Here is a 116,814-nt window from a genome sequence, read left to right as displayed (position 1 = left end):
GTTGGTTCCATGCAGCTCCCTAAACTGGCTCAAGGCCTAAAAGAGTTGTGAAGTTCTCCTGTAGTTAGAATTGCAGGTATTCATGTTAGTAATGGGGACTTCTGGGACTTGCCTGCTTACATTTCCCCTACAATGGGAAATGTCTCTTAGTTCCAAGCCAATCCCACCTGGTCACTTTACTTCCTTCTTCATGCTGCCATCTCAAATTTCCATGTTTCAGAGGGTTTTCATCTTTTCCTTGCAGAATTCCAGTGTTCTCCCTTAGACACTCTACTCGAAGTGCAGTTATTTATTTGTTGTTTTGGTTCTTCTTTGTAGAGAAGACATGCATTGGGCACCTCTAATCAGCCATCTTGATGACATTACAACACTGGTTCATACATTCATACATACCTTCCTACATACATTATTGAATGAATGTATGAATTGCCAAGCAACACTGAAGGTGGAAATTGGAGATTTGCAGATGCATCAGTATCCCAGAGGTGCGGTTTTACTCCAGCAGTATTTAAGATGAGATGTGGAGACTGATCTAAATCTTGGGCAAATATATTGCAAAGTGGATGCTGCTGAAGAGCAGGCTGCAAGAGGTGTGGAAATCTACATGCACTCATTGATCTTAGGCAGTTATGAGGTGAATGGAACTGGGAGAGCATAGAGATGACTAAAAGCTAGTGCAGTCCAGATGCATAAACAACACAGTCCAGACACCACCCACTGATGACAGTGGGGCTTTAGTGCACTTCTTCCCCACCAGGATCACCTGAAGACCTGAGAAGAGTTGCTCTGTGGGTGACTACCGCTGAGCAGGGAAGGGAGGAATGAGGTGAAACAAGAAAGTGGATCTAGCACATTCTAAGTAATTAGGGTAGTTTGAAATGAAGAATTGTCTCTGGTTTTATGTAGGTGTGGTTTTACTTACGCTCTGTTAGCTGGTCATATACCAGACTAGTGATCTTATAAGAGGAGTCAGTGAGTTAAACCATCCACTGAGGAACAAGAAGAAAATATTATCTTTCTACCATATTTTTGTTCTAAATGTAAGACTTACATTAAACTTTACTGTATTTAATATATGAGTTGATATTGACATAAGTCTTGTGGCAAAAGGTCTGAGGCACAGGCCATTTGTGGTGACCCCAAAGGATGTGGAGGGCTTGGCTGTGGCACCCTCACTTAAGTTATCTGCTCTTGGCATACTGTGGCCTGTGGCAGCTTGCCTAGGCTGGGTTCTATAGGTTTATAGATTATATCATTTCAATTCAATGAAACTAGCCTTCACAAAAAGGACATGTGGCTTAAAAAAGATCATTGCCAGGAAATCCTTGATTGATGATAATATTAATAATGCAAACACAAGTTAACAAGAAAGTCTGAGCTGACACTTCTCTAATTCCTATTATGAGCTCTTCAATCACCACATTAAGGCATGAAAAATAATGATAAGCTCATCATATTTGTACTGTTTGGACAGCACAGGGAGGCACTGGGATGCTATATACCTGTATACCCTACCCTCAGCAGACTTCTCCTAAGTCCATCAGTGGCTATCCCATTTCATTTATAGTATAATTTGATTTGTGAAGGATGATTTATACATATCTATTATAAACATAAATATTATAAAAACAAATTATCTCTCTCTGTATATTTTTGAGACAGAGTCACGCTCTATTGCCCAGGCTGGAGTGCGGTGGTGCGATCTTGGTTCAGTGCAACCTCTGCCTCCCAGGTTCAGGGGATCCACTCACATCAGCCTACCAAGTAGCTGGGACTACAGGTGCGTGGCACCACACAGCTAATTTTTGTATTTTTTGTAGAGACGAGGTTTCGCCATTTTGCCCAAGCTGGTCTCAAACTCCTGAGCTCAAGTGATCCACCTGCTTCAGCCTCCCAAAGTGCTGGGATTACAGGTATGAGCCACCGCATCCAGCTTTAATGTAAATTTTAAAATTGTAATTACAAGATTAATTTATTTCCAAATGTTATTTTAGGTTCAGGGGTGCACGTGCAGGTTTGTTACATCAGTAAATTGTGCATCACGTGTTTTGGTGTACAGATTATTTCATCATGGTAGACAGTTTTGAGCATTTTACCCCATAGGCAGTTTTTTGAGCCTCATCCTCCTCCGACCTTCCACTCTCAATTAGGCCCTGGTGTTTATTGTTCCTTTCTTTGTGACCACATGTACTCAATGTTAGCTCCCTCTTATAAGTGAGAATGTGTGGTGTATGGTTTTTGAATGACAGGATTTTTACATGAAACTTATTACATGAATAAATAAAGAATAAAATTATAAATCTGACAGTGAATAGAAGCTTTTCACTTTCATTTACCTTTCTAATTCAATGGCTAACACAATGGCAGGAAGATAGGGTGGCAGAGAAAGATGCAAACAGAGAAAGATGCAATTTTGACTTAAGAAAGTTCTGAGAATAGTTGCACAGGTTTGATGATGCATTTTTCTCTGAGTGTGGATGACTTTCCAAATTCCATTCCATTTCTGCTGTGAATGTTAACAATGCTTTATAGGGGTGTCCCAAGCAAAGAAGCTAGTGGTTAACATTGATTTCAAAAAAAGAAATTGTCATCTTGGTTTCAATCCTATTCTGGGTAAACCTAGTACTTGAGAGAATTTACTTGTATTTTGTGATATGAATACTTTTGCATCTAAGATAAAATAAAAGTGTGGAATTAAAAGATATTTACAGTTTATTCAGAGGAATAATAAGGATTTATTTTTAAATAATGTAAATCTCTATTTTCTGTAAAAAGTACTGTTACTTACTGAGAATTTATAATATTATATCTTCTTTACAAAGAACTTTTGGGGTGGAAGACAGCTTAGGTGAGAAGATTGAAGCCTTGGGAAGTTAAGTTTAGTGCGTTGCACTAAAAAACCAGAGGCTTGAAGGTAGATAGGCCTGAATTTGAATTTTTTTTTTAAACCACTCACTAGCTACGTGATGTTAGGTAGGTGAGTGAACTTCTTTGAGTCACAGTTTATCATGCTGGGGAATGTGCATAGCATCTGCCTCACAGTTTGCCTGGTGTATATAGGCCCTCACAAGTCCTGGTCACCTTGCCCTTGCCTAAAGTCACAGGATTTTGTGGCTGACAGGCAGGGTGGGAAATATAATTCATGTTTATTTCCATCATTCCACATTGATTGGATTGCTTCCAAGGAAAGGGAGACTCTTCCCTCCACAGAATTTTAATGCTTCACTCCCCGTAAGTTTTATTGTGTGTTTGCAAAATATTTATTTCCAGTAATAAGATGGACTTTTTTCTATTTTCCCTCTTAGGCATGCTGAAGAAATGAAACATTCCACCTCTTTCCCACCAACCTGCTGTGTTTTCTGTTAGAATGAGCATAGATTGTAGCATCAGTGTGGTCCTGAGCAATATTCTTGCCGCAAGAATAGAAAAGCAAGTCATTGGGGCCTTCTCTGAGTACAGCAGCTCAGGAGTGGACCATGCAATCACCTTTTGTGAGAGCACCCCTCTTGTCCTCCCACCCCACATTCCAAAGACTAGACTGGCCTGAGTTGGCTTGTAACCCCTGGAAAGCATGGGAAATTGGCTGGCAGTTCTGTTATGCTAAGGGCAGGGAAGACAAAGGATTTTGATAGGACTGTGATGCAATTTGTTTCTTCAGGATAAACTTCAATAGCACTGCCAATGTGGAAAATGAACAAGCAGCTTTCACAACTTTACCCTCCTCTGAAACTAAGGAGGGCAGAAATGACCCAAGTGCTGGTTATCACGTGTTGTGTATGTGTGTGTGTGCCTGTGTGTGTAAAATCATTCAAGAATACTATGACCCAAGGAAAGAGCTTCAGAACTAGAGGAAATAAAGTTTTCTTGGGGCACTCGTGTCCCAAGTTCTTATGAATTTTTAGATTTAAAATAATAATTTGCATCTGGGGGCAAAAAATAATTACTGGCACTTAGCAGGGACTACCATTAACATAGAAGAAAAATGTTAACTGGTATGTGCAAGAGTACTTGAACAGATAATTGAATTAAAGCTCTGTGGGCTTATTTATACAAAAGAGAGGACCAGTCCTGCGGACATGATTTTGTGACTTGGATTTCAGGGCCAAATCTGCTCCTGTGAAGACTCTGGTCCTTGTTGATGGGAGCAGCAATACTGAAAAGGCAAAAAGTAAACCAACTGTGGTTAGTAAGCATACTAATTTTATAGTTTTTGTCTGACGCATTATTTTAGGTTGATTCATTCAACAAATATATATATAATTGACATATATTACATATTTATATTAATATGCATGTTTATATTTAAAATTTATATTATATTTAATATAATTATATTAAGATACATTTACTTACTACATAACAATATATTATATATTTAAATAATAGTATCAAATATTTAAATAAATATAAATAATATATTTATTATTTAAATAATACATATTATATATAATATACATATAATTAAATAGTTTTAATTATATATTAATTATATATATTATATTAACATATATATTATAATTATATAATATATAATTATAATATATAATATATATAATATAATTAATATATATTAATATATAATTATATAATATATATAATATAATTAATATATATTAATATATAATTATATAATATATATAATATAATTAATATATATTAATATATAATTATATAATATATATAATATAATTAATATATATTAATATATAATTATATAATATATATAATATAATTAATATATATTAATATATAATTATATATATTAAATATAATTAAATAGTAGTTTTAGATTCACAGCAAAACTGAGCAGGAGAAACAGAATTTCTGTAGCTCTCCTGCACCCACATAGGCATAGCTTTCCTTATTCCCATCAGAGTGGTACATTTATTATAATTGATGAACCTATATTGACATATCATTATTACCCAAAGTTTATGGTTTACATTAGGGTTCACTCTTGGTGTTGTACATTCCATGGGTTTGCACAAAGTCATAATGACATGTGTCCATCATTATAGTATCATATAAAATAGTTTCATCCCTGTAAAAATCCTCTGTGCTCTGACTATTCATCCCTCCCTGGCCCTTAACCCCTGGCAACCACTGATGTTTTTACGTATTCATAGTTTTACTTTATCTAGAATGTCATATAGTTGTAATCATACAGCATGTAGCCTTTTCATATTAGCTTCCTTTATTTAGTAGTATTCATTTAAGTTTTTCCATGCCTTTTCATAGCTTGATAGCTCCTCTTTAGCACTGGATAATATTCCGTAGTCTGAATATACTACAGTCCTATTAAAAATCCTTTATCTTCCCAGCCGTTAGCATAACTGAGAACTGCCAGCCAACTTCCCATCCTTTCCAGAGGTTACAAGTCAACTCAGGCCAGCCCAGTCTTAGGAGTGTGGGGTGGGAGGGCAAGAGGGGTGGTGCTTTCACAAAAGGTGATTCCGTGGTCCACTCCTGAGCTGCTGATCTCAGAGAAGGCACCAATAACTTCCTTTTTTTGCAGCAAGAATACTGCTCAGGACCACAATGATGCTACCATCAACCACAGCTAAAGTCTATGCTCATTCTAACAGAAAACACAGCACGTTGGTGGGGAAGAGTTTGAATGTTTCACTTCTTCAGCATGCCTAGGAGGGAAAGTGGAACAAATCTTGGGTTTGGAACATGTACTAAAATAGATTCTTATTTTGTAGCATTCATGTTCTTACCTTCCTTTAGGTTTCTTGAAGAAGTTATGTCATTTACTTTATGTAGAAGCCACATATTTGTACATTTGAAATACATTTGGTCACTATTAGTATTGATATCAGCATCTCCAAGTGTTTAAAAGAACTTAACAGTTGTACAGTCATAGGACCCCAGAGATTTTTTAAAAAAAATTATTTGACATCTTTTCCAATTTAATTTTTGGTTACTCGCTTCGTCACGTTTTAGTTTTTCTTGCAATAATTTTTAAAACTTAAATTTTAAGTACATTAATGTGAAAGCATAGTCGCATAGCTTTTTGATCTTTTCTGTATACGTTCTTACATCTTTTTCTCTCAATTTTGTTTGTGTTTTCTCCTACTTTGTGTAGAGGAACTTTATTCTTAGAACATCCAATACTTTATTTAATGTCTCATTTACAATCTACATTTACATATCCCATAAATAGGGATGTTTGTGTTTTGCATCTTTGGCATTTGTGAAGATTTCTGTATTTAGTTTCTTTTCTCCCTCCAGACTGTGAGTTTGTAGAAGTGGGAGCCACTCTGGCTTGCTCACTGTGATACTGGAGTGCACAGGACAGTGCCCAGCATCTAACTCCCCAGGACAGGGCCAGGACTCAGCCCATAGGCCTGTTTACACACATGGTTTGAGCTGGAAGATTTAAAATAAGCAAGGAGGCCATAATCAGTAGAACTAAACTGATTAAAGCAAGAAAAATTTAAAAGCAGACAATACAGAAGCAAGAATGAGGTGAAATTTATCTACAATTAATATATTAGTAAACAAAAGACTGTAAGTTTTTGAAGCAATAATGTACTAATCATGAAAATAGTGAATTAGAAAATAGTAGAAAAAAGTAAAATTAATTTATAATGCTAAAATATTACTCTGAGAAGCAATAACAAAAACAAAACCCTTTAAGAGTGATAGATGTAATGATGCAATGGTGCTGACTAGTCTTCCTGATTATGTTCTTTTCCTGTCCTGCCTACACCTACACTCTTTGGGATAGGTTGTGAGTTGCTTGGGGCTGTGTAGGAGGGGCTAGAATTGGGGAAAGTTTGTGCAGTGATCTGCTGTAGAAAGGTATTTCTTATGACTTTGTTAAGTTTAGGTTAAAAAATTGAGGCAGACTTGAAATGCTGTCATGCCAAAGAATCTCATGTGGCTGTAAAAGGACAATGTTTCCTAAAGTACTACAGGTTAGAGCAAGGGTTTGCCTTTTACAAATGCTATTTTAGGACTCTGAAGCCATGACTCCTGTAAAGTATCACCCTTCTCTAGTCTTCATCACAGCCATTCTAAGGCTCATTAAATTAAAATGTAATAACTACATCTATTGTTTATGATCAGGCCCCCTTGCTCATTCGATATCTGAATCCTGTTGGCTAAAACCTAAGATAGGCTTCCTTACACTAAATTATTTAACAAATACACATTATACACATTATCAGCTGTGGATATTCACATTTTGTGTCGTTTCTCCTAAATATATGTCCATTTGCTTGGAGTGGTTTTTCCTTCTCCATTAGATCAGAGCAAGCCAAGGGCTGTGACCTTAGAGGTTACTTATTTTCTAATATCCTTACAGAACTTTTAAGCATTAAATGTAAATACAGTTGAAAAACTAAAATAATACAGCAATTTATAAAACATAAAACTACATAAAACTAAAATCAAATTCCTGTTTATCACCAACTCAAATATGGCTTATAAAAATGAGGTTACAGTGTTATGTTGTTTCCACCTGACAATGTTTTTTGGACCTCCTTTTAATTTCATCATTATTATTATTATTTGAATAGGCACTGGAGAAACATGATAAAAATTTAGAAGGTATAGAATTACATCACTTTAAAAATAAGCCACCTGGTTCTTTTCTTCAGAGACAATCACTGTGATTTGTTTCTTGAGTAATGAATATGCATATATAAGCTTATGTATTCCTTTTGCTCCTTACAAATTTTAGCATACTATACACATAGCATATTACTGTTTCCACTTGTTGATATCTTTTGGAGTTGAAAATATGAGGGAGTTTTACTCTTCTAGACAAATGTGGTAGACTTCAGAAAGAAGCTCACCTTGGAGAACTTAAAACTGAGTGATTGCTTAAAGCTTTCATATTGGACTGGTCTGGAAGTTTGTAACACCTGGAGAATGAATCTATATGTGAATATTTGAGAGTGACTAGAAAATCTCTGAGAGTTGTCTGAGATTTTATCTAAGTTCTAGTTGACAGGATGTATTTAAAGGGTCATTGGTGCAAAAGAACGAACCTGATTTCTACTTGTACCCTACAACAACCAGCAAAACAGACAGTTTCATTTGTCAATAAATTCTTTCTTATGGACTATTTAGTTGTTTCCAGATTTTTACTCTCACAAACAGTGCATAGGTAACTATCCTTTTGGGGAACAATTTTGCCAAGGTGTATTTTCAGGTAAATTCCTAGAAGTAGATTACTGGGTTGAAGGGGATTTTTTTGAACAAATCTTGCTAAAACTTTTTTTTTAATTTTAACTTTTGTTTTACATACAGGGGAAACATATGCATGTTTGTTACATGGGTATGTTGCACCCAGATAGTTAGCATAGTACCGAATAGGTAGTTTTTCAAACCAAACGGATCCTTCCCCTCCTTCCCCCCATAGTAGTTTGCAGTGTCTATTGTTGTCATCTTTATGTTCATGTGTGCTCAATATTGAGCTCCCACTTATAAGGGAGAATATGTGGTATTTGGTTTTCTGTTCTTGCATTAGTTCACTTAGGATAATGGCCTCCAGCTCCATTCATATTGATGCAAAGGACATGATTTCATTCTTTTTATGGCTGCATAGTATTCCATAGTGTATGTGTAACACATTTTCTTTATTCAGTTGACCATTGATGGGCACCTAGGTTGATTCCATGTTTTTGCTATTGTGAGTAGCATGGTGATGAACATCGGTGTCCATGTGTCTTTTTGGTCTAAGGATCTATTTTCCTTCAGATATACACCCAGTAATGGGATTTCTAGGTCCAATACTAGTTCTGAGTTATTTGAGAAATCTCCAAATCGCTTTCCACAGTGGCTGATCTAATTTACATTCCCACCAACAGTGTATAAGTGTTTCCTTCTCCACAGCCTCATCAGTATCTGTTGTTTTTTGACTTTTTAATAATAGCCATTCTGATTGGTCTGAGATGGTTTCTCGCTGTGATTTTGGTATGCATTCTCTGATGATTAGTGATGATGAGCATTTTTTCATGTTTGTTGGCTGCATGTATGTTTTTGAGAAGTGTCTGTCTTTTATTTATTTTTTTTTGAGATGCAGTTTTACTTTGTCACCCAGGCTGGAGTGCAGTGGCATGAGCTTGGCTCACTGCAACCTCTGCCTCTCAGCTTCAAGGGGTTCTCCTGCCTCAGCCTCCCCAGTAGGTGGGATTACAGGTGCATAACACCACACCCAGCTAATTTTGGTATTTTTAGTAGAGATGGGGTTTTGCTATGTTGGCCATGCTGTTCTTGAACTGACCTCAAGCAATCCATCTACTTCAGCCTCCCAAAGTGCTGGGATTACAGGATTACAGGTGTGAACCATCGTGCCCGGCCACGAAGTATCTGTCTTTTGAGAAGTGCCTGTCCATATCTCTTGCCCATTTTTAAATGAGATTCTTTGTTTTTTGCTTGTTGACTTAAGTTCCTTATGGATTCTGGATATTAGACCTTTGTCATCTGCAGTTTGTAAATATTTCCTCCCATTCTGTAGACTGTCTGCTTACTCTATTGATAGTTTATTTTGCTGTGCAAAATCTCTTTAGTTTAATTAGGTTCCACTTTTCAATTTTTGTTTTTGTTGCAATTGCTTTTAGGGACTTAGTCATAAATTCTTTGCCAAGACCAATATTGCTAAGGGTATTTCCTAAATTTTCTTCTAGGATTCTTAGAGTTTGAGGTCTTACATTTAAATTTTTAATCCATCTTGAGTTAAATTTTTATGTATGGTGAAAGTTAAGGTCCAGTTTCATTCTTCTGCATATGGCTAGCCAGTTATCCGAGCACCGTGTATTGAAAAGGGACTCCTTTCCTCATTGCTTATTCTTGTTGGTCTTGTTGAAGATCAGATGGTTGTGTGTGGCTTTATTTCTGAGTTTTCTATTCTGTTCCATTGTTCTATGTGTCTGTTTTTGTACCAGTATCATGCTGTTTAAGTTACCATAGTTTTATAATATGTTTGAAGTCATATATAGTTTTTTTCTTTTTGCTTAGAATTGCTTTGGCTATTCAGGCTCTTTTTTTGGTTACATATGAATTTTAGTACAGTTTTTACTAATTCTTTGAAGAACGGCATTGGTGGTTTGAGAGGAATAGTGCTGAATCTGTAAATTGCTTTGGGTAATATGGCCATTTTAATGATTTTGATTCTTCCAATCCATGAACATGAAAGGTTTTTCCATTTATTTTTGTCATCTCTGATTTCTTTTAGCACTGTTATATATAGTTCTCCTTGTAGAGATCTTTCACCTCCGTGGATAGCTGTATTCATAGTTATTTCATTTTCATTGTGGCTACTGTAAATGGGATTGCATTTCTGATTTGACTCTCAGCTTAGACATTATTGGTGTATAGAAATGCTACTGATTTTTGTACATTGATTTTGTACACTGAAACCTTCTTGGAATTGTTTATCAGTTCTAGTAGTCTTTTGGAAGAGTCTTTAGGGTTTTCTAGGTGTAGAATTATATTTCAGCAAAGAGAGGTAGTTTGACTTCTTTTCCTATTTGGATCCTTTTATTTCTTTCTCTCACCTGATTGCTCTGGCTAGGACTTTCAGTACCACGTTGAATAGGAATGGTGAGAATGGCCATCCTTGTTTTGTTTTAATTCTCAAGGGGAATGGTTCCAGCTTTTGCCCATTCAGTGTGATGTTGGCTGTGAGTTCATCATAGATGTCTCTTATTATTCTGAGTCATGTTCCTTTGGTGTCTAATCTGTTGAGGGTTTTTATCATGAAGGATATTCAGTTTTATCAAAAGCTTTTTCTGCATGTATTGAGATAATCATACGGTTTTTGATTCTAATTCTGTTGATGTGGTGAATCACATTTGTTGATTTGCATATGTTGAACCAATCTTGAATCACATGAATAAAGCCTACTTGATTGTGGTGTAATAACTTTTGATGTACTGTTGAATTCCATTTGCTAGTATTTTGTTGAGAAATTTTGCATCTATGTTCATCAGGCATATTGGCTGGAAGTTTTCTTTTTTCATTGTGTCTCTGCCAGATTTTAGTATTAGGCCGATGCTGGCTTCATAGAATGAATTAGGAAGGAGCCCCACCCCTCTTAAATTTTTTTGGAATACTTTCAGTAGGATTGGTACCCGTTCATCTTTGTGTGTCTGGTAGAATTCAGCTGTGAATTCATCTGGTCCAGGGCTTTTTTTAGTTGGTAGGATTTTTGAATTACTGATTTCATTTCAGAACTTGATATTGGTGTATTCAGGGTCGTAGTCCCTTCTTGATTCAATTTTGAGAGATTGTGTATTTCCAGGAATTTATCCATCTCCTCTAGATTTTGTAATTTTTATGCATAGAGTCATTCAGAGTATTCTCTGCGGTTCTTTTGTAAATTCTGTGGGATCGGTTGGAATGACGTCTTTGTCATTTCTGATTGTACTTATTTAGATCTCTCTTTTTTTCTTTGTTAATCGAGGTAGGGGGGGTCTATCAATCTTTTTTTTTTTTTTTTTAGAATAAACTCTTGGTTTCCTTGATCTTTTGAGGTTGGTTTGTTCCTTTTTTCTTTCTTCCTTTAGGTGCAAAGTTAGATTGTGAATTCAACTTCCTACCTTCTTAATGAAGGTGTTTAATGCTATAAACTTTTCTCTAAACATTGCTTTAACTGTATCTGAGAGATTTTAACATGTTGTATTCCTATTTTTATTAATTTCATATCAGTTTTTGATTTCTGCCTTAATTTTTATGTTCACCCAGGAGTTAGTCAGGACCATGTTGTTTAATTTCCATGTTTTTGTGTAGTTTTGAGAAATCTCCTTGGTATTAATTTCTATTTTTATTTGCACTGCTGTTTGAGAGTGTTCTTGGTATGATTTCAATTTTTAAAAATGTATTGAGACTTGCTTTATGACCAATCAAGTTGTTGATCTTAGAATATGTTCCATGTGCAGATAAAAAGAATGTATATTCTGTCATTGTTGTGTGGAGTGTTCTATAGATGTCCGTAGGCCCAGTTCATCAAGTGTTGAGTTGAAGTCCAGAGTTTCTTTGTTAGCTTTCTGCCTCAGTGATTGGTCTAATGCTGTCAGTGGAGTGTCGAAGTGTCCCACTATTATCATGTGGTTATCTAAGTCTTTTTGTAGGCCAAGAATAACTTGTTTTTGCAAATCTTGGTGCACCAATGTTGGGTGTGTAGATACTTATGATGGGTGTGTAGATACTTATGATAGTTAAGTCTTCTTGTTGGATTGTACTCTTTATCATTATGTAATGCCTTTCTTTGTCCTTTTTAATTTTTATTGATTTAAAATCTGATTTATCTGATATAAGAATAGTGACTCCTGCTTGCTTTTGTTTTTCATTTACATGGTGTATATCTCTTCATTCCTTTACTTTAAGTCTGTGGGCTGAGATTATATGTGTGTGGCATTGCATGTGAGATGGGTCTCTTGAAAACAACAGAAGGTTGCATCTTATATTTTTATCCAGCTTGCTACTTTATGCCTTTTAAGTGTGGTGCTTAGCCCATTTATATTTAGGGCTAGTATTGATATGTGAGATTTTAATCCTGTCATCATTACGTTAGCTGGTTGTTATATAGACTTGATTGTGTGATTGCTTTATAGTGTCCTTGGGGTGTGTGCTTAAGTGTGTTTTTGTGCTAGCAGGTGCTGTCCTTTCAATCCCATGTTTAGCACTCCCTGAAGGACCTCTTGTAAGGCTGGTCTAGTTGAAATGAATTCCTGGGCATTTGCTTGTCTGAGAAGGATTTTATTTCTCCTTCACTTATGAAGCTTAGTTTGGTGGGATATGAAATTCTTGGTTGGGATTTCTTTTCTTTAAGGAAACTAAAAATAGAAGGAAACCTCTTCTGGCTTGTAAGGTTTCTGGTGACAAGTCCGCTGCTAGTATACAGACTGCTACAGATTGGGCTCCTTCTGTATGTGACTTGACCCATCTATCTGCCTTTAAGGTTTTTGTTTGTTTGTTTTGTGTTTTGCATTGACTTTGGTGAATCTGATGACTATGTGCCTTGGGGATGGTCATATTGTATAGAATCTAGCCAGGGTTCTCTGTATTTTTTGGATTTGCATGTCAACCTTTCTAGAAAGATTAGGGAAATTTTTATGGACTATATCCTCAAATATATTTTCCAAATTGTTTATTCTCTCTTCTTGTTTCCAAGGAATGCCAATGAATCATAGATTTTGTCTCTGCATAATTCCATATTTATTGGAGGTTTGTTCATTTGAAAAATTCTTTTTTCTTTATTTTTATCTAACTGAATTGATTAGAAAAAGTGGTCTTTGAGCTCTGAGATCCTTTCCTCAGCTTGGTCTATTCTGCTCTTTAAATTTCCAATTGTATTATAATGCCCTTGTAGTAAATTTTTGATCTCTAAAAGTTCAGTTTTGTTCTTTGTTAAAATGATGATTTCATCTTTCAGCTCTTGAATCATTTTCCTTGATTCCTTGAATTCCTTAGATTGAGTTTCCACTTTCTCCTGAATCTCCATGAGCTGTCTTGCCATCTAGATTCTGAATTCTCCTTGTCATTTCAGTCATTTCCAACTGGTTAAGAATCATTGCTGGGGAGCTAGTGGATTGTTTGAAGGTAAGAGGATGCTGTGGCTTTTTGGATTGCCAGCGTTCTTGCATTAATCCTTTCTCACCTGGGAGGGTTGGTGGGTGTTTCCTTAACTGTGGTGTAAGTTGAATATAGTCAGTTGGCTTTGTTTCTGGATGTTTTCAGAGGGTCAAGGCTCTGTGCAGGATCTTTAGTTGTGACTGACTTGCCCTTGGTTTCACAGGATATGTTAGCAAAATATTTTTGGTGTTGTGGTTTGGCCTGTGATCCAGTAGATGGTGCTTAAGAGTAATGGCGAGAGATAAGCTCTTAACTCAGCTGCATGGCTCCTTTGTACTCCCTGGCATTTGCAGCCCTTCTGCATGGTGCAGTGGGAAGAGAGGTGACCCCCTCACCAGGTCTGCTGCTGGGCCTTGGGGAAGCCCCTTCTGGTCATTGGCATTGTGTCTGCATTTTTATTTTAGGTGTTCCAGGCCATGGGGCTCCCTCAAGCAGAGGACACAGCAGGGAGACAGGCCAACACTTTCCAGGCTGGCCCTGCAGAGGGAGGCTTGTCTTGCTCCTGCAGCAGCCTACAAGCCTGCATGACTCACCCCTCTCAGTGCCTGAGTGTGTGAGCTCCTACTTCAGTGCTAACCACAGATCCCTGCCTGGCACTCCCAAGCTATGCTCTGGGGCAAGTTCAGGTTTTTTGTTACCTCACCAGCTTGGGGATAGCAGGAGTGGGACCCACAGTGGTGGTGATGGCAGAGGGCTGTCAAATGCCTTTGGGGGCTCTACTCCAGAGAAACAAAGAGGCACAACCAATTGGAATGATAAGCTGGGCGTCGAGCAACAGCACTGCAGGCCCAAGCTGGCCCTGCTTGGTGAAAAGCAGAGCAGGGGTCAGGGGGAGGGCTGTGAGGAAGACATCTGGCCTGCTCTCCACAGGTCAGCTGTGGCTTGTTGGAGGTGCAAGCAAAGCAATCAGGCTCTTTATTCCCTCTCCAGCCCAGGGAAGCAAGGGTTGGTACCACAATGGTGGCAATGGCAGAAGTCCAGTCGGTGTCTCTGGAAGTTCCATCCCAGGGAAATGACAAGCCACCACCAACTGAAGTGATTAGGCAGTGGTGGGGTGGCTGTGCTGGGGACCCAGGCTGGGAGGGGCAGCAGGGGCAGGGACCCACATGGAAGACAGTTTGGCTGCCTTTTTGTATGGCAGCTGTGGCATGTTGGAGGCCCATGAAAGTTCTCAGGCTCTTCGCTCCCTCCCCATCCTGAGGGCAGCAGGTACAGGGATTGTGATAGTGGCAATTACAATGGGCCTGTTTGTTACCTCTGGGACCTATGTCCTAGAGAAATGGAGAGCCGTAATTGGCCAGAATGATCAGGCTGGGGTAGGGTGGCTGTGCTGGGGGCCCAGGCCTGAGGGCCTTGCTCGGTAAGGTACAGCAGAGGTGGGGCCTAAAGTCCATTTACTCCTCAGCACTGTGGATGTGGCCCCTATACTAGGGGTGTACAAGGGAGTCTGGCCTCCCTTGTTGGTGAGGCTACAGCAGCTGGCACTTGGGTGCTCAGGGATCCAAGGCCTGTGGGGCTCAAAATGGGCTGAATTGTGGCTCTGTCCAGACTCCAGGCAGCTCTCCATGTTGGTGTGGAGGTCCAGGAGGGTCAAAGGAGATCTCCTGTGCTCATGATTGAAAAGGTCCATGGTGGAGATGTGGGTCTCCAGGGCCTCTCACTCACCCTTTCCCCATGGTATGGAGCCTGCTCTGGTTCTGTGCCAATCCAGGGTGGGTGGCTGTCCTGCTTCACTCCACTCTGCTCTCCATGGTTTGCCATGCTTCCTGGATGAATCCCAATGTGACCTTCTGGATGAACTACTTGAAGAACTAGTGCTTACTTGCCACTGTGTCTCCTCTCCATGTGAGAGGCATGCACAAGCTGCTTCTAGTTAGCCATCTTGGCACTTCTGTATGTTAACACTCTTTATCCCAAAGTTGTACCACATTATCCTCATGCCAACAAGCATAAGGATGCTTATTTTTCTGTATCCTTGGTAGACCAGTGTATTATTAAATTTTTTTATCTTGAAAATCTGGTAGGTAAAATAAATAATATATAATTTAAAAACTTCAATTGAAGTAAAATATACATACAGAAAAAATGTAAATAACTCAATAAATTTTTTAATGAAACATACCTGTGTTACCAAAACCCAGATCAAGAAGCAGAGCATTAATAATACTCCATGTCCTCCCTTGCAATTACCACCTTTCATCAAATATAACTAATGTCTGGACTTCCAAGAATGTAGATCAATTTAAGCTGTGTATAGAAATGTATAAATTATATATATATATATATATATATATGTGGTATATATACTCTTGTGTCTAGCTTCTGTCAATCTAGAAGAATAATGAGACAAGTCTTAATCATTTTAGGAGACTTATTTGCCAAAGTTAAGGACACACCCGGAGACAGGTCTATGCCTTTTTCTGCAGATGATTTTGAGGGCTCCAAATTTAAAGGGGAAGGGGTGGGATATTGAGAAGTATGCAATTTTCATGCAAGAGTCGGGTAGGGAAAAATTGTCATTTATGCCTTTGTTTTGGCTCAGTGAATCTATATTTTACATAAGATAACATAGATCAGGTTGGGCGTGGTGGCTCACGTCTGTAATCCCAGCACTTTGGGAGACCAAGGTGGGCTGATCTCTTGAGGTCAGGAGTTCGAGACCAGCCTGACCAACATGGCGAAACCCTGTCTCTACTAAAAATACAAAAAATTAGCCGGATGTGGTGGTGAGCACCTGTAATCCCAGCTACTCGGGAGGCTGAGGTGGGGAGAACTGCTTGATCCAGGAGGTGGAGGTTGCACTGAGCCAAGATTGCGCCACTGCACTCCAGCCTGGGTGACAAAGTGAGATTGTCTCAATTAAAAAAAAAAAAAAGATAACAGACAAAATGGGGCAGGGGAACAATCAGATGTGAATTTATTTTTGGTGGCCCGTGGGTGACTGCACCTGTAAAGATAAGCTGTCAATTTGCATTGCCATGGTGAAATTTTAACAGCTCACTAGGAATTTCGTTTTGAACAAAATATGGGGGAGGTGTGTAGCTTTTCATCTTGTAGCCATCTTATTTAGGAACCAAAGCGGGAGGCAGGTTTGCACAACCCAGCTCCTAGCTTGACTCTTCCGTTTGGCTAAATGAGTTTGAGGTCCCAAAATTTAATTTCCCTTCACGCTTCTTTCATTCAACATTTGTGTGTGTGTGTAATTGTAGATCATCAATTATTATTGCTGTAGTATAGTATTGGCTGTATGTGACTACATGACAATTTTATTATTTGTTCTACATTGAATTTTTTAAATGACAAATATTATGAAAAATTTCTGTGAACATTCCACTACATGTCTTTGGTTAATATGTGATTTATATAGTTCTTTTGGCTATATGCCTATGAGTAAAATTTCTGATTTGCAAGTATATATTTCTCCATGTTTAGTAACACTGCCAGTTTTTCAAAGTGGCGGTATCAATTTATCTTCCCAGTGACAGTATATGGGAGTTCTTGTTGTTCTATTTTTTCATCAACATTTGGCATTTTTCATTTTTCTTTAATAGCCATTCAGGGATGTATAATAGTATTTCATCTGGCTTTAATTTGCATCTACCTGCTGATTAACGATGTTAAGTACCATTTTGGGTATCTTCTTTTGTAAAGTGTTTTGTCTTTTTCTGATTTAAGTCCAATTTTTCATTCTTCATGTTAGCAATTTGCACTTTCTCTTCTTAAGCAGATTGCTAATATTTTAAATTTTTATTAATCCTTTTTAAAGGGATGACTGATTGTGTTTACTAGTTGCATTTAATCTGTTCCTTTACTCTGGAGCAATTTCTTAGTCTTTCCCTTTTATGACCTTTACATTTTTAAAGAACATAAGATAGCTATGTGTGTATTGTCCCTCCATTTGAGTTCCCTGATGTTTATCATGATTAGATTCAGATTATGCATACTTGGAAATACCATCAAAATAATTTTAGGTTCTTTTTGAGCATGTGAAATCAGGAGGCAAAAGATATCAATTGGTTCTATTATTATCAAATGTTAATTTGGTAACTAGGTTGGTATGATATCTACAAAGATTCCCCACTGTAGAGTTACCATTTCTCTCTTTGTAATTGGTAAGTATTTTGTGGAGAAATACTTTGAAGCAATACATTTGCTTTGTGAATATATCATTCTTTATTGTATTTTCATTAGTTGCCTTTGATTCTTGCCTGAATAAATTATTAGTATGGTGGTTGGGAATTAGTGAATTTTGAATACTATTAATGCTTCTATATTTATACATAAGCGTTTGAAGGTAAAGAGTAAATGAGATTTTTAATGTGATTTTTAACTTGTCTATTGACAATTTAAAAATATATATAATTTTAATATAATAAACTTTTAATTTTTGACCTTTGTGATGGTTAGTTTTAGGTGTCAACTTGACTGGATTAAAGAATACCTGGAGAACTGGCAAAGCATTATTTTTGGTGCACATGTAAGGGCGTCTCTCAAGGAGATTGATTAGTGAGTTGGGGTTTGAGTGGGGAAGATCTGTTCTCAATGTGGGTGGGCACCATCTAATCAGTTGGGGGGTCTGAATAGAACAAAAAAGGAAAGACAATTTCCTCTTTCTCTCTTTCTCCTGGAGCTGGAACACATTTCTTCTGCCCTTGCACGTCCAAACTCCAGGCTGTTTAGCCTTTGAACTCCAAGACTTACACCAGCTGTTATAAGATCACCAGGTTTGATTACCCATTGCACAATAACATACCAATACACTGAAATAGCAGGGGTTGAAGCAGAGAAAGAGTTTAATAATCATAGGGCAGCCAAATGAGGGTATGGGAGGAAACCTCAAATCTGCCACCCTGAGGGGTTTTGAACTGGAGTTTTTAAGATAATTTCGATGGGTAGAGTACAAAGGAGGTGGGGTCACTGATTGGTTGGGGAATGGGGGAGGAAATCATAAAGACATAGAAACTGCATTCTTGCACTGAGTCAGTTCCTCGGAGAGGGTTTTCAAACTGGCTGGTGTCAGTGGACCCATTGGAATACAGAATTTGGAAAATATCTCAAATGGAAAAGTTGAGGTTTCTTTAAAGATGTTATCTGTAGAAACATTTAAGGGAAGTTAGAACCTAGTGACAAGGAGTATGTGACTTTTAAGCAGTAAGAAGCTATAAGGAAGTGCCACCGGTAGAGTGTGTCCAGGTTCTTGACATCTTGACAAAGAATTAGACCACATGCACAAACAAGGCAAGAAAAGAATAAAGAAACCAAAACAGAGATTTATTGTAAATGAAAGTACATTCCATAGGGTGGGAGTGGGCCCGAGCACAGGGGCTCAAGAGCCCTGTTACTGAATTTTCTGGGGTTTAAATACCCTCTAGACATTTCCATTGGTTACTTGATGTATGCCCTACGTAAATAAAGAGGATATTTCCTGTCATAGCTGATGTGTTTCCATTTGATTTCATTCTAGGAAGTCTTTAGGTTCCCTGTCTCCAGGCCCTATTCGCCTTCCTTTTTTCCCCCCTGAAAGATGTGATCTCCATAAATCTTTATGGGAGGTGGCAGGTCTGATGCTCTTTCTTCTGTAACTGCTTCATGCTGGCTTGGAGCATAGTCCCTACCTATTGGGGATCACAGAACTCTCGCCATGCTCTGTCTAGTGGAGGCAGTGTACTCCTTGATGGCCAGGGGTGGTGTCTTCACCTGGAACTGGCTGGTACCCTTGTCGCATGATCATGTGAAGCTTGATGGTGCGATAAGATGAATTTGGTTAAAAGATTTAATGGAATTTCAGCGGGTGGATACCTATGCTGTCAGGAATGTTTGTTATAGAGATTTGCAGGAGAAAAACAAAACCTGTTCTGTTCTAGGATCTATGTGTTTCCTTAAAGTCTTAGCACAAGAAACTCCATTTTGGTTTGGTTTGGTCTGTTGGGGCTAGTGCATGAGCTCAGTCCAAAACAATGGCCTCCCACAATTTTTTTAAAAAAATTCTCCCTTTTTGGTCAGGTCCTCACATAGTGAGAGTATGACCACAACTTAGGGCCTTAGCACTACTCTCAGTTACCATCATTTTGGGTTTCTGGTCTCAGTATGTCATTCATAGGTTACAGTGTTCTCATGGTCGCACATTTCTTTCAGCTCTTGTCATTCCAATTGAAGAGAGACCATTTGACATCTTAGAGATGGCTGCATGCAAACATTTAAAGCCTTTGAGAGAATACAGCATGCCAGGGAGACTATTATTATGACTATAATATGACTATATAATGACTGTCCTCTTGGAGATAGTATGCTCCTTACCCAGGGTCCCCATAAATCAAACCTCCTAAAATCAGAGATCAAAGAATGAGCTAGATAAAGGGTCTACTCGCTTAACTAAGCAGTCTCTTTGTTAATCTGCTACAACTGAATCTCTATAATATCTGCTGTTTTCTCCAGACACTTTTCTGTTTAGCCAGTTCTATTATTCAGCTTAACTTTCACAAGAACATTTAAAGTCTGTTGTGTAACCATAGCCTTTACAGTAGAATCTGCTATAGAGCCTATTATGAGGGATACATTCTAATCATTGACTGTTTTACTCCAAACCATGGAAAAAGGTCCTAACAAATGATGCCCTTCTACAAGAGTGAAGGCCTCCTGGCAATGTTCTCTTTAACCCATAATGTGGGTTAAGAGGGGTGAACCAATGTTCTGTTTCTGACTGATTATGAAGCAGCATATGTACCATTAAAGTTTCTGACCTATACTGGGCCTTAATCTTTTCTCTATCAGATTATAAGTTTATCCATGCATAAGGCTGCCGGCAAAATCCTTCACAAATAAAAATATACCCCGTAAGTGCACACAAGAGACCTCTTTTTCATTTCTATTGTTCATAGAAGCATAAACAAGAAAAAATATTCATAGATAAGTGTCTCATGATAGTAGAAGCCTTGATCCATGATCTTGAGAAAAGCTGTTCACATCAAGAATGTCCATCTTCTTCTGAGGAGAGACTTCCCTGGTTAGTTTTACCTTAAGGGTTCCAGTGGGTGTACAGTTCCAAGAGCGTAGAGGGACACTTCTCAGTTTGAGATTATGAACCTAAAGTTCAAGTTTCCAAAGTTTGGCTGCAATGTGGATGGAAAGGACAGTCTTTCTCTGATGTTCTCAGAAGATCAAATTTTTGGGTTCTAGATTATGAAAGGGTTGATTATCTTCAGTGAATCATAAAAAGCTTTCTTTACCTGGTGAAAATGCACTGTGGCATAATAACTTAGTGTTATAACATCAGCCCTCTTGTGTGGGAGAGCACTTATATAACCAGAAAACATGCATTGAAGGTAAAAATGGAATAAAATCCCGTTATAAAATGTTTGAATGGTCCATCAAGTGACCAAATGTATCTGAAGCTTTGATTGTTTTCCCAGGAATATGAGATGAAACATTGGTTATAAACTATTTTAGCAATTTATAAGTCACCACACCAATATATTCAATTTGTATCATTTTATCTTTTCCATAATGAGTGATGGAATGCAGAACTTTTAATAATAAAAGCTTTAAGGACTCAGGAAGGACAAGGTGGCCATCCTGGTTCTCTCATGAGTCCATGCTTAATTAACATTAGACTTATATCCTATTGAATACCAGTCGTTTCTCCAATTTAGGTGCATAGCACTGGTAACTGATGGGTTATCATAGGTAATTTGACTCTTAGACCATGGAGTTCATTCAAATTGTGTATCTAAACAATTTCAGTATCAGCTGATTTAGCATGAAAATCTGGCAAAGTATTTTCTTGCTATTTAATTAATTTTTGTTCTACTTGGGTTAGCAGCTTTATAACCCAGTCAGTCTTTTCATTAAAGTTCCAGGAATTCTTACCCAGTTCAAATGATATGATTATAAAGTTATTAGAAACTTGTATTCAAGAGTGCTTTTTAGGGTTCTTTTCTTCCTTTCATGAACCTTCTCAAAGACACCATATTCTAGGATTTTTGTGCTTGTGAAATTTTCAGAAACTGCATCAGTATTAAGTAATTAACTGTAGAAATGACTTTAAATAATTATAGTTAAAAATACAATTGACAAGGAAATTTGGTTATTTCTGTGGTTTACAATAACATAATATCCATAATTATGATTTATAGCATATAATCAGACATATTAGAATTTTAGAAATCTTATACAATTTTTAACATATATTAATATCACTCACTAAAACCCAATGAGAAAATTAAACGTTTTTAAAAATTATTTTTGATGGTGCTTCTCATGTAACTAAACAGGTCAAGTAATTCTGTTTACCTCTCTTTTGGAAGCTTCAGGGGCCTTCTGCAGCATCTCAAAGTTAAAAGTCAGAAAAAGACAACCTTGAAGCTGAAATTTGATTTGGGAAGCCTATCAAATATGTTAAAGGTTTAAAACACTTGATATTATGAAATAGAATACCAGATTACAAGTCATTCATTTAGCCAAAATAATGACTCAAAATTTTTTTAAAAGGCAAAAGCCTTTACTCAATGAGAGATGGAAGGCTTTCCAAACAATCTGTCTCTTGTCTTTCCCTGCTTTGTTTCAGCAGTTTTATTTAAAGGGCTAACACAAATCTTTAATTATCTTTTTTTTTTTTTTGAGACAGAGTCTCACTCTTGTTGCCCAAGATGGAGTACAGTGGCATGATCTTGGCTCACTGCAACCTCTGCCTCCCAGGTTCCAGCAATTCTCCTGCCTCAGATTCCCATGTAGCTGGGATTTCAGGCATGTACCACCATGCCTGGCTAATTGCTGTATTTTTAGTAGAGACAGGGTTTCACCATGTTGGCCAGGCTGGTCTCAAATTCCTGACCACAGGTGATCTGCCCACCTTGGCCTCCCAAAGTGCTGGAATTACAGGTGTGAGCCACCACACCCAGACATTATCTTTTAATATTACATGAAAATCTTGTTCAAGAGAGAAAGCTAAATTTTACCCTAGCATTAGTATACTATTAATGTTAGCACCAATTTTTAATAAAACTTTATAGGCAAATCTTTCCAGTCTTAATCAGTTTGACCACAAGGTGAGATTCTCATAAATCTTTTATAACCCTTTGCAAATTTTTGTTAAAGAGCACATCAATGCTTTAAGAAAACCCTGTTTGTGCTTTTATTTCGATGTTTAATTTATGGAAAAACCAGAAAATACCCCTTTAAATTTAGCCAATATGTTCACACACAGAATTTTTTATGAGATTTTATTTTTTTTACAAACCTTCTACAGTTTGTTCAAACCTTTAGCTTTATCCTAACTTAAAACAATGCTTTAACCATTTGGGCTAAAAAAATCCATATTCCCATGTCTTCTTATAACCTTTTACCAAAAACGCATTTCACTATGCTTACACACTGTTCATGTAAAACTGTTTCTTCAGTAGTCTCAATTAAATGTTACAATGTTAACTCTTAGCAACTTTTACTTTGGGTGAAAACCTTGGTAAGTTCAGGATTTTAATTATGTACTAGGTGTGGAGCCTAGGGCCCAGAGAGAAGTTCAGATAAGGTCTATCTCTTTCCAGCATCTAATTCCATGTGTCCTAGGCCTTACTTAGCTGTAAAGCAGGCAAGGTGGACAGTTAAGAGTCATAGTGGCATTTTATGAAGCATTTAGGAGGCCTAATCTCCTTTAAATTGTACAACATTTCTTGCATAAATTCTCTTTTATAAATGATTTCACAACTTACACAGACCATCTATAACATGCTTGGACTTTCTGGCTGTCCTAAACATCTCCCATTTGAAACATCCAGTTATTTTACTTTAGGACGAGAATTTACCGTACAAGATCTTTCTTATATAAAATATTTTTTCTTTATAACCTTCTTTGCATAGCTAGGGGGCATGGCTAATTTCACATGTCCCCTGGTCTTATCTAGAATCAATTGCTCCAAAATAAACTGAACAATTTTTAAAAGTCAAAGAAGTAGTATATGAACTTAAAGCATTTAACAAACCTAATATCTGACCTGCATAATTTAGACCAAATGTTTGTATTTTGAAGATATTTTTATTTTACCAATAATCTTTAACACTGTCTTTATTTCCCAAAGATTATTTAAGTAACATGAACTAACTAAAAGACATTACACTTTTTACTTTTCTGAAAAAATATTTGCTTTAAGCTCTTATTATTAAATCAATTAATTAAACCTCTTTTCTATTATATATACAACACATATAAATACACAGACAGGCAGATGATAAAGGACTCATTCCCTAAGCCAGGAATTAAACCATAAACCTGGGCCACCATTGTGAAAAGAGAAAGCATGGCCACATGGTTATAAGGTCAAGCTTCCAAGGACATGACTGACCAGTTTGCTGGGCTGTCTTAAATAGGGTACCTATGGGGTCCTAGGTACACATTTCATCCTAAAGTACCCCTCTGTATGACAGAACAATACAGAAAGATACACAAAGCACACCAGATTCACTACAGCTTAAGATTAGCCTCAGAATTCTTTTTGGTATTAATAAAAATTTTACAGAGGAGGTAAACGGTGACTTTCAACTTTCATTTAACCAGTTCACACAAGAGAGAGAGAGAGGCCAGAGTCTGAATGGTAAGAAATTTTTACCCTTTTGCCAGCATGTTGCATTTCTGGGTTCTCTCCTCCTGAGCAGACCTAGCAACCTTGCTTGACTGTATGCAAACAAACACATTGATATGAATTAAGAACATTCACAAATCATTTACAAATTTTGGAGAAATTAGAGAGAGAGAGAGAGATGACTCAAATTCTATTTACAAAAGTATACTCAACATACCTAACATATTAGGAAGTTTAAACTCCAAAAAGTTAAAAAGCTGCTAATTCCTGCAGGCCTGACAAAGGTAGCCTAGGGATCCCAGATAAATAGAACAAATGATGACCTGCTAGAAATGCATAGGAGACAAAATAACTATTCACAGAACCAAATAAAAACCTTCCATTAGAACCTAAAAAAAAAAAATCATGGTTTTGTATATATACATACACAAGCAAAGCCCAAAGGAGAATAAAGAGCAAATGAATGAAAATTAAAAACAAAAACAAACAGGAAACCAACATTAAGTTTTTCCTATTCAATCTACCTTGGAGGTTACAGTGTTACCCAGGGCCCCCAAAAATCCACACAGTGAATGTTTTATTCCTGATACACAATTCAATAGCCTTAAGCCTACCAATATTACCATACATCTTGTACAATCAAGAAATTCACTGTAGGCACATGACCAATAAGCACTCAGGTGCCAGCACTATCCACACAAAACTGTAAACATAGTGTAAAGCAATGCGAACGTGTATGTGAAATTTGGCTCCACACTAAATCTGGCTTCATGCTTAACTATGTTTAAAAAAAGGATTGCCAAACTGCCAATGCATTTCTTTATAATATTTCTCATTTTACTTTAATCAAGACTAAAAGCTTTAACTATGAAAATGTTAATTAAGCAAATATATTCAATTCTCTGTCAGGTTTTAAGGAATATTTTATTATCTAAACTTTTCCACATTGTCCTCCCCTACTTACTGGTCCCTTAATACATTGTTTCAAAAATAACCTTTTCAAATCTGTAATTTGAACTAACTTTTAGATAACTACTCAGTTAGGCAAAAGTATTCTTTTTCTCACTAATAACACAACACTTTCTGACACATTTTGTATACAGAATTACCTATTAACTAGAATTCTGATCCTTAGTAACCTAAAACTTTAGCGAAACCATAAGAAGCCAGAAGTCCCGAACTGTCACATGTGGGCATTTATAGATAAGAACAATTCCACAATTTTTAGAAACATATTTCCTCATATCATAACTTTTTTAATTGGAAAGATCCAGATATTAAATGAGCATCAGAAATAATTTTAAGATTTTAATTTACACAAAAAGTTTGCCTACAATATTTGTTCCATTCACTGTACTCAATTCTTTCACTTTAAACAATTTATCTAGATTACTTCTGTAAACTGAGACATTAGACACTATAATTTAAAGTTAGTTATTTCCTTGTTAACCATGTTTTTAATAGCCAGTGAACATCAGGTGCTCACCTAAACCTAAGTAACAGTCTCAAAGTTAAATACATAGGTAATTTTGCCAGTAACTCAGAAGATTTAGCTAACATTAAATTATTCTTATTTGTCAAAAAGAGGCATGCAAACCAAGATCATTTTGTTTTGTCTGGGTTTGTAGTTTTATAACCTTCTATGCCAAACCGTGACATCTTAAAATATCTAGTAGAGACAAACATAAAATCCAGACAAAAATGTGTGCTGACAATTCTGAAAGCATTTCCATTTTTATTTTACCAATCATTTTTAAAATCAGCTTGTTTAGTAAAGTTACACTTAAGTCATGTGAACTTGAAAATTGCTTAGATTGATTTACTTAATTCATGAGCACTCTTACTTATAAGCCAATTCAGTAGACACAACATAAAACAATAAGTGTGCATATAAATAAACACATCTAGACATGTATATACACACACAAATGAAGATTCAATAGCTTTTACCTTGGAATCCTAGCCATGAGTTAGCAATACAGTTTTGCTGGTATTACTTTGTCCCAATAGATAATGCAATGAAGGCTGTGAATCAAAATTTCAGGTAAAGCAGTTTCCATGGCAGTTTTATTTTTAAAGGACAAACCTCCCCAGACTCCAAAGAACACTGGAATCAAACAGCACCAAAGGAGAGCGTCACACATTAACCATGTTCCCTGATGAGAACAGCAGCACAAAAGTCTGAATACATGCAACTCCATCCGACTTTCTCACTCAACAGCAAACTCCAGATTCCAAACAATATTGGAGCCAAACAGTATGGCAACTGTGAGAGAAAATTCTAAGAAGGGCTTAGTAAGAGACCACAGAACCTCTGCTGAGGGCATCCCCTTTGGAAAGGTTGAGGTCTGGAGGATGCCCCAGGGTATCCCCCTTTGGGGTCCAGTCTGACCTTTGGTGGGCACCAGTGCCACTTTCCCTCCAGAGGCAATGGCCTACTATGAGCTTTCCTTTTGCCCCTGGATGAAGGCCTCAACTTCCAGCATCCTTATAATTTGATAAGGCCATGCTTTCCCATGCTTCCCATTCCACTAGTAATAGCCATGAACTAATGATAGGAACTGGAGGCTGGGTAGGTTTCTTTTGTCCTTAGCCAACTGAGTTGGTTAAGGGAAGAATTTAGCATAAGAAAAGGTTTACATCACTTGAAACGTGTGAGTTCACCCCAAGCTGTGCCACATGTAGGGATCAGGGACCACCAGCAGAAAAGATAGTCCTTCAGAGTGGCCCTGGCCAGAAACCTGCCATTTCCTCTGTGTTTAGCTGCTATCCACCAAGGGTCCCAAGTTTGAAAGGAAAAGAGAGAGAGAGTAAGAGATTCCCCTGTATGGAGCAGAAAGGAAAATGAAAAGAAACAAATCCTAAACTTTGGGCTAACCTCCGGGCTGGTTTGCCAAAATATGTTACTGGTGCAGGTGTGTCCAGGTTCTTGGCATCTTGAACAAAGAATTGGACAAAATGTACAAACAAAGCAAGGAAAGAATGAAGCAACAGAAGCAAATATTTATTGAAAATAAAAGTACATTCCACAGGGTGGGAGCAGGCCCAAGCATGGGGGCTCAAGAATCCCGTTACTGAATTTTCTGGGGTTTAAATACCCTCTAGAGGTTTCCATTGGTTACTTGGTGTATGCTATATGTAAATGAAGGGGATATTTCCTGTCATAGCTGAAGTGTTTCCATTTGATTTAGTTCTAGGAAGTCCTTAGGTTTCCTGCCTCCAGGTCCTATTCTCCTGCCTCAGAAGAGGGCTATAGGGCAAGCTGGTTGATGCTTAGCAATGCTTCTATTCAAAGCTTTTGCCTTTGTTAAAATCCTAACAATTTCTTTTTATTAATTTTGTGAGGATGGTTTCACAGTAACATCTTGTGTTCTCAGGTTTGGGGCCTTGGGCTGAGAGTTACACCATCAGCTCCCCTGGCTCTGAGGTTTTGGAACTTTGACTGAGACACACCACCAGCATCTCAGGATCTCCAACTTACAGACAACCTGTTGTAGGACTTCTAAGCTTTCATAATTGCATGAACCAATTTCTCTAATAAATCCTCTCATCTATCTATGTAACTGTGTATCTATCTATGTGTCTATCTATCTATCTATCTATCTATCATCTATCTATCTATCTATCTATCTATCTATCTGTCTATCTATCTACTATTCATCCATCCATCTATCTATATCCTATTAGTTCTATCTCTCTGAAGAACCCTGACTAATAAAGATTTTGGAACCAGGAATGGCTGTTGGGGAAAATAATTTTAAAGATGGATTTTCATAATTGGTTTTGGGGTTTTTGGAATTTTCTCTCTAATATGATTAGACCTAAAAATGCTCAGGACACTACCTTTCTTTTTGAGGCAGGGTCTCTGTTGCCCAGGCTGGAGTGCAGTGGCACAGTCTCAGCTCACTGCAGCCTCAACTTCCTAAGCTCAAGTCATCCTCCCACCTCAGTCTCCCACGTAGCTGTGACTACAGGCATGCACCACGATGCCTGGCTAATTTTTGTGTTTTTGGTAGAGATGAGGTTTCATCACATTGCCCAAGCTGGTCTCAAACTCCTGAGTTCAAGCAATCCACCTGCCTCAGCTTTCCAAAGTGCTAGGATTAAGGGCATGAGCCACTGCCTGGCCACTACTTCTAAGATATAGAAAGCACTCTGTACTCTTATAGTCCATGGTGTGAAATGTTTATAGAAATACACAAAATATTCATATTGGATATGCAAATCAGCTATTTACAAAAGGCAAGGAACCTGGTAATTCTGTATATGACACTTTCAAACATTTGTGTAAAACCAGGGAATATAATGATGTTGGTTGGTTTCTTCTAATGTTGCTGAACAAAGCAATGAAAGAAAAGTTTGAGTTCAGGGATTCAAATTCCTGGCTTCCTCTACACATAGATAACCAAAGAGCTTCTGTGTATGCCCTAGAGAAGAATCTCTCCTGTAGCCATAGGGCTGAAATTGCTAAAAGTCAAACACAAGCCATTCCACAGGGTGGGAGTGGGCCCAAGCACGGGGGCTCAAGAGTGCCATTACTGAATTTTCTGGGGTTTAAATACCCTGTAGAGGTTTCTATTGGTTACTTGGTGTATGCTCTATGTAAATGAAGGGTATATTTCCTGAGAATTACAACTAAAGTTGAATTCTCAGCTTTGTGAGATGTCTACTGTTAAAATGAAAGCATTTGTAGAAAAAAATGGGATCCTTATTGGTTTTATGTTACATGTATGTCTTTTTTTGAGAAGTGTCTGTTCATGTCATTTATCCATTTTTTAAATGGAGTTATTTGTTTTCTGCTTGTTAATCTATTTAAGTTCCTTATAGATTCTGGATATTAGACCATTGTCAGATGCAGAATTTGCAAATATTTTCTCCCATTCTGTAAGCTGTCTGTTTATTTTTATTTTACTTTTTGCTGTGCAGAAGCTCTTTAGTTTACTTAGTTCCTACTTGTCAGCTTTTTTTTTTTTGCAATTGCTTTTGAATTTTTCATCATGAAATCTTTATCATGGCCTACAACAGTAGGTTTTTAAATTGAGGTCTTTTTCCTTTTTTGATGTAGGCATTTATTGAAATAAACCCTCCTCTAATAACTATTTTTGCTGTATCCCATAGGTTTTGGTATGTCATTTTTCCTTTTTTGTTTACCTCAAGAAATTAAAAAATTTCCCTTTTAATATTGTTATTAATCTGTTGATTATTTAGGAACATGTTGTTGAATTTCCATGTATTTGTACAATTTCTAATGTTCCTTTTTTATTGATTTCTAGTTTTATACCAATGTGATCAGAAAACACATGTGATAAGATCCCTATCTTCTTACATTTATTAAGATTTGCTTTGAGGCTTAACATATGATCTATCCCGAAGAATGCTCTATGTGCATTTGAGAAGAAGGTGAATTCTGCAACTGTTGGATTTAATGTTCTGTAAATGTCTGTAAGGTTCATTTGGTCTAGTTTTTTTTTTATATTTATTTATTTATTAAAGAGAGTCTCACTTTGTCACCCAGGCTGGAGTGCAGTGGCAGGATCTTGGCTCACTGCAACCTCCACCTTCTGGGTTCAAGGAATCCTCCTGCCTCAGCCTCCCAAGTAGCTGAGACTACAGGGGTGTGCCACCACGTCTGGCTAATTTTTGTATTTTTAGTAGAGATGGGGTTTCACCATGTTGGCCTGGCTGGTCTCGAACTCCTGAGCTCAAGTGATCCACCAGCCTTGGCCTCCCAAAGTGGCAGGATTACAGGCATGAGTCACCGCACCCAGCCTGGTCTAGTTTAAATATGATGTTTGTTTGTTTTGTCTGGATGATCTGTTCATTGCTAAAAGTGGGTTGTTGAAGTTCCCTACTATTGTATTGAAGTCTATCTCTTCCTTTAGATCTAATAATATTTGCTTTATATATTTGGGTACTCCTATGTTGGAGATATATATATATATATATATATATATATATTTATAACTCTTACATCCTCTTCCTGAATTATTTCTCTTGTTATTTCCTCTTCCCTGTTTTTTCCTTTTAACATTGTATAATGACCTTTTGGGGTTTTAAAATAATTTTTGACTGTAAACCAAAAATAGATTGTAAGGTCATTTTTTAATCTGACATAAGCATAGCTACTTCTACTCACTTTTGATTTCAGTTTGCATGGAATATCTTTCTATTCATTAGACCTTACAATCTATTTTTGGTTTAGAGTAAATAACTACATGTCCTTACAGATAAAGTGGAGTCTCTTGTAGGCAGCATATGGTTGGATCTTATTTTTGATCCATTCATATAGTTTATATATTTTAATTGGAGAATTGAATTCATTTACATATAAGATGATTACTGATAGGCAAGGACTTACTCCTGCCATTTTATTAATTGTTTTCTTGTTGATTTGTAGATCCTTTGTTCTTTTCCTCCTCTGTTTACCTTTGTGGTATGGTGGTTTTCTGTTGTGCTAAGCTTTGATTTCTTTCTCACTTTTGTTTGTGTGTTAGCTGTAATTTCTTTCTTTGTGGTTAGCATGGGGCTAACATGAAAAAATTGTAGTTTTAATAGACTATTTTAAGCTGATAACTTAACTTTGGTTGCATAAAAATACTCTAGACTTTTATTATCTCACCCCACAATTTATATTTTTGTTGCCTTAATTTACATCTTTGTATATTGTGAGTTACTTAACAACTAATTGTAGTACTTTTTTATTGTTTTTACTTTTGGCCTTTATGCTAGGGATTTGAAATATTTACATAGCACATGTACAGTTTTGGAATATTCTGATTTTGATTATGAATTTACTTCTAACCGCGAGTTTTTTTTTTTTTTTTGACCGAGTCTCACTCTGTCACCCAGGCTGGAGTGCAGTGGTGTGATCTCAGCTCACTGCAATCTCCGCCTGCTGGGTTCAAGCAATTCTCCTGAGTAGCTTGGACTACAGACATGTGCCACCATGCCCAGCTAATTTTTTGTATTTTTAGTAGAGACGGGGTTTCACCATGCTGGTCAGGCTGGTCTCGAACTCTTGACCTCGTGATCTGCCTGCCTTGGCCTCTCAAAGTGCTGGGATTGCAGGCATGAGCCACTGTGCCCAGCCTCTACTAGTGAGTTTTATAATGTCATGTGTATTTATGTTAACAATTATTATTCTTTTAATTCTAGTTGCAGTGCTCCTTTAAGCATTTCTGTAAGGCTCTAGTGATGATAATTTCCCTCAGCTTTTGCTTGTCTATGAAGGACTTTCTTTATCCTCCATTTCTGAGGAATGGCTTTGCTGGGTATAGTGTTGTTGACTGACACTTTGAATATAGTCCATTCCTTTCTGGTCTGCAAAGCTTCTGCTGGGAAATCTGCTGATAGTCTAATGGAGATTCCCTTTATGTTACTTGATGCTTTTCCCTTACTGTTTATAGAATTGTCTCATTGTCTTTTACTTTTGATAATTTGGTTACAATGTACCTTGAAGAGGATTGTTTTGGGTAGAATCTATTTAGGATTTTTGAGCTTTCTGGACCTGGGTGTCTATATTTTTCCCAAGACTTGGGAGGTTTTTGGCTATTATTTTGACAAATATGTTTTCTGTACCTTTATTTATCTCTTCTCCCTATCAAATGGCTACAATGGAAATATTTGCTTAATTTTATTCCATTATTCCCATAGTATTCCTTCATTCTTTTTTATTCTCATCTTCCCCACTCTGGGTTATTTCAGAATGCCTGTCTTCAAGTTCAGGAACTCTTTCTACTGCCTGATCTCATCTGTTGTTGAGTTCTCAACTGTATTTTTTATTAAATTCTTCAGCCCAACAATTTCTGTTTGGTTCCTTTTTTAAAAAATAATATCTAGCTTTGTTGAATTTATAATTCAGTTTATAAGTTGTTTTTCTGCTGTTATTGAATTCTTTATCTGTATTCTCTTGTATCTTGCTGAGTTTGCTGAAGAATATTATTTTGAATTTCTTTTCATTCATTTCATAGATTTCTTTTGCATTGGGGTCTGTTAGTGGAGAATTATTGTGTTCCTTTGGAGGTGTCATGTTTTCTTGTTATTTCATATTTCTTGTGTCCTTACCTTGATATCTGTGCATCTATTGGAACAGTCACTTCTTGCAATTTTATGGAGTAGCTTTCCTAGGGAAAAACTTTTTCTGGTATAAGTGTACTAGATTGATTGTTGGGTAGGGCGGATTGGCTTTGGTTCTGGGTGGACACAGTAGTGTAGTCTTCATGAAGTTTCTTCAGCTGTTATACATAACAGTGATGATATCTGCAAGTGCCTCTGTGGCTTAGGGTGCAGGAGTTTGTGGCAACAGTTGTGCAGCTTTGCTGGTGCCAGACTTGCCATGGATGGGGCTTCTAGGCTTGTGTGTGTGCATAGGGTTTTAGTGTGCCCAGAGTTGGCTTCTCTGTTGTGCAGAACTCCATGTTTCTTGGGGGGCTGCATGGGCTTGGGCACTAGAGTTAGGACTATTCCAATGGGCCTAGATTTCAAGTAGCTAGGGTCGTGGTGCTGCACCCACATGTGTGAACATGATGGAATAGTGGCAGAGTCTCTAGAGCAGGGCACACTCTATTAGTGGCTCCAGTTTGAAGATAGTGCTGTGCTGTAGCAGCTTGGGTCATGCACAGGGAGTGGGAAATGCATAACATTGGCTCCTATTCTAGAGCAATGCAGCTGTGTGAGCTCCAAGCAGCTCCTTGAGTTGGGCTCAGGGTCTGTTAGGACTGCTAGATACTCCTGTAGTAAGAAGTGCAGGTGTCTGTGGTGGTCATGAGTGCTTCTGGGGGTGTTTGGCTTAACTTTTTCCTGCAAGGGGAATGGAGGAAGGTGGAAATACAGTTCCACAAGTGTGTGCTCTGCTGGCCTAGAAGTCTTGATTCCTGAAGAGGGAATACTTCCACTAGGATATATAATAATTATTTAATTAAATACAGTAATTAGTTAATTAAACTGGAAGTTAAAACTGCCACCTGACCATTTTGGACTCCTCATGCCTTAGTCAACAGGCTAAGAATAGAGTCACAGTGTTGGTTACAGTGATTGATTTAGGATACCAAGCAAAAATTGAACTACTACTCCACAGTGGAGGTAAGGAAGAGTATGTCTAGAATGCAAGATAGTCATTAGGGTTTCTCTTATTATTACCGTGTGATTAAGGAATCACCACACTGTCTTCCACAATGGTTGAACTAGTTTACAGTCCCACCAACACTGTAAAAGTGTTCCTATTTCTCCATATCCTCTCCAGCACCTGTTGTTTCCTGACTTTTTAATGATTGCCATTCTAACTGGTGTGAGATGGTATATTACCTGTGATTAAGGTGAATGGGAAATTACAACAACCTAATCCAGGCAAGACTATGAATGGCCAAGACCCTTTAGGAATGAAGGTTTGCATCGCCCCAGCAAGTAAAGAACCACAATCAGCTGAGGTGCCTGTTGAAGACACAGGAAATACAAAATAGCTCGTAGAAGAAGGTAGTTATAAATATCAGCTACTACCCTCTGACCAGTTGCAGAAATTAGGACTAATTGGCATGCATATTTCCTCCTTGTTTTGTTAGATTACGTTTGTGTTTATGTATACATATATTAAGCAAATATCTTTGTTTTTATTCCTCTTACTATTTTTTCGTGCAACATAAGATATATTGGCTTTATATCAGTACTTAGCTATTGTTAATTTTACATCATGGTATTTAAGTTATGGGATATCAGGAGAAGAAAGAACACCCAAAGAACTTTACCTCCTTTTCTGGGAAAGAGATTAGTGTTTTCTGTTGTATGCAGGATAATTGTATCATGATAGGCAGACCAATTGCCTCTTTATTGTCTTTATTTGGAGATTAAGTATAGCTTAAGGAGATGTATATAGGTGCCAAGTTGATAAGGGATGGACTTGTGATGATTAATTTTAGGTGTCAACTTGACTGGATTAAGGAATACCTAGAGATCTGGTAAAGCATTATTTCTGGATGTGTCTGTGAAAATATCCCAGAGAAGACTGACATGTGAGTTGGTGAGTAAGTGGGGATAATCCTCCCTCAGCTGGGTAGGCATCATCCAATAGGTTGGGGTCCTGAATAGAGCAAAAAGTCAGAGGAAAGGTGATTTCTTTTTTCTCTCTTTTTCCTGAAGCTGAAACACTCTTCTTCACCTGCTCTTAGACATTAGAACTTCAGGCTGTCTGGCCTTTAAAGACTTACACCAGTGGCCCCCCAGGTTCTAGGCCTTTGGCTTTGTGCTGAACATACACCAACAGCTCCTTTAGTTATGAAGCTGTTGGAATTGAACTTAGCCAGTCTACCCATACCTCAAGGTCTCTAGCTTACAGATGGTCTCTTGTGGGACTTCTGAGACTCCACATGATTACCTGAGCCAATTCCCTTATAAATCTTATCTATCTGTGTATCTATCTATCCCTCTCCTATTGGTTTTGTCTCTCTGAGGAACCCTGAGTAACATAATCTTCAATCCAGCAATATTCCTAAAATAACATTATTTCCAGTAGTTAAATTTTTTTTAATTTTTTAATATATATTTTTATTATACTTTAAGTTCTAGGGTACATGTGCACAATGTGCAGGTTTGTTACATTTGTATATGTGTGCCGTGTTGGTGTGCTGCACCCATTAACTCATCATTTACATTAGGTATATCTCCTAATGCTATCCCTCCCCCCTTCCCCCACCCCTCAACAGGCCCCAGCGTGTGATGTTCTCCTTCCTGTGTCCAAGTGTTCTAATTGTTCAATTTCCACCTATGAGTGAGAACATGCAGTGTTTGGTTTTTTGTCCTTGCGATAGTTTGCTGAGAATGATGGTTTCCAGCTTCATCCATGTCCCTACAAAGGACAGGAACTCATCATTTTTTATGGCTGCATAGTATTCCATGGTGTATATGTGCCACATTTTCTTAATCCAGTCTATCATTGTTGGACATTTGGCTTGGTTCCAAGTCTTTGCTACTGTGAATAGTGCCGCAATAAACATACGTGCACATATGTCTTTATAGCAGCATCATTTATAATCCTTTGGGTATATACCCAGTAATGGGATGGCTGGGTCAAATGGTATTTCTAGTTCTAGAACCCTGAGGAATCACCACACTGTCTTCCACAATGGTTGAACTAGTTTACAGTCCCACCAACAGTGTAAAAGTGTTCCTATTTCTCCACATCCTCTCCACACCTGTTGTTTCCTCACTTTTTAATGATAGCCATTCTAACTGGTGTGAGATGGTATCTCATTGTGGTTCTGATTTGCTTTTCTCTGATGGACAGTGATGATGAGCATCTTTTCATGTGTTTTTTGGCTGCATAAATGTCTTCTTTTGGAAGTGTCTGTTCATATCCTTTGCCAACTTGTTGATGGGGTTGTTTGTTTTTTTCTTGTAAATTTGTTTGAGTTCTTTGTGGATTCTGGATATTAGTCCTTTGTCAGATGGGTAGATTGCAAAAATTTTCTCCCATTCTGTAGGTTGCCTGTTCACTCTGATGGTAGTTTCTTTTGCTGTGCAGAAGCTCTTTACTTTAATTAGATCCCATTTGTCAATTTTGGCTTTTGTTGCCATTGCTTTTGGTGTTTTAGACATGAAGTCCTTGCCCATGCCTATGTCCTGAATGGTATTGCCTAGGTTTTCTTCTAGGGTTTTTATGGTTTTAGGTCTGACATTTAAGTCTTTAATCCATCTTGAACTAATTTTTGTATAAGGTGTAAGGAAGGGATCCAGTTTCAGCTTTCTACCTATGGCTAGCCAGTTTTCCCAGCACCATTTGTTAAATAGGGAATCCTTTCCCCATTTCTTGTTTTTGTCATGTTTGTCAAAGATCAGATAGTTGTAGATGTGTGGTATTATTTCTGAGGGCTCTGTTCTGTTCCATTGGTCTGTATCTCTGTTTTGGTACCAGTAGTGTAGAGGGAAATTTATAGCACTAAATGCCCACAAGAGAAAGCAGGAAAGATCTAAAATTAACACCCTAACATCACAATTAAAACAACTAGAGAAGCGAGAGCAAACACATTCAAAAGCTAGCAGAAGGCAAGAAATAACTAAGATCAGAGCAGAACTGAAGGAGATAGAGACACAAAAAGCCCTTCAAAAAATCAATGAATCCAGGAGTTGGTTTTTTGAAAAGATCAACAAAATTGATAGACCACTAGCAAGTCTAATAAAGAAGAAAAGAGAGAAGAATCCAATAGACGCAATAAAAAATGATAAAGGGGATATCGCCACTGATCCCACAGAGATACAAACTACCATCAGAGAATAGTATAAACACCTCTACGCAAATAAGCTAGAAAATCTAGAAGAAATGGATAAATTCCTCGACACATACACCCTCCCAAGACTAAACCAGGAAGAAGTTGAATCTCTGAATAGACCAATAACAGGCTCTGAAATTGAGGCAATAATTAATAGCTTATCAATCAAAAAAAGTCCAGGACCAGACAGATTCACAGCCGAATTCTACCAGAGGTACAAGGAGGAGATGGTACCATTCCTTCTGAAACTATTCCAATCAATAGAAAAAGAGGGAATCCTCCCTAACTCATTTTATGAGGCCAGCATCATCCTGATACCAAAGCCTGGCAGAGACACAACAAAAAAAGAGAATTTTAGACCAATATCCCTGATGAATATCGATGCAAAAATCCTCAATAAGATACTGGCAAACTGAATCCAGCAGCACATCAAAAAGCTTATCCACCATGATCAAGTGGGCTTCATCCCCGGGATGCAAGGCTGGTTCAACATACGCAAATCAATAAGTGTAATCCAGCATACAAACCGAACCAAAGACAAAAACCACATGATTATCTCAATAGATGCAAAAAAGGCCTTTGACAAAATTCAACAGCCCTTCATGCCAAAAACTCTGAATAAATTAGGTATTGATGGGACATATCTCAAAATAATAAGAGCTATTTATGACAAACCCACAGCCAATATCATACTGAATGGGCAAAAACTGGAAGCATTCCCTTTGAAAACTGGCACAAGACAGGGATGCCCTCTCTCACCACTCCTATTCAACATAGTGTTGGAAGTTCTGGCCAGGGAAATCAGTCAGGAGAAAGAAATAAAGGGTATTCAATTAGGAAAAGAGGAAGTCAAATTGTCCCTGTTTGCAGATGACATGATTATATATCTAGAAAACCCCATCATCTCAGCCCAAAATCTCCTTAAGCTGATAAGCAACTTCAGCAAAGTCTCAGGATACAAAATAAATGTGCAAAAATCACAAGCAGTCTTATACGCCAATAACAGACAAACAGAGAGCCAAATCATGAGTGAACTCCCATTCACAATTGCTTCAAAGAGAATAAAATACCTAGGAATCCAACTTACAAGGGACGTGAAAGACCTCTTCAAGGAGAACTACAAACCACTGCTCAACAAAATAAAAGAGGACACAAACAAATGGAAGAACATTCCATGCTCATGGACAGGAAGGATGAATATCGTGAAAATGGCCATACTGACCAAGGTAATTTATAGATTCAATGCCATCCCCATCAAGCAACCAATGACTTTCTTCACAGAATTGGAAAAAACTACTTTAAAGTTCATATGGAAGCAAAACAGAGCCTGCATTGCCAAGTCAATCCTAAGCCAAAAGAACAAAGCTGGAGGCATCATGCTACCTGACTTCAAACTATACTACAAGGCTACAGTAACCAAAACAACATGGTACTTTTTTTGGATATTTTATGAATACAATTATGTTTGAGAATAAAAGCATTTTTCCTTGTCTCAGATATTTGTGTCTGTCTTTTTTTTCCTTGCCTTGTTTAACTTGATAGGATCTCTAGTGCAATGTTGAATAGAGGTGGGTTAGTGGGAATTCTTGCATTATTACCAAGCCAAGAAGAAAATGTTCCATATTGTATTATTTAACAAAAACTTAGCTGGATGTTTTTCTCATATATTGCCCATTTTAGAGGAGATTCCCTTTTAATTTTTGTTTGCCAAGGTTTTTTTAAAATTAATAAATAGATGTTGAATTTTAGGAAATGATTTTTCTGCACCTATTAAAATAATTAGGAGGTTTTCTGTTTTATTTGGGCAATATAAAGAATTATATGAATTTTATTAATTTGCTTGTGGCACACAATTTGAGTCTAGTCTGACATCATTTATCAAGTATGGAATGTTCTCAGCCATTTTCTTCTCCAATGTTTTTGCTCTCTTTTTCTCTCTAAGACTGTTATGTTGGACATTTTCATTTTACCCATCCTGTCCTTTAGTTTCTCTTTCCTGTTTTTTAAACCTTTATGTTCTCATACTGCATTTTGAATTATTTCCTTAGACATGTCTTTCAGTTTTCTGTTTCTGTCTGTCAGTGTGTCAAATTGCTGTTTAAGCCAGTTTCTCAATTTCAATTACCATAATCTTATTTTTTTGATGAGTTTTCAAATGTGTGATTTTTTAAAAATAGTATCTCATTCTTTTATACAGATTCATTTCTCTCTTTTTCTGTTGACTCATTTTAAGTATAGTTATTTTAGGCTCTCTATATGATTCTTTTTCACCTCCATTCTTTTCCCACTCTCTCCATCACCTATACAAAAATGCAAAAATTATTGTTTCAAAATGAGAGTCAGTGCATTCCCCTGTTCAAAACTCTTTAAAGGTTTTTCATCATCATTAAAAATTCATCCTTGTGTTCCTTCTGCCTGGGTTTTTCTTCCCCTAGATATTCACACAACTCGATTCCTCCGTTTCTTTAAGTCCCTGCTCATATATCACCTATTCAGGGAACCCTCTCCTATCAGACTTCTCTGTTGCTCTGAATAATATCCTCTTTGCTTTATCTCTAATTCCAGCTGCAGCTGTAGTGGACAGTTTTGTGAGGGCTTCATCTTATCTCAGGCTAACAGTGTGTGCCTTAAGCTCGTCCATCAAGTCTTTCACTTTATGTTTGGGGACTTCTTCAAAGCTTAGGATTCTTGTGTGAGCCCATTCAGCCCATATACACATGCAGTTTGGAAGTACTTAGGAATAAAACCCCTATGGGCAACTCTCAGCTAATAACAATTGGGAGCCAATGAATAAATTTCCTGTTTCTTGTGCTTATAGGGACAAATCAAACCACTGTTTCACTTGGCAGCAATAAATACATAATTACATTGGCTTCTTTCTCCTTCCTCACCCACTTTTTCTGTTCCATTACTTTTGTTTCCTAGAATCACCTCCCAGATTAACTACCTGGTTTCTTTTCTCAGGCTCAGCTTTTGAGGAAACTCCCACTCAATCCATTTGGATTATATTATTTAGTCCATAGAAACTGTTTAATATTTTCCCTTAAATTCTTCATCTGATTTAAGAGAGTAAACCTCGATTTTTTTCACATTTGTTTGATAGATCATGGACAGTTTATTTTAGGTATGTTTCCTTTAAACAATCTGAGGTTGTATTTTCTATCATAACTCAAGATGAGAGTTTTTTTGATGTGGATGGAAGCTTAATTAATTTCTCTAATTTACATAATTTGTGTTTCTTGTATCATCTTATATTTTTTTCCTTTGTGTAAGAATTTTTCTTATTTTGCTTTATATGCAGTGTTTGATTTTATTATTTTTAATTGACACATAATAATTGTATGTATTTATGGGGTACAGTATAATATTTTGACATAAGTAAACAATAATCCTCCTATCTAGCTATATATTTGTATCTATAAACCTCACCTGTGGCTATGTCCTATCCCATATGGAGTTTATGAATACACGGATTCTTGTCCTTATACAGAAAAATCAAACCTGTTTCCTTTGGCAGTAATAATGTACACTCACACTGGCTTCTTTCTCCTTTCCACCCCATATATACCTATGCTCCACCCCATATACACCTATGCTCCACCCCATATACATATACATTATATATATGACACACACATATATACACATATGTATACACACAGTTATACATATATATGTATACACCATGTTTTCATTAGACATTCATCTGTTGATGGACACTTTGGTTGATTGCATGTCTTGGCTCTTGTGAATAGTGCCGCAGTAATCATGGGAATGCAGATATCTTTTTGACATACAGATTTCCTTTCCTTTGGATATATACCCAGTAGTGAGATTGCTGGATCATATGGTCATTCTATTTGGAGTTTTTTGAGGAATTAATGATCGTGCTAATTTACATTTGTAGCAACAGTGTATGTGTTCCCCTTTCTTCGCATCCTTGCCAATATGTTATGTGGTTTAGGAGGAAGTCATAGATCTACTAGTGGCCACATTGAAACGTTTCCAAAATATTTTTTAACCTGTAATTTCCTAAGTTTCTCAGAGTCAAGAGTTAAATTGCACTTTCAAGCCCTTTGTTCACTTTGTAACCTTTAAATTACTGCACTGTCAGTTCTCTCTCTCAGGGAAAGCCAGGACTTGGGAAAAGGAGAAAGACCAGAAGATAAAGTGTAAGTACTGCTTAGACAGCACCATTTTGCTTTGCCTGTAATTGTCAAAGCAGCAGAACTGCTGGTCTTCTGCTATACTGAGAGAAATAGTTGAAATAGGTAGTCTTTAACTTTACTAAAGTTCCAACACTAGCACAACTGTGGGTTTGTACTGTTAAGAAAGACTCTCTTTTCATCTTGTTTATTTAAGGGGAATGCTTTTTACTTTGAGAGTAAGAAAAAAGCAGAAGTGGCCTAAAAATAAACTCTAATCTGTTAAAGTTATCTAAATCCTTTCCTTAGGCAGTGGGACATTGCAGTTAATAAAGAAACTATGAGCTAGGCATTTTATTTGTCTCTGAATATCAAAATAAGGCTACAGACACAAAACATCTTGCAAAGAAAAATGACTCAGATCACAAAACATCTTCCCATGATGGGATGTGGGATCTAGGCTTCCAAGATCCCACAGATTTTGTGAGCTTTCTGAGAAAATTTTAGAGAAAATTTATCATTTGTCTACCAATGTAAACACTTTTAATCATTTGCTAACAGACTAGTGAATGTTTGATTATGTTTATACTGATCATCTACTAGATGCTATTTTTCTTTTTGATGGCTTTTATTGATTATTAAAGGCACATAATATTAATGTTGCAGAACTTTCTCCTTAGTTCAGCTAAAATCAGGTTCTTGTCACATGACCAGGATAGATTAGGCTCAATGGGCACATAGAAGGGTGAGGAGTGGAATTTATTGGGCAAAAAGGAAAAAGGAAAAGTAACTCTCAGCAAAGTGAGAGAAATTCCTGCTAGCAGGACTCGCGCCTTACAGATTGAATACCAGGTCACACCACTCAGGAACTGGAGAGGCCAGGCTCCTCCTCACTGCAAATGGCATGAACTTCCCTGAGGCTCCATCCCATTCTCCCAGTGTGCAGGTGGGCATTATTCAGAAAGAAGCCTTCTGAAAGGACAGGCTTCATCCAGGATCAGCAGTCCGGTTTTTCAGCCTTCAAGCCGCTTTAGGCTTGAAGGTGGGGTTTCATTGGGGACCCTTGGCTGTCTCCTGTCTCTATCATTAATAGTAGGGAAGTATACATTTACTATATTTTTCTAAGTTCTCACCAAGAGAAATAAGCATGTGCAGTCATCAGGACTAGTTTAGATGAGACCTGTTAGGATATAGGGAATAAACTTCCAGAGGTCTATGACAATCCAGGGTTCCTCAATTTTGAATAATTATTATAAAAATTGAATCACAAGCTCATTTGCCCTAGACTGTAAGCTTCTTGAGAGCAGAGGCCATGTCTTATTCACCTTTGTAACTCCAGGGCTAAGGATAGTGTCTGGAATGTAGGCTTACAATCACATATACTGAAAGAATACAGTACTTTAAAGGTGTCAACCTTAAATAATGAAATTCAGAAAATATGATTAAGCAGAGTTTATTTGAGCCCAAAGCTTGAGGATGATCACCCAAGAGCATACATTCAAGTTGCCCTTAATCCATTCTTTGATTAGCAGCAGTTACAGTGGGCTTTTAAGGAAAAAAGAAAAAGCAGTTTCTACATTGTTTAACAGGAATTTACATTAAAATAACATAAGCTATCCATTGGCTATACATTGTTCTTTGTATCACAAATTCTAGAAAAATGACAATAGTGAGTGAGGAACAAAAATGCTTTTTTTTTTTTTGTTTCTAGTCAGGAACAAAAATGCCTTTTAACATTTGCCTCTGGGCATGGGTAGGGGGAAGCCCGAATGAAGTCCCACACTCATGTCTCTCTGGGCCTGATAAATTTTGCATAGCTCACATAGCTCAAATTGCTCTATTTTTCTTTTCTTAAAGGTAAATATATTTTTTATTTGTTGGTCATCTAATGCCAGCTTTTCTAAAATTACAAAAGCTTAGAAATAAGGTTGCTAGATTTAACTGATATTAATTATATAGCGTGGCTTTAAGCTCAATTTTTAGAAAAAGCTTCATTTTGAAAGGGCTTAGGAGCTAATTATCTAATATTTATCTCTAGATTTCAGTCCTACCTTTGTAGTTCTCAAGCTGTGCTAAGGGGAGAATTTTTATTGGCTTGTGAAATCTGTTTTTTCTTAATTACTTCGTTGTCAGCTACCCCTTGAGCTATTAAATAGATGTTACACAGTCAAAACTGGCAAGCTGTCTTTGCATGGCTCAAGGGATTATGGTTGTATACATTTATAGACAGAGGATTTACCTCTGCAGGAGAGAGAAAATGACAAGGTACAAGATTAGGTTAACCCCACAGTGGAAAAATGTAAATACTTGTCAGCAATGAAGAGAAATATTCTTGTCACATTATAAAAACACCTAGGTGACTTCATTGTTTTGAAGCAGTTACATGGCCCTACCTACCTATCAGAGAGTGCTCAATATTCATAAATTATACATGGCTGAGGTGGTGTTTTTAAAAATGTATCTCAAATGCACCTTATTTTACTCAGTGGGATTCACTTTACTTTCATCTGCTTATTAATTGTAATCTGCTTCTTACAAAATTCCTTTGTGTTTGGAATTCTTATTGCTTTTTTTTCATTAATCAAATAAATGTTTATAGAGCTCCTACTATGTGATGCTTATTTTTCTAGGTGGTGGAGATAAAAAGAGGAAAAGACATGGTCTCTGCCCTTTAATGGGTAGTAGAAAACAGACAATGACAATACACTGCAAGATACTGTACTATGTTTCTAAAGATGGTATGCGCAGTAATGCCAAGGGGAGGGGACACCTATGCTAAGTATGGAGTTTGCCCATCTAGTTGTTATCTAGTGAATCACTGCCACTTGGTCAGAATCTATCTCCTACAGTAGTTCAAGTTGGAAAATGTAGTAAAATATTCTGAAATTGCTGTCTGTATAAAACATCACATCGTCCCTGGTCTCAGTTTTTAAGTTTCTTTAGTCCATGGCATAGAAATACCCAAATTCAAAAAGTCCATAAGCCTAAGAATATGCTTCCAACATCATATTCTTTGTTGTGTTTGCTGTCATCCTGACATGAAGGTGATTGAGAAGATTTTAAGATGAGGTCATCATTTCTTTAATTTGAAGCATCTGCAGTACACATAGGTAATGGAGTGAGGAGTGGACTAACTGTGCCATGTGTGGGTGTTACAAAGGAAGTGGAAAGGCATCATTTGCATTTCAGGTCCAATCAGGAAGCTACCCTGGGAGCCAGGGGCAGAAGAGAGAACAAAGCGGTATCTGGAGAACGCAGATAGCTGGGACAGAGCTCAGAGGAGATAGACGTAGCCTCAGGGCCATGCAGGGGTAGAGAAAGCCATCCCTAAGGAAATACGTGGCAGAGGCATAGCAGAAAACTTTAGAATAAGAGGATTATAAATTGAGTTAAAGAGGACTCAGCACTTATCTTTTGAGTGAACAAAAATAGACCAAGAATTTATTGTAATCTTTTTATAAAGAAGTAGATTTCTAAGATTTCACAGAAGAAACTTGGTTTTTGTCTCTGTGTGCTGCATGAAAATCAGAGCCCCTCTATATGATTTACTGTGAGCATTTTTGGAGACATCTGTCCAGATCTTAGCAATTATCTTAACTGGCCCCTCTCAATTCAAGGAGTGGGTTTCCAGCAGCCATGTAAGTATAAAACAAATCTGCCCTCTGAAGAAAGCCATAGTTACTTGCTTTAGAGATGAGAATTTGACCCAGGTGAGTCAATTACAGACCCTTCACTGGGAATTTAGAACAGAAACTGAGGAACATTTAACTTCCCTCATGTGTTGGACCTGCAACTTTTGCTGGGAAGCTATGGGCAGCCATATTCTACCTTGCAGGCTGGGAGCAGAGGAAGCTGCTCTAGGCAGAAAGTAGAGAAGGAAACAGCTGTCAGAACAGAGACCTGAGAGGGAGAGGGTCCTGCCTGGGTTTCAAGCAGTTTTCCAGTTTCTGGAGCCAGTCCTTGAGGCTAGACTGTGCCTGGCCTATTAGTCCTGCATGCTTATCAAAATGCCCTCTTTTTTGCTTAATTTAGCTCTGTACAACAGCAGACCTGGAAAATACGGCATTCATGCTTGATTTAACTGTAAAATAAACCATAGATAATTCTTATCCCAAAGTGTGGATTCCATCATTTGCAGCTAATCCCTCTGTTGTCTCACAAAGAACTCATGTGTCACTGATGCAGTCAAATACCTGGGCCAGTAAGCGCCCACCTGATGACCATAGTCATGGTCTGGAGTTCGGGGTAGGTATGGAACGCCCTCTACAGAATGCTGCTATCTTCTGGCTTTCAGTCAGAGTATGCTGGGTTTTACAGAGTAGTACACGTATTTTAAACAACTTTGTTTTAATTTAGGTGTTTGAAGAATTATTCTACTAATGATTTTGTCAATCACACATTAATAGCTGCTGACATTTATCTGTGCTAGTTATTACTGTGCTCAGTATTTTACACAGATTATTTATTCCCACAGCAGCCTTATGAGGACTGTACCGTGATAGTCCCTGTTTTCCTAGTAAGCAAACATAAGCCCAGAGAAGTTAGATGAGTAGCACAATGTTACCCTGCTAGAAAGTAATAGAGCCACGATGCAAACCCACTTCCCTCAGACTCTGATCTGACCTACTAATGTTCTATTGCCCTGAAGACCCTTCCTTGCTCTCCACAGCTGGGGTGGGGAATATGCTGAGGGGATGTCTTTAACTTTCCAGTGGAAGCTTCACTTTGGGGTCGAAGCCACTCCAACGGTTGTCTTCTCTTCCTTTTCTACCACCAACTTTCTTTTCCCAATGACTGGCTGTTGTTGTTACTCTTATCCTGAGTTGTGTGGGGTCATTACTGCAGAGATGCAAGGGCACCCCTTGGATATCTGGAGAAAGACAAAAACAAGCAAACAAACAAACAAAAAAACCCTGCTCTTTGAAGTTTGCTCCTAAAATCCAAAACTAAAGACATCAAGATACAATAAAGGAAATACTTGAATGCAGTCTGTGTAACTCCCTGAAACAGTCACAGGCAATGTCTATCACAGTATCTAGCATTAACTAAGCCTACCTAGCGGCTGAAATGGACCCTACTGAGATACCTTGTCAGGCAGCATGTTGCGCTGAAACCAATGCATTCAAACCGGAGTTTAAAGTTCATCCAGGGTCATGAATGAGCTATTCATGAATGAGACAGCCCACGATCCTCAATAGATTTTGGTGGCTTTAATATGTGAATCTATAAATGTGTTTTTTTTCTTGAACTTCTAAAACACCTTAATCTACATACTCACTCCAACAATTTACTGAGTGTTTCTTAATCTTGGCTAACAGATAGACACACTATTTTACTTTTTGTTTATAAATTTAGTTTTAGTTTTTCAGTATATAATTTTTGTATGGCTTAAAAATGGACACTATATAACCAGGCACACAGTGAGAAGTCCTCCTGTCTGGTTTCATTGATATCCACTTTTAATAGTTTATTGAGTGTCCTTGTAGTGCTTTGTAAAAATGTAAATGCAAACAAAAATAAATGTAGACTCTTATTTGTACCTTTTCTACACCTAATGCAGTATATTATTTACACTGTTCTGTACTTTTTTTTACTGAACAAATATCTTGGAGATTGCTTCATGTTATCTTATTTTTTCTGGCAGTTGTACCATATTCCACTGTATGGCTGCACCATAGTTATTTAATCAGTATGCTATAGATAGATATTCGGAATTTGGGATACACCTGATGCTTTGCAATTATAAACAATGCTGCAATAAATAATCTTAATGAGCTTTCTGTACATGAAAAATAATTCTTGAGAATCTGTGATGTTTACTTAAATTATTTTAATTATCTGGTTACTTACGTACAGACATTAAAACCAATTATAAATTTCTTATAATAATAACTCTTACATAACAAATTTTAAATTTAAGTGAAAACAAACCCCTAACATTAATTTAACTAATAGATGCCAGTTTGATGAAAGTATAAAGCTGCTCGCAATAAGACCATGGTACCAAACCACTCCTGTTCTCTTGGCATCAGTGTGACTTCATGAATGTGTGCTGTGTGATGAGCTGATTTTCTTTTACACAACTTTTTTCTTTTTTTTATTATTGTACTTTAAGTTCTAGGGTACATGTGCACACCGTGCAGGTTTGTTACGTATGTGTACATCTGCCGTGTTGGTTTGCTGTACCCATTAACTCATCATTTACATTAGGTATTTCTCCTAATGCTATCCCTACCCCCTACCCCCACCCCACGACAGGCCCCGGTGTGTGATGTTCCCCTTCCTGTGTCCATGTGTTCTCATTGTTCAATTTCCACCTATGAGTGAGAACATGCAGTGTTTGGTTTTCTGTCCTTGTGATAGTTTGCTCAGAATGATGGTTTCCAGCTTCATCCATGTCCCTGCAAAAGACATGAACTCATCCTTTTTTATGGCTGCATAGAATTCCATGGTGTATATGTGACACATTTTCTTAATCCAGTCTATCATTGATGGACATTTGGGTTGGTTCCAAGTCTTTGCTATTGTGAATAATGCCACAGTAAACATACGTATGCATGTGTCTTTATAGCAGCATCATTTATAATCCTTTGGGTATATACCCAGTAATGGGATCGCTGGGTCAAATGGTATTTCTAGTTCTAGATCCTTGAGGAATTGCCACACTGTCTTCCGCAATGGTTGAACTAGTTTACGTTCCCACCAACAGTGTAACAGCGTTCCTATTTCTCCACATCCTCTCCAGCACCTGTTGTTTCCTCACTTTTTAATGATCACCATTCTAACTGGTGTGAGATGGTATCTCATTGTGGTTTTGATTTGCATTTCTCTGATGACCAGTGATGATGAGCATTTTTTCATATGTCTGTTGGCTGCATAAATGACTTCTTTTGAGAAATGTCTGTTCATATCCTTTGCCCACTTTTTGATGGAGTTGTTTGATTTTTTTCTTGTAAATTTGTTTAAGTTCTTTGTAGATTCTGGATATTAGCCCTTTGTCAGATGGGTAGATTGCAAAATTTTTCTCCCATTCTGTAGGTTGCCTGTTCACTTTGATGGTAGTTTCTTTTGCTGTGCAGAAGCTCTTTAGTTTAATTAGATCCCATTTGTCAATTTTGGCTTTTGTTGCCATTGCTTTTGGTGTTTTAGTTATGAAGTCCTTGCCCATGCCTATGTCCTGAATGGTATTGCCTAGGTTTTCTTCTAGGGTTTTTATGGTTTTACGTCTAACATTTAAGTCTTTAATCCATCTTGAATTAATTTTTATATAAGGTGTAAGGAAGGGATCCAGTTTCAGTTTTCTACATATGGCTAGCCAGTTTTGCCAGCACCATTTATTAAATAGGGAATCCTTTCCCCATTTCTTGTTTTTGTCAGGTTTGTCAAAGATCAGATGGTTGTAGATGTGTGGTGTTACTTCTGAGGCCTCTGTTATGTTCTGTTGGTCTAGATCTCTGTTTTGGTGCCAGTAACATGATGTTTTTGTTACTGTAGCCTTGTAGTATAGTTTGAAGTCAGGTAGCATGATGCCTCCAGCTTTGTTCTTTTGGCTTAGGATTGACTTGGCAATGCAGGTCCTTTTTGGGTTCCATATGAACTTTAAAGTAGTTTTTTCCAATTCTGTGAAGAAAGTCATTGGTAGCTTGATGGGGATGGCATTGAATCTATAAATTACCTTGGGCAGTATGGCCATTTTCACAATATTGATTCTTCCTATCCATGAGCATGGAATGTTCTTCCATTTGTTTGTGTCCTCTTTTATTTCATTGAGCAGTGGTTTGTAGTTCTCCTTGAAGGGGTCCTTCACATCCCTTGTAAGTTGGATTCCTAGGTATTTTATTCTCTTTGTAGCAATTATGAATGGGAGTTCAGTCATGATTTGGCTCTCTGTTTGTCTGTTATTGATGTATAAGAATGCTTGTGATTTTTGCACATTGATTTTGTATCCTGAGACTTTGCTGAAGTTTCTTATCAGCTTAAGGAGATTTTGGGCTGAGACAATGGGGTTTTCTAAATGTAGAGTCATGTCGTCTGCAAACAGGGACAATTTGACTTCCTCTTTTCCTAATTGAATACCCTTTATTTCTTTCTCTTGCTTGATTTCCCTGGCCAGAACTTCCAACACTATATTGAATAGGAGTGGTGATAGAGCGCATCCCTGTCTTGACAACTTTTCTCTGTTTGCACTCTTACAAACACTTTGTTTAGCCTTCTCTTTGTTGCTCATCACTTACATATTAAATTCTTCTTATTTGTTCTGAGACAATTAAAAACCTATGCCTGTTAGCATTGATGCAGTCATGAGCATAAACAAATTTGGTCACTGGTCATCCAGCTGATATAGAATGCGTTGATATTGATTTTTGAGAGTAGCATGTCAATTCTTTAAGAGAAAAGTCACACATTCTCATAGAGAAGCACTAATAAATGGATTACTATATGGTGAGAATCACGTCAGTGCCCATCCATGTGAGCTCTTTACTAGACCCTAAGCAAGAACTTTCCTCAGCACTGCTTTTTTATCATAATGACACAAGGCTGTGGCAACTAGTAAAGCTAGATGCATCGTGGCCCTGCCCCCAACCCCCAACAGCCCCTATCCTGACTTCTGTGCCTCTGTCTTTTACAGGTCTTCTGTTTGCAGAAGGACCTGTTGCTTCCTGCAGTCCTCCTATATTTTGCCTCCCATCTTGAGGCAGGGAGACCCAATAGTAGCTATTATCCTGCTGCTATTGACTTGGCAGACTGCCAGATTTTACCAGCATTGAGCCAGTCAAGTCCTGGGCAGCCAGTTTAGGCTGAAATAAGAGGGGACAAAAGGCAACCACAGAGGTGGGCTAGGTTCCTTAAATACAGGTCAAAAAAATTTAGTATAGTAGTAAGGACTGGCAAGTGGGGGGAGGTAAGAGGTTGGGTCAACTGCCTAGTGAGTTAGCTCACTTAAAGCTATGAGCAGGGTACTATTCCTCTTTCTGTAGGCTTTCTATAGTGGGAGCAGTAGAGCCTAGGCTTTCTTAAAAAGCTCTGATTCCTTAAGAGAGAATACAGTGGCTGGGTTCCATGACTCCTCTTCCAACTCATATCCTCATCATTGTACTAAGCAGGGAGCAGATTGTGCCCCCTTGGGAATTCAGTACTTCTTGTGCCATGTGTCTAGTTTATCTTCTTAAAATCTTAAGTCTGGGATGCAGATGAGCAGTTAATTGTTTGGAAGAGAGTAGATGGAACATGGGATAATCCATGAAGGCAGAAGTCAGATGGTGGTGAAATCTCATAAGGTTAGGAAGTTTCCAGGTGTTTTTTGTTATCAGCAAAGGATTTGTCTCTTTAAGGAGAGGAGCCAGATAATGTTTTCTGCTCAGATGTTCTTTCTTGTTTCCTGGTTCTGAGAACAATAGGCTTTGAATTACTTCTTGCATGTTGGAGTGGATCATAGATTCTCCATTAATGAGAGATGATAGAGGTGACAGTGGCACTTACAGGTGTGGGAAACAGTAGCAGAATCCACAGTTACTGTAAAGTGCTGTTCTGGTTGAAGTACAGTAATTGGCTACAAGCAGTCTAGTAAACATGACAGTGATCTCTGGATGTATCATCTATTTTTCCAGCCTTTAGCCTCTTTAGTTATTAACGTCTTTATTATCTATTTCATATGTAATTAATTTTCAGTTGATTCTTCTTATAAATTCAAGTATGTTGAGACAAACTAAATTCCCAACAGTTGGTAGATTACTGAAATAAACTATGGAAGTTTACAACAAAATTGATATAGTATGTTCCAATTTTTGCGAGAAAACAGTTTGTGTATTTGTATGCATAAAAAAGAATCAGAAAAACTTTCCACCAAGTTGCTGACAGTCATTATCTCCCTCACTTCATTAAGGTCTCTGCTCAAATGTTCTTCCTCAAAGTTCTTCCTTGACCAGTCTGTTTGAGAAAGAAGTCCTCTTTATCTCTGTTCCAGGTCACTTTCTAGTCTCTTATCTTGCTTTATTTTTCTTATTGGTCTTTCCGCCTCCATGATACTGTTTATTTATCTGTTGAGTATTTTTCTCCCCCTAGAGTGTGTGGCTCACAGGAAGAGATTTTGACTTTCTTGTTTACTGCTATATTTGTAGTGCCTAGAACAGTGTCTGGAGCTCAGGAAACGTTTGTTTCAGTGATGAATAAATAAATAAATAAATAAATAAATAAATAAATAAATAAAATTCCGTAAGTGGAAAATATTGCTAGCACAGTATTAGAAAAGTGGTGCTTCCTTGGGGGTCAGAATAGGTTCATGCTTCAACTGGTTTTGTCTGCTGATTAAACAGGATGTCTAAGCCATAGGGAAGGATTATCTAAGGGGTGGATTTTCTGAGAACATAAGGATCTATTATGTTTTGAATTTTACATAGGTGGGGTACCAAGGTGATAAGCCATTGTGATACCCACTTGAATTCCAGCAAACTGGGGAAACTGTAAACCTGTGACTCCCAGTCTTTGAAGGGTCATCATATGAGTGTGAAGCTACTGTATGGTGAACAGTGAACAGTGCAGGTCAGCAGGTCTCCCACCTCCTGCAGCATTACAGCCACATAGACGTATTTCCTGATTGACTGGAGTTTCCTTCAAGCCTTTGGAAACAGAGATAGGGCAGCTGTGTCAGAGGCGTGTGAACCAAAGCAACTCCATCTTGAATAGGAGCTGGTTAAAATGAGGCTGAGACCTACTGGGCTGCATTCTCAGATGGTTAAGGCATTCTAAATCACAGGATGAGATAGGAGGTCAGCACAAGATACAGGCCATAAAGACCTTGCTGATAAAGCATGTTGCAGTAAAGAAGCTGGCTAAAACTCCACCAAAACCAAGATAGCCACGAAAGTGACCTCTCTGATCGTCCTCACTGCTTTACTCCCACCATAACAATTTATGCCATGACAGTTTACAGATGCCATGGCAATGTCAGGAAGTTGCCCTGTATGGTCTAAAAAGGGGAGGCATGAGGAATCCACCCCTTGTTTAGCATATAATCAAGGAATAACCATAAAAATGGGCAACCAGCAGGCATCGGGCTGCTCTGTGGAGTAGCCATTCTTTTATTCCTTTACTTTCTTAACAAACTTCTTTTCACTTTCGTCTATGGACTTGCCCTGAATTCTTTTTTGCATGAGATCCAAGATCCAAGAACACTCTCTTGGGGTCTGGATCAGGACTCCATTCCTGCAACAGCTGTGTGATTTGACCCGTACAATCTACTCTGGATGTTACTGGGTCTTAATGTCTATTAACTGTGGTGCCTTAAGGCAGCCAACTTCACATATGTGTTTCATCACTCAAACAAGAAGAGATATTAATGCTTCCTGGCATCTAAAGGCATTATATAGAATAATTAGTTCATGTTTCAAATTGTTTCACATTTATAGGTATCATTATTTTGAAATAGATTCCTTTAAAGATTCAGGAAAAGCCACATGTCAAAACTACTAACCTTGTAATGTGTTTTCTTACTCATTTATTCCCCTCAGGCATCGGCCTGCCCAGTGGGAGTGATTTAATCAGGAGTGTTAGTCAAGACTTCAGTGGGTTCATTTCTTTGCTGGGTGTTGTCTGAGAAAAGAGAGACTGTCAAGGCTTTTTTATTCCCTATAAAAGGATTCATTTGTTTTGAGGGGGGTCTCTCTGAAGTGGACCAAACCATTCTCAGCAACGCTAATCTTATTGTATGTATTTATCTGGGGGTTTCTAATAGAGTCAAATAGTTCATTCATCCAGGAAGGACAGATCCTAGAGTTCACATCTAGCCCTGGCTTTACAAATACCTTGGGTCACTTCCTCACCCTATAGTGTCTGAGACATCTAGAAAACCAAGGACAGCAGAATATTCTTTAGCCCATCCCTGAATTCACAGGTTGCTGCTGCCCAAGTGCCTTTGAAATAAAAAAGATGTTTGAAGACTTTGAGCCACATCCTCATTTCTAATACAACTTTTATTTCTAGGGTCAGTTTGACAAATTTTGTTTCACTTTTATGAAATAATTTATCATCAAAATTAACATTTTTTGGTGGGCATATTCAGTGTGCTGAAGAGCTATAAATATTGAGAGGCACTTTAATTCAGAATATTGTATACACTAATGTATATATACACTAATTTCCCTAAGAATTGAAAATGTAGAGTTTAGGAAGTTCAGAAGTATTTGCTTTGGAGATTTCCTGGTCTTGGGTTGAATAAACATTCAGGCACATCACATGACTGCAGTGGGGCTTCTGTTCCTGGGCTGGCTCAATAGCTCTGTGCCTGCCATTTTTCAAAGATTGAGATCTAACTTGCACTATTTTTTTTTTTTTTTTTTTTTGAGACAGGGTCTTTCTTTCTTACCCAGGCTGGAGTGCAGTGAAGCAATCATGACTCACTGAAGCCTCAATCTCTTGGGCTCCAGAGATCTGCCACCTCAGCCTCCCGCATCGCTGGGACTACAGGAAAGAGCCACAGCACCTGGCTCTAACTTGCACTTTGACTTCCTCAGGAGAATAAGGATGCAACAGAGAATGATAGTAATCGTGATATCTAACACTTATAAGGCACAGTGCTGAGACATACCACTCATGCTTTATTCATTTACTCTTTGCAGCTCCTCTGTGGGGTAGGTACTGTTATCCACATGTCACAGACGAGACACAGAGACTCATTTGGGCGAGGCAATTTGCCCCTTGTTACTTAGCAGTAAGAGGTAGGACTGGGATTTGAACCCATGTCAGTCTGGCTTTGGAGCCTGAGGCTTTCAGCAACAGTATGTGTCTAGACCCCTCCCACTGCTTACATTTTTGGGGACTGAATTTGAACGAAGAGTTAAGTATGATGCTATTAAAACTATCCTAGAAGGTCCGAATAGGGCAGCTGAAAGTGATTGAGGATATATCATATACTGTACATATTTTTGCTATAACATTTAAATATTAAATATTACCCTTTTTGGATGAATAAAGACATCAAAAAGGAATTTAAAATAAAAAATATTAAGGAAGAAGGGATACTAATGGCTAATCAAATAGCATGGCAGGTTTTTATTTTAAAGATGGCATTTGGTCTTGAACTCCTGACTTCAAGTGATCTGCCTGCCTTGGCTTCCCAAAGTACTGGGACCAGCCTGGCCAACATGGTGAAACCTCATCTCTACTGAAAATACAAAAAATTAGCTGGGTGTGGTGGCACCCAGCTGTAATCCCAGCTGCTTGGAAAGCTGAGGCATGAGAATCGCTTGAACCTAGGAAGTGGGGGTTGTGGTGAGCTGAGATTGCACCACTGCACTCCAGCCTGCCTGGGCAACAGAGCGAGACTCTGTCTCATTAAAAAAAAAAAAAGAAAAAATAAAAAGAAAAAAAATTGGCATTTGGCTGGCTCTTATGAAACCCTTTTTCCCATTCGCTTTCCTGGCTTGGAGACCATGAAGCTCTACCAGCCATAACTTTGTGATGCTTTTTGGGGCAGCATTCTCCTTTTTTCTACACTGATTCATAAACAACAGTTCTCAGAAAATGGTGGACTCAGTCTAGTGACGGTGGGGTGTTGAATGAAGGGAGTGTTTGGGAATGAGGATGGCATTCTGAAAGGTGTTGTATCCACAAATAAAGCTCTGCAGGTTCAGCAAAACTAGGAAGAAGTATTGACAGTTTAGTTTTTTTATGTGCTTTACAGATTCAGTTTATCAAAGGATCAGGTATTATAAGTAGGAAAAATGTGACAAAATAGAGCTGAAATACATGAATGATAACTAGAATCTAGGAAATTAATTAAAAGCTGAGTAAATCAATCTGCCCTTCATCTTCTGTTCTTAGAAGAGATTTTGACACAATTGAATAAAGAAAGACATGGTCCAATGTCAGGGAAATAATAGGGGATTTTTCAGAACAACAGAAATGTCCAATATTGGTTTGCTTAAATAATTTATAAGCAAGTCACAAGAGTATGTATGGTATAATACCACATTGGAAGAAGAAATAATGTAGACATTCTCAAGGTACTGTGACATAATATCAGTTGGAAACACAAATGAACTTGCCAACTGCAAAGTTATCTATCTTGGTTTCTTATAAATTTTCTTTACACTAGAGAATATGGAATCAGGATCACAAATGGGCCACATAAATGTGATTGACACTTAACAGCTTGACATGCCATGTTAACAGCTAACATTTACTAACATAGCCACCTGTTTGAGTGCTCATGCTGTGGCAGGTACTATTTTAAACATCCTTAACTTATTTAAAGTGAGGTAGGCACTATATTATCACTCACATTTTATAGACGAGGGAACCAAACATAACGAGAGCAAATAACTCGCCTATGATCACAGAGCTGGCAAGTGGGAGAGCCAGGATTGGAACTCAAGCTGCCTGGCTGTAGAACACAAGATCTCAGAAACAAAACTGTTCTGCCTCTTGTATAAATAAACAACAGGGAGTATCCAGGTAGTATGTCAAGTTTACACAAATATGAAAATAGAGGACCACCCCAAACCCTAGAATAAATTTCCAAGAGTCTCTTAAGATCTAGGTAGATCAAGTATTTTAGAGAAACTTAGATTCTGCTACTTCTTAAGTAGTTGTCATCATTGAGTACTTATACAACCAACCAATACATACACTAAAGAACCTGCCAACTGAAAGTGCAGAATGGTGAAATAATCAGCTAATTCAGTGAAAAATTTCCTCAAATTGTTATTTGCTCCATTATACCATATTATTTTTCTGATATTTCACCCTGTAACAAAGTTATAGTAATACTGTTATAGACTCAAATCACCTCAAGCCCATAAGCATAAATTTTGGTAGTTAATTATCTCTAAAATGATGAGAATCATTAATACTATTAAAGAAGCAAGTCCTGGGGCAGCTGTTATCATTTGAATTTTTAGAATTTTCAACAGTTTTAATTTTCTTTTCTGAAGAAAGTTCAGAAAAAAGTATTTAGAATGACGTGAACTTTTAATAAAAGGGTAATTTCTGAAAAATACTTGCTAATAAACACATATACTTAGGAAGCTAATATAAATGTAATATATACTAATACATACTTAAGACAGAAATGCCTTAGGCTTAGGCTGCTAAGTCTCTGCTGAATTTTCTTTTATGAGGTTAACCACATCAAAGTCATAAAAAAGTGTTCTGTTATTCTGAATTGATTTCTGACCTATTTCCTAAATTATAACTTAGCAAACAGTGTGTATGTGTTGGTTGGTTGGATAAGTAGTCAATCTAAAACTCTTTGAAATTTTTGCCTAGGCTATAATTAATGGATGTGAATGAAAAGGAAAAGGAGGGGACTTTTACTGGAGAGGTCAGGGAAAAAGTAAAAGAGTCCACAGTTGGAATAGAAGTGTGAAAATGAATGTACTTAGGTAATGGAACAAGGAGACAAGCAAGAGCTCCAGTCCACAGCTTTACTTAGGAGAGAAGCTTAAGATAAAGCTGACAGTCTGTTCCTCAGTGGGCTTACAGTTTAGAGTCCTGACTCTTGAGATATCTGTACTATGACCTGGCTTTGTGTAGATAGCTTTGTCTTGCTTTAAGAAAAATTGATAATTAAATTCTGTTAACATCTTCACACCTTCCATTATTTTGGGATTGTGGATGCCAATCTCCCACTGAGGTTGAAATTTAGTAATACAGATCTTGAAATATTGTCATAGTCACAGATTTCTAGTGAAAACATTCTAGCAAATAGGAAAAACATAGTTTCATATACCTTAATTTATAAAGTGTTTAGGAATAATGAACAGAATCTCTCTTTTTCTCACCTAGAAATCCTTAAGGGTAGCTGAGATATTATGTAAACTTCTGTCTTGTAAACTTTATCCCCTATCCTCAAAAAGAGGATGCTGGTAGAACTCCTATGGAAATAAAATTAGGATTTAATGCTCCTGCATCAAGATCCTCCAAGTTCTTATCTAGTAGTGAGGAGTCTCCAATTCTTTCCATTCTTCATGAGAGAATACTAAGGTGCTGTGGATCAGAGCGGAAGTGAGGGTGAGGTTGTAGGATCTCACTTGGTGTTCTTATAGCTCTTCATTTGGTACTTCACTTTTCTCCCCCATAGATTTTCTTTTTTTCTACGTCCTTTGGTACCACAATAGTCCTGATTTCACACGTGTTGGTAGCCTCTCTTTCCATCCTTGTTCTTCCATCTCCAAAATTTCTCATAACAGTGCTCTGTTTTGGCATTTGGGGTAATAATTGCTCACAGCCCTTAAATCCCTTCTGAGTTCAGAAACAAGTCAGAATTAAGACACAGGAGTCAGGCATATGGTAATGAAAACACCAACTTTATTTCTGATAAAGTTGAAGATAGATTGTGGCGTTGACATGCAGCTGCAGTTGGGCTTTCTAATAGTTCTTCCTAAGTCTTGAACCTAAGGAGACCCATCAAGGGAGACTTTAGGTTTGCAGAGCAGATGCATTTACCCAAAATTGCTGTCACACATGTGGGAACCAATAGTCAGGGAATGAAAGACAGAGACATCAGATGCATGAAGAACCTTTATTCTGCTTGATGAAGAGAGGAGAGACCCCACTGAATGTCAGAATCAACACTCCCAAATAGGATGCAAAGGTGGAGGCATGCCTCTAGTGAAGGCTTCCTCATAGTGCAGTAAATCAGCATCATGCATGCTTTCTCTTGACGTTGTTCTATCTCCATCTATGGCTGCCACTGTGAAACTATTCAGTTTACTATTAAATAGTTCTAATTATTTGGAGCTGCTTTTTAAAAGTTGGTTCTACCTTAGAAGAAAAAATGGGCCTTGTCCAATTTCAAACCACCGGCCCTTTGGACACAGAAGTCAAAGATCAAAGTGATAGCACCACAGCAAAGCTATAGATTTTTCAAAAATGTAATTACGGAGTTTTAACCCAGAATAACTGGAAGATTTCACTCTCCCTCTTCCTCTATATCTCTTCTTCCTCCTTAAACTTATATCTTTAAAATGCTTAAAAAATTTTGTTTTAAAATGTTTTAAAACATGTTTTAAAACATATTGCCTATTTATTTTAAAAAGATAATATGGTTTTAAAGACATATTACCTAAGCAAAAAGAACAAAGCCAGAAAGATTACATTACCTGACTTCAAACTATACTACAAGGCTATAGTAACCAAAAGAGCATGGTACGGGTACAAAAACAGACACATAGACCAATGGAACAGCATAGAGAACCCAGAAATAAAGCCACACACCTACAGCCATCTGATCTTCGACAAAGGTACAAAAAATAATTAATGGGGAAAGAACTTCCTATTTAACAAATGGTGCTGGGATAGCTGGCTAGCCATATGGAGAAGATTTAAACTGGACCCCTACCTATCATTATGTACAAAAATTAACTCAAGATGGATTAAAGACTTAAATGTAAGACCTCAAACTAAGAGTCCTAGAAGAAAACCCAGGAAATACCTTTCTCAATGTTGGCCTTGGCAAAAAATTTGTGGCTAAGTCCTCAAAAACAATTGGAACAAAAACAAAAAATTGACAAGTGGGATCTACTGAAACTAAAGAACTTCTACACAGCAAAACTATCAGTAAGTAAACAGACAACCTACAGAATGAGAGAAAATTTTCAAAAACTATGCATCTGACAAAAGTCCAGAATCTATAAGGAACTTAAACAAATCAACAAGCAAAAAACAACCCCATTAAAATGCAGGCAAAGGACATGAGCAGACACTTCTCAAAATAAGACATTTGCTGAGAAGTGTTTTATTATTGATTATGCAATTGATTTTAGATTATGTGCCATGTGGTAATAAGAAGAATGTATATTCTGCTGTTTTTGGGTGGAAAGTTGTGCATATATCACATATATTTAGAATAGTTAGATTTTCTTGTTGAATTGAACCCTTTACCATTATATAATGCCCTCAGATTTACAAGGGAAAAATCCAACAACCTCATAAAAAATGGGCAAAGAACATGAACAGACACTTTTCAAAAGAAGACATACACGTGGCCAACAATCATATGAAAAAAACTTCAACATCACTGATAATTAGTGAAATGCAAATCAAAACCACAATGAGACACCATATCACATGTTATCAAAAAATAACATGCTGGCAAAGTTGTGTAGAAAAAGGAAGGCTTATACACTGTTGGTGGGAATGTAAATTAGTTCAACCATTGTGGAAGAAGTGTGGTGATTCCTCAAAGACCTTAAGAAAGAAATACCATTTGATCCAGCAATCCCATTACTGAGCATACACCCAAAGGAATGTGAATCATTCTGTTTTAAAGACACATGCACGTGTATGTTCATTGCAGCACTGTTCACAATAGCAAAGACATAGAATCAATGGAAATGCCATCAATGATAGACTGGATAAAGAAAATGTGGTATATATACAACATGAAATACTATGCAGCCATTAAAAAGAATGAGATCATGTCCTTTGCAAGGACGTGGTTGGAGCTGGGGTTCATTATCCTTAGCAAACTAACACAAGAACAGAAAACCAAATCCTTCATGTTCTCACTTATAAGTGGGAGCTAAATGATGACAACACATGGACATATAGAGGGGAACAACACACACTTGGGCTGATAAAAGGGTGGAGGGTGGGAGGAGGGAGAGGATCAGGAGAAATAACCAATGAGTATGAGGCTTGATACCTGGGTGATGAAATAATCTGTAAAACAAACTCCCATGATGCAAGTTTACCTATGTAACAAAGCTGCATATGTACCCCTGAACTTAAAAGTTAAAAAAAGACATACATGCAGCCAACAAATGTATGAAAAAATGCTCATCATTGCTAATCATTAGTGAAATGCACATCAAAACCACAATGAGATACCATCTTACGCCAGTCAGAGTGGCTTTTGTTGAAAAGTAAAAAAATAACAGATGTTGGAGAGGCTGCAGAATAAATGGAACGCTTATACACTGTTGACAGGAATGTAAATTAGTTCAACCACTGTGGAGAGCAGTTTATAGTTTTCTCAAGGAGCTAAGAGTTGAACTACCATTTGATGCAGCAATTCCATTATTGGATACATACCCAGAGGAAAATAAATTGTTCTACCAAAAAGACACATGCACTTGTATGTTCATTGCAGTACTATTCACAATAGCAAAGATATGGAGTCAACCCATGCCTATCAATGGTGAGTTGGATAAAGAAAATAGGATACATATATACCATGGAATACTATGCAGCCATAAAAAAGAACAAAATCATGCTCTTTGCAGCAACATGGATGTAGCTGGAAGCCATTACCCTAAGTAAACTAACACAGGAATAGAAAACAAAATACCACATGTCCTCACTTATAAATAGGAGCTAAACACTGGGTACACATGAACATAAAGATGGAAACAATAGATACTGGGGAATACAAGAGGTGGGGAGTAGGGGATCAAGTGTTGAAAAACTACCTACTGGGTACTATGCCTATTACATGGATGACAGAATCATTTGTACTCCACACCTCAGCATCACACACTATACCTTTATAACAAATCTGCACATGTACTTCTAGATTCTAAAATAAAAGTTGAGAACAAATTTTGATCTTAGAAGGGTCTAAATAGACAGGTGACCCTGCTAGTTAGTTGTTGCTAAAAAAAATGGTAAAGGTTAGCTAATTCTAATCTAAATTTATTATTTTTGATAGATATTTCTCAACTTTTAACAGTTTTTAGTTATTTTTTTTTTCTCTTTTAGTTTTTAGAAACAAAGTCACACTTTGTTATCCAGGCTGGAGTGCAGTGATATGATCATATATCACTGCAGCCTCAGACTCCTGGGCTGAAGCAATCCTTCTACCTCAGCCTCCTGATTAGCTAGAACTACAGGTGCACACCACCAGGCACGATTAATTTTTTATTTATTTTTTGTAGAGATGAAGTTTTTCTATATTGCCCAGGCTAATCTTGAACTCCTGGCCTCAATAGAACCTCCTTCCTTTGCCTCCCAAAGCACTTGGATTACAGGCTTAAGCTATTGTGCTCAGCTGTTAACTGTTTTATAAATTGCAATCCCTTACAATAAGTTAACTCATTTTTATTGGCATATATTTCAAAGTTTACTGTAAAGGGTTCAACAGAATGTTCAAATGAATATTCTTTCGAAAGTTTGTTCAATATATTTTTGCACATTAAAATTCATTTGGCCGTAATATAAAGAGTAGAATTTAGGGGCCTCAATCAGTCCTTTGCCTATGAGGAGCAGATTCAAAATAATTTACCAGAAATAATCTTGACCCCCGAAGCAAGCACTCCTTGAACTCAAGTCTTAGGCGGGTGGACTGAGCTTCTTTAGGGACAGCTGCACCACCCAGTCTTTCAATTACACGAAGAGTTTGAGCCCCATTCTACTACACGTTAAAGAATAAGACCCTGTGATCAAAATTACTGTCTTAAAAATTGCTCTACTCTAGACACTTTCTGGGACTATGCTTTAAACATTTATAAAAATTTCTTTTGATAGAAATAATATTTAGCAAAGATTGTTACAACATAGTGTCCTCTATTATAAGAAGCCCCCATAGAAAGTTCTTCCCTATTTTAATACCTAGGATAGTTACTATTCTCTTTAGCAATTGAATTGTTTTTATTTCATAAGTCTTACCATTTGCTTATTTAAGCTTTCCTTTTTGGTTTGGTTAATAAAAAGTTAAACTCAAATTTATGGCTTATCTGTGGCCCACATATAAATCATTATAGAGAATGTGTTTTTCCCTAAAATTGGGAATTTTGAAAATTCCCAATTTGCAAGAGTTGAAGAAATAGTATAATTAACACTTGTATACTTTTTTCCTAGAATTGCCAGTTGCTTATATTTTGTATCTTTTATTTTATCTCTCTCTTACACACACATACATCCTTTTTCTTGTACCTTTTGCAAATAAATTATAGATATCATGATTCTTTACTCATTCTATTTCTGCATACATCTCCCAAAAATAAGAATGTTTTACTATATAACTATAATACCTTTATTATATCAGATAATATTAACATTAATTTAAAAAGATAATCTAATTTACAGTGTGCATTTAAATTTTCCCATTTGTACCAAACTCTGAATCCATGTTCAAATATTGCATCTGGTCATTATGTCTCTTTAGTCACCATTATATAGAAAATTTTTCCTGGTCTTTTTTAGTTTAGTTTTTTACAGATGTCTTCAGAATGTTGCACTTTCTTCATTTTTCTGATTGTTCCTGATGATTAAATTCAAGTTAAACATTTTTTGCAATGATACTAGATAGGTAATGTTGGACTTCTCATTGCGTCATGTTAGGAGTTGCAAAATTTCAGGTTGGCCTTCTATTAACAGTGCTGTTTGATCACTTAGTTAAGATGATAACTGTCAGATTTTCCCATTGAAAAGACACATCTTCCTTTTGCAATAAATATGTTATCTGTGGGGTGATAATTTGAGACCATACAGTGTACTTTTGAGCTTTACTCTGGTTTAATTTTGCCTCTACCCTTTTAAAAATTGAATACCACTTTTAATTACTGTTCATTGTCATATTATATGTAAATCTGTAAATACTTCAAATTACTACTAAAATAAAGAAGAGATAAGATACACATTTTCAAACCTCTCTTCATATAAAGCATTTAGAAAAATCATTATCAGAGTAATTTTTTTTCATTTAAGTATTCATATATGAGCTAGTCTATCCAATAAATGTCTTCTCCCATATAATTAACTGTCTTCATTTTGATATAATTCAAATAAAAATGAGCTGTTCTTCTCTAGTTCCTTAAACATCTATGTCAATGTGAGCTTGATAACATATCACTGGCATGGATGCCTCACATGGAAACAAAGAGAAAAAGGGCAGCACAGACTAGAGGAAGAAGGTCTAGTGTGTTTGACCACACGTGTTCTCAGGGGTTTGAGGATCCGGTCTCTTTCAGTAAGAATGGCCTTCTGGGCCCTGGTCCATTTCCCTGGCCCCTGTAGGCAATATTGACATGCGGTGCAAGGCCCATAGAAAATCTCTTTGGCTAACCTTGTATCCCAGAGGAGGAGAGAGAACAGGTTGGGTTTGACTCTAATTCAGATGCAATTTCATCCATGTAGTCAATACATGGCACTTGATGTGTATCTCTTGGGCTTTTTATAAACCTGGAATAAGAAGAAAACATTAGAAGCCCCGTGCCAGATTTCAGTCACTATTCTCCTCTAAGTTTACACTGGAATTTGTTTCTGCTTCGTTTATTGACTTCATTATCTTCTACTAACCAAATCATCCTCTTATCAAATTTCATGCACATGCCTTAATTTCCTTAGAAGAATACATTTCCTAAACAGAAGATGTGAATTCCTGATATCTTTAAAGTTCCCAAAGTACCAAGTAGAGTCACGTACACACAGAAATTGTTGGATATGTGAATGGATGCAATCTTAGATACTGATTCCCCTTCTAGACACAAAATGCAGTTTCATTACGTAAGCCTTGGTAAGTGAGGAATATATGATTTGAGTAGAGTGTTAAACTCTGTTGCGTACTTCATGCTTCCAAGCTACATGAACTATCTTTTCCATGTATTAATCCTGGACACAAATTCTGCCCTTAAGTAATATTCCTAGACAGTCATGAATTAGTTTTTATTCACTTTTATGTGACTTGATCCACATACTTGGAAATTAAACATCACTCTGTTAAATAACTCTTGGGTAAAAGAGGAAACCAAATTGGAATTACAGACTATCTTAAAAATATCAAAACTTTTCAAAATGTTAGGAGAGAAAAAAGTTAGTATTATCCAAGAAAAAATAATGTAAAGTAAATGCACCAAGTAGCCAAATAATGAAGTTTGAAAGGAACACAAAACAAAGCCAAGGAAAGTAGTAATAAGGCATTAAGGTGAAAGACTAAATTCATAAAAAAGGAGAATTGAAAAATCTCAAAGGTAGTTGCTTGAAAAATAAAAATAAACATAAAATAGAGAAATTTTTGAAGGTTTAGTCAAAAGAAGAAAAAGACAAATACTATACATATAAAAATAAATAAGAATTTTATACAAAAAATAAGAGCAATTAAGATAAGAAAATATTGTGCATAACTACAGGCTTAAAGTTTGCAAAATTAGATAAGTATGATAATTTTCTAATACAATGTATCTTTACCTTTCACAAGAACAGAAGAATGCAACTAGACCCCTAATAAAGCAAACAATGGAAAATGCGGTCTAGGAATTATTTCTAAAATAAGCGTGGGGTGCTAATGTCAATTTTATCGATTTTTTTTACTTCAAATTTCCAAGTAACTTGAACTCCCCATTCTATTTAAGTCTATTTAAGTTGTTTCTGACCATAGAAAAGCACTAAACTTTCCTTATTCATTTTGTAAAGTTCGTATAAGCTTAATAACATAATAAAAATCGAAACAAAAGTGAAAACAAAAAGGAAAATCACAGACCAATTCCATCTAAGGGAAAATCACATACCATCTAAAATCACATTCCATCTAAGGGAAAATCACAGACCAATTCCGTCTATAAATTTAATATACCGTTAAATTCTATCAAATAGAATTTAACGGTATATTGAAATAATTATACACAATAACCAAGTAGTCCGTATTCCTGGAAATTAAGAAATGTTTAGTATTTGGAAATATATTACTATAATTCATGCCATCAACAAATCAATGGTGAAAATTCATATCATTTAAAAATATAGTCAAAAGGCACTTGCACGTGTATGTTTATTGCAGCACAATTCACAATTGCAAAGATATGGAACCAATCTAAATGCCCATCCACCAATGAATGGATAAAGAAGATGTGGTACATATGCACCATGGAATACTACTCAGCCATTAAAAAGAATGAAATAATTTCTTTTGCAGTAACTTAAATGGAGCTGGAGGCCATTAGTCTAAGTGAAGTAACTCAGGAATGGAAAACCAAATACGGTATGTTTTTACTTTTAAGTGAGAGCTAAGCTATGAGTACACAAAGGCAGACAGAGTGATATTATGAGCTATGGAGACTGAGAAGGAGGAGGGAGGGATTGGGAGGTGAGAAATCAAAAACTACATATTGGGTACATGTACACTATTCAGGTGATGGGTACACTAAAATCTCAGACTTCACCACTATACAATTCACCCCTGTAGCGAAAAACCACTTGTACCCCAAAAACTATTGAAATACAAAATAAAATAAAAAATAAAACTAAGGAAAAAAACATGGTCAAAGGCACTTGATGAAATTCAACATGCGTTTCTTTGCATAAGATAGGAAGAGAAGGATACTTTCTCAGCCTCCAGTAGACAGTATCATACCTAATGGTGAAATACTAGAGGTGATCTCAACAAAATCAGTAACAAAGCAAGAATAGGTATAGTCTTCTCTATTATCTAAGATCATCCTGTAAGTTACAGCCAAGGTAGTAATACCAGAAAAAAGAAATAAATAAAAGGAAAGAAGAGTCTAAATTACAGTTATTTTCATGGTCTACTCAGCAAATCTAAGATAATCAAATAAATATTATAATCAGCAAAAATTTAAAGTAAAATGTTATTACAAAATAAATGTATATAAATCAGTAACTTTCCTAAAAACCCAAAGTAATCAGACAGAAAATACAAAGGGAAAATCTATTTTAGCAAATAAAAATGAATAAGTATAGACTTAAGTAGAGACATGAGATCATAGGAAACGTAAATGATATTTACATGTCATATTTAGTCTTACAGTTTATATTGGTGGCTTAGTTATTAAATTATAATAATGGTATTTTAGCATCTCTTCCAAAATTCCCCTAAGGATGCTCTTAGAATGGAAATTTATTACAAAGTGCACAAAGTAGGTGTTTAACAATTTGAAATGAATGTACATCATCTTAAGTTACTCTTCACTTAATTATACATCTGTAAAATATTTTTCTTTAGATTCTGAATTTTGCTAATTTCTCATGTAGTTTTTGTGATCTCACTTCTCGCAATGAATAAAGTTTCTTGACATTTCTCACTTTTGGAGATTGCTCACTGCATAGATTTTTTATTTTTATTTTTATTTATTTATTTTTTTGAGACGGAGTTTTGCTCTTGTTGCCCAGACTGGAGCGCAATGGCGCGATCTTGGCTCACTGCAACCTCCGCCTCCTGGGTTCAAGCGATTCTCCTGCCTCAGGCTCCCCAGTAGCTGGGATTACAGGCATGAACCACCATGCCTGGCTAATTTTGTATTTTTAGTAGAGACAAAGTTTCTCCATGTTGGTCAGGCTGGTCTTGATCTCCCAACCTCAGGTGATCTGCCTACCTCAGCCTCCCAAATGCTGGGATTACAGGCATGAGCCACCATGCCTGGCCTTCATTGCATAGATTTAATATTCTATGGCTGACCAACAAATGATGAGATTTATGTTCCATAGCCAGGCATTTTTATACATGAACTCCATGTACATTTTTCACAACGAACTAAAATTATCTTAGGAGATCTCATTTAGGTGTAAAGTACATAATGAGAAAAATCAAGTATCTCTGTCTAAGTAGGCTTCATTTACTTTAACCAACAATTAAGTTTCTTACTCTTTTGCCATTTTCTTTTTCCTCCTGTTGATGTCAGCTATCATGGCACTTGTGGAGAGTAATTTTTTCAGTACTAAGAAAGAGATAGAAATAAGAGGATTGTCAGGAAAGCTGGAGAAAACAAGTAAATGAAAACAGTGGTTTTGAAAGAACACAGTTATAATAATCAGGTCTTTATGGAACATATAACCAAAGCCTTTTATAAAAAAAAATTCTCAAGGAAGATATTTTCCTTTCTATCATTCTCGGGTTGTGGAAGGGAAGTTAGCCTTCCCTTAAGAAAAGTATGTTTGGAGTTGTTTCTCAGTTTAAATCTGCAATCAAAATTCTTAAATATTAAGAATTCCCTTGATATAATTTTTAATTTCCCAGAGATCTTCAAACTGTACTGTGATCTGCCTCAAAAGTCCCTCTCATTATGTGAATAGGTCCTGGCATTGATCTTACATCTCAAAAATGATTTTTCTCAGTTCTCAGAGCAATTGGAAAAACTCAGTTCTCACTTATACATTCATGAATTTCTCAAGGTTGCAATAACTATATTTGTTAAAAAGAAAAGCAAGTAATAAAAAAGAAGATGAATGTATAAGTGCATGTTTGTGTTTTGTGGGGAGAGAGGACATGACAAAGGTTAGAGTGGGAAAAGACAATAAATCAGGGTAACAGAACAAAGAGAGGCAGGCCCATCAACTTCTAAATTATTCCCCTCATTGCTTCATCAGGTGCACATATCTGTTGGTACAAAAGTAGGATCTACTCATGAATATTGTTAAATGTCTTATGAAACATAATATAGAGGTTGAGTATGCAAGACATCGAAGAAACAGACTTGCAGAATAGAAAGGCAACCTAGTACATTAAAATGCTATTTTATACATACGCATACCTTGTGAAGCAGCAATTATTTTCCTCAGTATACACCCCACAGAAATATGTGTATTCAACAAAAGACATGTATTAGATTGTTCAGGGCATCCCTGTTTACAATAACTCTAAATGCCCATCAAAGTGGAATGGGTGATTGTGGGTATATATATACACAAATCCATATCTACAATGGATAAGTGTATATATATATATATATATATACAAATCCATATCTACAATGGATAAGTATATATATATATACAAATCCATATCTACAATGGATAAGTATATGGAATGCTATATAGTAGTGAAAATAAATTAGTACAAAATATGGATGAATCTCACAAATATCAAGTTGAGTGAAAGAATCCAAACAGAATACAACACACATTGTGAAAAAAATTGAAAAGTGAAAATGAACTGCTGCTATTAGAAATGAAAATAGTGGTTACTCTTGGTCATGCTGGGGACAGAAAAAACTGCAGGGGGAGCTTCTGAGTGCTAGTCATGTTGTTGAGTTTTTTGTTGTTATATATTTTTTTAAACTAAGTGATGGTTGAGTAGGTGAGTGTTGTTCAATTTGTGAAAATTCAGTAAGCTAAACATTCATGGCATGGTACTTTTCTATGTATATATTATACTGAAATAAATCTTTAAAAATGTTTATTTTAAAAAATGCAATCAAGTACAGGTAGCTAAATCCAGTAAGCATGATAAGTGACTTTGTAACTATTCTCTTTTATGGCTACCATCATATTATCCATTTGTCACCTTTCAACATTCCACTGGTATTTATTGGTGCTCATATTTCCAGGCATGGATTCATAGTGGAAGTCAGCAAAGAAAATGTATACTTGCTAGAAGAAAGAGGAGCAAGATATATGTATATGGAAACCAACATATCTGCCTAAAGTAGTGATATACTGTAGATATTTTTAAATGAGAATAAAATGTGTTATTATTAGAAATGACTTCACTGAGGGAATAACCACATGGCTTTAGAAAGTGAATGAGGTAAGATACAGAAACAACATAAGCCACTTAGATATGAGCTCTGGCCTCAGTGTACAGCAGTACATCTTTTAAATTCTTGACTTGTCTAATTGATAATTTTATGTCTCAAAAGTAAAGGATTCAGTGAAGGTATCTACTATTTTCTATCACATTTTGACTCATCAGGAAAGAAGTGTCTGGTGATGTATCCTGATTAGATACAATTCTGACTTCTCATTAATCAGATCATGGAGAACTTGGTAACAATTATTTAGGAATCCGAGGGAAAGTTGTCCAGATGACTTCATCAATTTACTCTGGTTAGCAGAAACTACAATGCAATTCTATCAAACTTGATCCTGATTTCTTTTTTTCTTCTTCTTTTTTGTTTTTCACCCACTGGGTTCAAGCAATTCTCCCACCTCAGCCTCCCAAGTACTTGGGATTACAGGCATGCGCCACCATGCCCAGCTAATTTTTGTATTTTTAGTGGAGATAGGATTTCACCATGTTGGCCAGGCTGGTCTCAAACACCTGACCTCAAGTCATCCGCCTGCCTCAGCCTCCTAAAGTGTTGGGATTACAGGCGTGAGCCACCGTGCCCAGCCCTGATTTCTTTCTGATACCAATTTTACCAATTTGCTCTGAAGCATCAAAGGTAAGGACTTTGGAAATGAGTCAAGAATATGAACCAAATACTTGGAGTTGTCCAACAAAGTAAAATAACTTCGCAACCTTTCTGAAATACTTTCATAAGTATATTCTCCCTTGTTTGTTTTCCTACCTTCTCTATTTTCTGTTTCCTTAAAGTCTTATGATAAATTAGCTTTCTACTGGAAATAAATAAATGAATGGATACAAAATACCAAAATGTAACCTGATTATAATTTTATGTGTTTTTATAATTCCTGGAATGCTTTTCTTTTAATAGGATTCTCTTAGAAGTGGAAAATCAAAACTCTAGATAGTCCCAACGTAGTCCATTTTTAATGGTGAAATTTCAGGCACTTCAATAGAGTAAGGGAGAAGATGTATTGAACAGAAGACCTTCTGAGTGCTCTTAACGTCTTACTGTATAATTAGGAACCTACTTTGCTCATGCAGAAGACCACCACTTACCCTCGAATACTTGCACAGCGCATCGGCTCTGGAGTTCTGAAATGGGAATGATGGCTCCCACTGGCTGGAGAATGCCAATGAAGCTAGGTTAGTGTTGGCTTCTCCAGCTGGGGAGGGAACATAAATTTAAACACGGAGTACTGGCTGTCCAGGATTGCTGAGTCATCCTCCAAGAAAGGGAAAGACAAGGTGTAGCCTGTAGCAAAGATGACAGCATCAATGTTCTTTTCAGTGCCATCCTCAAAGAAGGCTGATGTTGTGGTGAACTCTCTCATGTCTGGTTTCATCAGGACTCTTCCAGAAATTATGTGGTTAGGCAGATCATCATTCACAGTAGCCTGATGGCTGAGAAATCTGCATGGCAAAGAGTGTAACATCAAGAAGGGAGTATAAATTTTCTTCATAAACAAGTTTTGGTTGGCAAATGCTCAGGAAATCACCATAGTATTTTAACAATTTTTTATATTCTATATTGGCATTCCTGAAAAGGAGATACAGTTTATTGCTTACAAACTTGATTTTCAGAGTCAGAACTAGACTAATAATGGTCCTGTCACTTACTAGTTGTGAGACCTTGGAAAAGTCTCATAACATTTCAGTCTCAGTTTCCTAATCTGTAAAATGATAATAATAACAATCAGATCAGATTGTGATAATCAGGTGATAATACACCCAATTATTTTTAGCTAAATATACTTTTAGCTAATAGTATTTTTTTCCAGGAATAAAGCTTTTTGATTCTTAACAGATATAGTTTCACTCAATATAATGTAAATATTAACACCAGTTGGTCATTAATATTTTTCAAGGGCCTACAAGGTGCAACTGTGTGATTTTAAGAGTGAATCTTCATTGGAAAAACTTATGTTCAGTGACACACAGATCTTTGGTAATTGTAATTTAGTACTTGAGCTATAATTTAGTAGCAAGAAGTCATATTTTCAGTTCCACTTTACTATTAATACACATCTTTCATCTTCTGAATACTTTTTCCTCAGGAAAGAACCTGGAGTCACACATCCAACATCAGTTAGTCATAACGCTATGTATGCTTTTTCTTCCAGATACTTCTTAATACTATTTTTTTTATTTTCAGTGCTTTAGTTCAAGCTTTTATCTTTTGCCTGGGGTGTTTTTAAATTTTTTAAATAAAGGAAGCTGTGTAGGGAGAAAAGGGAAGAGGACCAAGAATAGATACATGGATAACACCAAGTTTTGAGGGACAAGTGGGGAAAGGGGAGCAAGAAAGAAAATAGAGGAAAAGTGGTAACAGAGATGAAAGAACAAGAAGAGGAAGACAGGGGATGAGAGGACTGGATAAGGTCAGAGAACTGGCTAGCATGTAGTGGGATGAGAGTGTAAAAGGAAGAGGCTGCAATCACAGAATGGGCCCTGGAATGACATCCGGATACACTGTAGTTCTGGGTGATAAGTTCCAGGATGGCCATGGGTGTGGTTGACTCAAGTGAAGTGGACACGAGACCAGTGCAGTTGGGGAAGTCGAGGGGCTGCACTGCATGGGTATTGAGTAGTCATACATACAGATATTGAAATTGTCCTGGTTGACAATAGGTTTGAGGGTGACAGTCATGCCCTCCAGAGGAATCAAAGTTTTCAATCTGGGAGTGAAGAGGAAGTGGTTAACAGATGATAGTGAAAGAGGAAATAGAGGGTGGCATAGTTAGATGGTGTGAGTCTCAAATAAAACAAGTATTAAAGTTTGTCTCTACTCCCCTACTCCCAACCCCCCACATTGTTTTCTCAGTAGAACCTTAGTAGAATGACCTTAAGTTACTAGTAGGAAGGAAATAACTTGAATATTCTCTATCCAACTAAATGCTACCAAATATTAGAATGGTACCCTTTCATTCTTATTTCTTAAATATAGCTTATAGATTCTGCTTGGTCTAGTAGCTTTGAAATACTGTTTATTTGTTTTAAATCCTAGGCCTTATCTGTGTTGAGGCTGTAGCCCATAATTGTCATGGTTAAGCCTTGCATTTCATTTATTTTCTACCCATCTGTTGATCATGAATGTGGGGAAAATTTTTTCCATTATTCTATTATAATGAGTGAAGAGTGTGATATCAAGGGGATTCCCATTATCCCAAACCCGGTTCCATATCCATGCACCTTGTCTTGTACTGAGGAAAACCTGCAGGAGAGAAGTCGTTGCCAAATTACCATTTTATTTCTTATTACTGTTATCTCAGAAGCTCAGATGCATTTTTTTCTAAACTGTCAAGGGAATATAATTAACTTCTCATATCATCTCATCCCCCCTCCCTGATTCTCTTCCTCCTCTTTCACTCTATACATTTCTCAGGTCCAATCATTTAAAGTCATTTTAATTCTTTTATTGTTTTTTCTGTTTCCATTTTAATGTTCACTTACAGCTGTGCTAGATATCTGGAATCTCTTAGGTCTCACAATGTGGAAAAAAAGTTAACATGAATAATTTATTATGTTGAGAGCTACAAGTTAGTATCCAGGTTCCTTCTCCTTTCTATCATTCTACAATTTAGACTGATGGAAAAATATATGGATGCAAAGACTGAGATAACAACAAAAATACAGGCTGGGCATGGTGGCTCATGCCTGTAATCTTAGTGCTTTGGGAGGCTGAGGCAGTAGGATCGCCTGAGCCCAGGAGTTCAAGATTGCAGTGAGCTACAATAGTGCCACTGCATTCTAGCCTGGGTGACAGAGAGAGACCATGCCTTTATTAGGAAAACAAACAAACAAACACCAACAACAAAACATGCACACACACACACACACACACACAAATCAAAAATGCAATGTAAAAATGCACATCTTGAATTTTTTCACATTTACAAATGGAAAATTTAACGTGAAAAGTATGAAGTCCATGAAAAATAGAGGATACATTTTAAAAATTCTCTATTTTGAATTATTTAACTGAGATTTTAAAAAGGCTACTGAGTTTTTAATGAAAATAAAATCACTAGCTTGTGAGGTCTTTAATCTCAGAGATTATGACTCATTTATCATTATATCTTACATACAATGCTTGGCAGGGGGTAAGATGGCACTCAGAATGATTGATTGAATTTCATCCATACAGAAGACTTTAAGTAGTGGAAATCTTGTGTCTTCTTCCTGGAAATCCTAAATCAGAAATGAAAATTAATTTTGAGTTTTGAAAAGTAATCTCTCTATGCTCTTTAGGGGTCAATAACATTCCCTGCAGAGAAGAAAATAGCTAATTTTTTTCCTACTCTTCATTTTTTTCAGTCAGTGGGAGCCCACAGAATTTCCACCCTATTCCTTGCTCTTGTATCAGCAGTGTATTTTTACTCATGCTTGTGTATATATTTCTATGTTTAAACGTTATTTCCAGTATGAAAATTTTGGCATTTTCTGTAAAATTCATTTCAGTTTGAAAGTTTCCATCTCTCTAGCGTAGCTACACCTCGATAACTCCCGTTATCTGACTCTAGTTTGATTGCTATCTTCCATAATTTCAGTGCATTATGGTATGGGAGGGTACCATTATTTTGGTTTTCTACATTCTTTCACTCATGGTGAAAAGTCAGAAGAAGAAAGTGCTTTTACCAGGTTGGAGAGCAGCAGTCAAGGTTGGGGCTAACAAAAGCCTAGACTCACCATGGGCCATGCTTTGCAGATATCAAGGTTACACCAAGAACAGAATCAGTTTAGAATGTCAAACCTGTTCAGCAACATGACTGATCTCGCCAGCCACATCTGCTCCAGAATCCTCAATGCTGACCACAACCACTCTCTTCCCCACAAAATAGTCGAGATGCTTGTATGCCTAGGTGTGGAGATATGGACCTTGGAAGTTCTCGATCCCTATAAGGAAAGGGTAGAATCTCTTAAATCACAAACAGAAATAGGAAAGACTGTTTTAGAAAATTTATTTCTAAACTTGAAGTATATGTTACTTAAATCCCTTTCTTTGTTGGTTGGTCAGTTGCTGCCAATGTTTCAAAATGAGATTATCCAAGGAATGAAATATCCAGTGGCAGCAATGATATGCCTAAGACAAAAATCAGAGCATATTAATGTTTCCTTTCAAAAATCCAGCTTTAAATTTGCTCAATATGATGACTTGTCACTTTAGGAGGTATTACCTTTTCCTTACTCTCTACTGATTCATGAGGAACTGTTGTTCTATTTTTATGACTCCATAAATTGATTTAAAAAATATGTAAAGATACTTAGCAATATAGAGCAGTGTTGTCTAAAAGAAATATAATTCAACCACATATGCAATTTTAAATTTTCTAGTAGTAATATGAAAAAAGTAGAAAAAAGATATTAACTTTAATAATATATTTTATTTAACCCAACAAAATCTAAGATGTTATCAGTATATAATTGATATACAAAGGTTCTTTTAATTTTTAATTTTTTATACTTTATTATCAATAAATTGTTTTAGGCAGGTGAGTTCTTACATACTCCTTAGTGGATTCGGACTTCCATGGCCATTGTCCTGCTTACAAAGGTATTATTGACATATTTTTTACATTTTTACTATGTCTTCAAAAGCTGGTGTGTATTTTACATTGAAATTACATCTCAATTCCTGTTAGCCACATTGCAAATGCTCAGTAGCAACATCTTGCTAGCAGTGACTAAGATGGTGCAAATCTAGAGTAACAGAAATTTCAAAACATCTTTAAAAAATTTGGCTGGGCCTGGTGGCTCACACCTATTATCCCAGCACTTTGAGAGGCTGAGGCGGGCGGATCATGAGGTCAGGGGTTCGAGACCAGCCTGGCCAACATGGTGAAACCCCGTCTCTACTAAAAATACAAAAATTAGCCAGGCATAGTGGCATGTACCTGTAATCCCAGCTACTCAGGAGGCTGAGGCGGGAGAATCGCTTGAACCCAGGAGGTGGAGGTTGCAGTGAGCTGAGATGGCGCCATTGTACTCCAGCCTGGGCAACAGAGAGAGACTCCAACTCAAGGAAAAAAAAAGTATTATTTTTCAAAAATATTAAATAGTATTTCAAAAATAAAAAGTAAAATTTCAAAAATATTAAATAAAAAATTGTCACATATTTTATCATTCATTGAGTCTTGTAATGACCTCCAAAATATTTCCTGAATTTTTCTCCTCCTTTTGCGTCCTACTACCATTACTTTACTAGAGGCTTTCACCATCTCTTTAATGGACTATTAAAAAACCCTCTTTATTGATGTTCCTGCTTTGTCCCCTTCTTCCGTATCAATTAATATTCCACATCACTGCAAGACTGATCTTTACAAAATAAAAGTATAATCATGTACCTGCCCCTCCAAACATATAAACACACACACAGACACACACACACACACACTTCAATGGTCTTTTATTGACTCCTACATATCTCTCCCTGCACACTCACCTGCTTCAGGAACATCAAGTGAGTGTCGTTCCCTGAGCTCCTGCGACTATTTCACATGCTATTGCTTTTCTTGTATGACTTCCTCTTACAGGAATGCCTGCTCCCAGACCTTGGTTTTCCTGAGGAACTCTTAGTTTCTAGTTCAAGTGTTATTTCTATTATCAGATCTTTCCTGGCTATTCCAGAAAGTTGCTACACCCTCTTTTTTTTAATCCCCACTGTACCATGTAAACAGTTCTGTCCAATGCTGTAATACTGCAGATATTACAATTCTTAGAATGCAAAGATTTTTCTTGTACACTCATCAGTTAAACACCAGGGAAATCCTTTAAGGGCAAACACTTTTAATTGTAATAGCCACTGCAAGTCATGATCCCATCAAAGACATAGGATTTCTGCTTCCCATCGGTTTCTACCACAACATCCCACTGGCCAGAGGATGAAAAATCTGGGTGCTTCCTCACTCTGCACACCTTTGACTGGGAATAAAGAAACAAAGACAGCCTTGGTTTCAGAGTATTGTTCTCAGTCTTCCACTTTTTTTCCCCCCAATTCTGTGTCTTAACAAATAAAATAGGCGGTGCCTTTTATATTCAGAGTTTCTAGATCTTTAGGAATTTTGTTCACATAAATGTCCTAAAATGATCCTTTCCAGACATCAAGGTACCTTAGAGAAAAAAACACATTAATTTTTCCCTATAACTTATATTCTCTATTTAATAAAATTAATTGAAAACTAGATTTTAGGTTCAAATAATGAGACAATGCTTTTCCTCTGCTGGGAAAACTAATATTAGATTCACTAATCTTGAGACTAATAGAAGACATGCTATTTTTCTCTGAATTGTAATGGAAAATGCAAATTGAAAATACGCCTTAGCTTTCTCTGGCTTACACAAGCTTTGCCTTCAACAATCTGTAGGTGATGAGCATACTTTTCATTCCTTACCAGAAACTGGATGTGCTTCATGAGGTGAAAGTGCCTGGTGTACATCCTGAGATACTCCATCATTTTGGAATTGTGCAAATAGTTGGGATAATGATCAGGGAAAGGGTAGTCGCTGAAGGCTGTCGTCTCCTTTGAAGCGTTGAAGATCATAGATTTGTATATCCCAGGCCTTCCACTTTCAGGTGTTTCCTGTGGGAAACAACAAACCCATGGCTTTCAGGATTCAGTAGCACAACAAAGAATGGTTAGGTATGATCAGACAGGTGGTTTTAGGCTTATTTTTTCCTTGAAAAAATGTACTTGACAGTCAGTTTACTGTAATATTGCCCAACAGGAACAACGGAGGCATTGGACTCATTTCTCTACAAAGAGAACTCTTTACAGTTCAGAATTTTGCTTATAATGACAGACCTAAATTAATACCAGTAATTACATTATAACTTAACAGGAGGAAGATTATAGATGCTAAAATGCAGCATAACAAACAAAATTAAAACAGACAAAAAGGGGTTGAGAAGAGAAACTTCCAAAGGGTAAAAAAGACACCACAACTAAAAGAATTTGGATTAAGAGAAGCCCCTGGAAAAAAGCATTATGAAAGTTGAGAGAAAAAAAAATCATGCAAATGTGATGTATATTAAAATGTTAAGGGATAGGCCGGCGCGGTGGCTCACGCCTGTAATCCCAGCACTTTGGGAGGCCGAGGAGGGCGGATCATGAGATCAGGAGATAGAGACCACGGTGAAACCACGTCTCTACTAAAAATACAAAAAATTAGCCGGGCGTGGTGGCAGGCGCCTGTAGTCCCAGCTAATTGGGAGGCTGAGGCAGGAGAATGGCGTGAAGCCGGAAGGCAGAGCTTGCAGTGAGCCGAGATTGCGCCGCTGCACTCCAGCCTGGAGAGACAGAGCGAGACTCCATCTCAAAAAAACAAAAAAAAAACAAAAAAAAAGAAAAAAGTTAAGGGTTAAAAACAAAAAGTATTAGAAAAATATGTTGAATACTTAAGAGAAAAAAGGCTGCTTTTTTAAAAAAATGAATTATACTTCAAGAAGACTTTTTTTTTACTTATACTTTCTATTTTTATTATTATACTTTAAGTTCTAGGGTACATGTGCACAATGTGCAGGTTTGATACATAGGTATACATATTCCGTGTTGGTGTGCTGCACCCATTAACTCGTCATTTACATTAGGTATTTATCCTAATGCTATCCCTCCCCCAGCCCCCCACCCCCGACAGGCCCTGGTGTGTGATGTTCCTTGCCCTGTGTCCAAGTGTTCTCATTGATCAATTCCCACCTATGAGTGAGAACATGTGGTGGTTGGTTTTCTGTCCTTGTGATAGTTTGCTGAGAATGATGGTTTCCAGCTTCATCCATGTCCCTGCAAAGTACATGAACTCATCCCTTTTTATGGCTGCATAGTATTCCATAGTGTATATGTGCCACATTTTCTTAATCCAGGCTATCATTGATGGACATTTGGGTTGGTTCCAAGTCTTTGTTATTGTGAATAGTACTGCAATAAACATACATGTGCATGTGTCTTTATAGTAGCATGATTTATAATCCTTTGGGTATATACCCAGTAATGGGATTGCTGGGTCAAATGGTATTTCTAGTTCTAGATCCTTGAGGAATCACCACACTGTCTTCCACAATGGCTGAACTAATTTACACTCCCACCAACAGTGTAAAAGCATTCCTATTTCTCTACATCCTCTCTGGCATCTGTTGTTTCCTGATTTTTTAATGGTAGCCATTCTAACTGGTGTGAGATGGTATCTCATTGTGGTTTTGATTTGCATTTCTCTGATGACCATTGATGATGAGCATTTTTTCATGTGTCTGTTGGCTGCATAAATGATGAAGACATTATTATTATTATTATTTTTAATTATACTTTACGTTTTAGGGTACATGTGCACAACGTGCAGGTTTGTTACATATGCATACATGTGCCATGTTGGTGTGCTGCACCCATTAACTCATCACTTACATTGGGTATATCTCCTAATGCTATCCCTCCCCCCTTCCCCCACCCCACGATGGGCCCCAGTGTGTGATGTTCCCCACCCTGTGTCCAAGTGTTCTCATTGTTCAATTCCCACCTATGAGTGAGAACACCCGGTGTTTGGTTTTCTGTCCTTGCAATAGTTTGCTCAGAATGATGGTTTCCAGCTTCATCCATGTCCCTACAAAGACATGAACTCATCCTTTTTTATGGCTGCATAGTATTCCATGGTGTATATGTTCCACATTTTCTTAATCCAGTCTATCATTGTTGGACATTTGGGTTGGTTCCAAGTCTTTGCTATTGTGAATAGTGCCACAATAAACATACGTGTGCATGTGTCTTTATAGCAGCATGATTTGTAATCCTTTGGGTATATACCCAGTAAGGGGATGGCTGGGTCAAATGGCATTTCTAGTTCTAGATCCTCGAGGAATCACCACATTGTCTAGTTTACAGTCCCACCAACAGTGTAAAAGTGTTCTTATTTCTCCACATCCTCTCCAGCACCTGTTGTTTCCTCACTTTTTAATAATCACCATTCTAACTGGTGTGAGATGGTATCTCATTGTGGTTTTGATTTGCATTTCTCTGATGGCCAGTGATGATGAGCATTTTTTCATGTGTCTGTTGGCTGCATAAATGGAAGACATTATTTTTAAGAGTACGCTTACTTCTATTCATCTGGGATACTATCCATGATATAAAACCTATTGCTTTAAGCTATGCATGAGTATAATCATGATTACACACACCTTTCTTGGTACAGGTAGTTTCTTCGGCATCCATTAAACAACACAAAGCAACATAAAGAGGATGATTCTATGGTAGAGAGGAAAAAGTCAGAACCAGAATTCAGATCTTAAGTCTTATTACCAAGTGTGCTAGAGGCTGGAAAACTATAGAGAATTTCTGAGTTTTAGCTTTCTCATCTGTAAAATTTGCATACTGATACCCTAAGTATTCCATATGGGGTTGTTGGGGGGATAAAAGTTAATAGGATTGTGTAAGCACTTCAAAAAATTTCAGGTTCATATGAATGTAAGATATCACTACTTTGAAAAGAACACTTAAAGAATATCTAAGTTATACGTCATCAGAGTTCTGTTTCCTAGTTAGAAAGAAAACACTTCTCTCATAGTATACAGATACATCAGAGTTTATGAGAATGTTTATTAATTACCTCGTATCTCCACAGTCCTCCAATCTCATTGCTTTTTTCAAAACATACAGGCTCGAGTCCCTCCTCCAAGCAGCTCTTAATGGCATCTAATCCGCTGACCCCAGCACCAATCACTGCATTTTTTTTTCTCATGCAAGGTCTGTTGAATAAAGAAGACATTCAGTTATGTTTTGGCAGACAAGATCAAGGTTTATTGCCATGTCAGTGTCCCCTTTTATTTTAGCATAATCATCATTTCCCTCGATAGAGGTTTGCTTGCTTCTAGTCTAGCTTATATTATTTTATTTTGGAATACATATATTTAGAGAACAGGCCTTTGGTCATTTTATTAGAATCATAAAATATTTGCCTCATTTAATCAAGACAAAATTTGCATGAATTTCAGCTGATTCAAAATCTTTTATTGTAGCTATATCTCAGATTTTTACACTCTATTAAATTTTATTAGAATATAATTTTTATATAATAAAGGCAACTCTAGTATAGCCTGCTTACTAATAACTAAAAAAATGCTCAAGGTTGGCCAGAAATGTACATAGGAATACTATGTTGGGTCCTAATTCGAAATCAGAATAGAAGCTGGCCTCTATAAGGCATTACTCTATTTCAACCTAATTAAGTCAGATTAATTATATTTTATCACTGCTGTCCTGAATGTATGTCCTGAATGTCTGTATGGCAGTCCAGAAACAGAAAATATCAGACTTGTTAAACAACAATTTCTCTTGTCTTCCCATTTAGTATATTGACAGAAATATTTTAGGGCTCTTGGTTTTGATGGCTGTAGTGAGCAGTTTCTTAGAGAGTGTACTCATTTCTTGTTGTGTCAAAGCTAAACATCTCTACCTGGCTTTCAAGGCTCTTGGTAAATCTGGATTCACCCTATTACTTGATCTTAGTGCTCATTCTTTGACATCACCCTGCCATCTTGCATGTCATCCTTATACTACCCAACACAATGTGACCTTTTTATTTGAGTATCTTCCTGCCTGTTATTCGTTTTGTTCAGAAAGTCTTTTCCATATATACCCAATTACGTCTATTTATCAAGACTCATTTCTGTCAATTGAGAGAAATGCTGTTGAAGCTCAGGTGTTTTATTGCCTCTTTGAAGTTTTTCTTGACAATTTTAACTCTTTTTGACCTTCTTTTACCCATTCATACTTGGCAGTACACAATTTAAAACTTCACTACAGTTTTCTATAATATTGCATTATTTCGGGTGTGCCATATTTCTTCTTCAGCTTGATAGTGATGTTGTGAAGATAAGGACATCATCATTCTCTTCGAGTCCTCATCATAGTGCCAAAGGATAGCACAGGAACTCAATGACAGAGACATGGGCTTAGTACTCATAAGGTCAAGCCCTTCTTAATTCAGTCTTGTTTTGATGAGGGGATTCCTGCCTTAGCCCCCAGGAGGGGTGCATTTTGGGGGTATTACTTCTGGTTTTTCCTTCCTCTGTACCCTAGTTCACTTCTCTTAGTGGGAGGACGAATGGCTTCTCTGATGGACAAGGTGGCAGGATTTGCTGTCTATTGGATGACCTGAAGCAAGCCTGAAGCACTGCCCCCTCTCACTTAGCCTCTTTCTTCTGTCCTTCAGGGTGTGAAGTATACTTGTGGTCCTCCATGCATCTGGCTAGAGATGAGTGCTTTGAAGAATTTATTCTTCCAGGCAGCTTCCAAAGTCTAGGTTTGGGGAGAAGAAATAGGAATCTTATTCTAGTTATGGGGATGAGTCACATTCTCCAATCCAGCTTGATTGGGAAGACCTTGTCCTTTTGGCAATAAAACCGATGCTATATTTTAATGCTCACTTTTCTTCTGTGTCTATTTTGTACTTAGTTAGAAACAGTGAGAAATATACATTTATATTGCTTGTACCTCCACATCCATAGCAGTTTTACATGCATTTTCTTCAAGGAAGTTTTATTTTCTTTTCTAATGTAGATATTCTATGTTTATTTACAAACGGAGCTAATAAGTAATTTAATCGGTGTAAAACAAACTCCCACTGTCTTAAATTTTATATCCACTTGATATCTAGAACATTACCTATTCACATACAGTTATTATAGCTTATGAACTATTACAATGGACTCAGGAATGTTTTCCATTTTTTTCTATCCCACAGTTAATACATATTTGCAAATTTAGAAAATCATAAAATGTCAAATTAAAAGAAAAAATAAAAATAAAAATTGCTTATTTCATCAACTCAGAGATTATACAGTATATATAGTTTTAGATTTCATCTCTTTCTCTTTCTCTCTCTCTCTGTGTATACTTATTTGTATCTATCAATCTATATGTATTTTAAAATTTAATGTACTACTTATAGCATGTAACCTACTTTTTCATCTAACAGTTTTGTGAATATATTTCCATACACAGTTGACTTTCTGTAACCGTGGGTTCCACATCTGTGGATTCAATAAACAATGGATCAAAAATATTCAGAAAAAAACCCAACAAAAATAACAATACAAAAATAAAAAATAATACAAATAATACGCAATACAGTGCAACTATTTACATTGCCTTTACCCTGTATTAGGTATTATAAGCAATCTAGAGATGATTTAAAATATATGGAAGGATGTATATGGGAGGATGTGTGTAGGTTATACACAAATACTATGCCATTTTGTATAAGAAACTTGAGGCCGGGCGTGGTGGCTCACACCTGTAATCCCAGCACTTTGGGAGGCAGAGGCAGGTGGATCACGAGGTTAGGAGATCGAGACCATCCTGGCCAACACGGTGAAACCCCATCTCTACTAAAAATACATAAAATTAGCCGGGTGTGGTGGCAGGCACCTATAGTCCCAGCTACTTGGGAGGCTGAGGCAGGAGAATGGTGTGAACCCGGGAGGTGGACCTTGCAGTGAGCAGAGATCGTGCCACTGCACTCCAGCCTGGGTGACAGAGCGAGACTCCATCTCAAAAAAAAAAAGAAAAAAATAGGAAATTTGAGCATCCCAGGATTTTGGTATCTGAGAGAGTTCTGGAACCAATCTCCTGAGAATACTGAAGGACAACTGTATACAGGTACTAAAAAATATTTGTTAAATGAATTAATAAATTTTAATGGTGCAAAAATTTCCATTATATTGCACATTTTAGATTTTTCCAGATTTCTAGTATTATTAAAAAAATTCTTACTTTCCCAAAGCTTTTACTGAAATTTCAGGATATATTGTTGCTGTTGGAAGAGTGGTTAAACCAATGCAATAAAAGTTTATGGAGTAGAAGATGGAAGAAGGCAGAAAATTCAATAGACCCAGCTAACCACAGTCTTGTAATGTCACAAAGGAAGGGTCATCTAACTTACTGTCTTTGAGGAGGGGGAATCATCCCCTTCCCAGATTCTTGTGGGGTGCAGCTGTGCCATTGTTGATTTTCCTGTCCTGAGCCCCTCAGGTTGGGTTGCTAATGTACCAAGTGACTAAGTTGCAGGAGACAGTCTCCTCTCTTTGCTGGCCTCTTTTCTGTGATGCCCCCAAGGTGCCCTCTCAACTTCCTGAGGAACCTTGGTGTTGCCAGTGTGCCTTCCCATCCTCAGTCCTCTTTTATACTTAACCAGCCACTGGTTTTTTATGGAAGGGTAGGATCTTTGTACCTGCTCCTAGAAGAACCCAACCTTTTTTCTTGGAATGGGATCACAACAGATAAAGGTAGACTATTTCCACTTGACTGTTATAAATCATTTCTGAAGGAGATCTGTCTCCAATTCCCCGCTTTGGGGCTCTTTAGCATAAGAGAAGCTCCCTTGACAAATTTTGTCAGGAATCTGTGATGACAAAGCACTGCTCTCATTACCTAGGTGACGTGTTCCTTTCTTTGTTTATTAGGATTCTCCAGAGAGACAGAATCAATAGGAGATACACACATATAAAGATATAGGTATAGATAGGTATATGAGAGGATATTTATTAGGGGAATTGGCTCACCTGATAGTGGAGGCTGAGAAGTTCCACAACAGGCCATCTGCAAGATGGAGACCCTGGGATGCTGGTAGCATTGCTCAGTGTAAGTCTGAAAGCCTCAAAACCCAAGAAACCAATGGTATTACTCTCAGTTTGAGGCTGAAGGCCTGTGAACCTGGGTGAGGGTCTGCTGGTGTAAGTCCTGGAGTCCAGAAGCTGGAGAACCTGGACTTCTGATGTCCAAGGGCATAAGAAGTATGTTCTGGCTCTAGGAGAGAGAGAAAAGAATACGCCTTTCCTCTGCCTTTTGTTTTATTGGAGCTATAGGCAATTGGGTGGTGGCCAACCACACTGAGGGTGGATCTTCCCCACTCAGTCCACCGACTCATATACCATGCCTCTATGGAAACATTGCCACAGACACATCCAGAGACAATGCTTTATCAGCTCTCTAGGTGTTACTTAATTTAGTCAAGTTCACATTTGAAATCAACCATCACAAGTCCATCCATTGTCCAGTTGGCACCTATACAGATCTCCTTAAACCATATTTAATCTCCAAAAAGGCAATAAAAAAGGAATAGTTCAGCCTAACATGATACAACTATCCTGTGTACAGCCAAAAATGTCCTAATACCTTCACTAAAAGAGGAAGTAAAGTTCCTGGGTGTGTTTACTCTTCTTCTGATATCACATAACTTAAATACTATGAAGTAAAATTAACAGGGCTTAAATACTGATATAAAATCAATAAATCATATTATATCATAAAGAAAAAAGAGGAATGAAACAAAGATATTTGCTTAATATATGTATATATGCAATACATAAAAATGTATTCTTAACAAAAGAGGGAGAAAATACTCATGACAATTACAGTTCTCATTTCTGTAACTGGTCATGTGGTCATAGGTAGTATTTACAGCTATCTTCTGCAACCCATTCTGTATTTCCTTCGCCTTCAGCAAGCACCTCAGCTGGCCATGGTTCTTTACCTGGTAGGGTGGCCCAAACCTTTCCTGAAGAATTTGGACCATTTGTAGTCTTGCCTGGATTGGGTTGTTGTAATTTTCCTTTCACCTTAATCACAGGGCATAGTAATACTAAGAGATTCCCTAAGGGATCTCCTATATTCCAGACATACTCTTTCTTAACTCCAATTTCCTTTTGGAGGTTTGGGTCAATCACTCCAGCCAACACTTTAAATCTCTTTGTAGCCTGTTGGCTTAGAGACATGAGAAGCCAAAATGGCTGGGTGGCAGGCTTAACTTCCAGTTCAATGGAATCATTGTTGTATTTCTCTCCAGGGCTAAGATCTGTAGGCCAGCAGGGCATGAAGTTGCAAGAACAGGAATTTTTGTTAGTGGTCTACTATGAGTAATGGTGAGTTGTCTCACTTCCATTTTTTCCCTTTGATGCTTGGACCTGTGAATCTTGGCTATAAGAGAAATAGTTCCATACATTTGATGCTGGTTCAGAGCATATACAGCTTTCTAGAGAACTTTGCTCCAGCCCTGCGAAGTATCGTCACCTAGCTGTCAGTAACTGTGACTTTGAGAAACCATCGCACTGTTCTATGAAGACTGCTGCTTCAGGATGATGGTGTACATGGTAAGATCAGTGGATTCCATGAGCATGAACCCTTCTCCCAAAAAAGTGCATGGCATACTTCTTTGGCTGTGAAATGAGTTCCTTGGTCAGAAGCAATGATGTGCGGAATACCATGATGGAGGATAAGGCATTCCATAAGTCTGCAAATAGTAGTTTTGACAGAAGCATTGTGCACAAGGAAGGCAAATTTATATCGAGAGTGTCTATTCCAATAAGGACAAAACACTGCTCCTTCCATGATGGAAGCAGTCCAATGTTATCAACCTACCATGACGTAGCTGGCTGATCACCCCAGGAAATGGTGCCATGTCAGAGGCTCAGTGTTGGTCTCTGCTGCTGGCAGATTGAATACTCAGCAATTAAGGTAGCCAGGTCATTGTTGATGAGCGAAAGTTCATGTTGCTGAAACCATGCATAATCTCCATCCTTCCAGCTTGACCACTTTGTTCAGTGACATTAGGTGTAACCAACCAAGGTCATTATATTCCTTAATTTTCCACAAATGTTTGAAAGTATTATATAAAGAGTTATCAAGTTCCTTGCCTCTTATAAGTGGTTGATTAAGAGTATCAAATACATGCTGGCTCACACCTGTGATCCCAGCACTTTGGGAGGCCAAGGTGGGCAGATCACTTGAGGTCAGGAGTTTGAGACCAGCCTGGCCAACATGTTGAAACCCTGTCTTTACCAAAATATAAAAAATACAAATACAAAAATTAGCCAGGTGTGGTGGCTCACACCTGTAGTCCTAGCTACTTGGGAGGCTGAGGCACAAGAATCACTTGAACCCAGAAAACGGAGGTTTCAGTGAGCTGAGATTGTGCCACTGCACTCCCACCTGGGCAACAGAGTGAGACCCTCTCTCTCTCTCAAAAAAAAAAAAGCAGTATCAAATACAGTTATTTTGTGTAGCTCTATAATAGCTCACACCGCGGACTATTAGTGTTTTCTGTACTATTAGGAGTAGAGTTCTTAGCGTTTTGAGGTCTAATCAGATTAGAGAACTAGTCCCAGAAACTCCAAAACCAATGTAGGAAACTCATCCTTAAAATTCTGTTCCTCCAGAACCACAATCTATGTTTGTCAGTGTTCTCTAGAGAAAGAGAACCAATAGAATAGGTTATCTACATCTATATAGGTATAGATATAGATATAGTCATAGGTATAGATATAGGCACAGGGGAAGAGATTTATTGGAGGAATTGGTTCACCTAATTATGGTGGTTGAGAAGTCCCACAACAGCCTGCAAATGAGAGACCCTGGGATGCTGGTAGCATGGCTCAGTACAAGTCTGAAAGCCCCAGAACTGGGGAGGTTGATGATCTAATTCTTATTTTGGGGCCAAAGGCCTGAGAAACCAGGGGCCCACTGGTATAAGTTCTGAGGTCCAAAGCCTGGAGAAGCTTGATTTATGATGTCTAAGGGCAGATGAAATGTGTCTGAGTTCCAAGAGAGAGGGAAAAGAATTTGCCTTTCGTCTGCCTTTTGTTTATATCTGGGCCCCCAGCCAATTCGATGCTGCCCACCCACATTGAGGGTGAAGCTTCTCCACTGGGTCCACTGACTCATAGGCCAATATTCTATGGAAACATCTCCACAGACACTTCCAGAAGTAATGCTTTCCCGGTTCTCTACATATTCCTTAATCCAGTCAAGGTGACACCTAAAATTAACTATCACACCTTATTAGGAGAAATTTGTGAAATTAAGGATCCACATAATCATCATGGACTACACACTGTTTCATTAGTTCTGGGTGTAGCAGTAGACTCTAGTAGAAAGTATGTTAGACATTCACTTTCTGCCAATATACAGCAGCTCAGTGTAAAGGTGATGAAGGAATATTGTCTGGACTAGGTGGATAAAAGTTTTCAGTGCCCTTGGTCCACAGTCACCTAAGAGGGCTGTTTCAAAATGTTTTATTTTTATCCTTAACAGAGATGTATAAAATCAGCAATCAAAAGATGCGATTCTGTCCACTTAAAGGTCTTTCATGGGTGAAGGTTTTATACAGTATTTAAATCTCATCTTGATCTTTGAATTGCCTCATTGTTTCATTGTTTCCCTACATTATGAAGGAAAATATATTCTCAGGGCTCTTCTGCCTCTCTTCATATGCCTTAGAATAGATTAATAAATGGAGGACAGTTGGTAGTTTTAATATACACCTACAAAATGTCTTTTTTTCCCCCTATTAGTCCTGTTTATCTATTGCATACTGTGAACAGGCATGTTTTCTGAAGGGTTGCAGGGTTCCAGACCTCCTAGATTCTCAGGTGATTAAGATCCTGGCAGGGTACTATAATTCCGCCATGACCTGGGAATGCACTACTATCCACTTCCAACCGTTAGGACTCAGGAAACAGTAACAACAAAACTTCCCAAGCCCTACCCAGTCTCTGATAAATTGAAGGCATAGGCCAGAGTCGGTGTGATGGAATACTATAAAACCCAAATTGATTATTTTCAGAACTTTTAACTTCATGTTTCTCTGTGCTTCTTCTCTACACCATTCTTTTATTCCTTTCCACCTGACCTGTGTGAGTGACTGACCTTCACATTCCTTCCCTCGTGACCTTATTGAAAAATTCTTTTAGAAAAATATCGGGTTAACATATTTACATGATGCCTGAAGTTTCAAAATTGTATTAAGGGAAATCTCTTTGGGAGATGTTAATAGCTGCAAAAAGGTGAAGTCATTTTTTTTAACTTTTATTTTAAGTTAAGGGGTACAAGTGCAGGTTTGTTATATAGGTAAACTGTGTCATGGGGGTTTGTTTTACAGATTATTTTATCATCCAGGTATTAAGCAAGGTACCCATTGGTTATTTTTCCTGATATTCTCCCTCCTCCCACCCTCCACCCTCCAATAGGCCCTACAGTGTGTTGCTCCCCTCTTTGTGTCCACCTATTTTCCCCAGTTAGCTCACAATTATAAGTGAGAACATGTGGTATTTGGTTTTCTGTTCCTGTGTTAGTTTGCTAAGGATAATGGCCTCTAGTTCCATCCATATTACTGCAAAGGACATGATCTCATTCCTTTTCATGGCTGCATAGTAGTCCATGGTGTGTATGTACCACGTTTATCCAGTCTACCACTGATGGGCATTTAGGTTGATTCCATGTCTTTGCTATTGTGAATACTGCTGCAATGAACATACACATGCGTGTGTCTTTATGATAAAACAATTTATATTCCTTTGTGTATATACCCAGAAATAAAGCCAAGTCTTTTTCTGAGCAAATAAGTTATTTCTAAAAAGTTTTAGAAAACTAAATTTGTTTACCCAAGCCTTTAATGAGGGATTAAATGGTCTCAAAGATGGGGCTTTATTATGCCATACACCCCAACTTCTGGATCCAGTAACCTGTTATCTTATGTAAGGTTCCCATCTTTACAGATATATGTTCACATAGAGAATCAATAAAGCTATTGATCCACAGTGGTGATTAGACTATAGCATTGTCATAACTTGCTAGGAATCACTTTATAATCCCATGGTTTCAATTTACAGTACTCTAGAATAAATTCTCCAGAGTGCGGTCTGGGAAATGAGATACAAAAGTGTAAATTATGATTGTGGTTTAAATCAGTATATTCATTTTATATATGCTGCTGTAACAAATCACCACAAACTTAATGGAGGGTCTGGGACAGAATTCATTTTCTCATCTTTTTCAGCTGTAAAAGGCTGGTTCCAGTGTCACATCACCTTCTCTCATTCAACTTCCTTCCTCTCTCTTTTAAGAATCCTATGATTGCTTTGGACCCACCTGAATAACCCAGGATAATCTCCCCATCCCCAAATCTTTAACTTAATCACACAAAGTCCTTTTTGCAATGTAAAGTAACATAGCCACAGGTTTCAATGATTAGAACATAAATGTCTTTGGGTGGCCATTATTCAGACTACCACAATTGGGGTTGGGAGGTCTTTGCCCGATAATGAAAGAGAGACTTAACATATGAAAAGTTGAATGGTAACATTTTAGAAATTAGCCATTGAGAAAGATATTTTGGGGGTAGAATTGGTATCATGATTACCTATAAAGTTCCTGGATTCTTATGTCCTAAATCTCCAAGGACTAGGATTGCAGAAATTTATCTGTTGATTCAGATCAAGAGTGAGTAGTGACCTATCCTCAGGCCATGCAGGGACCCTGAGGGCTCCAGCGAGGTGCCTATGCTTTCTTAAGTTTGGATTCCCTAGAGATATCTCGAAGGTGTTGCTTTTTATCACTCTATTCTTGGGTTTGAGAGTTTCATAAAGAATAATCTAAGTTATTTCAGATTTGTGAATTGTAAAACATGCATGGAAGTAGCTAAAATGCTAAATGTTTGTTTACAGATAAACCAGCTTTTTCTTTTCTTTTTTTTTTATTATACTTTAAGTTCTAGGGTACATGTGCACCATGTGCAGGTTTGTTACATATGTATACATGTGCCATGTTGCTGTGCTACACCCATTAACTCGTCATTTAGCATTAGGTATATCTCCTATTGGTTTTTTGTCCTTGCGATAGTTTGCTGAGAATGATGGTTTCCAGCTTCATCCATGTCCCTCCAAAGGACATGAACTCATCTTTTTTATGGCTGCATAGTATTCCATGGTGTATATGTGCCACATTTTCTTAATCCAGTCTATCATTGTTGGACATTTGGCTTGGTTCCAAGTCTTTGCTATTGTGAATAGTGCCGCAATAAACATATGTGTGCATGTGTCTTTATAGCAGCATCATTTATAATCCTTTGGGTATATACCCAGTAATGGGATGGCTGGGTCAAATGGTATTTCTAGTTCTAGATCCCTGAGGAATCACCACACTGACTTCCACAATGGTTGAACTAGTTTACAGTCCCACCAACAGTGTAAAAGTGTTCCTATTTCTCCACATCCTCTCCAGCACCTGTTGTTTCCTCACTTTTTAATGATTGCCATTCTAACTGGTGTGAGATGGTATCTCATTGTGGTTTTGATTTGCATTTCTCTGATGGCCAGTGATGATGAGCATTTTTTCATGTGTCTGTTGGCTGCATAAATGTCTTCTTTTGAGAATTGTCTGTTCATATCCTTTGCCCAATTTTTGAAGGGGTTGTTTGTTTTTTTCTTGTAAATTTGTTTGAGTTCATTGTAGATTCTGGATATTAGCCCTTTGCAAGATGAGTAGATTACAAAAATTTTCTCCCATTCTGTAGGTTGCCTGTTCTCTCTGATGGTAGTTTCTTTTGCTGTGCAGAAGCTCTTTAGTTTAATTAGATCCCATTTGTCAATTTTGGCTTTTGTTGCCATTGCTTTTGGTGTTTTAGACATGAAGTCCTTGCCCATGCCTGTGTCCTGAATGGTATTGCCTAGGTTTTCTTCTAGGGTTTTTATGGTTTTATGTCTAACATTTAAGTCTTTAATCCATCTTGAATTATTTTTTGTATACAGTGTAAGGAAGAGATCCAGTTTCCTCTTTCTACATATGGCTAGCCAGTTTTGCCAGCACCATTTATTAAATAGGGAATCCTTTCCTAATGTCTTGTTTTTGTCAGGTTTGTCAAAGATCAGATAGTTGTAGATATGCGGCATTATTTCTGAGGGGTCTGTTCTGTTCCATTGGTCTATATCTCTGTTTTGGTACCAGTACCATGCTGTTTTGCTTACTGTAGCCTTGTAGTATAGTTTGAAGTCAGGTAGGGTGATGCCTGCAGCTTTGTTCTTTTGGCTTAGGACTGACTTGGCAATGCGGGCTCTTTTTTGGTTCCATATGAACTTTAAGTTAGTTTTTTTCCAATTCTGTGAAGAAAGTCATTGGTAGCTTGATAGGGATGGCATTGAATCAATAAATTACCTTGGGCAGTATGGCCATTTTCACAATATTGATTCTTCCTACCCAAACCAGCTAACATCATAATGACAGGCTCAAATTCACACATAACAATATTAACTTTCGTTAATTAAATGTAATTAACAAAATTTATTTGTTAATTTTTAATTGTTAATTTGTTAATTTTTAAATGTAATTAACAAAATGTAATTAACAATATTAATTAAATGTAAATGGGCTAAATGCTCCGGTTAAAAGACACAGACTGGCAAATTGGATAAAGAGTCAAGACCCATCAGTGTGCTGTATTCAGGAAACCCATCTCACATGCAGAGACACACATAGGCTCAAAATAAAGGGATGCAGGAAGATCTACCAAGCAAATGGAAAACAAAAAAAGGCAGGTTTGCCATCCTAGTCTCTGATAAAACAGACTTTAAACCAACAAAGATCAAAAGAGACAAAGAAGGCCATTATGTAATGGTAAGGGGATCAATTCAGCTTTTTATTTTCATGCCAACTAGACAAACATGCTTATCCCATATCAATCCTAGAAGGGACCGAGTGCTTAAAGAAAAACTTGGGAGGGAAGAGTGGGAGAAGGGAAGAGCAGCACTATGCATCAACCTGCTCATCCTTAGTTAAGATGATTGTTTGGTTTCCAGGTTGCTCATTATCTAATTTTTCAAACAGTAAATACAGAATGTAAAGCATTTTGCATCACACTTATACTGAATGCTTTGGGCAGTGATTCCTGGAACTTGGATGTGGGAACAAACTGGAAATACCCAGGAAAACTGTCCTGACAGGAAGAGAGGTCTCTCTGGTACCAACTCTTTTCTGAATTTCCTGGCTTCTGGTATGTCCACCTCTCTGGTATGTCCCTGAGGTGGAGTGCTGTACACAGTGTGCCTTGACCTCAACTTATAAAATCATGTGGCTTCCCCCGACTTCATTTACTTCTTTCTATGTTAATTCTCTACAGATTATTACTGGATCAAGAACCACCTGTTAGTCTCCTGCTACACTTGAATTGATTAAATTAATTAATGGACTCATTCCTTTTATTTAAAAAACACTTGCTAAATGCTTCCTGGTTTACCAGGTATTACACTAGGGAATGTAGATAAAGAGATGATAAAACATCTTTTACCCTTAAGCAACTCAAAGCCTAGCAGAGGATAAGACATACAAACACATGGATTTAAGGGAGGAGACCACCCCTCATATTGTCTTATGCCCAATTTCTGCCTCCAAAGAAAGAAGAAGTAAAAACTAAAAGGCAAAAATGGAATCCACAGGCAGATAGCCCAGCACCATGCCCTGGGCCTGGTAGTTAAAAATCAACCCCTGACCTAACTGCTTGTGTTATCTATAGATTTCAGACATTGTAGGGAAAAGCATCGTGAAAATCCCTGTCCTGTTCAGTTCTGTTCTGATTACTGGTGCAGGCAGCCCCCAGTCACGTACTCCCTGCTTGCTCAATTGATCACAACCCTCTCACTTGGACCCCCTTAGAGTTGTAAGCCCTTAAAAGAGACAGGAATTGCTCACTTGGGCAGCTTGGTTTTTGGAGACGTGAGTCCGCCGATGCTCCCAGCTGAATAAAGCCCTTTCCTTCTACAACTCGGTGTCTGAGGGGTTCCTGTCTGTGGCTCCTCCTGTGACAGATTGAAAATACAGCTTTTTATAAATGCAGTAGAAATATGTACAAAGTACAGAAGCAGCACTAAAGAGAGAGTGGTTGACTCTATCAGAGTATGATTGAAAGAGAAGGTCATGACTTCAAGTCTAAAACACCAAAAGCAATGGCAACAAAAGCCAAAATTGGCAAATGGGATCTAATTAAACTAAAGAGCTTCTGCACGGCAAAAGAAACTACCACCAGAGTGAACAGGCAACCTACAGAATGGGAGAAAATTTTTGCAATCTACTCATCTGACAAAGGGCTAGTATCCAGAATCTACAATGAACTCAAACAAATTTACAAGAAAAAAACAAACAACCCCATCAAAAATTGGGCAAAGGATATGAACAGACAATTCTCAAAAGAAGACATTTATGCAGCCAACAGACACATGAAAAAATGCTCATCATCACTGGCCATCAGAGAAATGCAAATCAAAACCACAATGAGATACCATCTCACACCAGTTAGAATGGCAATCATTAAAAAGTGAGGAAACAACAGGTGCTGGAGAGGATGTGGAGAAATAGGAACACTTTCACAGTGTTGGTGGGACTGTAAACTGGTTCAACCATTGTGGAAGTCAGTGTGGTGATTCCTCAGGGATCTAGAACTAGAAATACCATTTGACCCAGCCATCCCATTACTGGGTATATACCCAAAGGATTATAAATGATGCTGCTATAAAGACACATGCACACATATGTTTATCGCGGCACTATTCACAATAGCAAAGACTCGGAACCAAACTAAATGTCCAACAATGACAGACTGGATTAAGAAAATGTGGCACATATACACCATGGAATACTATGCAGCCATAAAAAAGGATGAGTTCATGTCTTTGGAGGGACATGGATGAAGCTGGAAACCATCATTCTCAGCAAACTATTGCAAGGACAAAAAAACCAAACACTGCATGTTCTCACTCATAGGTGGAAATTGAACAATGAGAACACTTGGACACAGGAAGGAGAACATCACATACTGGGGCCTGTTGTGGGGCGGGGGAGCGGTTGAGGGATAGCATTAGGAGATATACCTAATGTAAATGACAAGTTAATGGGTGCAGCACACCAACATGGCACATATATATATATGTAACAAACCTGCACATTGTGGCACATGTACCCTAGAACTTAAAGTATAATAAAAAATATATATATATATATATAAAGAAAGAGAAGGTCTTAACATCTGAATTGTGTTTTGAAAGACCACTACAAATTTTCCAATAAGACTAAAAAAAAATCAAATTTCAAGAGGAGCCCATAGCAGGTAGCAATAAAGGTCTGGAAGAATATGTTGTGCTCATAAATGTGAACACTAAGATGCAGGTAGGAAAGTAGCAGAAGGTGAAACTGAAGAGGAGGCAGGGAGCCATGACTGGAGAGTGGGATGTACCATACTAAGGAGGTTGGGGATTCTCCTACAAATAGTGGATAATTGAAAGTAGGAGATGACAATCAGATTAAATACTTTGAAATATAATTTTTTTCTCAGTGAAGACGGCAAGGCCAGAAAAGGAAAATGTAATAGGCTATTCAAAAAATACCATGCCCCACACACAAGTGCATGTGCATGCACACACACACAAACCACACACACACAAATGCACACACACACACACTCACCTGAGGAAGTTGTAGTGAGAATGAGGAAGACAGATCTGATAAATGTTTAGGAGGTAAAATCAACAAGATGCCAACACATTGGGTAAGGAAAGTGTCTAGGATTGCTTGCAAGTTTCTGAATGAAAGATAATAAATGGCAATCTGTGTCACCAATCATTATAAAAAACATGGAAGTAAGAGCAATTTTGGACTAGGGTAAGATATGAGTTTAATTTTAGATAATTTTGTAACAGACAGATAAAAGTGTCCTAGTAGGCAGTTGATTGTATAGATTTCAAGGTCAGTGGAAATATTCACCTACATAGAAGGGCCTGTTAAAGCCATGACATCCCCAGGAAGAGGATTTAAAGTGCAAACAGTGCTGAAAAAGACCTCTGGGGAACATCACCTTCCAAGAGGAGGGCTGTAAGGGAGACATGAGAGAGAATTGTTTCAAAAGAATGAAGGATTTTCTTTGTGAGGTCAATAGAGACAATATTTATGTAGTAATATTTCATTTGTTTGTTTGTTTGTTTACCCTGCATCCATTACCTCTCATTCTTGTAAAATGAGAGGTAATTTCCCTTTGGTGAAACATTCTGGTTTCCTTTTGGGAAACAATCTCTTCTCCATTGTGTGTGGTCTCAATGGAAATGTCAGACTCCTGGGCTGCCATGTTCCAGCCAAGCCCATTAAGCTGATCTCATTCTCTTTCCTGGGTCTTTGAATCTTGAGTAGATTAACAAGAAATATGGCATGGAAGTCATTAATGCTGTTCTTCCAATATTCCTGGCTCTCTGCCTTCTGGAAACCTGGCACATTTCACTTCTTCACCCTCTTTGAAGTTAAGCATGGCCATGTGACATGTTTTGACCAGTGAACCAGTATACAACTCACAATATCCTCTGCAAATGTTGAGTGCTACAGTTAGTGACTGCTTTGTCCACCTGGATTTTAGAGTAAGGATGACATGAAGCATAAATGAGATAGCTTCAATTCCTTTTAACAAGGTATAAATCTTGTTTTAAGCTAATGAAATTTTGAAGTTGTTACTGAAGCTTTAACCTAAACTTTCTGACTGTTACAGAAAATGGTACTTGGAAGTTGGGTGCTGCTGCAACAAAATCCTAAAATATGTGGTATTGGCTTAGTATTCAGCTAGCAGATGGTAAGGACACTGATATGGAGGCTGGCAGAATGACCATCTGTGTTATGAACTAAATAATTTTTTTGTGGAACTATTGTTACAATAGAAGGCAGATATTATATTTAATATACTTATAGCTCTAGGGGAAGAGTCTGGAAAAATAATTCATTAGTTAATGTATTAGTTGGCTGCCAACTGATAAGGTATTAAAGAAATAGATGAGCTCAGAAAGAACTGATTTTCTTTCAAACAATAATAAAAAGGACTAGAGAGAATCCCAGAATTCAGGAAATGAAAAATTGAGAAAAAAATTTCTCACTCATGACTGAAAAAGATAAAATTGAGGTAAACTTTGAGTAACAAAGGCCAGATAGAATTCAGGCTTGCAACAAGGATGAGATCAAACATACATCCATCATATCCACTGGGGTAGAGGGAAAAATAAGGAGGCTCCTCAGAAAGGCAATTGGAGAGGTCAGTGATTCCATTATCTGGTCTCCTGGAATTACTCTGGTTCCTGCTTTTCTTTAACCAGACCCTCTGTGTTCTTTTTCATCCTGTAAGCTAACCAATAGCTTTCCAATTAATATCCCCATATAAATCAGCCAACAAGAGTCAGATTCAATTACTTGCCCCCATAAAACCCAAAACAAACCCAAACAAACAAAGAAATCTCCTGAAAGATACCTCAGAAGTAATGCACAGACAAGTGTATAGGTGCAAGATTGGAACTTGAAGGGTTCAAATTTGAATTTGCAGTGCAATCTATTTATTAAACATTCTATTTCGTTTTCCTCTCCCTGAGCCCACAGGAAGACTGTACTTCTTAGGGTTTGTTGTTGTTGTATGGAGCAGGGAGTCTGAGGATTATAAGGATTTTGGAATACTTATTCAAGAAAATGGGACCCAAATCAGATCAAAGATAAATCAAAAGGTCTGCCTGGAGTTGGAAACCTTAAAAATGTAATGGCACTAATTTTCAATGAACAATCTTAGCATGTCAGGTGCTGGAATGGATAAAACAAATTTCAGAATTTATTCATTCACTTATTCACCCAACATTTACTGGATGCCTACAATGTGTTAGACATTAGTCTAGATGCTGGAGATAAAGCTGTTACCAAAACAGATGTTTCGTGCCCTACTGGAAATTATATTCAAATATATTGATCCAAGGTGTAGAATGATGGGTACATGGGAGTAGGTAAGTGAAGTGATATATCAAGTGGTGTATCACAGGGTCCGGATAGGGTATGGAGACAGTGAGCATAGAAGGTGACTGATAAGGAGTGAATAAAAGGACAAGGCCTTGATAAGGTAATGAGTAGATGTAGAGGGAGTCACAGAAGGAGTTGGAAGGCTAGAAAGCCAAATTATAATAGAATTTTTATTTAACATTTAAGATTTCATACGTGGAGTAATTAGTGGTGATGACAAAATTCATGGTAGAAGGCTGATGAAATAAAGTACACACGACCACTGCGGTCAAAGTCAATAAACTGAGGCAAGAATGTCTGGTGGTATGGACCACAGAAAAACTCCTAAAGTTGCATAAACAATATTTGGTGATAAAGTGGATTTTGCAGCTGCAGGGAAAGAGAGATTCGGGGGTTGATTTAAGGTGAATAGGATTGAAGGGAAAGTGACATTACTTGAGACTAAGTTCACTTTTGCACATGCTAAATTGAGGGAAGCTTGCCAGGCGTTCGTGTCTGTTCCACAGGCAGGGAGAAGAATGGGACTGATCTCCAAAGAATGGTCAGGGCTAAAGCCATAGTTTTGAGAATTATCAGTAAAAAAGTGTTAATGTTAAGTCATGGGAGAGGATGTGTTTACCTAGGGGAGAGGATGCAAAGTGAGACGAGAACAAAAGACTAATGCCTGGGATTTTCCCATCTTTAAGGAATAGGTTGAGGGGAAAAACATAGGAAGAGAGACTGAATAAATATCTGGAGGGAGGAATGGGAGTTCAGACTTTTCTGTCAATTCTAAAGATTTCCAAGTACTTGTGACAGGCAATACAATGTGTTTATTAAAATTTTATATCCTTTTCATCTTCCTGGGCACACAGGAAGATTATATTTCCTAGGGATTGTTGTTTTGTTTTGTTTTGCTCTTAAATTGTGGCCATGTGACTAGGTTTGGACCAACTGGATATGTACAGAAGTGATGCAAGTACTCCATGCCTGAGCATGACAACCCCTCATCTTATCTATTCTCTCCCTACCTCTTCCATCTATCTCAGCAATGGAAGCCATTAGTTTAAGATGGAAGTGATACCCTTCAGAAGAAGCTTGGGTCCTTGAGTCATTGCTTGGTGCATGCCATCAGGGAGGGCATCTTGAATAACATTAGACTATGATATGAGAGAAAAACAAACCTTTGTTGTGTTAGAGCATTGAGATTTGGGGATTTTATTGCAGCAAGGCATCTCCTATCCTGATCAGTATAGCACTACATGAATAGCATAAACTTTTCTTCCTTAAGGTCTTGCTAGGCTTTCTTGTTTGTTCTTGGCTTTCCTAGAACTGTGGGATATTCTGGCTGCATATAAAAATAACCTACAGAACTGATAACTGTTCCTCACACACAAAAATCTGACTCAGTTTTTCTGGTAGGGACCAGAGATTGATATTTTCAAGAGGTAGTCATGCTGATCTTAATGTACAGACAGAGTTGAGAACCACTCCCTTAGAATTCAAAAGGGATTTAAAGCTAAGTATCTACATGTCCTGGTTTACCTAGACTAGTCCTGGTTTTGCCTTTTGTCTTGGTGTTAGTACTAACAACTTCACTCTTGAAATGAATTCATCAATAATATGGACAGACTACTTAGAAGTTATCTAGATAAATCAAAATTTCTTGAGGAGTAAAGTAGATAGAAAATCTCTTGTAGTTTGGAAAAGTACCACAAGAGATTCTGATAGACCTCCAGTTCTGCTTTATTAGAAAATTTTATTTTCAAAGATATTACAGAATATTCTTATAAAAACTGTAGATCTTATTGTAATAAATCATATGAATAAATAATAATAATTTTACCTTTTTTATTTAAAAGAGGAATTCCTTTCCATGTATGTTTAATAAACATGAGTTTCATTGATAAAGCCAAACTAATCTTTAGTCCTCAAGACATTATTTACTACCTTCTGCTTTCAGAGTTGTTCCTAGAGACTGTGACCACCAGTAGACAGGGTGCAACTGTGGTTAAAGAGAGAGGGTATCATGTAAGAGCTAACATATGGTATTGTGCTTCTTCTTTGAAGTTCTTTGCTAATGTAATCTGCCTTGACTTGGAAATTTCAAGGATACTTTAGAACTAGATTCATGATAAATTAAATTATTTTAGCATTTGATTTATAAATAACATTAAATAGAAATCCAAAGCCGAGAAGTGGTGGCATAGTCTTGGGATTTTACAGTAGGAATATTCTAGAAGGATATTAGCCGATTTTCCTTTTAAGCTGCTGCTCCACATATGGAAATAGCTCTAATTTACCTTTTCCATATCTTTTGGACATTCTTTTCTGAAACAATGGTCTCCTTGATGAGTTATTCTTGTACATGAAAAACACTTCTGCCAATTTTTCAGCAATCACAGTGGGGTCTGTTGCATTACAGAAATAAGTCCAACCACATGAATCCTGGACAGTTTTCAACTGTACGTAAGCTGTGGTTGTGGTAGATGGCAAAATCACAGAAAACACTTATAAAAATGTAAGAAGACATAAAGCTCTGCTCTACATAGGCATACTCAGGAATCTTATCGAATCTTTGAACTCAATGGAGAAACATTTAATGCAGAATTTTCAACCAATGGTCCAGACCATGGCACTATCACAGAATGATAGAGTTATTTCCGGGATTTCATTTAAAATCACTATCAGTCCAATTCAAGGTACTTCCAGATCCCCTCACTTACATGAATTTCCATAGTGAGACGTGAGTGCCCCATGGACTATCTCCCACAGCCACCTTTATGAAAAGCATATATTTAATAATTATTTATCCATATACATTTATCAATTTAATGACAATGTCACAACTTTCCCACTGATTTTGACTCCTTTGCTCCATTTAATACAATCTACAAAAATCACTTAACAAATGTCCCCGAATTTAACATATTTAGTCCCAAAGATTCTCCAAAAATGTCTTTACACACAAAACGATATATCTACCTGTTAAAATGGTATTTAACTAAAATTCTATAAAGTTTCATTTGCTGTATCATTAATATGCCCTAAAATTCCCATCAAAATTTGAATTGCCTATAGTAACTTGAAAATCATACAGTCAAATAATTATGCTGAACTAAATTGATTACCACCAACACCCCCAAGTAATGTTTTTAAATTTGCGCACATTTATGGGGCACATAAGAAATTTTGTTACATGTATATAATGCACAGTGATCAAGACATGGTATTCAGGGTGTGCATCATCTGAGTACAAAATATTTTTGTTAAATATACTAATCCCATATATAATAATCTATTATCAAGCATTGAATTTATTTCTATCTTACTGTATGTTTGTACTCTTTAACTTACTTCTCTTTATCCTCCCCACATCACTCACCCTTCTCGGTCTCCATTATCTATTTTTTCCACTCCCTACCTCTATGTGTTCTAATTTTTTTTAGCTCCCACATATAAGTCAGAACATGTGATATTTGTCTTTATGTGCCTGGCTTATTTCACTGAAGATAATGACTTCCAGTTCCATCCATGTTTCTGCAAATGACATTATTTCATTCTTTTTTATGGCTGAATAGTATTTCCTTTTGTATATATACCACATTTTCTTCATCCATTCATCTCTTGATGGACATTTAGGTTGATTCCATTATCTTAGCTCTTGTGAATAGTTCTGAAACAAACAAACAAGTGCAGATATCCTTTTGGTACATTGATTTCTTTTCCTTTGGGTAGATACCCAGTAGTGGGATTGCTGGGTGCAATGGTAATCCTATTTTTAGTTTCCTGAGAAACCTTCAAACTGTTTTCTATAGTGGCTGTAGCAGTTTGCATTTCCACCAACAGTGTATAAGAGTTCCCCTTTCTCCACATCCTTGCCAACATGTTATTTATTTTTAATACTAGCCATTCTGACTGGGGTAGGATAATATCTGATTGCAATTTTGAGTAGCATTTCCCTGATGATCAGTGATGTTGAGCATTTTTTCTTACACCTGTTGTCCATTTGTATGTCTTCTTTCAAGAAATGTCAATTTATGTCCCTTGCCCACTTTCTAATGGGATTTTTTTCCTGTCGAGTTCCTTGTATAGTCTGAATATTAGTCCCCTGTTGGATGAATACTTTGCAAATATTTTTTCCCATTCAACAGATTATCTCTTCACTCTATTGATTACTTCTTTTGCTGTGAAGAAGCTTTTTTGTTTGACTAAGCTCCATTTGTTTATTTTTGTTTTCGTTGAATGTGCTTTTGAGCTGTTAGTTATAAGTTATTTGCCTAGACAAATGTTCAGGGATTTTTTTCCCTAGATTTTCTCACATTTTTATACTTTTGAGTCTTATGTTTAAGATTGCAATAGATTTTGAGATTTTTTTAATATGACGAGACATAGGGGTCCAGTTTTACTCTTCTACATGTGACTGTTGAATTTTCCCAGCACAACTTATTGAAAAGGGTGTCCTCTCCCCAGCATAAGTTCTTGCCAACTTTGTCAAAGATCAATTGGCTGTAAATATCTGGTTTTATTTCTGGATTATCTATTCTGTTTCATTGGTCTATGTATCTATTTTTATACTAATACCCTGCTGGTTACTATAGCCTTGCAATATATTTTGAAGTCAAGTAACATGATGCTTTCAGCTTTGTTCTTTTTGCTCAGAATTGTTTTTGGCTATTTGAGCTCTTTTTTTATTCCTCATGAATTGTAGAATTGTTTTTTTCTATTTCTGAGCAGAACAATCTTGGTATTTTGATAGGGATTGCATTGAATCTGTAGATTGCTTTAGGTAATATGGTCATTTTGACAATATAAATTCTTCTAATCCATGAGCACGGAATGTTTTTTCATTTGTTTGTATCATCTTCATTTTCTTTCATTAGTTGTTGTAGTTTTCCTTGTAGATATATTTCACCTCCTTGGTTAAATGTATTCCTAGGTATTTTATTTATTGTTTTTTAGCTATTGTAAACAAGATTGCCTTCTTGATTTTTTTCTCAGCTAGATTCTTACTGATGTATAGAAATACTAATGGTTTTTGTACATTGATTTTCTACCCTGCAACTTTATTAAATTTATTTATCAAATCTAAGAGTTTTTCAGTGGAATCTTTAGGATTTTTTAGATATAAGATTATATCATCAATTAAGAGGGAGAGTTTGACTTCCCCTTTTCCAATTTACCTGCCTTTAATTTCTTTCTTTTGCCTCACTGCTCTGGCTAGGACTTTCAGGGCTATGTTGAATAGGAATAATAAAAGTGGGCATCCTTGTCTCATTCCAGTTCTTAGAGGAAAGGCTTTTAACTTTTCCCCATTTAGTATGATGTTAAGTGTGGGTTTGTCATATATGGCCTTTCTTATTTTGAGGTATGTTCCTGCAATGCCTAGCTTGTTGAGGGTTTTTATCATGAAGAGATGTAGAATCACATTGAATGTTTTTTCTGAATCTACTGAGATGATAATATGGTTTTTGTGTTTCATTCTGTTGATGTGAGGTTTTATGTTTATTGATTTGCAAATGTTGAACTATTCTCAAATTTCTGATATAAATCCCACCAGATCATGGTGTGTTATCTTTTTGAAGGACTGTTGTATTTTGTTTGCTAGTATTTTGTTGAGGATTTTTGCATCTATGCTCATTAGGGATATTAGCCTGTAGTTTTCTTTTTTTGATGTATCCTTGTCTGGCATTGATATCAAAGTAGTGTGGATCCCATAGAATCAGTTAGGGATCATTTCTTTCTTTTTGATTATTTCTAATAATTTCAGGAAGATTAATATTAGTTTTTCTTTGTACATTTGGCAGAATTTGGCTTGAATCCATCAGATTCTGGGCCTTACTTTGTTGGGAGATTCTTTTTTTTTTTTTAAAATCAACTTTTATTTTAGGTTCAGGGAGTACATGTGCAGGTTTGTTACAAGGGTATGTTGTGTGATACTGAGGTTGGGGTTCAATTGAATCCATCACCCAGGAAGTGAGCATAGTACCCAAAAGTTAGTTTTTCAACCCTTGATTCCCTTCCTCCCTCTTCTATCTAGTAATTGGCATTGTCTATTGTTGCCATCTTTACGTCCATGAGTGCCCAGTGTTTAGCTGTCAATTATAAATAAGAAGATGCAGTATTTGGTTTTCTGTTCCTGCATTATTTTGCTTAGGTTACTAGCCTCCAGCTGCATCCATTTGCTGTAAGGACACGATTTCATTCTTTTTTATGGTTGCATAGTATTCCATGGTATATATGTACCACATTTTCTTTGTTCTGTCCCACTGTTAATGGGCTACTTTGAGTAGTGCTGTTTCGAACATGCAAGTGCATGTGTATTTTTGGTAGAAAGATTTTTTTTCCTTTGGATATATACCCAGTAATGGGATTGCTGGGTTGAATGGTAATTCTATTTTAAGTTATTTGAGAAATCTCCAAACTGCTTTCCACACTGCTGAACTAATTTACATTCCCACCAATAGCATATAAGCATTCCCTTTTCTCTGCAGTCTCATTAGCATCTGTTTTTTAAAAAATATTTATTAATAGCCATTCTGACTGGGGTGAGATAGTATCTCATTGTGTTTTTGATTAGGATTTCTCTGATGATTAATGATGTTGAGCATTTTTCCATATGTTTGTTGAACACTTGTATGTCTTCTTTTGATGGGTGTCTGTTTATGTCCTTTGCCTATTTTTTAATGGGCTTATTTGGTTTTGCTTATTGAATTAAGCTCCTTATAGATTCTGGATACTATACCTTTAACAGGTGCATAGTTTTTGAATATTTTCTCCCATTCTGTAAGTTGTCTGTTTACTCTGTTGATGATTTCTTTTGCTGTGAAGAAACTCTTTAGTTTAATTAGGTCTTACTTGTCAATTTCTATTTTTGTTGCAATTGCTTTTGAGGACTTATTCATAAATTCTTTTCCAAGGCCAATGTCCAGAATGGTGTTTCCTAGGTTTTCTTCTAGAATTCTTATATTTTGAAGTCTTACATTTAAACCTTTAATCTGGGCAGGTGCGGTGGCTCATGCCTGTAATCCCAGCACATTGGGAGGCTGAAGCAGGAGGATTATTTGAGGTCAGGAGTTCTAGACCAGCCTGGCCACCATGGTGAAACCCTGTCTGTACAAAAAATACAAAAATTAACTGGGCATGGTGGTGGGTGCCTGTAATCCTAGCTACTTGGGAGGCTGAGGCAAGGGAATCACTTGAACCTAGAGAGGCAGAGGTTGCAGTGAGCTGAGATCATGTCGCTGCACTCCAGCCTGGGCCACAGAGGGAGACTCTGTCTTAAAATAAATAAATAAATAAGTCTTTAATCCATCTTGAGTTAATTTTTGTATGTGGTATAAGGTAGGGGTCCAGTTTCATTCTTCTGCATATTGGCTAGCCGGCTATCCCAGCACCATTTATTCAATAGGAAGTCCTTTCCTTAATCTTATTTTTGTTGGCCCTGTGGGAGATCAGATGACTGTAGGTGTGTGGCTTTATTGTTGGGTTCTCTATTCTGTTTCATTGGTCTATGTGCCTGTCTTTTTTTTTTTTTTTTTTTTTTTTTTTTTTTTTTTTTACCAGTACCATCTATTTTGGTGATGCCTTTATCTTTGTTCTTTTTGCTTATGATTGCTTTGGCTATTCAGGCTCTTTTGTGGTTCCACATGAAGTTTAAATTAGTTTGCTTAAATTAGTTTTTTTTTTCCCTCGTCTCTGCCAGCATTTGGTATCAGGATGATGCTGGCTTCATAGAATGAGTTATGGAGGAGTCCCTCCTCCACAGTTTCTTCAATAGTTTCAGTAGAAATGGTACCATCTCTTCTTTATACATCTGGTAGGATTCAGCTATGAATCTGCCTGGTCCTGTGTCTTTTTTTTTTTTTTTTTTTTTGGCAGACTTTTTATTACTGATTCAATTTTGTAACTTGTTATTATAGGTCTGTTTAGAGATTGAATTTATTCCTGGTTCAGTCTTGAGAGGTTGCATGTGTATAGGAATTTGTCCATTTCTTCCAGGTTGTCTAGCTTGCGTGCACAGAGTTGTTTGTAGCAGTCTCTTTAGTTTTTTTTACTATTATATTTCTTTGTGGTCAGGGGTAATGTCTCCTTTGTCATTTCTGATTGTGTTTATTTGGATCTTATCTTTTTTTCTTCATTCATCTAGATAATGGTCTGTCTGTCTTATTAATTTTTTCAAAAACCAACTCCTGGATTCACTGACCTTTTTTATGGTTTTTTTTTTTTGCATCTTAATTTCCATCAATTTAGAATTGATTTTGGTTATTTCCTGTCTTCTGCTAGCTTTGGGGTTAGTTTCCTCTTCTAGTTCCTCTAGTTGTAATGTTAGATTGTTAATTTAAGATGTTTCTGACTTTTTGATGTTGGTGTTTAGTACTATAAACTTTCCTCTTAACAGTGCCTTAGCTGTGTCCTAGGGAGTCTATGTTGTATCTTTGCTGTCATTAGTTTTAAAGAATTTTTTGAGTTCTGCTTTAATTTCATTATTTACCCAAAAGTCATTCAGTAGCAGGTTGTTTAATTTCTATGTAATTCTATGAGTGATTTTTTAAATTCAATTTCTATTTTTATTGTGCTATATTCCAAGAGTGTGGTTGATGTGATTTCAGTTTCTTTTAATTTGCTGAGCATTGTTTTATATCTGATTTTGTGGTCAATTTTAGAGTGTGTGCCATGTGCAGATGAGAACGATGTATATTCTGTTGTCTTTGGGTGCAGAGTTCAGTAGATATCTATCAGGTTCATTTGGTCAAGTGTCTAGTTCAGTCCTGAATATCTTTGATAGTTTTCTGCTTTGATGATCTGCCTAATATTGTCAGTGAGATGTTGAAGACTCCCACTATTGTTGTGTGGTTATCTAAGTCTCTTCATAGGTCTCTAAGAACTTGCTTTATGAATCTGGTTGCTCCTATGTTGGGTGCATATATATTTAGAATAGTCAGGTCTTCTTGTTGAATTGAACCCTTTACCATTATATAATGCCCTTCTTTGTCTCTTTTGATCTTTGTTGTTTTAAAGTCTGTTTTGTCTAAAATTGAAATAACAACCTCTGCTTTTTTCTGTTTTCCATTTGCTTGGTAGATTTTTCTCTATCCCTTTACTTTGAGCCTATGGGTGTCATTGCATATGAGATGGGTCTCTTTTATTTCTGAGATGAAATTTCGCTCTTGTCACCCAGGCTGGAGTGCAATGGCACCATCTCAGCTCAGTGCAACCTCTGCCTCCCAGGTTCAAGCAATTCTCCTGTCTCAGCCTCCCAAGCAGGTGGGATTTCAGGTGCCCACCCCCAGGCCTGGCTAATTTTTGTATTTTTTAGTAGAGATGGGTTTCACCACATTGGCCAGGCTGGTCCTGAACTCCTGACCTCAGGTAATCCACCCGCCTTAGCCTCCAAAAATGCTGGGATTACAGGTGTGAGCCACCGGACCCAGCCTTTGAGATGGGTCTGTTAAAGATAGCATACCGTTGGGTCTTGATTCTTTATCCAACTTGTCACTCTGTGCCTTTTAACTGGTGCACTTAGACCATTTACATTGAGGTTTAGTATTGATATGTGCAGATTTGTTTTTGTCATCATGTTGTTAGCTGGTTATTATGCAGACTTTTTTGTGTGGTTGCTTTATTGTGTCACTGGTGTACATACTTAAGTGTGTTTTTTTTTAGTACCAGTAACAGTCTCTCCTTCCATGTTCAGAGCCTCTTGTGAGGCAGGTCTGGTGGTAATGAAATCTCTTACCATTTGCTTGTCTTAGAAGGATCTTATTTCTTCTTCACTTATGAAGCCTAGTTTGACTAAATAGGAAATTCTTGGTTGGAAATTCTCCGTTGGAAATTCTTTTCTTTAAATTTGCTGAATATAGGCCCCCAATCTCTTCTGGTTTGTTGGGTTTCCGCTGAAATGTCCACTGTTAGCTTGATGGGGTTTCCTTCGTAGATGACCTATCCCTTCTCTCTAGTTTCCTTCAACATTTTTTCTTTCATTTCATCCTTGGAAAACCTGATGATTATGTGTCTTGGAGATGGTCTTCCTGTGCGGTATCTTGCAAAGATTCTCTGCATTTCCTCAATTTGAATGTTGGCCTCTCTATGGAGGTTGGGGATGTTTTCCAACATCCTAAAATATGTTTTCCAAGTTGCTTGTTTTCTCTCCCTTTCTTTGAGGGATGCCAATGAATCATAGATTTGGTCTCTTTACATAATCTCTATGTCTCAGAGCCATTGTTCATTCTTCTTTATTGTTTTCTCTTTATTTTTGTCTGATTGAGTGAGCTTGGAGAACCAGTAGTAACAAGTCCCTTTGTTCCTTCCCCAGCCCAAGGGCAGTTAAGACAGTACCACTGCAGCTGCTGTGGCAGAGGGGTTGTGAGTTGTCTCTGGAATTTCCTCCACAGATAACTGCAGAGCCACCTCTGACTGAAGTGTTCCAGTTGGGGCAGGGTAGTTGTGCTGTAGTCCCAGGTTGGAAAGTCTCACTTAGTGAAGAGAAGAAAGATGGGGGACTCGTGTGGAAAACAGTCCAGCCACTTTTCTGTCAGGTGGCTGTATTATGCTGGGGATCTGCACCAGTCCCTAATCACCACATGCTATCCAGAGCCTGAGGGCAACAGCAGCCAGGGCTATGGGGCAGCAAATATGGCGGCCCGCATCTCCCTCTGGAAGCTCCACCCCGGGGAAGTACAGAGTTGCTACTGGCCCAGGATCCCAGGTAGCGGGGTGGCTGGAACCCCAGGACAGTGGGTCTTATACTGTGAGAAGCAGTGGAAGCAAAGCCTGCAGTCCATTGTTGCTCAGGCCCTGAATTTGGCCCTTTTCCTGAGGGCATGTGAGGGAGACTGACCTCCTCTGTTGCTGGAGCTACAGCCACTAATGCCTGGATGCCTGGGAATCCAAGGCTGCTGGGACTCTGCATGTACCTGAGTGGTGGCTCTGCCCAGACTCCATATAGCTCTCCATGTCAGTCTGAAGGCCCCAGTGGAGTGGACTTATGGGGGGATCTCCTGAGCCCAGGTTTGCACAGGTCCATGGCAGAAGTATGGGTCCCCCGGAACTCCCACTCACTTATCATTTCTCTTTAGTAGTGGTGGGGGGACTCCTCTGACTCTGTGCTAGTCCCAGGTAGGCAGTTGTCCTGTCTCATTCCTCTCCGTTCTCTGTGAGTCGAGTTGATTTCTTGATGAATCCCAATGCTTCCACCTGGACTTTCCAGTCAAAGAGTCAGTCTTTACTCACCACTCCTTCTTCTCTCAGTAAGAGCAGCACACACTATCTGCTTCAAGTCAGCCATCTTGGCTCCAGAATACCATTTCCATTTTCTAACTCTAACTCTCATGGTAAATACATGAATTTTATATAATTTAATGCATTTTATTCAAATTTTAAATAATTCCTAACTAGAATAAAAACCAGTATTCAATTATTTTAATCCTCCTGTATTAGATCTCAGCTTTTGTATTGTTAACATCTTCTCAGACTGCCTGGTTTTCTCCCTGGTGAATTTCCTGATGCCACTGCCCAATGGCATGTCACTTGTTGATGCTGCTTTCTTGGGAGTTCACCCCTTGAAACTGAGGGTAACAAGTGCTGTTCTAAAGGTCATTTATTTTCCTGATGATTTGATAATGATAGGTTCAAATCGGGGATGGAGGCCAGCTGAGATCTAGTCTTCTTAATTTTGATAGTGAGCATTAAAGAACTATATACTAGTCATTGTTTTAGAAGCTGGATGTAAAACAATGAATAAAACAAAGTCCTTGTCCTCCAGAAGGTCAGAGTTTAATGTTCTATATGTGGATACCTGAATAAAGCTTCAGAATTCTTTGTGAAAAAGTGACCCATCAATTTTTCTGATATGATTCCATGAGTGTAAACTGGAGCTGATACCTCTAAATGAGGACAGGAAGGTCTCAGCATTGGTGTTCTCATAGGAAGGCGAGTTGGGGAATAGGCAGAGGGGCTATGGGAAGGAGGAAACTGGGGGAGTTGTTTTGATTTTGCATATGCATATTAACTTGACAAAATCTAAGAGGAATAGGGAAAACAGCTGGAGACCATATTCTGGGGCTGGGGTCAACACTGTTACTGGAAAGAAGCAGGGGAATTGGAGTAATATAATTAAGTATTAATAAAGTTAAGCCACCCTTTTGTTACTTAAAATTCTCCTTCACCACCTAAAGTGTTTTTTTTTTCTTTGCATCTACAAATTCTCATCATAGCCTCTAAAGGAAATCCTCATGGTATTTCCAATTCTCCATTACTAACCCTGTTTTCTACCCTCATTTAGCAACTATAGCTAGCAGTCGAGGCTCCCTCAACTTCTCTTTGTTTTTCCGGGCTTAGTTATTCTGGAGGCAAGGTTCCTGTGGAGATATGTTTTGCTAGCATTTAAGAAATGATGTTTAGTGTAGCTTATGGCAGTATCCATTTCTTTCCTTTGCTTTTCCTATGTCAGAAAATATGTACAATCTTTTTCCTGAATTTGGCTTGTGATTTATGGAGACATTTTTAAGCAAAGCCATTACCATATTTTCCTCTTTGTTGCCATTCTGTTTCAGTTTTTAAATTGTTAATTACCAGGAAAAATGAATTGCTCATATGTATATATGTATATATTTAGAGGCCATTATTCAACAGTAAGAATTATATGTATATATAATCCATTCATAAGTATATATTTATATATAATTCACATATAATGTATATGAATTCATGTATTCTACATATAAATTATGATTCATATAGAATATAGTGATATATTTTTATAACAATATATAATTCTTTCATCATTATATATTATATTGTGAATTATATATACATATATATAATTCATACCATTGAATAATGACCTCCAAAAGATATCCATGTCCTAATCTTCAGAACCTATGAATATACCACCTTATATGGCAAAAGTGACTGAGGATGTGATTAGGTTAAAAATCTTGAGATGGGGAGACTATCTTGGATTATCTAGGTGGGTCTAATCTAATTACATGGGTCCTTATAAGAAGGAAGCAGGAGGATCAGAGTTAGCGAAAGAAGACGTAAAGATAATGCAAAAGTCAGAGAGAAAAAAAGATGCTGCTGGCTTTGCCCATGGAGAAAGGGTTATGAGCCAAAGAATGCAAGCAGTCTCCAGAAACTGGAAAAGGTAAGGAAGAGATTCTCCCCTAGAACCTCCCAGAAAAAATGTAGTCCTGCTGACATCTTAATTTTATCCCAGTGAAACTGATTTCAGACTTCTGACCTCCAGAAATAAAAGATAATAAATTCATGTTGCCTTAGGCCACTAGGTTTGTGATAATTTATTACAACAGTGATGGAAACCTAACAGAGACACATTAACAGAATGAGAGATTTGGGGGCATTTGCAGATGGTTTAAGTAATGCAATGTCTATTTGTTCTCCTGGTAGAGCAACGAATCACTGTTTTGAGCCCATTATCATTATCCCAAAACACAGTAGTGTCTAGGTTTTTAATCTTTTCTATCTTTCTACTTTTTCTTAATTTCATATCAATTGTCTAATGGGGCAAGGGAAGTAAAGGCCAGAAAACAGTTCTTAAAGGAGTTGTAATTTTAGCCAAGTTTAAAGGACTGAATAGCAGCTTACAAGTGAGAAAAAGGAGAAAGAAGATTTTCCAAACAGAATAGTCTGTACAAAGATGTGGAGTCAACATGAACGTGACCTATTCAGGGACTTAGAAGCAGCTGGTATGCCTGGAGTGTAGGCTTATCCCAGGTGTCTGGGAGCAAGGCTGGAAGTGTCGGTGCAGGGAAATTCTCGAAGGGTACTGTCTGTCCTGGCTGAAGGGGATGTAAGGAGGAAGAGGATCAGATTTTCCCTCTAGATCTAACCACGGTGTTGTTGTGGAGGATGAATTGGAGGGAGGCTAGACAGATGGCATGGGCTTGGATAAGGAGTCTATTTCAATAGTCGAGATGGGAAATCATAAGCTGAACTCAAACAATGGCAGTGAGCTTGAAAAGGATGGGACAGACTTTAGAGATGTGCAGAAGGTAGCATCAGCAGGCATCAGAAACTTACAGCCCATTACAAGAGACAAAGGAGTATAATAGGACTTTTAGATTTTTGATATGAGCTAAGATAAGGAGTGTGGGAGAAGAGCAGTTTCTTTGGAAATAAAATGAGTTCAGTTTTAAAAATGAGAGTCTGAGATGCTTTTGTAGAAGACAGGAATAAACATGAGATTGTAGCTCAGGAGAGAAGTCTACACTGAAAGATGAAGATATGGAAATTAGGTTGCAGCGCAAGATTGTACCTGAATGAAATAACCCTTGGAAGGAGGGAATGATAGACGCTTGGATCATCAATATTTAGGAAATAAGTGGGTGTGAGAATGAGGCTCACTCACAGAGGAGGCTAATCCAGGCATACTCTGTTCTTGTGGGGCTTGTAATATTAAAAAGCAATTAACATTCATGAGTTAGGGTTCATCCGAAAGCATCTTGTTCTTGAAACACATGTATTATTACAAAATAAATTGGTATTCATGAATTAGGATGCATTTGACTACACCTTGCTCTTGGAACATGTACTATGTATCAAAGTAGTCAGCATTGATACATTGTTTCAGTATACCTCGTTTTTAAATATGTGAACTATGTATTACATAAACCCACATTGTACAGCAAAGAAAGCAATAATAAAAAAGTAAGCTACCATGAAAAAATTCTAAATTAAAAAAAGCACTCTGTAATTTGGTTGAAAGTTGCAGATCTGTTTAGAAGATTAGGGGAGAGCGGGCAGATGAATTTCTGCAGAGTACCAAAACATACCCATGTAAAGTGAAGCAGCTGGTACTGTGTGATAGACTGTATGTAGAAAGGGCCAAATGCAGTGGCTCACGCCTGTAATCTCAGCACTTTGGGAGGCTGAGGTGGGTGGATCATCTGAGGTCAGAAGTTCAAGACCAGCATGGTCAACATGGTGAAATCCCGTTTCTACTAAATATACAAAAATTAGCTGGGCGTGGTGGCAGGCGCCTGTAATCCCAGCTACTTGGGAGGCTGAAGCAGGAGAATCTCTTGAACCCAGGAGGCAGAGGTTGCAGTGAGCCAAGATTGCGCCATTGCACTCCAGCATGGGCAACAAGAGCAAAACACAAAACTTCGTCTCAAAAAAAAAAAAAAAAAAGTCCAAGATTCCACCTTTAGCCATATTTTCTAACCATCTCTAAGCCTCTGCTTTTTTCCCACAAGGTGGTTGTTCATTCACGTATTAAAAAGTAGATTAAAGTGGGAAAAAAACCATTGCTCATCCTCCTACAATATGATTAAACTAGATAATATATGTTGAAATGCTTCATTATTTGCTATACCAAATTTAGTCTACTTTTAGTCTGGAAAAAAGTTTAACACATATTAATTTACCCATATTAATTTGAGCTTTACTGACCAGTGGGATGATGCTTATAGAATCCAGTGTAAAAAAACATGCTAACAAAGCATGAAGGAAAAAACTATAAAACGAAGGCATTTGAAGGCTTTTTATTTTTCAGATTAAGTCACATTCTTTATGGTCACTAAAGTACAACAATTATAAACATAAGCATTGTTTTTTAAACCAATGGTCTTAACATTTTTGTTCCAGTTTTTAACTGTCTTTCTACACTTAGGAAGTATATCAATTTCTGATTGATGCTATAACAAATTATCACAAATTTAGTGACTTAGACAATACAAATGTATTCTCTTGTTCTGGAGGTCAGTAGTCTCACTAGGCTAAAACCAAGGTGTCAGCAAGGCTGTGTTCAAGCTGTAGGGAATAATTTGATCCTTTCCTTTTCTATTTTCTAGAGGCTGCCTGCATTCCCCGACTCATGGTCCTCTGCCTCCTGAAAGGCAGCAATGGCCTCCCCGGACCTCTGCTTCTTTTGCCACATCTCCTTTGACTCTCTTGCCTCCCTCTTTCCCATTTAAGAACCCCTGTGATTACACTGGGCCCACCTTGGTCATACAGGATAATGTCACCATCTCAAGATCCTGATCTTAATCACGTCTTCAAAGTCACTCTTTTTTTTCCCATGGGTGGTAACATAATCACAGGTTCTGAGCATTAGTTGTTTAAACAGTTGTGAGTAATTATATTGTTCGTAGTAATGTTGTTCTTATCATTCTGAGGTGCTCATGCATGTATTGTGGGATAAGGCAGCCACCATTCTACTTGAGTTACTGAGAGAGATGTGGAGAGACTTTTTTTTTTTACTGTGTGTAATAAAGTTTTGCTGTGTGTAATAAATGTCCAGTTTATCATTATGAGACATTAGTAAATATCTAAATCTCTTTATGATGTTTTTAGTATATTTTACCAATGTTTCTTCTTAATGCTACAGCTGTGCAGGCTGCTCAATTCCCATCCCTCACCCTACTCAGTTTTCACACTCTCATTCCATGGTGGTTTTGATTTTAACTGGGGGACAGGAAGAACACCCCTTTCTTGAATAATAGGCTGAGTCTTTGGAGGATTTCACATAGTCAGTCGGGGGAGAAGGCATTTGGGGCAGAGAATTCTTCTGGCATCCTCGAAATCACAACAGTGTGGAAGTCACCTCTTCTACATAGGGACAGGATCACCTCAAAAGCCAGGCAAAGTTACCATGTCAGCCAGCATGCCGTTGAGTTTGTTACTTAGATATCCACATAGCTTTAGCTTAATAGAATATAGTGACTGCTTTGTGCTAAATATTAAAAGTTTAGAATAATTAAATCATTAAAACTTCTGAAATATATTGCACTTTTTTCTTTAGTTGTTTCTTCAAAAGAATAATTTGTGAATGAATTGAAAAGAAAAGAAAAGCATTTTTATTTGTTTCTAGTAAATTAAAACCTAAAACATTTAAATGTGTGTTTCTCAACTTCTATGCTGTAAAATGAACTTTCGTTTCTGAGTGAGAACTTTATAGAATCTCCCGAAAGGAAGGTTAAGGTTAAAAATAAAATCAGTGAAAAAGCAAAACTTTATGTGTAAATTTATTTTTATTTATTTTATTATTATTATTATTATTGATAACAGGGTCTCACTGTGTCGCCCAGGCTGGAGTGCACTGGCACTACCTCAGCTCACTGCAACCTCTGCCTCCCAAGTTCAAGCCGTTCTCCTGCCTCAGCCTCCCAAGTAGCTGGAATTACACGTGTCCAGCACCACACCCAGATAATTTTTTGTAGTTTTAGTAGAGACAGGGTTTCACCATGGGTAAATTTCTACAAGAAGAATTCAGCTTAATGAAAACAATTTAAGTATACTCTGTGTTGCAGCATCATTTTTAAGGCTTAAACAGGATTTTTTTAAAATAAGATTTTCTTGTGCATTCATAACATTATGAATATATATAATTATACCCATTTTAAAAATAATAAATCTACTTGTAAAGTCTATCTAAACATTTCCTTATGGCAGTTATAGTAGTACTAAATAATATTGGACATATGCTATTGACTTTAAAAGATATAACGATCAGGATGAGTAGAAACTATTCCATGCTTTTCCCCCTCAGTGTTCTTTCATTTATTTCCATTTACCGTAAGGAGTATATCGAAAGTATGCCAAGCCAGCAGCCAGAAATGCCAGGCTCACTGGGGCCATCTTTATCCAAGAGAGCTGTTAGGATGGGTGGCTGTCCTCACTAGTAATGCGAGTCCTCAGGGGCTTGATGATCCTCTCTCTCTGGGTCAGGTTAGCTCTCCGGGCCCCATCCCATTTCTCGGGCCCATGGAGGTGGTACTGGTATGGGGTGCAGGGGCCAAAGAAAACCTCCATGGCCAGCTTTGGATCTGAGAGAAAGAGGAAGAGCAGGTTGGGTTTCACCCCTGCTGGCATGGCAATCTCATCCATGTACTCAATGTGATCCACTTGGATTGTGTGGCGGGGTGTCTTTACATATCTGAAACAAAAGGGAAGAATGTAGAAGACTCACAGTCCCTGGACAGAGATTTATATCATCCAAGAATCACAAAAAGTTTAAACTCCTTCTACTCACTTTAGAGGTGAAGAAACTGAGAACCAGAAAGCTGAATTGACAAACCCAGCATCACTCAATCATTGAATGGCAGGGCAGACTCACAATCCAAGTTTCCATGCTCACTGTCCCTTCATGGTGACTGAACTGATGATGTTTGAAGGGATCCCTATCCTTTAAGATGTCCATTTTTTAAAATGAAGAATTGTCATCCAGTAAAATACTTCTGTGTATACTATGTTGGCAGGATGGAAAATTTTTAACTTTTACCCTCCGTGTGTCTTTGTAGTTAACCAGGGGATAGATGATCAGCAGTCATTGATAACCTGGCTCCAGGAGTTTGATGACCACAATGGGAATAAGAATGTGGGGAACGTAGTCTCCTTTGCAGAGCAAGGTGACTCTGCAGCACTGCTGAGAATGGCAGCTTCTTGGGTAGCTCTCCCTTGCCCCAGATGCTTCAACTCTGAGCATACATTGCATGATGCAATGGGGCTGCGTAACCTTAGAGGCCCCATTTGCATTGTAGATATTGTAGATTTGATGTTTATAATGAGAATTTGACTTCCAGCATTTGGAAGTAAAGTGTCCTGAGGAAGGGCTGCCCTTTTTCTAATTTGCAAAAACTTATTTTATGAGATAGCAGCAGCCCTGTGCACACCTGCTGTACAACACAGGGCAAGGGTAGCATGTCTTTCTGATGCAGGAATGCACAAAGTGTCATCTTAGAGATGTGTGGGAGCTGGCACCTCTACTGCATGTATTGAACTTTTGTTCATGTTGTAGGACCTTCCCCATAACATGGAGTTTGTAGCCCTCACAATTTTTCAGGTACTGTTACATAAGAAGAAGCAGCAGTGTTGCCATTTAAATTGCTCTCCATTTACATTGTACATAATCCTATTGGAAATGCTTAGCAATATGACTAATACAATAGGCACAAAATACATTTTAATGAATTCACTTCTTCTTCCAAGTATTGATGAGTGCAACACTTGAAGGCCTTTTCAACGAATGGTTTTCTCTGTGTTGCAAAGTTTGTAAAACTGTAAAGTGTCTGTGTGTGGGGGCAGTTAATGGGAATGAATTTCATATCTTTGTATGGACACACACACACATAAAGTCTTTAGAATGCTGAAATAATGTGGCAAGGTTATTTATTAAGATATGAATTTGTATCTTTTCTATCTATATTCCTTTCTTCTGCTCTCTGCAAAAGTGGCCAAGCCTTTCCTGTTGCCTTGTTTCAGAGATATTTTTTGTTACATGACCAAAGAAGTACCTTATTTGCAAGACAACTCCCCTTCTAGTTTGTTATTTCTTAAATTCTGGGCTCATGGAAAAGAATAATATAAATGTATTTTAAGTTAACAAGAGAGGAAAGGGAGAGATTTCACACAGCAGGAAATTGAAAACTGGTCTGAAAAAGTCTAGGAATCTAGGGCAAGATGTCAGAGAGAGTAGCTGTGTGGGTTCCTAGGGAGGCTGAGCTCCAAGCCCATCTTAGCTGGAGCCCCCATTCTCAGTAAGGATTCCTGCACTCTACTTGTGATAGGGAAGCCAAAAGCCTCCAGACATGAAGGGTATACTTTAAACTTAGGCAACAAGGATGTCAGTAAAGAACACGATGTGGTGAAAATCAGAAACTATTCTCACATTTTGGGAAATCACATAAGCTTCTTGAGTTCCTGGGAAGAAATATTCATAATGAGATCCTGGGAGAAATATTCATAATGACTGAAATTGATATAGAGGGCTTAAATTCAAATTTAGTATGACTTAAAGAGAATAAATATATGACTATTTGTTGCAAAACTGAGTTAGGGAACTAAGATTCATACTTGTTTTGGTGTTGTATAACAATATAGTGTAGGAAATGGAGAAAAATGCCTGCATAATTCAATGAGATGAAGCATATATTTAGAATTTAAGATTTAAAATTTTGTGATCCCTATGAAGGTCTCCAACTAGTTGCTACTAATTATTAATTTACCGTTTTTCCATAGCCCTTTTCCTCTGGGCAATATCTGCCATCATGTTCTCCGCTGAGGGTAATTTGATCAGCCCTAGAAGAGAAAATTCAGAGTTTGTCAGGATTCCTAGGAATAAGAGGGGTGCATTTTGCTGAAAAGAGAGAACTAGTGTTAAGAAAAAACAGAGTATTAACTTTAGGTGAAATATTAGGCCTTTATCCAACATTTATTCACATACCTTTGAACACTCGTGTAGCCCAACGAGATTGGAGCTCTGCAATAGGTAAGATGATGCCCAGTGGTTGGATAAGACCGATGACAGCCAAGGTTGGCTTCTCCAGGTCAGGAGGGAACATAAGCTTATACAGAGATACTTCATTGTTAGTAACCTTGATCAGACCATCAAGGAAAGAAAAAGAAAAACTGTATCCTGTAGCAAAGATGACAACATCAATATTCTCCTCTACAGTGCTGTCTTCAAAAATGGCATCTGTTTCTGTGAACTCCTTCACGCTGGGCTTTACTTGGACTTTTCCAGAAATTATGTGATTTGGCAGGTCATCACTGACAGTTGGATGCTGACTTAAAGCCCTGTATGTAAAAATAAAAGTCCTGAGTAAGCAAATATACAAAAAGAAAATAATGCATATGAGAAGGGATTGAAGCCAACAACTTCTATTTTTCCTCTGACTCTGTACCTATCCTACTTTTTGCCTCTAATGGCAGAAGTGGGTAATTTTACACCTAAGTGCTTTAGTGGCTACCTCAGCTCTACATTTTTTCTAGTCTTACATTGTCTTGAAAACTTGTGTATATTTTGATTCTGTGCCATAATGCTTATTTGTTTTAGTGCTAAAATATTTTAAACTACTTAGAATTGAGGGAAAAATGATATATGACTATGGATCCCAGTTTGAAAAGATGTCATAAATTATTATTAGCCTTCTCTCCACCTTATTTTCTACCAAATTCTTATCATTTGTAGGCAAAATCAGTACTCAAGTTAGATATATAATAAATATGTCTGTAGCAGAATTAGCTATAAAGTTGCCTGATATAAGTACCCATTCAAATATTTGCTAAATGGCAAATTGTTGTCTTAAAGAACTGTACCTCCAAGCATTGAAACAACATTCCAAAGAGGGACAATGAGAAAGAGGAGAGGCAAAGATTTATGTTGAAAACATTTGCCTTCTCAGAAACGCCATGCAGTGGATTTTCACTCACTCTTATTAGAGAAAACGGTGTCACATTACTGCCTTG

The 116,814-nt window shown here is 37.3% G+C and overlaps 1 pseudogene, besides 2 other annotated features; it reads right to left on the bottom strand.

Moving 5' to 3' along the window:
* Nucleotides 25,926-26,028: a silencer, noted in NCBI's record as "fragment chr1:166687833-166687935 (GRCh37/hg19 assembly coordinates)". NCBI's record gives its function as "represses an EF-1alpha promoter that drives an FKBP-Casp9 reporter gene in an ReSE screen in phorbol 12-myristate 13-acetate-treated (for megakaryocytic differentiation) K562 erythroleukemia cells {active_cell/tissue: K562(+PMA)}" and the evidence as "EXISTENCE:reporter gene assay evidence [ECO:0000049][PMID:32094911]".
* FMO10P (flavin containing dimethylaniline monoxygenase 10, pseudogene) lies at nucleotides 45,264-95,474 on the bottom strand (annotated as a pseudogene).
* Nucleotides 68,571-69,770: an enhancer, noted in NCBI's record as "MED14-independent group 3 enhancer chr1:166644091-166645290 (GRCh37/hg19 assembly coordinates)". NCBI's record gives its function as "activates an origin of replication core promoter dependent on BRD2, BRD4, P300/CBP and CDK7 cofactors, and independent of MED14, by STARR-seq in HCT116 cells {active_cell/tissue: HCT116}" and the evidence as "EXISTENCE:reporter gene assay evidence [ECO:0000049][PMID:35650434]".

This window comes from Homo sapiens, chromosome 1, assembly GCF_000001405.40.
Source record: "Homo sapiens chromosome 1, GRCh38.p14 Primary Assembly".
Classification (NCBI taxonomy): domain Eukaryota; kingdom Metazoa; phylum Chordata; class Mammalia; order Primates; family Hominidae; genus Homo; species Homo sapiens.
Note: the sequence above shows the minus strand (reverse complement) of the source record. Positions and strands in the feature narration are given on the sequence as shown.